This window comes from Poecilia reticulata, chromosome 16 (genome assembly GCF_904066995.2).
Source record: "Poecilia reticulata chromosome 16, P_reticulata-male-v2, whole genome shotgun sequence".
Lineage (NCBI taxonomy): Eukaryota > Metazoa > Chordata > Actinopteri > Cyprinodontiformes > Poeciliidae > Poecilia > Poecilia reticulata.
In genome coordinates this window covers 11266536-11384100 of record NC_088845.1, presented here as the reverse complement: position 1 = coordinate 11384100, position 117565 = coordinate 11266536, and the positions used below count along the sequence as shown (strand labels likewise).

Genomic DNA, 117565 nt, shown 5'->3' with positions numbered 1-117565 from the left:
GAGCCAAGAGGAGGGATTTAGTGCCGTCAATCACCCTTATGCTGCGCTACAGTTGATTCACCACAACATAGCCAGCCATATGTGCTAAGGCTAGTTAGCATGGCCATACATAAACAGCTTTCCTGTAATGGTAAGTTGTTTCGCCAACATTAGCACATTGAACAGCGCGTACACGAAAGTGATTGGCAGCACTATGACATTTCTCCTTGCTCTCAGTGTTTTTGACCAGGAGCTGTACATCTTTGCAGATTGGAGTAGTAACACTAGGAGGAAGTCACAACATCGTGACAGTTTGACCAAATATGTAAAAAAATATTTGCAAAAAGTAGTTTTGTGAAAGTTATATTCCGCAGCTTTAAATAAGCTGCGGAATTTCATGTAGGGCATAGGGCATATGAGACATCATGTTGTTTACATGATGCCTCATAGGGCAGGACATTTTTCGTGAGATGACATATTGCCATTTTAGGCAGTGTGCGGAGGATAATTAGGTTTGACCCTTGGCAGACAAAGCAGCTGCACTGAAATAACCAATAGCTGTTGTATTTAAGCTACTTTAAATTCAAAGATTTTTACTGATTGAAGATTTACTGATTCTATCCACAATATACAGTATAGTGTTCAATTAATAATGTCATAATAGGGGAAATATTTGTTGTCATGTTAAATTTAAAAAAATGTTCTCTGTCTTCATCCAGTCAGTTTAAAATGATCACTTGAATTAATTCCTGTTGTGGCCAGTAGGAGGACGACAACAGTCGTTGTTCACGTCCAAACCTCAGAGATTGTCCTGCACACCTGGGATTCAAATCACCTCATAACTGCCTGTGGCATTGCAGCAAATGCATGTTTGTTTTCAGGAGGAACTAAGAAGCAGTGATGTGTAGAGGGACTTCCTGTAATGTAAAGAACAAAGACGCAGAAAAGGAGGAGGAAGAGAATAAGAGTCAGTTCAGAGAGGAAGCAGAAAGCAGAGGTCAGTGAGGGGAAACAAGCTACAGATTCAGCAAGAAAAAGGTAAGATTTTTCATTTTCAACACAATCTCTCTGATTCTTATAACGACTCTGTTGTGATGCCCTAATGTTATTTTTAAAATGAAACATATTTACTGGGATAAATTCACAGTTATGTCTATGTATTTAATTGTATTGTTGATGATTTATAGCCTCAGATAAGAAGATTTTTGTCAAGTTATATTTACAAAGCCATTAAGCAAAAAAACTTAAAGTAATATAAGACTAATGAAGCTTACCACATCCTGTATTTAAATCTGGACTGACAGGCATGAAGGGGTTTCTGAACCAGGTTCACCAAAAATATTGTTTGTGTCCTAACGTCTTTTTATTCAAGTTCAGTAACAGAATGTCTTCTTTCCAGGGACAAACTGTCTTATATTGACAAGATGTTTGCTCTGATTTGGGTAACTCTGCTCTTTACTGCAACAGGTAAAAGAAACGATGTTTAAACATTTTTGATGAGTTATAGATAGCCTTTTTATTTAAATAGCTGCATAAAATACAATCATTAAAATTTAATGTAAAGTGAAGTAGTGAGTCTCAGCGTATTATACATAAAACAAATATTATGTATACTATGTATAATGGGTCTCCTCATTTATGAGTCTAAAAGTTTTTTTTGCTGTTTTTCTGTTTCTTCTTTTCATTTCAGGTTCAGTGCAGAGCGATAACAAGACATGTGACGGCAAAACATCCACTCTTACTCTAAAACGGACAAACCAAACAGCAGCAGCTGGACAATGTGTTGTTTTTGAATGTTCATTTGAAAATAATGTCACCAGCTTTGCTTGGTTCAAAACTGACCAATCTAGAGAATGTAACATACAAATATTCAACTGCAATAAAAATACCACATCTGACTCTAAAATTGGTCTGAAAGGTCGAATGTCTTTGCTGGAGCCTGATCTAAAGAAGAAGAACTGCAGCATCATCATCAAAAACCTTACAACTTCAGACACTGGAGTTTATGAAATCAGAGCTGTAACTGCAGACAACTGCACGCATTATACAAATATTACTGTTGAAGGTATACACGAAAACAGTTAAAATAACTTAATAAAGTAGCTCTCATTCCCATTCACAAGATATCATAATGTCTCACCAACTGTCTTTCATTTCTATTCTTCAAACAGTTCAGGAAAGAAATATCACATTAGAGATCGCCCCTCTGAAGAACAATAACATCACTTTGACCTGTTCAGTTCCTGCTTCCTGCTCTGGATCTAAACCTCAGTTCACCTGGATGTTTGAAGAAGAAGAAAAGGACAAAATCCTGCCAATCACAGACAATAACACTGAATTCATGATAAATATGATGAATGCCACACAGAGCCACACCTCAAGCCTGACCTTTAAACCCTCAGCTAAACATCACAATATGAACATTACCTGCAAGGTCGACTTTCCTGGCAACACACCTGTAGAGAAAACTCTTAACGTGAGCTGTGAGTATTAATGTAACATTTTACTATTTCACTTTAATATTTACTTTAGAAAAAATTGTTATATATATATATATGTATATATATATATATAATCATAGAGGTCCTGATGCTGAAATTAACTTGTTTCATATGATGAACCGGAATGAAATTATTGTTTACTATCTTGAAAATATTTACCATCATTACAAAATAAATAGATCTGAGTAAAAATTTATTTATTTAGTCAGGTTATTTCAGAGGTGACAGTGTAGAAATACAGTGCAGGCATAAAGGGAAGTGCAGTAGGTGGAGTAGAGTAGTACAGGGTAGGACGTTTTCTCAGAATAGCTGAGACTTTAAAAGTTTCTCAGAGGTAGACAGAGATGCCTGAACAGAAAGACTTTTCCTTTATTTAACAACATGATGTGGAACAATCGAGCGATGAAGACAACATGGGCTTTAAGTTGATTAACTCAGATGCCATGATTATTGTTCATGGGATCTGAGTTTCCAGCTGCCTTCAAAGGTTAAAGACGAATGTGAAATTTAGTTTTGATTTGCATTGTTGAAATTGCATATTTATGTGCTTTAAAAAACATAAATGAAACCTGGAGTAGTGAAAAGTTTACTGTTTTTAAATCTCGGTCAAAATATTTAAGTAAGATGGAGAAAATGCACTTAAAACTAAGGATCCAGTATTTTTGAAAAATGCTCAAATTGATAGAAAATTGTGGACAACGAATCACATATGTCCACAATAATGGTAAAATTACATCTAGAAGTACAAGACGAATAGCTGTCTGTTCAATCCACTTCGTTTTCGATGCAGAGATGATAACTTTTTTCTCTGTGCTGACAGTTTCCCCCAGGATCAGCAGCAGCTCTCGTTGTTGGAATCAGTCAAATCTCCTGACCTGTGTTTGTATCAGTGAAGGGTTTCCTTCACCAAACATCACTTGGCCGCTGTTGGACAGCATCTCTGAGTACAGCCTGTCAACCAATGTCTCAGCGCTCTCAGTTACAAGTAACATGACTGTGAATTTAGAGACATTTAGCAACGTTACTGTTGAGTGCGTCAGCAGGAATAATATTGGTGAAACCAAAACAAATCTTTCCACCTCAGAAGCAAATCAGCCAGGAAATTCAAGTAAGTCTTTTCAAACAGATTCTGTACATTGAACTGGAAACTTGTATTGTATATAGCATTCAACTTATTTTACTCCAATCTTACAAATGGCAGATCCTGACCAATTAAGTAAGTAAACGTTTACAACTACAATATAACCAAAATATTTCATTTAAGCTTGTCTTATTTATAAAATTACATTCATTTTACTCTGATATTTTCTTTCTCTCCTGCAGATTATCAGATTTTTTTTAGTCGTTTGGCAGAATTTTTTGAAGAAAAGATGATTTCTGTCCTGATTGTTTTTGGGGTTGGATTTCTGATCGGATCATTGGTTACAACCGTGATTGCTTGCCTTGTGACAAAATGCCACAGGTACTGTGTGTTTTTTTTATACATTTCACATAACTAGTCAAAGTTTTTCTGCCAATAAACTTATTTCCTTCTTTTCTATGTCTCCTAAAAAATAACTCCTACAAACATCAAGAGTTATTTTTATCATTTATTTGCAATTTTCAACTGCAGTTATTAAACTGACTTTGAGAAATTATGTATACTGCCTAATAAAGTAATACTTTTCAGATTATAATGTAACAGTTCTGCTTTTGTTTGTTTTTTTTTGGTCTTGACCCACCTTGCCTTCGGGTCAAGGGTCAGAGGGACCATTGGTGGCGGCGCATGGCAGCCAGTCTGCCTTAGGGCAGCTGTGGCTACAATCCAGTAGCTTATCATTATCAGTGTGTGAATGTGTGTGTGAATGGCCATTTACCATCTACTGTGGCTGACTGGTCATAGTATGATTTTAAGATGAAGTTCTTTGTGGTTTTAAGAAATGAATATACCCAGGGTCTTAAAAATAACATCTTAACGTGATAAATGTTAGGGGATTTATTAATTTTCTTTTATTTTGATTGCTTTTTAGAAACAAAAAGAAGAACTCTCATTCTACCGACGAGCTGGAACTGGTAAACGCTGAAGCTGTTTTCAAGGTACTTTGACCTATTTATTTTTAAACATGGCAAAATGTTGGGTAATTTACTTACAGGATTTATCAGAACACAGTAAAATAATGAAGATGTTAGTTTTGACTGTATTGACATCCAATTTCATCAATTTAATATCTAATTTACAACAATGTTTATGTTTACATTAAAAATTAGATGTGAAGCTCTCTTGTAATAAAAAAATGACTGATTAAAATTGTTCAGACAGATTTCCATATGCTACAATATAAAATTAAAATGGTCAGTGTATCTGGCAGTTTTTCCAAAATCAGCCATGTTTTGTCAAGTCAGTCTCATCAAAAGTGAAGAAGAAACTAAACTTTCCATTTTTATAAAACTTTTAAAAAGTCATCTTACATTAGCATTGCCAGCGAGCTAAACCTTGATTTGGAACTTCAGTAGGGAATATTCTGGAAATATTTTTGACTTGTTGTGAATTACTTCATCTTCACATTAAACATTGTCTTTGGACAGTTAATTTGCTGACTATTACCTGACATAATTAAATCTTACATTTTACGATAGGATTGGGATAACGAGATACCTCGCATAGAGAATGATGGTGTCCTCGACATAATGGTACAGGACGATGAGACCCTCGCTTTCCAGGACGATGGCATCCAGAACCAAGCGGCTGCAGGATGTGAAGAGGAGCTTCATGGGGACTTGATAGACTCGGACATGTCACCAAAGGAAGCTGTGTACTCGGACATTGACTTCTCTGCGCTGAAAGAGAAGGATCCTGCAAATGCCAAAGAGAAGGAGGATACGACAGAGACTGAATATGCTGAGATCAAGAGAGGGGAAATGGAGGAGGCGGAAGAAAACGAAGGAATGGACTGTAAAATGTTGGAGGGAAATGATGAAACGGAGGTGATGATAGAGCATCAGGAGGAGGCAAAATAGAATGTGGAGGCTGACCCACTTTATTACAACAAAAATGAAGTCATGGAGGAGAACTGAACACTGTACATACTCTTTAAAGAAGACAGATTTGCATGGGAGAGGCATTTCCTGCATTTTTGAGTGCTTATATTTAGAACAAGTATAGCAAGAAGGTGGGTGAATATGTAATGAGCTCTTGAAGAACAAAACATAAGAAGTTGTTAAAATCGAGCTTGTACAAAAGAAACGGTAGGGTGAAGGCAAATCAGAAAAAACCTTGAATCCTTTGACAGTTTCCATTTCAACACCTTCAGCAGCTACTTCGTTCTCTGACTAGTCGAAGGCGATCAAGCTGAATAATGGAAAGTTACATAACGATGTTTCAGGGTTTTAGTACATGGCTGACTGGTGTTTGCACAAAGCAAAAAAAAAAAAATGCAAGTCAGGTTCCAATTAAGCTTCTTTTTACAAAACAAATATTTTTATGTAGCATTTTTTTTCTTTTACAAAAACAAATATTTTGACAAGCTATGATGTGTGTTATATTTACTATGTATAGAGGATCAGCTAAAATAAAATGTGTCTTTTTTTTGGCAGTACCTTTGTTGCATATGTTTGCTGTAACAAACTGAGATTACGCTTCATTGCTTTGAAATGTAGGACGCAATTTTCTTGATCGAAACCTACTTCCCTTTTTGGGCATGTAAGAGTGGTCTAAAAAAATCTGCTACATTAGAGCCTTGAATCTTTGACTCACGAGGCTGACTCTAGCATTCAGACTTCTTATGTGAGACTCTCTTTATTTGAATGTGTGTAGATTTACAGACTGGGACCCTTTTCAGCACCAATTTTAGGAAAGCGTCACTCTTAGGTAGAATGTGTAATATAGAAAGAAATGGAAAAAATATAGTGAAGCCCTTTGGGGAAGTACAGAAATAATCAACAGAGTGACTTCGCTGTGAACAGTAGCTGTAGGTATTGCACCATATGAAACCTAAAAGTTGCTTCCTCAAGATGAAAACTGGGTTTTAATTTCCAATTAACGATTACATTCATCAAGTAACAGTTCTTTTTCTCAACACCCGTACTGCTGAAAAGAAAACAAACAAAACTCAATCATTTATAGCACTTAGTGTTATGCACATTTTTTAAAAGTTGAAGGAAATGAAAGAGAGTGCTACACTGTTGGTGACTCAAGATGACTAGTTTCCTCTTTGTTTATTTATACACGTATGTGCTCGTGTAAGTGCCCTAAACTTCCCTTTCCTACAAACTACAAAACAAGACTTTGCTATTATTCTTGCAATAAGTGTTTGAAGTCAAATGCGTAAAAGGAAAACTGCTAAAGTTAAGTTTGTTACTGTATTTCTGGGTAGTTGGTGAGAAGGAAGCCGAGATTAGGTAATAAGGGTGCCTACAAAAAGAAGGAAGAGGCAGGGGAAGTAAAGAAAGACTCTCACATTAAAAATAACCAGAGAGAGAAATGCAGAAGAAAATGGCATGCAGGTAAAAAGCAATACATTTATGATGTCTTTCTAGATCAAGTTAATTAAATATTTGTTGACATTATTAAAATGTTAGCCATTGTGTGCTGGGTAAAATAGAAATAATTTCATGGGGACTGAGTAATACCCATAGATGTGAAATTTGGAGCTGTTACCGGGGAGTTTTTGGGTGCTTGAATGAATTCCTGCGGGACTGGTGTAGTCAAATTTCTGAAGATCTGTGTGAATTACATGAACATCCTGTATGAACATCTGTGTTGACAGGTGTGGCTGTTCCTGATTCAGTTTGATGATCTTTGTATACGCAAGAAAAAAAACGTCTTCACACAGAGAGTGACAGGACTAAATCAAGATGTTTATTCTCACCTGGCTAATTTTACTCTCCATCAGTTCCAGCTCAGGTATAAAGCATATTTCAACAGAACTCTGTTACTAAAAGTAAATAAGCCTAACTCATTAAATCCACAATGCCTTGTTGAATACTCTAGTCTCGTCCAGTTTCCACTCATCATTAAACAACATAAAACTGCAGGGGAATTTTTAGAAAGATTTGCTAATTTTAACTAGAGCTGTTAATGTGACCTGACCAAAAAAGTATGTGGGTGTTGCATTTCTACATTTCTGTTTCAAACATATACACTGCACAAGAGATGTAACTACATTAATAAAGAAGTTTAAATGACATTGGATAGTCCATTTACTTCATATTTGCATTATTCAGCAAAATAAATGACTACATTAGTTCTTGCTCTTTGCTTCCTCATTTACAGCAACCACTTTCCAAAGTATAGCTTCCTATGTTTCAGCCTCTTCAGGAACGAGTGGAAACCTCACACTGATGATTCCACCGCTGACAGAAGGACAAGAAACCACTCTGACTTGCACCGCTGACCTCTGCACCAGCGAAACTGCTGTCTTTGCATGGAAATGGACCAAGTCCATGGAGAACACTTCCTTTAGCATAAATAATGTGACAGAATCTCAAAATCGAAACTCAACAGTGACATTTAAACCTTCAGCCAAACATCATGGCTCTACAGTCACCTGCCAGGTCACCTGCCCAAATAACATAACAGCGAATATGACAGAAGTTCTCAATGTAACCTGTGAGTAAAACACACCTCTTTACTTTACTTTTCTTTTCACTGTTTCTGAAGCTCAGCTAAAACATGTTTTCTCTGAGGATTTCAATAATTTGATTATTGCAAGTAATCTTAGATTTTGAATCCATTCCATAGATTCATTCCATCCATTCCATAGCTGGAGAAATGACTTTCATTTGTTGCAAAGTGAAGTTCTGCACAAAAGCAAATAAACACATATCATTTCAGAACTACCTGCTGTTAAATTAGGATCTATTTTTCAGATGCCTGTGTTCATTTGACTTCATTCATGCAGTTAAACCGTCTGCCAGTAGGAGGAGACAAACAGTCTGCACTTTAGCTTCAGAAAACAACAGATTCTTCTTTTCACAGAATTATTGCTCTCATAAATAAGCAAAGAGAGGAAAATGCCTATTTTTGTTTTCTTTTTTTGGGTAGCAAATTAAAAATGGCTTTTATTTGCAAGGAGTTTTTCTGCATTTTGTGTTTTTATATTTTTATCTTTAGCTTTGTTTTAAATCATATTTTTATTTGGTAGTAATGGTTTTTAAATTGATTATTTTTTCATCTATTTTTCCTCAGAATTTTAGATTTATTGTACATGCCTGAATAAACTGAATACTTTTTAAGTTTTTTTCCAATTTCATTTATTTGTGTAAATTCGAGATTTATCTGTTGAAAGGTATACAGTTCTAAATTATTTTTACTTCATACTTTATGATTTCAATGTTATTTTAAGTTTGTCTCCAATAAATTCCTGTCTTTTATATGTTTTATTCTAATTAAATCCTCTACTTAGTTCACTGTTTTTCCTGAAAAGCTCTTTTTCTTGCATTTGACTTCTCAAAAGGTGACTTATGCATAAGATCTAATTTCCAGACTGAAATTTGTAAAAGTTTTTATCTTATTTCAATCTGTTCAACAATCCTCTTGATATTTTGTCTCAGTTGTGAAGAAATTTGAAATCAGCGGAGAGAAAACCATTAATGAGGGCGACGCCCTGAATCTGACCTGCCACTTTGATGGTTTTCCTCAAACTCTCCTCATCTGGACCAAACTTGGCTTCAACACAAGCATGACCAATGGCACTGGAGCAGCCACCCTCTTCATGAGCAACGTGACAGGAAAGGATTCTGGTCAGTACATGTGTACAGCACAGAACCAGAACAGGAATCTGACGGTGGACGTAGAAGTGAAATGTGAGTTTACACATTATTAAATGTTTTCTTCCAAAGCGGTTGTTTCTTAACTTTTCTGACTTGTATTTTGAAGATGTAAACACACCAACAATCAGTGGCAAATCCACAATTAAACAAGATGAAAGTCTCAATCTGACCTGCACTGTCGACAGTTTTCCTCTATCTGTCATCACATGGTCTAAACGTGGCATCAACAAAACTCTATAGGCAGTCTGCATGTCCAGGTGTTTGATTACACCTTTGGCCATGGAGGTGATTAGAGCACCTGAAATTAATGTTGTGGAGGAGTGGTACTATACTTTTGGTAATATTATATATTTGTGTTATGTTTTAAAAGCCATTTAATTTTTTTCACCGTTGTTTCTCCCTTTGTAGTGTTTTTTAAGCTTTCTTTTTTTGTTGTTTTGTTTTTTTTTTTTACAATTTGTTGAGTAACACTTTGATGGTCTGTAATCCTCTGTTGTCGGAGCGCTTAAAAAGACACTTAGGTTGCTGAACAGGCCTTTCCTGCAGTCTTCACCTGTCCCCAATAGAGAATATGGGAAAATTTAAGGAGTAGAAATGGGACTGTGACCCCATTATGTTCAGCGACTTTAAGAAGTGACCAAAGAACTCATGTAATTACTCATTGCTTGGTGCCATTAGAGTAAAAACATTTGCGTGCGTGTTGTGTGTGCGTTGTGAGAAGCAATTGGAAATTTACAAGGTGGGGGGGAAAGTTTTAGTGTTTTGCCTCCATGACTACAGAAAACACAACAACAAATGCTCTAAGGAACATCTGAGTGACAACACATGAGATGCAGCTACATTAATAAAGAAGTTTAAATGACATCAGATAGTCTATTTACTTCGTATTTGCATTATTCAGCAAAATAAATGACTACATTAGTTCTTGCTCTTTGCTTCCTCATTTACTGTATCCACTTTCCAAAGTATAGCTTCCTATGTTTCAGCCTCTTCAGGAACGAGTGGAAACCTCACACTGATGATTCCACCGCTGACAGAAGGACAAGAAACCACTCTGACTTGCACCGCTGACCTCTGCTCTACCAGCGAAACTGCTGTCTTTGAATGGAAATGGACCAAGTCCATGGAGAACACTTCCTTTAACATAAATAATGTGACAGAATCTCAAAATCGAAACTCAACAGTGACATTTAAACCTTCAGCCAAACATCATGGCTCTACAGTCACCTGCCAGGTCACCTGCCCAAATAACATAACAGCGAATGTGACAGAAGTTCTCAATGTAACCTGTGAGTAAAACACGCCTCTTTACTTTACTTTTCTTTTCACTGTTTCTGAAGCTCAGCTAAAACATGTTTTCTATCATTTGATTATTGTAGCAAGAAATCTTAGATTTTGAATCCATTCCATAGAAATTAGCTGGAGAAATGACTTTCATTTGTTGCAAAGTGAAGTTCTGCACAAAAGCAAATAAACACATATCATTTCAGAACTACCTGCTGTTAAATTAGGATCTATTTTTCAGATGCCTGTGTTCATTTGACTTCATTCATGCAGTTACACCGTCTGCCAGTAGGAGGAGACAAACCTTCTGCATTTTAGCTTCAAAAACCAACAGATTCTTCTTTTCACTGAATTATTGCTCTCATAAATAAGCAAAGAGAGGAAAATGCCTAATTTTGTTTTCTTTTTTTGGGTAGCAAATTAAAAATGGATTTTATTTGCAAGTTTTTCTGCATTTTGTGTTTTTATATTTTTATCTTTAGCTTTGTTTTAAATCATATTTTTATTTGGTAGTAATGGTTTTTAAATTGATTATTTTTTCATCTATTTTTCCGCAGAATTTTAGATTCATTGTACATGCCTGAATAAACTGAATACTTTTTAAGTTTTTTTCCAATTTCATTTATTCATGTAAATTCGAGATTTATCTGTTGAAAGGTATACAGTTCTAAATTAATTTTACTTCATACTTTATGATTTCAATGTTATTTTAAGTTTGTCTCCAATAATTTCCTGTCTTTTATATGTTTTATTCTAATTAAATCCTCTATTTAGTTGACTATTTTTCCTGAAAAGCTCTTTTTCTTGCATTTGACTTCTCAAAAGGTGACTTATGCATAAGATCTAATTTCCAGACTGAATTTTGTAAAAGTTTTTATCTTATTTCAATCTGTTCAATAATCCTCTTGATATTTTGTCTCAGTTGTGAAGAAATTTGAAATCAGCGGAGAGAAAACCATTAATGAGGGTGACGCCCTGAATCTGACCTGCCACTTTGATGGTTTTCCTCAAACTCTCCTCATCTGGACCAAACTTGGCTTCAACACAAGCATGACCAATGGCACTGGAGCAGCCACCCTCTTCATGAGCAACGTGACAGGAAAGGATTCTGGTCAGTACATGTGTACAGCACAGAACCAGAACAGGAATCTGACGGTGGACGTAGAAGTGAAATGTGAGTTTACACATCATTAAATGTTTTCTTCCAAAGCGGTTGTTTCTTAACTTTTCCGACTTGTATTTTGAAGATGTAAACACACCAACAATCAGTGGCAAATCCACAATTAAACAAGATGAAAGTCTCAATCTGACCTGCACTGTCGACAGTTTTCCTCTATCTGTCATCACATGGTCTAAACGTGGCATGAACAAAACTCTATAGGCAGTCTGCATGTCCAGGTGTTTGATTACACCTTTGGCCATGGAGGTGATTAGAACACCTGAAATTAATGTTGTGGAGGAGTGGTACTATACTTTTAGTAATATTATATATTTGTGTTATGTTTTAAAAGCCATTTAATTTTTTTCACTGTTGTTTCTCCCTTTGTAGTGTTTTTTAAGCTTTCTTTTTTTTTTGTTTTGTTTTTTTTAACAATTTGTTGAGTAAAACTTTGATGGTCAGTAATCCTCTGTTGTCGGAGCGCTTAAAAAGACACTTAGGCTGCTGAACAGGCCTTTCCTGCAGTCTTCACCTGTCCCCAATAGAGAATATGGGAAAATTTAAAGAGTAGAAATGGGACTGTGACCCCATTATGTTCAGCGACTTTAAGAAGTGACCAAAGAACTCATGTAATTACTCATTGCTTGGTGCCATTAGAGTAAAAACATTTGCGTGCGTGTTGTGTGTGCGTTGTGAGAAGCAATTGGAAATTTACAAGGTGGGGGGGAAAGTTTTAGTGTTTTGCCTCCATGACTACAGAAAACACAACAACAAATGCTCTAAGGAACATCTGAGTGACAACACATGAGATGCAGCTACATTAATAAAGAAGTTTAAATGACATCAGATAGTCTATTTACTTCGTATTTGCATTATTCAGCAAAATAAATGACTACATTAGTTCTTGCTCTTTGCTTCCTCATTTACAGCATCCACTTTCCAAAGTATAGCTTCCTATGTTTCAGCCTCTTCAGGAACGAGTGGAAACCTCACACTGATGATTCCACCGCTGACAGAAGGACAAGAAACCACTCTGACTTGCACCGCTGACCTCTGCTCTACCAGCGAAACTGCTGTCTTTGCGTGGAAATGGACCAAGTCCATGGAGAACACTTCCTTTAACATTAATAATGTGACAGAATCTCAAAATCGAAACTCAACAGTGACATTTAAACCTTCAGCCAAACATCATGGCTCTACAGTCACCTGCCAGGTCACCTGCCCAAATAACATAACAGCGAATATGACAGAAGTTCTCAATGTAACCTGTGAGTAAAACACGCCTCTTTACTTTACTTTTCTTTTCACTGTTTCTGAAGCTCAGCTAAAACATGTTTTCTCTGAGGATTTCAATAATTTGATTATTGCAAGTAATCTTAGATTTTGAATCCATTCCATAGATTCATTCCATCCATTCCATAGCTGGAGAAATGACTTTCATTTGTTGCAAAGTGAAGTTCTGCACAAAAGCAAATAAACACATATCATTTCAGAACTACCTGCTGTTAAATTAGGATCTATTTTTCAGATGCCTGTGTTCATTTGACTTCATTCATGCAGTTAAACCGTCTGCCAGTAGGAGGAGACAAACTTTCTGCACTTTAGCTTCAGAAAACAAAAGATTCTTCTTTTCACATAATGATTGCTCTCATAAATAAGGAAAGAGAGGAAAATGCCTATTTTTTTTATTTTTTGGGTAGCAAATTAAAAATGGATTTTATTTGCAAGGAGTTTTTCTGCATTTTGTGTTTTTATATTTTTATCTTTAGCTTTGTTTTAAATCATATTTTTATTTGGTAGTAATGGTTTTTAAATTGATTATTTTTTCATCTACTTTTCCCCAGTATTTTAGATTTATTGTACATGCCTGAATAAACTGAATTATTTTTAAGTTTTTTCCAACTGCATTTATTTGTGTAAATTCGAGATTTATTTGTTGAAATTTATACAATATTTTTTTTTCATACTTTATGATTTCAATGTTATATTAAGTTTGCCTCCAATGATTTCTTGTCTTTTATATGTTTTATTCTAATTAAATCCTCTATTTAGTTGACTATTTTTCCTGAAAAGCTCTTTTTCTTGCATTTGACTTCTTAAAAGTTGACTTATGCATAAGATCTAATTTCCAGACTGAAATTTGTAAAAGTTTTTATCTTATTTCAATCTGTTCAATAATCCTCTTGATATTTTGTCTCAGTTGTGAAGAAATTTGAAATCAGCGGAGAGAAAACCATTAATGAGGGTGACGCCCTGAATCTGACCTGCCACTTTGATGGTTTTCCTCAAACTCTCCTCATCTGGACCAAACTTGGCTTCAACACAAGCATGACCAATGGCACTGGAGCAGCCACCCTCTTCATGAGCAACGTGACAGGAAAGGATTCTGGTCAGTACATGTGTACAGCACAGAACCAGAACAGGAATCTGACGGTGGACGTAGAAGTGAAATGTGAGTTTACACATTATAAAATTTTTCTTCCGAAGCGGTTGTTTCTTAACTTTTCTGACTTGTATTTTGAAGATTTAAACACACCAACAATCAGTGGCAAATCCACAATTAAACAAGATGAAAGTCTCAATCTGACCTGCACTGTCGACAGTTTTCCTCTATCTGTCATCACATGGTCTAAACGTGGCATCAACAAAACTCTATAGGCAGTCTGCATGTCCAGGTGTTTGATTACACCTTTGGCCATGGAGGTGATTAGAGCACATTAAATTAATGTTGTGGAAGAGTGGTACTATACTTTTGGTAATATTATATATTTGTGTTATGTTTTAAAAGCCATTTAATTTTTTTCACTGTTGTTTCTCCCTTTATAGTGTTTTTTAAGCTTTCTTCCTTTTTTTACAGTTCTTTGCGTAACACTTTGATGGTCAGTATTCCTCTGTTGTCGGAGCGCTTAAAAAGACACTTAGGTTGCTGAACAGGCCTTTCCTGCAGTCTTCACCAGTCCCCAATAGAGAATATGGGAAAATTTAAGGAGTAGAAATGGGACTGTGACCCCATTATGTTCAGCGACTTTAAGAAGTGACCAAAGAACTCATGTAATTACTCATTGCTTGGTGCCATTAGAGTAAAAACATTTGCGTGCGTGTTGTGTGTGCGTTGTGAGAAGCAATTGGAAATTTACAAGGTGGGGGGGAAAGTTTTAGTGTTTTGCCTCCATGACTACAGAAAACACAACAACAAATGCTCTAAGGAACATCTGAGTGACAACACATGAGATGCAGCTACATTAATAAAGAAGTTTAAATGACATCAGATAGTCTATTTACTTCATATTTGCATTATTCAGCAAAATAAATGACTACATTAGTTCTTGCTCTTTGCTTCCTCATTTACTGTATCCACTTTCCAAAGTATAGCTTCCTATGTTTCAGCCTCTTCAGGAACGAGTGGAAACCTCACACTGATGATTCCACCGCTGACAGAAGGACAAGAAACCACTCTGACTTGCACCGCTGACCTCTGCTCTACCAGCGAAACTGCTGTCTTTGCATGGAAATGGACCAAGTCCATGGAGAACACTTCCTTTAACATAAATAATGTGACAGAATCTCAAAATCGAAACTCAACAGTGACATTTAAACCTTCAGCCAAACATCATGGCTCTACAGTCACCTGCCAGGTCACCTGCCCAAATAACATAACAGCGAATATGACAGAAGTTCTCAATGTAACCTGTGAGTGAAACACGCCTCTTTACTTTACTTTTCTTTTCACTGTTTCTGAAGCTCAGCTAAAACATGTTTTCTCTGAGGATTTCAATAATTTGATTATTGCAAGTAATCTTAGATTTTGAATCCATTCCATAGATTCATTCCATCCATTCCATAGCTGGAGAAATGACTTTCATTTGTTGCAAAGTGAAGTTCTGCACAAAAGCAATTAAACTTATATCATTTCAGAACTACCTGCTATTAAATTAGGATCTATTTTTCAGATGCCTGTGTTCATTTGACTTCATTCATGCAATAACATTGTCTGCCAGTAGGAGGAGACAAACTTTCTGCACTTTAGCTTCAGAAAACAAAAGATTCTTCTTTTCACATAATTATTGCTCTCATAAATAAGCATACAGAGGAAAATGCCTATTTTTGTTTTCTTTTTTTGTGTAGGAAATTAAAAATGGCTTTTATTTGCAAGGAGTTTTTCTGCATTTTGTGTTTTTATATTTTTATCTTTAGCTTTGTTTTAAATCATATTTTTATTTGGTAGTAATGGTTTTTAAATTGATTATTTTTTCATCTACTTTTCCCCAGTATTTTAGATTTATTGTACATGCCTGAATAAACTGAATTATTTTTAAGTTTTTTCCAACTGCATTTATTTGTGTAAATTCGAGATTTATTTGTTGAAATTTATAAAAAAAAATTTTCATACTTTATGATTTCAATGTTATTTTAAGTTTGTCTCCAATAATTTCCTGTCTTTTATATGTTTTATTCTAATTAAATCCTCTATTTAGTTGACTATTTTTCCTGAAAAGCTCTTTTTCTTGCATTTGACTTCTTAAAAGTTGACTTATGCATAAGATCTAATTTCCAGACTGAATTTTGTAAAAGTTTTTATCTTATTTCAATCTGTTCAATAATCCTCTTGATATTTTGTCTCAGTTGTGAAGAAATTTGAAATCAGCGGAGAGAAAACCATTAATGAGGGTGACGCCCTGAATCTGACCTGCCACTTTGATGGTTTTCCTCAAACTCTCCTCATCTGGACCAAACTTGGCTTCAACACAAGCATGACCAATGGCACTGGAGCAGCCACCCTCTTCATGAGCAACGTGACAGGAAAGGATTCTGGTCAGTACATGTGTACAGCACAGAACCAGAACAGGAATCTGACGGTGGACGTAGAAGTGAAATGTGAGTTTACACATCATTAAATGTTTTCTTCTGGCCAGTATTTTTGTTATGCAAACCATCTGAACAAAATCTTGAAGCAGGACATTAACATTACTATGATAAGTACTCAGCAAAACCTTTCAATATTTCTGTGAAATTATATGAATTCATAATCATCATAACTCATGAACAAGTGATTATTACCTTATTGCTAGCACTTTCTACTTTTGTACTGAGAGGTTTTGGGGTATCATTATCTCAGTAATGCTAATGTCAGTCATTAGAGACTTCAGACATAACTTGGACTTGGAAAAATTATGTGTGTCCATCTCAGCATTGCGTTTTTTTTGAAAAGGGATTTAATATACGTTGTTTAGTTATTTTGAACTTCACTAAATTTTGTTTAAAGATGAGAAGAAACTTAAAATCACAGAAGAAACAATGTTAAAAGCAATGATGTCAGCAACTCGTTATGAAGTAACTTCACTCATCTTAAATTTCTGCCACATGTCCAGTCTGCAAAAACTACGTAAAACATAAAGGATGTGAGAGACAGCCGCTCACCCTTCGTTTCAGATAAACCATTCAATAATAAGGCAACCAACCAGCTTTATGTTTTATAAAGGATTAAAACCAATCAAATCTATGAAAAAGACCTGAAAAACAAGATCTTGAAAACCTTTGTTAGAATATATAGAAAATCTTACATCTTCCAAACATACAGAAAAAAAAAACATTTACATAATATATGGGGAAAACTTAGCTTTTGGTTTAATGTAATTTATCACACTAAATTTGCTTTTGATAACTTTAACATATTGAAATTAGATGTGTGAAATCATCTTATGCAGCATGATTGTTTTTGGTTTTGTTTTATTTTTTTAGCCATCTCTCTGTCTCCCTGCAGTGCGACCTCAGATCCTAAATGGGTCTAGCTGTAAGTCTCAGCAGGACGTCCTGACCTGTGTGTGCATCAGTCAAGGCTTCCCTTCACCCACAATTACATGGGAACTGTTGCAGAATCCCGTCAACTACTCCATCAGCACCGTTGTACTAAACCACACAGTCACAAGCACCGTCTCCATAAACATGAAAGGCGTCTCCAATATTTCTGCTGTTTGCATCAGCAGTAATACAAACGGGAAAACAAGCAGCAATCTTTCTATAACTGAGGTGGAAGGTGAAGGTTAGTGGAAATCTTTAAATGTGCAAATCTTTAAATCCGTGCACATAGATGTTTTTGTTGTAGTAATTTATTCCTTGTTACAGGGTACAACACAAACTATCTATGGACTTTCACACAGATGGGTATAATAATTCCCTTTCTGATCGGGGTGTTAGTTTCAGCGTCTATTTTCTGCTTGTTGTGGTTGTGCTGCAGGTAAACTTTAAATTTTCACCTTAGAGATTTTTGCTTATGTATCCAAATGTAAGAATGTGTCACTGACCGAGATCACCTACTTATTTTTTTTTTAAGTGTTCTACTAGAAAGATTTGTAGACAACTATTTTAATGCTCATTGCTGATCATAGAAGTCTTTTAGGAAATTAATCGAACAGGATAGAACTAAATTAAAACAAGAAAACTAAATATTTCTTAATCATAGATGTGATTTTAAGTTCCATGCCAATGGTATTGTAATAACTATTGCTGTTTATTTCTTTTTCCTTGCAGGAAAAAGCATAAGTCTCATAGAAGTACGTCTGAGACTCTAGAGATGGTTATGACTCAAGAGGTAATTCACATTATTAGGCAACTCCGTCACTGTGAGTTTAGTGACATCTGGTGGTTATGATCAGAAAGTATTAAAGGCCTTGAGTTTTGTCAGCTCATTTAATATCGCTTGAAATGTTGCATCTTCAGCTTAACTTCTTTTTATGCTTCACATAGACAAACGGTGGTCAAACAGTGGATTATGAGCCAATTCTGGTCGGAGGGACAGCTGGAGGATCCAATGACTCAGAAGCTGGAACATCAGATATAGAATATTCTGATATTCATTTGTTGATCAAACAAGACACTGCAAGCCCTTCAGAGAACAAACCAATGAAAGAAGTCACAGAGTATGCTAAGATTAAGAAAAAAAGAGAAACCAAGATGGAAGAGGGAGAAGGGCAAGAAGAAGAGGAGGAGATGAAGCTTGCCTCTGTGCCAGAGGCTGAGGAGAGCGAGACTGTGGCAGTGTATTCTAATGTGACAAACATGAAGGATCAAATGTAAGAATCATTAACTTTAGCAGATTGAAGATGAAAACATCATTGGAGTTGACTGTATTTAGGCATCTTGAACACGAAGCAAAACTTCTAGAATGAAAAAAGAGAGAAATATATTCACAATCCAAACTGATGGATGTTTAAGTTTAGCAAGAAACCACTGTGCTGAAAGATGGGAAAGTGGCTTCTGGTAAAGCAAGCAGGTGTCAGATGTGTTTTGCATGTGGAGTTTCTCTTAAGGAACAAAGTGAAACTGGGCTGAGTTTGTTAAAAGGTTTTTGAACAGCAGTGCATGTCCCCATAACATTGTTCCTCTTTATTGTATGACTGAAAAAAGCTTTTTTTTTTTCTTCAGTTTGTTTGTCTTAGCTAAACGAAACGACTGCTTATAATTACTCAGGTTTAAACACTGTAGCAGAAATTTAAATTCTGTTGGAGAATAATCCAGCAGAAATATTTTGTACAAAGAAAATACATTTTAAGTTCTTTATATTTTACCTTACTCTACCAGCCATATTACACTGACGGTACACTGCTGCATAGGTTGGGAGTCAACACGTTCTTGCAGTACCTATGTGCAGAGTAGTGTAGCTAGAACTCATTACGATTGAGTGACTGTGTGATACCATGAAACCAATACTTATCCTAACCGTTTACTGTGAAAGAAACTTGGCTATTAGACATGCTGGTAATTTGTAAATAAATACCATGTTGCCTTAAATTTGTGCTTACCAGTGAGAATTTGTAGTACACAAGTATCTGCAACCTGCTGAGAGAATGCCTTGGTTTGCACAATACATCACATTTCATCAGTCGGTTCATGCATAAAGAGTGCTTTGCATAAATGTTATTGTACATGGTAATGTAAAATTTGCAAACTTCATTTATTTTATTAGGACTGTTTAGTAATAGACAAGCAAGAAGTATTAAACTTATTTGTGACGTGGAAAGAAATGACACAAATAAAATGTCTGAAAATGTTGTTGGTGTCTTCTAATTCTTTCACCCCTACAATGAATTCGGGACAAACAATTCCCCCAAAATCCATGTAATTTGCAAACACAAATATTACTTGTGTGATTTAATCGCAATATTTGTTAAAATATTGCGAGGCCTATGTGGCCTCAGAGGCTCATCAGAGAGCTTCAGTGAGCAAACAGCGTTATGAAGACCAACTAAGACACCAGATAGGCCAGAAATAAAACTGTGGAGAAACATAAAGCTGGATTACAATGTAAAACATCCCAAACTCTGAGCTTCTCAAGAAGAACTGCTCATCCATCAGCTAACAACGGAACGAGTACTCCACAACTGCAAGCCTACCTATGCAAAGCCACATACATAAACTGACATGGTGGGGAGAGCAGGTATCAGTGAAGCAACAGAGAGGCCCAGGATCAGATCTTCCCAGGTGAAGAAGCAGACAGCATCTTGGAACAAGACGTGTCAGAACCGGAAGACATGATGAAAAACCCCTAAAGATGCCTCAGAGGTAATAGAGCATAAAGGATATATTTATGTTGAAAAACAAAGCTATCAATTGGTCATAATTTCCATATCAAGTTGCAGGCAGGACCCCAATAAAATGTTTTAATTCCAGATAAATCCAGGGCCCAAAAGACTGGTCACCTCCAATGCATAACATTTTTCCAACATTTCTACCCTCCTTCAAAATGAAAAAAACAAGTTAATGGGTCTTACTTTTTTAGGTGGGGATGTGGCTTCAGGTAAGTATTATGTGCACAGACAATATGCATGTATTGGATTTACCTGATATAGGATTAAGGCTGAGCCAGCAGGATTAGAACGTTCCACTAGCTGGACGAACACTTTAAATAGATCAGTCAGGTGCTGCAGTCTTGCAGAAGGAATCAGCACCGATATCTAATTGAATCCAGGAAGCTGTTGCTGCTTTCAATAGTCAGGTAAGTGTGTGAAATTTTTAAGGCATAAAATTAGGTAGTTTAATTTTCAATGCGCTATTGTGCAGGCTGTTTGTCACATAGGCTTTATGAGGCTCAAACCATTTCTATGAATGAATAGCAACATGTTGAAGGTCAAGAGTGTTAAGACTTTGCAAACTTTGCAAAATCTTTAAAATCAACTTCATGATTTCATTGTATTCAGAGGATTTATGCTACATGATAATGTGGACCAGCTTGCTTATCTCTCAGTCCCTTCTGGCCAGGAACTGATTTGCATGAGGACAAGCAGGGGAAACTGCACCCTGCAGTAGAGGCTCGCCCCCAAAAAACTGTTGTCCTTAAAGTCCTAATTATAAAAAGTATGAGTTGTTTACCCAGAAGTGTCTTATTGCCTTGAAGTTGAACATTAATTCAATAAAAATATATAATTGTAAATTGCTAAATGTAGTAACCTTGCATCAAACACAGTCTGCAAACTGACATCGAATTTGCAATAAATGAAATGCGGGCTGAAGGTGACAGACTGTCACAATTTAATACTTCCACTCATTGTTTCTAAACAATGACTTGCGTGTATTTTTTAAAAGAATATTTCACTTGTTAGCTTTAAATTACAATAAACACAAGAACAGGTCAATATGCAGTGGACAAAACATTGGCTGAAGGTGACAGATGGTCCAACGATCAAACACCTCTAGGGACCGTTCAATATCTGAGCGTTGGAGATATGTTTTATTTGCCTCAAGAATCATCATCTGAGCTGTGCAGTGTGGGAAAGATACCTTTACTTCTCAAGAGTGGTTATGAATGTAAAAGGGTACACAGAACTATCAATTCCAGATTTTATTATCTTAAATATCTATGTGAGACTTTCTGATCCAAGTAACGCCAGTTACCTTAATGTAATTCCCATCTTTATTTTCTCACAGGAATGGCGGATGTCTTCAAAGGCCTAAACCTGATTGAAACTCTTAAAGAGTCAATGGAGAGCAACAAGTTATCTGATGTGAAGGAGGCCGTGGAAGATCTTCTCATCAGTAGGATAAACCTCGCTGTGGTGGGGGACCGTGGAGAAGAAAAAGTCTCCCTCATGAACTCCCTTCGTGGCCTTGGGCCTGAAGATGAGGGTTCAGCTCCTTCCCAATCTCCTGTTGAACCAGAGGAAATAGATGGCTACCCACATCCGAAACACCCTGACTTCCGACTCTGGGACCTACCCCCTGTCCCGGCCACATCCCCATTTGAACCAGAGGGATACATGAACAGATATAAGTTCCTTCGTTATAATGCTGTTTTTATGACATTCACACAAATAATACAACCCAACAGTGTGGATGTCTTTTTGGAGGCTCTTTCTCTGCAGCGACAAACGGTGTACTTTCTTCTCTTAGCTTCTGTGAAAGACACAGATAAGAGCCTGGAAGAAAAGAGGAAAGCCAGTCTGGAAGTACTGAAATCACAGGGCGTGAAACAACCTAAAGTTTACCAGGTTAAACCTTCCAATCTTGAGAAATTTGACTTTCCTGACCTCCTGGCATGCATGGCCGCAGACCTTCCCGAGATCCGAGCTCACGCCCTTCTGCTGGCTTTACCGACACTCACATTAACAATGGTCACCCAGAAAAAGGAGGCATTTAAAGCACTCATTTGGGCAGCTGCTTCCCTATCCGGAGGGATGTCAGCCATTCCTGTTCCTCTTGTGGCATCCATGGTGGACTCAAGCATTGCTGTACGGATTTTGACAAAAGCCCAGTTATCTCTGTGCGTGGACGATGAGTCGGTTGAGCGGATGGCTCGACAGCGGCACCTGGAGCCAGCAAGACTTAAAGAGCTGAGAACTTGTGTGTTGTCAGTAGAGGTCACCAAGGTGGAAGTTAAAAAAAGGCTTGCAGCAGCCGAGAAGGACTTAGCTACAGCTTCGTCAAAGTTAGTGGAAATGGCGTTGCCTAGACATGCTCGTTCAGCCAGCCGCTCCTTCACTGCGATGTTGCAGGCTTTAAATGGTGCCATTGATGAAATGGCTGCTGATGCTGAGAAGATAGTGGCAGCTGCTTTGGGAGGGGGGAAATAAAAACACCTGTGTATGCCAATTCCTGTTTCTACGCAATGTAATATCACTTTTATGTTTAAGGCTTTTATTTATGGATAAAAGCCTTAAACATAAATAAGGCTTTTATTTATGGATAATGTCCAACCTTCAATGTTGGACATTGAAGTGTCCAACATTGAAGGTATTGGACACTTTAATGTTGTTTGTAGTGAGTATGTATGGCATTAAATTCACATCAGATGTTGTTACCCAGGTATTTCAAACATAAATAAATCCAAATAAATTGTCAAACTGAAATAACACAAAGTATAAATATTGAACATGTGTTTTGAAATGTATTTAGTACATAATAAAATAGCTTTTTTGTAATGACAGTATCAGAATATCTCCCATGTGGCAAAACTAATTACCGTACATAATTTAATTTTTGAGTCTTTAAGGTGTTCTGCATTTTCTTCTTGGAAGCTTCTTTGAAAATTTGACTTTTAAACATATATCTGCATCCAGTGTATCAGTATGTATGAGCCACATAAACATAATTTTTATTTCCTGCAGCTAAACTAAACCAAAATTAACTGGCATAAGGAAGCAAGCCTGCTGTGTACATACTGCCATATGTCTGCTGTTTAAATTTCTGTGCCATTTTGCAGTGTTTTTTCATCATGCATTCAACACTTACTCCATGTGTCTCTTTGTAATTAGGCAGAACTTAAATACCAATTGAATTAAATTAATTTGGTTGAAATTAACTATTTGAACTTAATTGCTTCAAATAAGTTCAACCCAATGTTAACTTTGTTTTTTTTCTGACGTATGGTGTGACTTTGATGCCAACAACCATATTAAAATGTCATCATAAAGAAAAAAAAAAACATTGTGTTAATGTGTTTAATTTTTACATTGCTGCATTGTGTTGGAATAATTTCAAAATAAGCATTTTGATTTCTGTGTGCAAGATCAATCCAAATTCTATTAAAGACTCACAAAATAAACACAAATATTGCTTTGTATATGTCACTGTAGATACTTTGATCAATGTTTCAGTATCAAACAAGCAGAGGAAGTGGGAGGAAATTTAACTGCGTGTGCACCAGAGCAGGCAAGCTGAAAAAAGAGATACACTTTTGTTCAAACGTGCTGTGAAGTATCTGTGCTCTCCTGCCTGTGTGATTTTGTATGCAAATTCTTTAAGAATTCAGACAAACTGTGAAAACTTCCTTTTTTAAGAACATTTTTATTTCACGAAGAGCGTTCTGCATCCTGATAAAGTAGCCCATCTGAGGTAGGAAGAAACATTTAATTTTTTTTTGTCTAAACATTATTTTACTTATTTCCCTTTTCAATCAAGCTTGAATAATCTCTTGTGCTTAGTTGCAAAGTATGTATGTGGAAAAAGTTTGTAATTTTTTTTTTCAAACATTTTGATGGAGGTTTTAAAATATTTTTAATTTGAACTTTTACTTGGAGAAAAAAGTAAAATATTTCACAGAAGCTTTAAAAGCATTTTTAACTGTACTTCACATTTAGACATTTTGACAGATGCTGTGTTAAATTTTCTATTTCAATTCTAAAGTTTTTCATTTATGTTTATATAAAGTATATGTAGAGAGACATATTCCCTTAATATTCATGTTGACGTGTTACGACTCTGCTTTAAATGCATGCAAAAGAAGTACATGCAAGCAGCACAGTCATTTTATCAAAAAAAATCCACCTCTTTGTTGTCTACAAAATAAAACTATTTAACTTTAATTGCATTTATATAGTTACAACCACTACACACATCAGAAGGTAATGTTTTTCAACCTTTTTTATCCATTTAAAATAAACACCTTAGCCATTGCATCTTTCTAAATAAAATGTATTTCTTCATAATGCTTTAGAATGTTTCTAACATCAAGATCACAACCCCCTTGGACCTAGGAGGGAAACATAATACAGTAGAAAGACAGACACTCGGTGAAGGATGACAATGAATGCTCTGTTTGTAAAGTGGATGCTATTTGTGACCCTGATAAATTGTACGTACACTTATTTTTTTTACACATTGCACTTATATACTAACCATATAGTTTTGCTTGTGAATTAAAGTTCCTTACTTTCCTTTTCTTTTCTTTTTTTTCAATCCACAGCAGACTTTCATTATTGCCAAAATATAAAATTCAGTTTGATGAGCCCTGCTCAAACTGCAACAGAGGGGTCATGTATTGAAATCAAATGTAAGCCAGTCCAACCCGTTTCCATAAATACAGAAGCTTACTGGTTCTGGATGAAGGATGCAAATTGGACAACAGAAATGGGTTTTGTTGGGACCAACATTTTCAGCTCGAATGAAGCAGAGCGTCCTGTCAGTCCAGAGTTTAAAAACAGAGTCAAGTATCTCAGCTCACCGACAAGTGGGAAGAGGGATCCATCAGAAGTGTGCAACATATTGATCTGCAATCTGAAGAAAACAGACAGCGGAGAATATATGTTCAGATACATTTTGGGAACCTTCAAATGGAGAACAGAAAATTTTAATCTAACTGTCCAGGGTAAGTTTAATGACAAAAAAACAGAAATATGTTCAGGATGTACAGAGAAAATCCTATTGTGGTAATATGATCAAAGTACCGAAATTAGTGAAATGAATTAAATACATTATTTTAACTTTGAAATAAAATATAAATAATTTTAGATAAATATATCAAAAAAGGTACCTTTCGTTGGCCTAACTCTTGTTCCCAAGTGAGTTTTTTTAATTTATTTTTTTATGAAAATTGTTTAACATTTTAAAGTGGAAATTCAAACATTTTTGCTTTGTCAGCAAAAAAGTTGATTTTTGTGATTAATTTAACTTTAAAATTCTTAGGATAAGTTTAGAGATCATTTCCACAAAGATAAGAAGAAATCAACAAATTTGAAGCTTTAAATCTGCCAACAGGATTCTGTGAGTTTTGATAAAAAGCCACAGAGGACCAACATCAACTGATTTTAATAAATTCATGTGTTCATGTCATAAAAATCATGTCTTAAATGCTATTAGCCACAATTTATCTTCAATTGTTTATGAATGCATCATGTTTATTTCCAGAAAACCCATGCCTTATCACTTTTAGCCAACCACCGGCTGTGATGGCGAATAATAACGTGACACTCACATGCTCTACATCCATTTCATGCAATTCTGACCCTCAAATTAACACTCTGGAGCAGCTGCCCTCACCAAAATGGTTAAGTTCTCACAACATCATGGATAAAAATGAAACAACCAAAAGCACCAACCTTAGCTTTACTGCCAGCTGGACGGATGATGGGAGAGAGTTTTCATGCCAAACATCAGAAAACAAGGACAAGAATTTGATCTGGAAAGTAACCTTGACTGTAGAATGTAAGTCTCTGAAGTATATTCTTGTTGTGTCTTTTTTGTCATTGTTGAATGATTGCTGATTTAAGAAAGCTGTTAAACCGTATGTATTTCAAGAAGTCCACATAACTCCTTTTAAACCACAACTCAATAAGCTGGAGAGACTTGATTTTTTTTTTTTAACCTTCCTCTGGTGTTGGCTTTCTCCTGCCATCTGTAGTGTTTGCGGGTCATTTTGGACCCGTGTATTAAATCAGCCATAAAATGCCCTAAAACAATCTTTTATCATCCAATGTTTTTCTTAACTCTTGTTTAGCTGGTTGGGCTCCCTTATCCATGAAAAGATTGGTTTTAATATTTTTTTTGTGGCCCCCTGGGCCTTTGTTTTAACAAAATACCCCTCGTTTTCAATGTCTAAAAAGTGGTCAAATGAACCTTAAGAGAAGAAGGCAACAAAATAATCAGTTGTTCTGTTTCCTGAGTGTAACTGAGAGATATTAAAACACATTTCTTAAATGTTCAACAAAAAAAAGATTTTAATTTTAATATTATCAAATATAGCAACATCTATGGTGTTTCGGGTCATTTTGGACCCGTATATATTTACTTCAAGAAAAGGGCAAAAACAAGTCTTTTTTTCCCACACAATAGAACTTTAATACAATATTTAACAATATGAAAAACAGAACAGTCATAAATAATAACAAATTACAATAAAACAAAGATTTGCAAGGTCAAATAAACAACCAATTGAGAAAATCACATCAAAAGAAATCAAGTACTTGTTCTATAAATACTCTGTGCAAAGAACATGCCTGTGTGTGTGTGTGTGTGCGTGTGTGTGTTTAGATGCATGTGTTGCAAAAAGTGACACTTTTAGTGTGTTCTTTACAGATATATTTGTTGCAGGTGAAGCACACTATGTAGGTTTTTCTGTCCATATTGCTAGGGCAGACCTGACACCTCTTTCTTTTTGAGCGAGGTGGTCTCACTGGCATTGTGGCTGTGGATGGAGTGTTTGAGGCAGGGCTGGCTGCTGAGGGGGAAGGTGATGCTGATGCTCTTCTTGTTGCTGTGGATGTGGATGGCGTGTTTGGTGACCACTGCAGCTGTCTGACCAAGTCTGCAGCAGCTGGCTCTCGGGGCACCCGTTCCCGTTGCTCAAGGGAATTCCCGAGCTCCTCAACAAACATTCTCCGCTTGGTGTTTTGGGTTGAATTCCACCCTTGGTGAATTTGGGTCCACAACACAAATGCATTGTATGCAGACACATTGAGGATGTTGTAAAACACAACCATTGGCCATCTCCTGGTCATTCGCTGGCAAGTGTAGGTGGCAGTCAGCTTGTCCAGATTGTCCACTCCTCCTTTGTTTTTGTTGTAGTCCAGGATGATTATGGGCTTTTTGTCACTTCCTGATGACACGGCAGCATCTTTATGATTTAATTTTTGGCATTTTTTTATTGTTTTATAATCGAAAATTTTAACCGGGTCACAAATGACCCGAACACCACAAAAGTCATTTTTTTCACCAAAGCACTTTATAATTTAGTAAAAAAATATATATTATTTTACTTTGTTTAAATGGAAGTCCCTGACAAAGTCAAAAAGTTTCAACGCAAAAAACAAATGTATTAAGTACTTTTATGCATGCTAAAACTCAAAACGGGTCCGTAGGGACCCTAACACCATAGGAAGGTTAATAAACAATTTATACCAAGTAAATCATTGCATCATGTGGAGGTACACTGCTGTCCCATCTAGCTTGAATAAGTTGTGTTTATCTACTTGATTTACTAAACTTATAGGTATTTGCTGACTTTTCTGACTTTCAAAGTTTTCAGAGTCAGGTTTCTATTTACCATTTGTGTGAGCTATAAACCTTTGCTATGTGTGGACTAATTTTTCTTCTCGTCATTTCTTGGTTGAAACAGATTCTCCTAACAACGTAGTTGCTAAGATAAGCCACGAAGAAGTAAAGGAAGGAGACTATGTGACTCTCACGTGCTCTGCTAATGGAAGACCCAATGTCACTTTCTCTTGGTTTAAAAATGGCAAACACATCCAACAAAGTCAGCTTAATTTTACATCAATTAAAGAATCAGCTAGTGGATCTTACTTCTGCCAGGCTCAGAACGGCCACGGGACTAATCAGTCTAACACATTACAAATTACTGTGCTCTGTGAGTATTTTTTTACTTAGAAATAATTTGTTTTCATGACTTTTTTTATGTATAGTAAATATAATTGTAGCTTGTATATTAATTCTAGTAAACATTTTACAATTATATTTTTAAAGAAAATATGATATAAGAAAGTACATAGATATTTTTTGCAATTTTGATATTTATTGGGGTTAGGTAAGGAGAGGTTGTAAAGGAAATAAAACCAATGAATATCTATTTTCTCTGTAGATCCACCTTCAGTTCAGATCCAATTAGAACATCTGACCAGAAGATATGACATCAACATAAAAGAAGGAGACAAGATCAAACTTGTTTGTGATGTGAAAAGAAGCAATCCACAACCTGGACAGTTTAGTTGGTTTAAAGATAGAGGACATGTTTGGGTAGGGCAGGAAGTTGTTTTCTCCAGCATCAAACCAGAAGACAGCGGCACTTACGAATGTACAGCCAGAAACAGTGTTGGTTCAGGAAGATCAAACCCTTTTCACCTTAACGTTCAATGTGAGTTTTACTCTTCAAATTGTACACTAACATGTTCTGTGAATCTATCTAAACATCTGAAAATCTGCCCTTTTTTGTGTATTTTTTTAAGACAAGCCACAAAGCAAAGTTTCTACCAGTGCCCAAGATAAAGTGAAAGTGAACAGCTTCCTTAGATTTACCTGCGAGACCAAAGCAAACCCAGAGCCCTGGTTCTCCTGGTACCATTATAAACAGTCCGACCCCACCAACTGGACACCACTGAATACTGAAAAGGATCTAAGAGTAGGGAGAGTTCAAAGAGCAGACGAAGGCTGTTACATATGCAATGCAAGCAACACAGTTGGTAGCGGGAAGTCCAGTCAGCCCAAGTGCATTCAAGTACTTTGTAAGTAATTGTCTTGATTTATGAAATCAGGTCATGTTCCTCTTAATGCAGACCACACTACAGGATCATCTTTTTGTTGCTTTGTCTCCACAGTTCCTCCCACCAACATCTCACTGTTTATGGTTCCTAAAGTTAAAGAAGGCCAGTTCATAACAATCAACTGTACTGCTGAAAGCTTCCCTTTGTCAGAATTTGAGTTGCGAAAATTCTCAGAACGTTTTTTTAATCAGCCTGCTAATGAACAAAACTCTTTCACCCACACATTTAATGTAACTTCAACCCACGCAGGGTTGTACACCTGCATTGCATCAAACAGCGAAGGAAGCAACAGCAGCAACCAGAGGAAACTGGAGGTTGAATGTGAGTCATATTGTGATAAACACTTTTCTGAATATCAAAGCCTAATAGTTTACTTTAGAAGCATTTCCTGAATCTCAGGCGAAAGAATGTTGCTTTTTTTTTTCCTTGTTTCTAACCAGTAGGGTAATTCAAACTGTACACATGTATGCATTTCATTATTCAAGAACCCGGACTCTCAAACTGTATTACAAGTATCACTGGTTGTACTTGTAGTGATAATCAAGAGAAATGTTGAAATGAACCGCATACAAGGTAGATGGCCAAGTTGTCCAAGCCCACTGATGTTTGCTCCATACAGAACTACTTAAATAAGAAATGTCATGAAGTATATTTTGAGAAATTGCTGTAGCAGATGACTGTCTTTTTCTTGCAGTTAGTGCTTGATTTAATTATGCAGCAAACATGTTGGATTATAAGGCAGAAACAACCAAATTAGTCTAGTGGGATTTTGTTATCTGCAGACATTTTATCCAACTTTTCACTTAAAATGTCAAAATCTTGTAAGAACTGAATGCACTATTAAACCTCATCCTTCTGCCTAACAAAATGAAAATGGATAAGGACACTATTATTATTCTTGTTTGTCTTTTTGAAACACATGAAAATACAGATTTCCAAGTTTTTTGCAAAATGTTTCTAAACGTAGTTTGGCAGGTTGGTTTCAATGAGTTTGTAGTTTTTAGAAGAGAGATTTGTGTTCTCATATGTAAAGATCTAAGTGTACTTGACCCTCTCATCTTTTCCGTTTCTGACCCACATTCAGATGCTCCCAAAGATGTGAGAGTAGAACCTAATCCTGGAGAAAATGTGAAAGAAAATGAGTCATTCTCATTAACCTGCAATGCCCACTCCAACCCACCGATAACTCAGTTCAAGTGGACAAGAAGGAACAATGACAAGGACATTACTGTAAGCACCGAGAAGACCTTCACTGTACATTCTTCCAAGCCCTCTGACAGTGGGCTTTACATCTGTGAAGTCCAAAATGTGATTGGAAGTGGGAAATCACAAGTGAAGATTAACATAAAGTGTGAGTATAAAACAAAACTCTAGTGTATATTTTAAATGCAAATGGGAGATGAAACACAATGGACAATTGCTCCTTGATTGTATCCCTCCTTCATCCTTTTAGCCCCATTTATTAATTTTCTTAAGCTAAAAAAACCTGTGGTTTTCTTATTAAATCTTGCTGCTTAGATGCACCAAAATGGACGACAATCACTAAAGGAGAGGAACAACAGCACCCGGGGGGACGAAGTTCTGTGACACTTAGCTGCAGCAGCCACTCCTATCCTCCTGCTAATTATATCTGGTACAATAAGACAGATAACGCACGTGTTTCCGGCCATCAGAACTTCACGGTGTACTCCCATCAAGCAGGGGAGTACTACTGCACTGCCAGAAATGAGATGGGTCAGATCAAGTCGGACTCAGTCAGCCTGTTTGATGGTAAGTCAAATTTGGAGGGTACAATCCTTTGTCCTCATTGCTCTTTGATTTAAAACAGTACAAAACTACGGAAATCATTTTCATTCATCTGAAATCTGTTTGAAGCTAATGCTCTGTCTCTTGCAACCACAGACACATTTATGAAGATTATGAAGGCTGTTGGCTGGCTTTTTTTGATCTTGCTCATCATAGGCCTAATTTTCTTGTACAGGTAAAAACAAAATGACTTCAAAGTGCATTTTTTTTATTAAAACCTATACAAGTAGTAAGAATATTTGAATTTAACTTTGTTTTCAGGCACAGGATGAATAAAGCAAATCGACAAAGGACAACAAATAGATGGTCCTGCTATAATTTATTGCTGAGAATTCAGGTATTTTTATATTTCTGCTGAAATATTTTAAGCTGTACAGAAACACTTGTATTCTATGTTTGTGTGCATGTATTAACAGAGTCTGATGCGGATGTTCTGCTGGTGAATATCAAAATGATAAACACCCAGCAGATATCTCAGACTAACAATGAAAAGAAAGCGTTGTTTATATTTGATATATTTGCCTTCATTGATGCCACAGGATCTGCCTGTGCTTAGTGCTGCAGTTCATCAGACACAAAAAATGATTACCGTATTTTTCCTTAAAGCTAAGAGCTTTCCAAACCATTCTGGCCCAGAAACTAACACTTTATATTCACTGAAGAAAACAATAGCTACAGGCATCTATTTGTGGTCAGATGTAGAAGTAGTGGCAAAATCCCCCACTTCTAAAAAAGACACTTCTATCGTCTTTTCAGGGTTTCTGTAGCTTGTGCAAAAGGCCTGAGAGGAGAAATGCAAGAAGTGAGAATATCTTAACAGATACCTCTAGAAGCAGAGATGACTTATTGCCACAGCAACACTGCCGTCCAAAGGCTCAGCATCAGCAGCCTCGTCCAGACGTCACGTAAGTGAGCCGCCTCACGCCGTCTCCACACAGAACAAGAGACGTTGTGTTTTACAGAGAGACACAGCTGTTTCTGCTCTTTGAGAAAAGAATCTGTTCACGATCACAGATGGAACAACAAGTGTCTTCAAGTAAAATAAACAGTCAGCCAACATATTTTTTTTTCTTTATTCTTGTTCTGCAGGTCTACTTCCCATCATGTTAACGTCGTTTATTCTAAAGTCAATGTGCCATATGGAAAACAAGTGAGTCAAGTTAACTTCTAGCAGAGAACTAAAATATTTTCAATGAATAACTAGATAAAACTAATTTCAAATAAATCACATTTTTAGCTCCAACAAATACGAAGTAATAACTTCTTTTTATGTGGCAGGATCACACATTTCTAAAAACTACCTCTTCAAAGTGGGAAGATCAGAAAAATGTAGATTTACACCACAAACATCGGTGAAGGAAAATAAACAGAAGATTTCTATTGCTGGCAAATCCAGTGTTAGAGTTTGTTTGGTTTTTTAGCCCTACTTTTATTTTAAAACAAGTCTTAATCTGCGTGAAGGACCTTAGCAGATCTGCATTATATCCAAGCGTATGACGCCAGTCAAGCTGCTGCTTGTGCCCTGTAGCTGTGTCCTCACTGCGTGTCTGGTCAGTAGTATTTGGAAAAACAGAAATTATTCAGTAACCTTCAGCGCAGAATAAAGATCCAACTTACGGCCTCTGTTTAACTGTATGAATGAACTCATTCAGTTTCCGCTGCAGTCACCGCTGCCTCCTGTCTGCATCTGTTCAGGCTCCATCTGCACAAAGGCCTGGAGGAAGCCAACAGACATGTACGAAGGATGACACTCTCAACTACGCTTCTCTACACTTTCCGATAAAGAAGTGAGCAAAAGTGCTTTTTAGTTTTCATTTTTTATAAATACATATACAAATATACAAATTTGTAATGATGTGGGGATTTTTGCAGGAAAGAAGAAGTAGAGTCTGTCTATTCACAAGTGTCTAAGCCAAACCCATGCAAACAGGTCAGCAACCTCTTAACATGTGAAGATCATGAAACCCAACTACTGTTCAGTTATAAAACGTTCCTGCCTTTGCTTTAACATGCACAGGAAAAACTGGAGGACTATGAGAACATCAACATGGTATCACCAATTAAAATTCCATATAATTTCGACGATGACTCAGAGACCAGCGATGAAGATGAGGTCAACTATGCTCAGGTGGACATTATTCCAAAACCTTCCGGCCAGACAGACTCATCAGACTCATCAGACTCCAGCACCTCTGAGGATGAGACTCAGTACTCTGACGTCAAACTGTGATTCAACACACTCTTTAAGATCAAAACAGGAAGCTGGTTTACAGGAAGCTGTAAACCATCATATTTTTAAAAGGATATGCAAATATGATTCAATTTGTGTGCAATGACAAAGTACTAGAAGAGATAAGGAAGTGAAAAGTGTTCCATTTATAATTAAATTGTATAGTGTCAGAAAAAGCCCCTCTTCTAAGTTTTTCTGTTCCTGCTTTGTTGTCACACAGATTTAAGGTTACTGAAGAAAAAAAAACTAAGTAAATAGATAAAAGAATAAGTCAAATTATGATTCGACTTATTTTTTTTATCAAAACCGAGCTTACCCTACGTGAAAACAGGAAACCACATTTTTCAACCGTGAATGAACTGTAAATGCACATACCAAGGTCTTAAGATGTGACCTGTAGATTGAAAATATTTTTAATAGAATATTACTGACTATATGAATGTATTTAAAATATTAAAAAAGTAGCCTCTACCCGAAGCAACTCAAGAAGCAGTCCCTGACATCTGTCTGCAAAGAGTTACAAAGTCGTATGCAAGGATTTGGCTCCATCAAAGTAACTTAATAGTAACACAGCATTTCAAAAAATGAACATAAAACCAACAGGCAAAACTAGCAGTGACAGTGTAAAAGTCGTGGCCTGCTTCGACGCTTCAGCATATGGAGAACAAAAAAAAAATTAAATAAAATAAAAAATGGAACAAATATGTAAAGTGGCAAATACTTTTTCACAATATAAGAAAAGGTTGAGCTTTAACAAAAATTTAATTCTGTATACAAGAAGCTAAAGAATGACATTGTTATTTATGTTTTAAAGCTATGCTATATTTACAATGATGAGGTTTGTGTCTGATGTATGAAAACTGAAGAAATACTGTATGTTTATGTTTTCACACTGTAAATAGCATTTTATTTAGCCGCATGTGTAAATTTATTAAAAAACACAAACAAAGTTATGAAAAATGTTTATCAGATCTCTTTACGTTGCTTTTATTTCGGACAGGAGTTTTAATAAAAAGACAAAATGATTAGTTATTAGTAAAAACAAAGCGTTAAGCAAACAGTTGCTTTACAAATATGACTTATTATTGTTAGTCATCGTCGTTACAGTTTTCTAACATCATTGTAAGGTTAAATATTCAGAATAAACTCATTCAGAATCATGTTGAACTAAAACTAAAGTCCAGGATCTCGTTCTCTGCTACAAATCTACTTAAAATTAAGCAGTGAGCGTCTCACCGAACTCCTCTCTAAGATCATTATCCCCTTTCCCTTGTCCCAAGGAAGTGTCTGAGAAATGTCCTTGCCGTTTTGTATCTGCTCCATCACTTTCTCTGCTCTGGATGCGGATCTCGGCATACTCAGCTGTCTTTGACTCCAGTCCTCTGACAGCACCGTCTCCAAGCTCACCTTCTGATCCGGCCTGCAGTTTAGCAAAATCCACATTGACATAGTTAAGGTGCTCTTCCGTGTCTCCTTCAACCTCTTTCACTGCAGCCTTGTCTTCTGGGGAAGAATCGACCTACAAAAAGACCAGAGTACGATAAATGGAACTGAAATCACTTCCATTTATTTAAGGAAGTCTGGGAGTATGAAGAGTCTCAATAAAATGTTCTGTTGCATCACAGAGTTAGTTTATGCATGGATGCCTTCTGGTTTTACATGTAACCTAATGCATATTTGTAAGTCGTGATTCTGCTAAAACTTAAGACTCACCACCTTGGTGACTAAACATTCTTCTGTTTTCTCCTTGTTGAGTGAAAAGCTGTCTTTTCTTCTCCTATGACAAAATAAAATCCTGATTATGGGAGGAATAAGAAGAAATGTATTTAAACTGACTCAGCATGCATAAAGCATGCGCAAACTTTATTTTTGTGTTTTGAAGCTTGCATGATCTGGATGTACTTGACAAAAATGTATCGACATATGTGTCAATTTTAGACCTGTTGCCCCTTTTGGTCAGAAAGAAAAACAACTTTCATAGAAAACATTCTCAGACAATTACATGCGGCTACAAAGTTGGTCGTATCTCAGGTCAATAATGCTAAAGCTGCTGTCACATTTCTCTATCATTCATTTCTTGGAAATTAAATACTTTATTTCATATGTGTAGAAAAGAAACTAGCAGGGTAATAAGAATAGCACAAAACAAACAAATGGGTAGAAATGGGTAAAAAAAATTGCCATATTTGTGTCAATAGTCTTTAAATGAACACGTCCCTCACTGTTTTGATAGTTCTGTTAATTTGAATCCTTTAACGAGTGCTAGCTGAATTATTTATTTTTGTACCTGCAAAAAAAGATCAGCAGTGGGATGCAAATCACCGTCATCCCTAGTGCTCCAGCTGCTGATCCGATTAGCAGAGACACAACGTCGACGCCTGAAAATCCAAAACACACCATGTTAGATGACAAATAAATCAGATAAATGACACATCAAAGAAATAAATGCAGCATTTTGAAGTATCCCACCCAGCTGAGTTTCACTGGAGGAAACATTATAAGCCAGACTGTCTGAGCCCAGCGAATTCCTGCTGATGCACACTAAAGTGGGCGTGTCTTCATTAGGACGGTTCAGAGTGACGACACTCCTCGTGGTCGCATGTCCCATGATTATCTCCCGTACTGGGATGTCAGCTGAGTGATTGACAGGTTCTCCCGCCAGTTCCCAAACCAGGGAAGGAGGCGGGTTACCCTCACTGTCGCAGGAGCATCTGAACCGGGATAATATTCTAACGCAGCGGGAAGTCGGAAGGATCTCTGGAGAATCTGAAAACAAAGATCAGAAGATATGATTTGCTGGAGAAAAATCAGGAGAAAATGAGAAATATTTTATGGATTTCAACCTTACATAGGACATCAACAGTGACAAGTTCTGAGTATTGAGATCCATGAATATTTTGTGCTTCACAGTAATATAGATCTTCTGAGAGTTTGGTCACATTGAAGGTGAAATCCCGCTCTAATCCGACAACCTCCTTTTCTCTTCCAGCAGCTTGGAACCAGGTAACGTTAGCTACTGCTGGGTTGGCGACGCTGGAGCAGGTCAGAGTCACAGAGCCGCCGTCAGGAACCGGACCAGACGGGTTGGCAGACACCGTGGTGTTTTTAGGGGAATCTGAAAGAAATCAGTTGATTTTATTTTGATGGTACTGCATTGCTTTCTTATGGGAAATGTACATTCATTCTACATTTATTAGATTGAATCTACATTCAATCTAATAAATTGAATTGAGTTGGCCTTAGTGGTTGCAAATCACTTTCTAAAGCTTTTACTTAATAATTCCTTCTTTCTAATTGAAAAAAGTACATAGAAGTACATATAAGAATGACTTACAAATACACCAAATACTTTTCCAGCATTTTTCCCTGCAAATGAGGTTAAATAATTTGGTATTTTATGCGTTTCTTACATAAAATTAAACTATTACACTCCATGCTTTGGTAAGACGAAGAAAGGAAAAGGAAAAACATCCTAATTAGGGGACCGACTAAACAAAACGTTTCCACATACACTTGCACATGTGCACAGCAGAGTCAGTCAGACACAGTGAGGGTTCTGAGGTCGTCACGCAACATGACAATGTGTCACTGTCCATGGTCCAGACTTTTATTGTGAACTAGTCTTGGCTCTGCTTCATGTTTGGGTTATCACAGCTGGACATACAGTAGAGCCATAATCCACACAATGTACGGCTCTGTTTTTTGTTAGGACTGTAACTCAACATTTTTTCTTAGTTGCATAAACTCACACTGAACATCCAGCTGAGTCTTTGCTGAAGCTTCTTCTCCCAGATCATTTTTTGCAGAGCAGCGATAGCCACCGCTATGGCTGGGATCGATATTGTCTAAAACCAAGAGCGGTCCGGTCTCCTGATCCACTTCACCGTCTCTGTACCAGGTGTAATTAGTCACTGCAGGGTTTGAACGGCTTCTGCAAAGCAGAGACACAGAGCTGCCCTCTATGACTGGACCGGCTGGTTCAACAAGAACTGTTGTGTCCTTAGGAGAAACTGCAAATACAAACAAGTATCAGTCAGTTTATGTCTTAGGTTGTGGAAATACTACGCTGTGTCTGCATGTGTTTTACTCTGACTTACACTGCACATCTATAGAAGCGATGGAAGAGTTCTGGCTTCCATATCCGTTATCGGCTTGACAGAAAAACTGCCGGTCAACTTCTGTAGCTGTGGTGGAAAGTTGGTTTGTAAATCCAACTGCTTCCACTTGCTCGCCATCAACTTTGTACCAGGTGTAGTTGTTCACCTCTGGATTTGCGTTGGTGCTGCAGGTCAAAATCACCAAGCTGCCCTCCAATACTGGACCAGAATCACTGACTGATGTGTTGTGTGGAGGGTCTGGAAGGAAGTGAGAAACAGGAAATACAAAACCTGAACCAGTGAGCCAGTGCAGAAAAGGATTTGCAAACAGTACCATCTAGTACACTACCATGGTGATTATATGGTGTTTTTGATAATGGTAACTATTCCTCTTTTTACATCCCTATACCAGCAAACTATTAAAAATCTCCTTTTTGTTTTCAAAGCTGAAGCAAATGTGTCAAAAATCTCAAAATGTATTTTAAAGAATCTTTTTCATGAAAAACTTCACTGATTTCTGATCACTTTTAATATCCAAGATTTGAAACTAGAGATGACCCAATAAATTTGTCATCTATTAATCACACAGAAGCAGCTTTTTAATCAAGACCATCAGGTATCAACTTCAGCAACATCAGCAATATTTCCTTATGGTACCGTGCGTACACAGCCACACACACACACACACGCACGCACACACACATTAACTTGACATGCAAACAAGCAACAAAAAACTTCTTCAGGTTCCACTGACGGGAGACTTTGTGGCCCCTAGAGGAGAAAGCAATATCAACGTCATCAAAAAAAGCACGACTGTCAGTATCTTCTATTTAGATAAAACTGCAAACTAGATAATGAAAGACATTTTAAATTAAAACTTTCAGCATATTATTTTTAGTTGTGTTTTTTCAAACTGTAATCCTTTTCCAAAAAGCACAAAATATGAACATTTTTAGGTGTAAAATGTGTCACTCTAATCTCCAAAGCTGCAGACAAAAAAACTGCTCGAATTGATTGTAAAACCTGATTATTATATATGTAAAAGAATAACAAAATAGTTCCTAGACTGGGTTATTATTCCTACTTTTATAGACCCAATGCACTCTAGGCTATATTTTGAATTAAAGAAAAATAAAACTGTTCACAAATGGATAGTTAGTGAACTCATTGCAGAGTTAGAAAAGTTGCTTAAAAATCTTAAGTTCATTTTCCAGTAAAAAAAAAAAAAAAAAAAGCATTTGAAAGACCTGTCAAATCACAGCTCTTGTGATTTGACAAGAGCTGCTTCAAAAAGCATTTGAAAGACCTGTCAAATCACAGCTCTTGTGATTTGACAGGTCTTTCAAATGCTTTTTTTTTTTTTTTTTGCTGAAAAAAAGCAACTTTTCTAACTTTTCTAACTCTGCAATGTCACTTTTTGTATATGACTTCAGACTTATAAGCTGATAAAACTGCAGTAAAAACCAGAAACATACTCACAAAAAACCTGTATAGTCAAACTTCTTTCATAAACAAGGTCACTGTACCCAGCTTGTCTGTTGTAGGCAGCACTGCAGGAAACCTTCTGTCCATGGTGGAGGTAAGAAACATTAAAGTTCATAACAGAGTTTAAAGATTTTGCTTCCATGTTCTCCTCGATGTCCCCTAAACTGGGTGTCCATGTCACAAGTGGAGAAAGAGTAGGACAGGGGACAACAGCTGAACAACTCAAGGAAACTGCAGTGCCTTCTTCAACTTCCAGCCTGGAGGGAGTTATGGTCGGCTGGGGGAGTGGATCTGAAAAGTAAAACAATAAGGAAAGGCTGTGGGTCATAAACAAAAAAAAGAAGAAAAAAAAAGCTTTTCATGGTTAAACTAAACAGACCTTTAGTGGTGATGCGAACACTTGTTCTAAAGTTAAACTTCAGTGAGTTTTCACACTGCAATCTGAAGTAATAGTTGTCATAATGGTCAGACGGCAGGTTGTTGAAGACGGTGGTGCAGTCTTTGTTACGCAGAATCCCGGTCAGGTTTCCTTGTAGGAGGTTTAAGCTCGCACTCGCTCCAGTCAGGCTGGAATCAAACACCTGCGTTTGGCTCCATCTGCCTCTCTTCCATACGGCTTTACACGAGTGGTCCAGGTGTTGATCCCATTCAGACGGCAAGCTGAAAGTGCAGGGGATGATCACACAGGATCCACTGAGCCCCTCTACAGTCTGAGGCATGAAGACTGACCACTGCTGGCAAAAGATGCCTGAGGAAAAACAACGAGTCCATCAACATACGTTCAACAACCGCAAGCAGATTCTTATTAAAAACATATAACATGAAAAATCTTACCTCGAAATGAAAAATATATGAACAAAAGTTTTACAATGAACATCATTGATTTTGTTCACGTTATTGAACCTAGAATGAAGTAGTGGACAGAAAAGAATTAAATTAAACGATTAATCTTTACTTTTTATTAATTTCCAAGTAACTGAAACAAAAGTAAGGACTGGTTACATACATTTGAAGCATCATTAATACAGATGTTTGTATAAAAGCATTGCAATAATAATATCAATGTTACATTATTCTGTTTTAGTCTAATAATTGCCTTCCATAAGGATTTATACCAAACTTTACAAAATAATCAAAATAACCTGAGTAAGCAATAAAGTTTGATTCGAGCAGAATTGTGTTTACTTTGCTAGAATCTGCCCAGACATTACAAAAATGGTTCCCTTATAACTAATTTTAAAAATAAAATACAAAAACATTCAGTAAAATACTATGTTAAATCCAATCTTATCTTTGGTGGTATTTAGCAAAGTCTTTCTATAAAAAACAGAAGAGAATAAAGCTATTTCAATTCCTACCGAGTTAAAAAAAAAAAAAAAATAAAAAAAAGGCTGGACTAGTTTATCTGTAATCTAATATTGAAACAAATTCAGAGATTTACCAGAATTGACTTTGCAGTGTTTCCAATTCAGCGAGTGAGTGTTGCCAGTCTCCTTGCGCGTCTGTCTGGACGAGATATGCAGCTGTGCTACTGGACACTGGCAACCAGAAAACAACAGGGTTTTGATACAGAGTCCACTGGCTGACACATTTCCTTCAAAGTGGATTTTTTTCCCCCCAGGAAAACAAAAATCTGGCATATCAGCAGTGAGAGAAAGTAAAATGAATGAACCTCACACAAAAAGAAACTGTAGGACTGATAAACCTTAAGAATTACGCTAAAGCAGAACATTTCAAATCTAACATTGATACAATGGAAATTTAATCATTAAAACTTATATTTCAGCAAGACGCTAATGAACAGTCATGGTCAATAAATTAGGATTTGCCTTCCGATGGAATTCATTTGTCAAATTAAAAGCCCTTCTTGAAAATAACCTTTAATCTGGCATTAAACATGCTTTTCATTCTGCTTAAAAATGTTTTTTTCATTGATGCTTTATTCTCATCTTAAATGGCATCTCATTAGGTGTAAGTGGAACAGAAACGACGGTTTGAAAACAGTCTGAAATTAATTTATAAAATCTGTTTCACTTAGTGAGTAGTACTTAAATAAATGAACTTGTTTTTCATATCCATTGGTGTGACTAATACTGACCTGCAAAATACATTTATTTCACAAAGAGAAAGTATGTTAAATACCTTTAAATGTGCGAGCAGCAATCGTCAGACAAGATGGGTACAAAGGAAATACAAACCAAAGGAGGAAAGTTTCAAAGGCTTGCGTGATTGAGGTCAAAAAATTTAAATTCACGTCAGCGAGAATCTTAAAAAACTAAAACAGGAAATTGCTTACAGGAAATTGATTTCTTAATGTGTGCAATGAAACTGAGGAAGTTCTCAAACATCAGGAGTTTCAGAATTAGTCAAACAGATGTACCTTGATATTGCTCCTTTTACACTGAAGCAACTTACCTCCAGCAGAAATATATGGATTTAATTAGAAAACACTCACCTCTGTCTACGTATGGCCTTATTAATAATTTTGCATGTCACAGTGAAAACAACAACTGCCTGTTGACAGAAGTGTCAGGTCCTATTTAGGTAGGAATACTGTAGTTTTGGTTAAACTACGTTTGGATTTACAAGCTTCTTCTAAATGTGACTGTCCAATGAAATTGGGTGTCTGCAGTGATGTGTGTGAACTAGAATGCTTCCCAGTATGGAGGGAGAGTTGGAGAAAAAAAAGAAAGAAAAACATGTAGGGCAGTCTTGAGTGATGGCTCAAAATGACTGATTGTCAGAGTCGAGGTTTATCAAACATGCATCAAAGAATCAAAGTAACACTCCAGGTATTTTTTGATGAGGGAACAACATTACAATACAATACAAAGCTAAAAAAGTAAATTTTACATAATACCCCCCTTTAATCTACTGGTATGTATTCAGATGGGTCAGATTTTGACATAAAAACATAAGTCTGACTTGTTTCAATACATCAAGCATAGAAAAAGGAGATTTTTACTTGGCACATTTTGGGCTCCTATGTCCCAATAGAGTTGGTTAAATGCCACAGCCTTTAAACAGCATCAATACTCAGCCTACCTGAGTATTGATGCTGACCATGTCCATCCTTTAATGATCACCGGATGTCCACAGTCGACTCCACAGTCGAATTCCTATTAAGGCGTATCTATGAAGTTCCCAGTAAGTTCTGCTGTGATCTTTAGCACACCTCATCGTATATGGGTAATGGACTGCTATCAGCAATGTGCCTGTGGAAGTGTTACAGGTCCATTCATGTTAAGATGCAATCAAATAGAAAAGAAACATTGAAGAAAATGTATCTTCAGTTATTTTTCATAAAACCTTGGAATTGATCTCACCATTACTTTTCCAAAGATGATTCAATAAAAACAGACAAACATGAACATTTTTATAAAACAAACATTTAATGTTGCCCTGATACCAGAGTACAGTTTTATTTACCTGCAAACCAAAGCCATATAAACCTCAATATAATAAATAATCTTTAAAACTTCTATAACATTCCTTATCTGAAAACAAAGGCAAGGGGTGAATATGACAAAGAGGTCACCTCCAGTGTAGTGGCATATTAGAACAAATTACATCCTGTAAGTGCTGGTGGTTTTATTGTGCCCATTTCTGGTATCACCTGTAGTGTACATTACTCCTGTGATGCTGGACTGCAACCAGCAGGGGGAGCTCGAGATCCGTGAAAAAAATCCTGCCTGTAACAGACAGCTGAGTCACCATGAGCGAGTCCTTTAAAGATCCATTTTTGTGAGCTGCAGCTGATTAACTTATATCAGTAACAGTGTCCTCCACGTCTGACCCGCGGCACCTCCATGTGGGTCTTCTGAATCCCCCCAGGGCACATTTGCAGCAAATATACTGCCCAGACAGGAAAGGGGAAAAGAACCACAGTGGAGTCCGTTCAGTAGCTTCACTTCATAGTCACGTATTTAAGTCAATAGCGGCTGTGCTCGTCTGTTGCAGTGACAATGACATCCATCCAGATACGCATGGACACGGCATTGGAAGCCACCAGAAAGAACAGGCGATCGTATGTCTTCACACAGAACGTAAGGCTGGGCCGAGGAGACTAAACAGAAGACAGAGATATCAAGAGTCAGCTCACAAAGTTTCCCATGTCTTTACAGCAATATTGAGGCTTTAAAACACACAAATATTTGTTAGACCAAAACTTTACAACGGACTGCAATCAAGCATCTGCAATGTCAAACTGAAGCAAGAAAATCCTGTTTGTCTGCTTCCCTAGAAGTATGACAAATATCGTTCCTCAGAAATCTGGAGTAATTAATGAAAGAAAAAAAAACAACTGGCTGTTTTGATGTAGAGCAGAATATGACTTAAAGTTTACACCTTTCTTAAAAGTAGCCTGAATGCCTGAATGTCCAACAAAGCTATTTAATTTTTGTTGAACATAAAAGTAGCTTTATGTTGGACTAGATTTGTCTAGTGTAGAGGTTTAGTTTATTCTGTTAAAATGCTCTTGTTTTGCAAGTAGGATTGCTTTTGGAAAAGTTTAAACTAGTAAAATCATCTCAACTCAAGAAAAGTTGTAAATATTTTTCTGAGCTACTTGCTTTGCTTCTGACATCACATTTTTCTGAAAGATTATGCAAGCATTTTGAGGTAATTTAGAGATCAATGATCCAAGAAAGTATGTTTTCAAAATGAAAGAGGGGTTGCAGCCTCCATTTACAGACTCTAGAAATCAAAATTTACTGATTTGGTGCATCCAAATGAAAAAATCCCAAAAACTGCAACAGATTTGACAAAAGCCAAACTCACAGAGGTAGCCGTCCGTAGATGGTCGTAGTAAACTTCTTCTATAGCCTGAAAGTACATGACTCCCTTTAGCTTCCTCTCATCGCAGTCTGTAGAAAAAAAAATACAAAATATACATTTTAGGTCAACATAGTGTGACAATTTTAAGAGTTTTATTTTTAGTAACATTTTTATTTATTACACACTTATGTAATCTCAAAGTGCTACAAAATGACAATAGGTTATTTGTCACAGTCTATTAAAAAAAGCATTTTTCCTTACAATTATTCTAAACAAAACGTAAAATAGATTTCTAGGGTAAAAGCACTTTTGCATGATACTTCATCTGATCTTAAAATATGTGCAGTAAGAGACGGTTCCTCATGTATTTTTACAACAATAGCCTCTCTTCAGTGAGCTCAAATTGTGTGGCACACAGAAACCTTTTATTCATGCAAACACACAAATGCAAAGTCAATGAGCAAACATAAACACACGCACACACACACACACAACTTTGCAAGCCAGTCTAACCTGTATAGTAGGCCAGTCGTTTGTGGTCTGTGTCAAACAGGAACCATCTCTTCTTCCATGTCTTGACCCTCCCCCCTCGTTTCGTGAGAAAGCCGGCACACCGTCGAGGTGTGAGCCGCAGGTCCGTGCAGCTGGCAACCCCGTGACCCAGTGACTCTACATGGGCTCGAAGGTCAAAGTTTGGCGTTAGGAAATGGGGCAGGCTGCGCTTCTGGAAGGACAAGTGGAGCTTAAGTCACCCTCTAAATAGTACATTTTCCATGGAAAACACTACCAACATCCGGTGGCATTTTTTCAGCTTCAGAAAGGGGCTCTCTGTGGTCACATGATGAAAAGTTTACTACATTTGTATCAAAAATATGATGTAAGATATGGTCCTAGAAAAGAGGAAAAACTAATAATCTCTAGCCGAGCTACATGATGAAAATTGTTTTATAGATGTAACTAGACTATAATTCAGAACACCTGGGCCATTATTTTTATTGCACCCATCTTTACTGCTATATTACAGTACAACAATATTTATTCTGTTCTATTAATAAAATTTCATTATTTTAATGTGAATGACTCACTATTACAACAAACAACATAACTGATTAAGGAACAGAGCAATTTTCAGTAAGATCATTTATCAAGAAACTGGGTCAACATTAAGCTCATAAAACTGACTTACACATCTAATGGGCTTGGTTTGCTTATTATTATGTGTAAAGACGGGATTTAACCATAACATAACAAGTAAAACATGGAGAAAAATCTCTAGCATTTATTAGTTCTACAGCCACAATTTCTTAACTTTTCTAACCCTAGATTTAGGGTTTATGATTAATTTATACCTCTGAACCTGGCGATGAAAGGACTTGTACGGATTCATTTGCTCCTGTCTCTGGTCTATGTTGCGTTTCTGGTTCTAGTGGTTCTTCTCTGGAGGAGTTTAGTTCTCTTTGGCTTCTTTCTTCCAGCAACAACCGCTGCCTCTCTGCCTGTGTGCACACAGTCATAGAAAAAAAAAAAACTGTAACACATTAAAATGTACTATTTTTAAAGCAGCAAAAATAGAAACCCATTGGTTATGAAGCCACAAACAACTGGAGGTTTGAGCCTTCCAGTCTTGGCAGCTGCCAGTGCTACGAATATGCATTATAGGCGTGCAAACATCTGCTCAGTGGTTTCTTGGACAATCATGCGCGAGCTTAGCTGGTGTCACTGATCAACAGGCCATGTCTAATAAAGTGTGACAGTGACAATTAGTGTTTCCCATGGCAGGTGACTCACTCGTTCTCTGAGAAGCCTCTCTCTTTCTGCCTTGGCTTCCCTCAGCTTCCTCTCAATCTCCACAAGATCCAAAAGCGACGGACTGCAGAAACAAGAATCAGGAAACATCAGAATTAAAGAAAATAAATAAAAAAAATCAAAGCAATAGCATTGGTTGTTCTTATTAAAACAGCAAACCCCCCAAAATTATAATTTAATGGAGTGTTATAAAGGGCCATGCAGTCAGCATCAATCTAGAAAACAGTCAAATAGAAAAGTGTGTTGTTAGATTTAACCAATCTCATTATTCCATTATTTTGCAGGGAACAGAAAGACAGTTAAGTGTCTTTTTCCAACCAATATGACTTGCATGGCAATTTCAGTAAACCGGGCTATCCTCCAGTTTACTTAAAATATATTAGACATGTCTCTGTGTTATTGTCTTTGTAAGTAATGCTTTTTTTTTTAAACACGTCAATTTACTACTGCTTTTTTAATTTTAATAAACAAACCATCAGTGATACCATCTACACCACATTCATATCAGAAACTACTATATTTTTTACGCAAGTTAAAAAGTACCATTATTTTGAACTTGCAAAAGTAGCAAAATATAAATACGCCTTTATTATTTGGAATAAAACTGGCCCAAGTTTTGTATTTTCGGAATTGAATCAAAAAAAGCAACCTCATTATAAGCAGTGATGTACTATTCAGGAATGTGTTTATTTTTACTTTAGTGATAAGACATTAGGGCAGTAGCTATCCCAGTTGCTTGTACATGCTTGTGGGCCACACTTTGTCCTTCCACACAACTTTTTATTATCATGCCAAGTAAACAGGCAGGGTCACTGAAAGCAATGACCTTCTGTGACCTACCCTAAAGGATATATGAGACTCACTTTTTAAGCTGAGTTATTAAACAAATTGTGTTTTTAATAAGAATATATGATTTACAGAAACTGACCTGACTGTATACACTGAACATCATAAGAGCTCTAAATTTCCCTCAGATAGTCATGTCTCCTTTGAAACTGTGAATTATCATCAATACATCCGAAAACAAATTGAGCAAAAAACTTCCACATACTTATTATACACAGGGTTGATTATTTAACCCCAGCGTGCCCAAAAAAACTCCTTTTTGAACCGTTTTTAATTGTGGCATTATCTGACAACTAAATTTGTCCAATATATTATCAAAATATCAATCTGTCCAATATAACAGTCGGAGAATTCCTTGAATGCAGTATCTAGTTGGATTTTAATATTATTGGCATGCATCCAAAATCTGCATGCCAATAATATTTTTAAGATGCTGGATGGACTTTTGTTGATGTAAATACTTGTATATTTTTAGCTACCGAGATGCTAAATCTGATAAAAAGGGTTGAAGAAATGGAGTCAAGAAAATGTGGATTAACCGGAATCACTCTTCATAAAATTCAGCTATGCCATTACATTTATATGTTTTTCTAATATCGTGCAGCTATGAGATAATCATTCATACACCTCATAGCATGCTTTTACATCAAAGATTACATAAGTACAACTGTTGCACACTCTGATATGATAAGTAACATTTCTGTTGGTATCGATAATTAGAATAATGCATTACATATTCTGCATTTTTATCTCAAAGAAGTGCTACATAGTCCAAAAGTATCATATAGATCCACATGCAGTGATGAAACTCACCTTGCAGCACGAGAGCTTACTTCACTGTTGCACGGAGTGAGCAACCCACCACCGTTGCTGTTCCCTGGTCTGTGCCCGTTGCTTAGTCTGTGTGAGCTTATGGGGGAAGTGAAAGCCTCTGTCGTCTGGCTGTCTGGAGGAGTCCTCACCAAACCTGACAGTGGAAAGAAACAGGGAACCATAACCACTATATTTTTTTATTTATTTATAAATATATAAAAATTATATGTATATGCCAGAGAAATCTTTTCTGGGGCAATTCCAACTATCAACTTTAAATTACAGTGAGGAGGAAAAAGACCTTGGAAGACTTGACATGACTTAACAGATCAGGCAACTCAAATATTTGGAGCACAAAAGCAGATACCACTGTGGAGATTTTAGGCTTAAGCTTTCAGATGTTTCTATGCGACATGGGAGAATCATGCTCTCGGTCGTAGCAACAACCAAAAACTCTAAAGACACACCTTTGATTAGACTAAAAGGGAGGGAACTGAGCAAACAGACAAAATGAGGATATGAGTAGAAAGTGAGCACGTTGATTGTCTTGATTGTCATGAACTACAAAAGCAGGAGCAATTAAAAACACAACACAAGGAAAAAACAGGGTTGGCAACTCACCCTGCACTGAAATCGGCCTGTCGGAGGGTCTGTTGTTCCGATGTAAGCTTCGCCTTCTTGGCAAACTGACGGCTTCCTTGGATAGTTCCTAAAGAAGAGATTAATGTACAGTACGAGGGTCATCACATAAAATCCCATATCAAGATTATAAACTATGAACAAGTTCAAAACTGTAAATGCATTCCCATGATTTCCGGACGATCAACAATTTCCCCTTCTTTCACAACTTTTCAGTTGTTTCAGCAGTGAGGCTCATCATTCATAAGACAGATAAATTGACAAAGGCCTGACCAAATGCACACCTGTGGAGACTTGTGAGGTGTCAAAGGAGAGAGTGACATCATGCAGGGAGCTGAGGTGGTGAAGTTCGACCAATCAGTGAGTGGCTTCTTCTCTTTGGGAACCTGTTGGACCAGATTCAGTTTTGAAAGAACGGATATGAGACGGACACTTGTTACAAGAGACAAATGCTAAAAGTCTGCTTAAAATAACTGGAGACAAAGAGGTTAAAGATGAAAAACAGATTGCCTTGAAAAGATAGACACATCACATATGGCTGAGAATTAAACTACAGAAACACATCCAAGATGGATTGGTCATGATGAGATAAAAAATAAAAAATACATCACAGCCACAGTGTCTTTCCTGAAAACCCTCCCACCATGCTCGAGTCACAAACGCATGAGCAATTCAGTGACTACATTAAGTTCACTGTTTAACCCTTTTTGGCCCCATTCAGTTCTTCACACAAGCACATGGTGTCAGGAAATGTGTCGACAGTAAGCATTTATAAGAAATTGTACTTTCTCACAGTAAGAGGAAATCTGCTACAAGGCTTCCTATGTCCCATTCCTCAACATGGTGATCCAAACAGATTATCGCCTCATGCATTATTTACTATAAGCTGTTTAGCTTTTCACAGCCAAAGAATTCAGAACTTGGACAAAGATGTCAAATCAAGCACATCCTGCGCAAATTCGGTCATTCTTTCTGACAATGTCTCGTTCTCAACTCCTCCCTTTTGCTATGCAATTCTACCCTCTTTAGTCAACATTATGAACTAAAAGTTAAGTTTCAATTCCTATATATGACAGATTTGTGTTCATTCTTTTGGCTTACCCTTTGCTGCAAGGATGTAACACTTCTCTCAGCTTGGTTTCTCTCCCTTGTATGCATCCACACAAGCTCAAATCTACACACATACAACCACAGCTATACCACCCTCACGCTGCTTACTCCTCCCTCTGTTCTTACCCTCCCTTCGTTCCCTCCTCCCTTGCTCTCTCCCTCCAACTTAAGTTTCTCTCAGTTGCACTTTTTCTCTCTGATTTGTTTTTTCCTTTTCCTGATCTTGTCTCCTGCTCATAACAACTGATACTGTCATGACTCTTTTTAGGTGAAAACTGATGCCAGAAGAATTTAACCCAAACACAGTTAAAAAATATTAAGTAAATTACAGATTTTGGAATTGTAAGTATTTGTAAGAAACGGACTGTAAATTGCAAGGCATTGTTTTATGAAGAATCAAAATGAAGTCTCAAAAACAAACGAGTCTGGCTCCTCACCACCCACTGCTTATTCAAAACTAGGTCACAAATGCATCTCTCTATGTAAAGTAGGTAATCCAGGTGCAAAATGTCATTCCCAGGTCAAAAGAATCATCTATGAATCTCAGTAACTAATAGGTCAGACGTTAAAAGTACTGTAGATTGTACTTTATTTAGGTTACCCTGCATATGTGATCAAAGCCAAAAATACACACAAGTTTCTTCAAAACTGCATCTTCCATTTTAAAACAATAGTATATTTTAGAAAATGGTATCAAATATAGAATAGTGATCATGCTCAAGTCCAAGAAAGAAGCTAAGGGAAAAATAGACTTTGAAAGGCCATTATATAGCAAAGCATTTAGGTCAAAAAACATCTCAAAACAAATACATTTGTGCATTTTTGTCTAGCTTGTGTCAAGCACTGACATTTAATGAGGAACTAAAAAAACATAAGAATTGAGTTACACCAGGTCTTGCAAGTATTTAGTCCAACTCAAACAATGCATGTTAAATGGTAAATAACACCTGGGCAAAGTGCACTTTGGCTACATAAAATGTAGATTATGACACTGAAGGAAATGAATAAAAATAAAACTGAGAAGATTGTGAAAGCTCCAAACAGCAAAGAGAAGAATATGATGGTTACAGCCTCATTGTAAATCTATTTATTTTACCACCAACAATTGTTTCATCGCTTGCACAAAACCAATTCAGCATAACCAGCATTATTTTGAATTAGGTAATTTTTTTACATTAACAGTAGCATTGGCAATCTGAATAGCAACGGATATCTACAATAAGATAAATCCACAATATTAGAAAACCCTCGTACCGTTTGAGTTGCTTGTATTAGTTCTCTCTTCTCCTTCCTCAACGCATTCAGCTCTCTTTCCTTCTCTTTCTCCATCTCTTTCAGCTGTTTCTCCAACTGCTGGACTCGTTCCTGAAAATCCAGGGAATAATTTCCATCAGCTTGGACTGCCATATGGTTTCCTCTTCACAGAAGACATGCGATGTGCTGCAGCCAGTTTATTTAGCTGGCATGGGTTTCAATAAATTCTTCAAAAGGTTGTGATCCAATATTAGGATATTGTACTAAATGCACATAAAGCATGAATAGATATACCAACAAGATCCAAGTGGACTTTTCCCAAACAGAGATACACTTAAAAAAAAAAAAAAAAAAAAAATTTACAAATTATTTGGGAAACCACTGGAAATAAGCAGAACACCACCAAGGATAATGGATGGAATCTATTTAGGAATCCAAGGCCAGGAAGAAGCCAAAAAGGGTCATTTAAAGAAATACTGGATTATAATTTACCAGTGCAAGGATGCTGCATGTGACACAGTACGAAGCAGACAGACAGCTGAGCAGCCTTGTGCAGCTGGCTGCAGTGCAGCTGAGTCAACTACAATTCGCGTCTCATACAATCCCAGTCTTCATCTCATCGTTGGCACCCCCACCAGCATACTGAGGCTAATTGTGGAACAATTCAGTATTATGGGGACCAAATATGTTTTTTAAACGGACTTCACGATGCAGAAGGAAAGCACATTTGTTGCCACAGAACAATGTTTGCATTTTACACCAGGTACAACACTATAGTATTAGCAATGGTATTACAGTTCAAATTATTCATTTTCAAACTCTGAGTTACATTTATCAATTAAAAACTTTGGAAAAGCACTTTGCCAAATAGAAATCAAATTTACTTTGTTTTGTGTGATATAATATTTCACATCAATAAACTGTCAAAAGGCAAGTAATTCTATGACTTGAGCAACAGAGTCACCATGTGTTTTTTTAGGAGCAAAAAGTGATTTTACTGGGAAAGGAAAGGGGGAGCTAGAGAGCAATACTAGAAATCTAGCTGGGAAAGTGTCTTTTAGGTCTAGTATCTATTTAATTAATGTTTTTATAACAATGAATTAGTGGGAGACTTTATAGATGTTTCAGAGCAAAAACTAAATATTGTGTCACTTTTTATCCAACACTTGTCAGTATATAGGTTGAACATCTGTGTCTTTTGTATTTATATCACAAAAGGATGTGAGGAGTATGTTTACCTTTCATGTGAAGCTTAAGATCCACAAACGGGTTGTTTGGAAAAAAAAAAGCAAAACACCAACCTGACTGCCAAAGGAACAGTTGGTGCATATTTTGAGGTAAAGTACTGTATAAATATTCTGAACGCATGATGAAATGGCAAAAACTTATTACTATACTTATTACTATTACTATACAATGAAAATATAAGTTTCAACTTAAATTTATCAACGTGACAGTTACAAAGTAAAACTTTGTAGGCATGTAAATAAAAACTAAACTCTGCCAACTGTTTAAAAATGCAGAATATTACATATGACAAACTTTGATTGCAAGATTTATTAGTCAAGTAACAACCTGCCTCTTTGAATAGCTTAGAAATTCTCATGTGAACAGTTTCACTGTCTCATAAAGCCTGACTCATTCTGTGCAAAACAGCACAGGAAAATGTTTTACTGTGACAGCCACCAGATTCAACTTAAATAAAAAAAAAACCGGATAGTTCTTTTTAAATAATTTTGTCCAATTGAATCAAATTTAATCTGCTGTGGTCGTCAATTGTTTGATGCACTGTGTATTTTACAGAGAGAACATATTTGGATACGGGAAAAAAAAATGAAATGTTTTATGAAAATAAGTGATTATTATTTCAGATGAAAGGATATCATGGCTTTATATCAATGTTTTCAATACGTTCAGCAAAAATCTGGAGTCTCGCTTCAAAGATTCCTAAATGTTTTATCTTTTAATCCTTCTTAATGTCATCCCACCTCTGTTGTTTTCAGTCTGTCCTGCTCCGATTTGTTCTCTCATGGTGGCCTGTGATGTAATTAGACTCCCTGTATAGACTCATGTGACAGAATTAGGGTGATGCTTGGAGGTAAGGAGTTCAAGCTTGTGCCACCATTGAGGTTGGGGGGTGATGAGGTTCAAGGGATAACTCGTAGTTATAACCATTAACTGGGATCTATAGAGACAATTACAAATATCTATACTTTTCTTGGGTTTAATTTATTATGGGCAATGAGCTAAATGGAACTTGCTTAGCTGCAGAGTAAAAATTTTATCAGAGCACTGCACTGAAGAGTAAAGCCAGCAAAGCTGTGATTATTGAAGGAGGAGCGCAAGTTTTTTAACTTTGAAGTCAAGTCTCTGATCTGCCTTCTGCTTATTTTTAATGTCAAGCTAATTCATTTCAGCTGCAGAAAATATTTCAGGCACAAGAGGAAAAAAGAAAAGTTAGTAAAATTGGAAAGGGTCTTTTTTTAGTGTCAAGTTTAACATCCCACTAATAATGACAATGTGAACACACCAAAGTACTGGATTTCAGACATGTATTGTCATTATTTTGTCCATTTTTCTTATGCACACATCCAACATCACAACTCAGCTTAAGTAGGAGTTTAAGTAAGGATAAACACAGACATGGAGCACATGACTCACTGATAAGCTGCAATTTCTGTGCAACACCCTGGGGAGCCTTTGTGAAATTCACTGAAAAAAGTGATCCATGAGGAACACCGAGTACCTGCGCTGTGTTGACCACATGCTGCTGGCGGGAGATTTCCTTCCCCATTTCCCCCTCCGTTCCTTCCTCCTTGAGTTTCTCTTCTCTGTCTTCATCCTCTTCGCCAATGCCGCTTTCTTGTTCCAAAACACGAAACTCCCAGTCCTCGAAAGCCCGGATGGCCGCCTCCATCCTTTCCTTCTCCTTCAAGAAGGGTAACAAAAAAGTTCTGTCAGTTCAGTTTTTTGTTTAATTGAATTATTTCTGGAATTAACTGGATGCAGACTAGTTCTGGGAAGAATACTGGGTATTATGAAGAAAACAATAAGGAAGACACAGACATATATAGGAAAATGTGTCATTACAATTTATAAACCAAATATGGTCAGCTTTCAACACTGGTTATGATTATTAGTGTATCCATACTCAGTTGAACTTATACAAATGTCGCATTACAACCAGACACTAACGCATCGTACTGCAAGCTTAGGTTACAATATCCAAACACAAAGTATGACATCATTCAAAACCAACCAAGAATTGATGTCTACTTAATTAAACTGACAGGTCAGGGAACAGCAGTATTATGGACAAACCTGCACATCACCCTAAGTCAGTAGTCTCAAACTGCACTCCTCTAGGGTCCTGCAATTCTTTGTTTTTTTCTTCTTCAATGCTAATTCAATGACTTTGCAAAACTTCATTATTGAAATGAAATAAAATGAAATAATTAGATTCTTGCTTTAAGATTCGGATGTATGCAAAATTGCAAAGCTGTCTAAAATTTGCAACTTCTGTTTATTTGCTGCTGGCTATGGCATCTTTATTCATATATGCTAATTCTTTGTTACAGCAGGTTGTGCCAAACTGGCTTGTAAGTATTATTTTCCAACATTCAACATGTTTCAACAGAAGAAAACAAGCCCCACCAAACTTATCGTTAAACACCGTTTTTCCAATAATCTCTTTACTCTGCTCTGACACATTTGCTAAAAGAAATACACATCCTGTGCTCTGCATGAGTGAGTTAAACTCTTAAAGCTTGCAAACAGGTTAAACTGGTATTGAACAATAAAGTGTTGTTAAAAAAACAACATCATCAGTATTGATGAAAACACACCCTTTAACTTGAGACATTCTTTGAATCAAGACGGCCAACAACCAGTTGCAGATTTATGTTTTATTTGGAAGGTGAAACTATTAGATACACTGTCAGGCTCTTCGTTAATAAATTGTTGGTAGGAATATAGTGATATTCAATTCCTTACACTACATTAAATGTTTTTTAGTTAGATTTCAACAGATGGAAACATGTCATCTAACCAACATTAAATACTTTTTCCATTGAAAAGTTCCTGTGAAACAAAAGACCATGAGCAGGTTTACTGAAAATAGTAAGAGATGATGACAATGTCATTAGCAGAATTCAGTTTTCACAATTTTTTCTGCTCTGCATCTTACACTATATGGATCAGGTTGCTGACCTAAGATTTTTAAATGAAGTAGAGAAAACAAGCCCTTTATCAACAATCTAAACATTTTAAAACTCTGTGGGAGATCAGGACAATACCACAAATGACTTACAATCAAAATAAACAATGAAAATTTTTGTGCTGGTACCTGAATCTTGTTCTCCAAGATCTTATCTTCTACCATGCAGTCATAGTGATAAACAATGAGAAATATTTCCACTGAAGGGAGGCCATTAATGCAGATTTAAAGATACCCCTGCTACTTTTGTGAGTCCCCCACTCTCAGCCTGAGGTTTTTGTGTCACATGAACAACTTTAAAACATTTTATTACTGCTGAACATGCTGAAGATATTAGATACAGTGCCATCTGCTCACCTGCTGCAGCTGCAGAGTTAGCTGCTCTCTTTGGCTTTCTGGCTGATTCGGGATCAGTTTCTCTCTTTCCTCACAACTCTTCTTCAGTTCCTCCAGCCTGTGTCTCTCCTTCTCCAACTTCTCTCGCTCCTTCATTTCCAGACAACAACAATAACAACATACTAAACCAACAGTACAGTAATCCCAGAATTGCATAAAATCTCAATCAAAAACAGATCCCAAAACAGCATTCGGACAATTTCACAACCCTGTTTGCAGTCACTCCATCATGCTTTAATGCTCTGACAGGAGTGTAGCAGAGCGTTAAAGTCTACCAATGATTATCACACAGCAGTTGACTTATCATTTACAAGATCTTGTTTTATGTTGATGGTTCATTTCTGGTCCCACTTGTTTCTCAAGAATCCCTTAAGATAACTTTAACTGGTTTTACTGTAATCCATACAACAAGAAAATACTTTCTCACATTAAAAGAAGAGGTTAAAAAATATAAATGCATTCATAGAAAATAATTCAGGTCCTTTTATTAGTGTGGGACTTACCTTAAGTCTGTCAGTGCGTTTGTGCTTCTCTCTTTCTCTGGCTTGTTGTTGCAGTGCCAGCAGTTTCTGCGAGTGTCTGTGCAGCTGCTTCTTCTCCGTCTGCAGCTCTCCTTGCAGCAAGGCGATCTCCAGCTGCAGCTGAAAGGACAAGAGAGCTGACCAGGCTGAATCATATCAACCAGACACTGAACCAGTCAGAGTCACACATTCTTTAAGAATGACTTTAGGCCGTCTGAGAGCTTTCAGTTTTTTTCAGTTTTTTATTTATTTATTTTTTAATTGTCTGAAATTTCCAAATGAAAACAACTAATATTTTGGTGCATCTTTAAACAAACATTATTGAGATTTAGCTCTCATTTCAGTTCACACTGTTAATACCAAAAAGTAATATTGATAGCACTTACCTTTTACACTACACTCTTAAAAAAGCTTCTCTCATTGTCCTGTTTTAGATTTACTTTTCAGAAAGCAAAATAAATGTGAAAATTGATCAAAAAGTTTAGTTTTACTAAGACACTAAGAGAAAAACAATGTTGGCCTTTCTCTTAAAAATACAGAGATTGTATTTAAAACAAGCTGGCGAATAAAATCAGTTATCCATCCATTGTCTTCCTCCTATTCAGGGTCAGGTTGCAGGGGCAGCAGTTTAAGTAGAGAAACCCTGACTTCACTCTCACCAGAAACTTTAGTGGCAGGGGAGAATCTTTAATTTTGTAAAATACAAACATTTGAGATATTATTTTGACTATATTTAGCTACATTATGGTCAGAAAGCAAAGTTAGAAGTGGTAGCATACATGGTGTTTCAGTTTCATTCCTCTTTCTTCTGTGGTTCAACATCAGACATTCCCACTCTGAGTTCAGCTTACTCAAATTAACAGAAACTAGGTGCATGGTCAGAGCAAGAGGGTTCACATTTACAGTGAAGACATGAAAGCACAGGGATTCCCAACTTCATTCTTTTTTAAGGAGAACTGAGTTGGTCTTTTTCTCTTAGAGAGGCATGAGTTTGTCAAACACCTGATCACTCCAAAAGAAAAAACCGTTCAGCAATGCCGGAAGAAGCAGGCCTCAGTTCAACTTTGTCATGTAAAAGGACACCATTGTGAAGTTCAAAGTCCTTCACAAACTATGAACCTGTTAGATTGAACACGCTAATGCACAACACTTCTTCAAACTGTCTGATTTTGGGATACTAAGGGTAATTATTTATCACAATCTGTAATGATTACATCAGATTCTCACCTCAATCTTCAGCTCTTCCTTTTGCTGGTTGATCTCTGTAATGCGGTTCTGAAGCATTGAATTCGATGAAAAGAACCTGGATGAGCCCACCTCTGGCTTCTTAAGGCAGGACTGACAAAGGAGAAAAAGAAAATGTCCAATAAATCACACAAATCAAACCAGCCTTAAGTTTAGACCTCATGATTCATCGTTTTGACCTGAATCTAAAACATTTTCCATTCTAAGATTGAAAGAAAGTGAAACAGACTTCAATTCAGCACAAAATAGATTGGCTAACTGCTTTTCAACGTTCATAAAAACCTCACTTCCGTCTGTTACCTTCTCACTCTCTGTGCTGCTGCTCTCCGTGTCAGACTCGGCCCCTGAAGAGGCGGGACTCTGACCTGCAGCCACTCTGCTGATCCATGGCTGCCGCAGACTCTGCTGCCACTGGCTCCTGGAGTTTTCCATGTTATGTTGGGGCATCTCTAAAGCCTGAAAACAAATAAGCAGTTAAAATTAAAGAAAATATTATCTTTAATAAATACTACAACTTATCACACAGTAACGGTGAGAGCATATGAGCAAATCAGGTGACAGTAGGGGGTAATCCCACAACAATTGTGCGAATTGGGAAGTTAAAACACAGAAATCCCTGTGGGTTTCCAGAAAGAAGTCTGTGACGGGGAAAGCGTCACGCTTTGATGAGGAAGCAAAAGCAAAAGATTGGAGCGATTTCAGGATGTGTGCAGTGGTTTGTGGTTGCATTTCAGGGGCTCAGTGTGCACAGAGGCCTTACATGCAGCAGTTTTACATTTCTGCAGAAAGCTTTGATGTTCAATAGCAAAGAAGAAATGTATGAAAAACCATACATCTGACAATTACTTTGAAGTACTGTTTTCATAGGGCTTTTGTTTTGTCACTCACATTCATGCCATTCATGTGGATATAATTATAATATTATGTATTGTGTTTACCAACTGTTACATGAAAGTGATTCCCAACTTTTGGGAATTTGTCCTCCTAAAAGCCAGCATTATGCTGCGGTCTTTTATTCCATGTTGCCCTTTGGCTTCAATTGGTGCTTTCTCCGTACACAAATACATGCAGGCAAGAAGACACAAACTTTCAGTCTTTGCGACCTTCAAAACCAACATGTGGGAATTCTTGTGTTGAGAACTTTTTCCCACCGTTTTCCTCCTCGAGTGCTTCGCCCCCTCCCTCTGTTCTGAGATCAATGCCTTATTAGGCTGGTGGCAGAGAAGGATGAATGAAAGCACAGAGATAAATATACAGCAGAGATTTAAATGGGGCTTCCTAGTGATAAACGGTACAATGATATCTAGAAAAAAAATGGTAATGGACAGAGATGGTTAAAAAAAAGCAGTAGTAGTGTTGTAGTACACTCCCAGTGTACAACAGCAGTTTTACAGGCATAAAAACAAAGTGCTACCACACCAACTATTTACCACCAACTACAAAGATAAGTGTGACTTATCTTTGCCGTGAAAATATTTGAAATCTGCTTATTCGTTTCCCATTTGTCTGATAGAGTTATCACAAACTTTAAGAAAAATATGACTAATGCAGTATAACAGGAAAAAAAGCATCAATGCTGCTCTGTGACCTGGACAAATAATCAATAAATGATACAAAAATGAGATGCAACTCCTTGGAAATGATAAATAAAAGACACAAAATCTGTCTTTTTTGTGTTGCTGAAGTTCAATGAATAGATAATAACAGTAGTCATCAGGTGCAGCGTCAGTTCTGCGAGTACAACACAGCCGTGAGATTCTGTGCTTTATGTTAAAACACAAGTCATAAATGAATAAAATGAATATCAGGATTTATGCATCTGCATGGCATTTTATCATACAGGTTTGTATTTTTGGATTTATTGCAATGCCTTCTCTTCAACACCGATTCTAATCTAATCAGAATTGATATTAAAACAACAATATATTCACTATGGAAAGCATTTTCAGTATCGCATTATCATTTAAAAAGGCAGACACTGACCATTTCTACATGTTATATTATCTGTGAAAGACGCTCAGAGCAGCAGTAGAGAGAGAAAGAAAGAGAGAGAGATTGAGTCACATTATTATACAAACATTGGTACAAGTGTTTGACCTCCAACTAAAGTCCAGTTAGATACCCTATCAACATCCCACACGAGAGGGAGTTATTCAGGGGTAAAGTCTGCAGTTTGACTACTGTGTTCAAATGAAAACCAAAAGCAATAGAAATCTTGATAAGTTGCCCCAAAGACACTCAAAAGAGTGAGAGTGAGGGAAGTAAATATACCAAAATCAGCAGACGCAGAGTTCAGCCTGAGAGCGAGATCAAAGAACAAAACAAAGTTTTGTGCCCAAAATTGGATTTGATTGCAGGGAGGGGAGCGCCTCTGGAGAATTAGATAGGAGAAAAACAGTGAACGGAGGTGCAGCTAGGCATTCAGTGAGCAAGTTTGTGTGCTTGTCATGCAAACACTGCCTTGAGCGATCACAAGAAACAAAAAAAAGGAAAAAAAGGTACAACAACAAATTCAGCCTTTAAAACAGATGCAATAAAATGTGAAACCATGTTCATTTTCAGACTAACCAACCAAGAAAAACTAAATCCTGACAACAGAAACTTACCCAGTCAGACCAGTGTGAGGAAATAAGTAATGTAGGTTCAACAGCAGTAGAAGTAGAGCAGAAAAGAATGTTGTCCATGTCATATTATCTCACTATGTCCTCACATCAGCCAGGCTTATCAGCCTCTCTCTCTCAACGCCAGGCTCCAATGGAACTTTGCACACTCCCAATATTACAGACTGCAAGATTGCATTTTATTTCATCTAGAAAGGCCAAAGGAGTTTCAGTGGGAGTAATGTTGTCTGAAAGAAGTGGCTTAATCTGAATCATAAATTATGACAATATTTTTGTGGTTAAGAGTAATAAAGAGAAGAGGGGTGGTAGATTGAAGATAGAGTTGCAAAATATCTCATCACAATTGTTACAGCAACACCAGTGCTTTGAATATCACAATGGTTGCAGACACTGTAATAATGGAATAAAAAAAGACAGTAAACAGAGTTATTCTCAACAGTTTGTCAACAAAATATTCAGAGATAGTGTTCCAGTTGCTCTGAACTGCAGTGCTAATTAAAACACTTATTGTAAATTTCTTAATTGCTGTCTAAGCTGGTGAGTTCAACTTGTATTGCAGGATACAAGTGTTATTGCAGGATGTTGTATGAATGCAAGCACAATATCCCAATGTTGTGCTAATTTTAATTCACCTCAAACTAGGTGGTCAAAAGTCTTTAATGAACCCCACTTTGAGCATTACTGCAGACATGAATGTGGATTTGGACTTGGCTCTCCTTAATAGAGAGGTTAGAATACCAGGTTGGGAGTCCTCATTTTGCTCATTCGAAGTGAGTAGATCAATAAATGTATAGATTCTTCAGCTTTAGACTGATCATGATGTCAAAGATTGATGCAATTTGCACTTTACGTGACACATGAATTCCATAAAGAAACATTTTTATTTTCTCACTTTCTGACATTAGATAAGACAAAATATGTCCTATTTTATGTTTCTTAGAATTCCCCACATTGTTTTTATGAGCAATAAACTCTGAAGTTTACATGCACTCCCTAAGTACTTGGTACCATTGGCTCCTGTGTGACTATTGTAGCAACTGTAAAGCTTGGGTTTAACCTTTTTGAGAATCTGCCTACAAGTTTCTCACAAATAAATGGAATTTTGACCCGTTCATCCAGACAGAACTGGTGAAACAGTTAAGATTTGTTGGATGCCTTGTTTCCACAAACATTTTCAAGTCTGCACACAAATTTTCTGTGGGACTGAGATCAAGGCTCCAAGTTACATTATAACTAACTGGGAGGAATGCTTACAGTCATTGTCCATTATAAAGACCCATTCCTGCCTAGACTTCAAGTTCTCAAGTTCCTAGCTGACATCTTGAGGGTTTGCTTCCACATAATGGTCTTTCCTCATGATGGGATAATGTTCTCAGCCTTGCAAGCTTTCCCATTTTTTCTCCAGATGTAATACTCATTACGGTCAAGACCACTAGTTCCAGAAATTGTTTTTTTTTTTTTTTTCTGAGAGCACTTGCAAATTATGTTGCTTCTGGAGTAATGACTTCACAAGGAATTTGTTCTGTAGTCGTTACAAACATTTTGCCCCAAAGCAAGTTCACCTATGGGACACAGAACCTTCAAGATCAGCGTAAAGGTTTAAGCCGTTTATAATTGCATTTCACTGTTTGAAGACATGACTGAAACAAAACTAGTGGAGGGATAATTATCTCCCTGGCTGATTTTTTTTATTTAAATGTATTTTTCAGTCAAACAAGCAAACATTGTCTTTGGGGTGTTGCGTTGGTGTTGATCATGAACCAGCAAAGCTAAATAATAGAACATTAAACAAAATGTCGATGTTCACCATGTTTTACTGTGTTTCAGTGTTCTCTGAAAAGCTCCACGCATCTGGTAATTAACCTGTGACTAATCATATTTCAAAGCATGACTAATCCGTCCCTGAACATGAAACCATCATAATGTTGCCACACCTTAGCTCTCGAACAAAGGCAATAACAAAAACCCACCCATTATGGCTAACATAGCCCTATCCCTTTCTGGACCCCCTCATTGAACACTGACACAGCATTGTGTATACCGAACCATAAAGTCAACACCGACAACAGCTATATTCCACTACCTACATTCAGGACAAAAGAGCGGGGATGATGGTATGCTCTGTGTGGGTGTGAATGCTGATTACAGTCTGTCACCAAGCATTCAGTGAGAGGGAAATATAGGCAAACATGTCACAAGTGGAACATGTGAGCATAAATGGCCTGTAAAGAAGGAAGGCATAATAATCCATGAACCAATACACACACAGTCGTCCTGTTCCTTCAAATGAATAAAGTAAGGCGAGTCTGAATGACTCAGATAAACTAAGTTGTATAATGACTAAATGCACAAATAGTGGGAAGGAATCACAAATAACTCTGTTGCAAAACAAAGCAATGAATGCTCATCAAAAAAAGTCAGAATGGTCAAACTTTTTAAATATATTATTAGAGGAGCTAAATGTGACCTGACCCTGTCCTGAAAGAGAGTAATCTCTGGGTCACATTGAACTTCAAATGTAAACAGTACGAAGCAAGTTTGTGTTCACTCGCCAGTTTGAAGAAAAGTTAATCTGTGGAGAAATATAAGGATTGTATCCAAGTCATACATTAGTTTGATGTAATCCACTCCTGCTATTTGACAACATTATGTGTTTAGGAAACTCCTGCTAAATGTATGTCCACCTGGTCAACAACCTCTAGCCACACAGCACTTCTGCTCGAATCTGGAAGAACTGTCTATTGATAGAAAACAGTTTACTTTAACTGTAATAGTTTCCTTTCAGAAGACTGTCATAATAAATGTTTCATTCTTTAAAAAAAGAATTAAACCTAGTTAAATTAACTAGCAAGATGTTGTCCATTTGCCTTAAAGAAAAGAGAAATCAAATCACAAATAACTTGGCCATCATTTTCATTCACTTTGTTGTAGAAACAGAAAAATCATGGTTCAGTAAAGTGGATTTTGTTGAAAGCAGAAAGAATCTGGTGCACTGAACCTTATCGCACAGTTGCACAAAACAACAAAGGAGCAGCAACAACATGACAAAATGCTTCTGTAGTCACTGTGTGGTTGGTTTTCATCTGTAGAAGATATAAAAGCAAAACCTGCTATTAATTCATTTTGACGTTGGTAGTTCTGGTTGCACATTATTTTTGTGAAAACCAGATTACCAAATCTTTCTCCAATCAACATTTTCAATGTAATAAGTTAGTGTCCTTCTTTTACTTTCCAAAAAAAAAAGTGCAACCCAGATCTAATCTAATAACATGAGCTACCTACAACTACAAGCATGCTTTGAAAAACAAATTAAGTCATACTTCCGATGGTTAGTAATGAGTACAATTTCTGTGCAATAAAGGTGGTTTAATGTTTACAAAGGCCAATCCTGCTTCCTTAGACCAGATGAAAATGAAACTGGGCATGGATATTAAGCTGACAGAACAAAAATGATGGACTTTCCCAAAGTAACCCCTGAATCTTTTGCTTAAAGCTCCTCCTGGCTCAGTCCCAATAACCGTCAAGTTGTCGCCTCGTTATTACAGCGAGTCTGAGTAAATGGTGACAATTCAGCAGAACTGAACTGCAAAACAGTTGCAAGTGATCCAAGTTATTTATTATTCGGTCTGTACCATTTATGAACAAAACAGTGAATATTAGCTTTTGCTTAATTGATTGAATTAATCAACGCACAATTTTTAATCAAATAGCCACTGATTTAAAGCATTTAACTGTAACACTGGCTCTACGCAGTGTTAGAGCCAGTTTCACCAGGTCCTTATCCTGGTGAAACGTTTATCTCCATCCCAACCCAACTGTTTTGCTTTCTGTTCTGTAACAAACCTTTGAGGCCTTCACATAACAGCTGTCTTTATGTTGAGATGAAATTACACACAGGTTGGCTATTTAATAATTTGTTAACTGCTGAAGGCAACTGGTTGCAGTGTATCTTTATTTAATGCTATTACAGGTATGCAAAGGAACAACACGATATTTTTTTTGTTTTTAATCATAAAAATATTGATAACCATATCTCATTTGCTTTATGTTGTTTATTAAAATCTAAAATATTCGAGATTGCATTTGTAACAGGACGAAATGTGAAAAAGTGCAGTCTTCACAGGAGTTAAAACATCACATTGTGTCAAAATATTTCACAGCCTCACATAAAACATTTCATAATTAATGGCTATAAAGATCAAAAGACTTCAAGAGTAAAATAACCAAGTTGAAATACTGGTTTAAAAGCTTGTGATGCAAGCACTGTTCAAAGACTTGAAAACAAAAAAAGAACCATTGCAACTATTTCACTAGTTTCAATCATCACCTGGGAATGTCAGCTTCAGGCAGACACAGACAAAAGCCCGTTTTCAAACTCTGGCCAGTCCTTCTTCTGCATGTCTAACTTTTTCTTTTTGTCAATAACTGCATTTCGGTTTGTCAAGATACAGGCCAAATAAAGAAAAGATACAGGCCAAATAAAGAAAAAATGAAACCCAAAGCTTAAGTGATATAAATATGAAATCACTGTTTGAAGTGTCTTAATTCTGTGAGGAATTGATTTGTTTATCCATTAAAAACCAAATGCTACATAAGCACATGCATAAAACCATGTAAACACTTCAGCTGCATAGAGATTTAGGTAGTGATCCTAATAATCTCATTACAGTAATGCATTGAAGTCCAATTGCAGTTTTTAATAAAATCAAGCTTCAATTTAAAAGGTGTTTAAATTTCATTGTTGCACACAGCTTCATCTGACCAGAACGCCCTGCGGCCTCAGTGCAGGTTTCACCGATGGCTGCAAACCTACACCGTCTGATGTTAACATTATTGTTCTTACTTAAACCTATGATTACAGGGTCCCCCAACAGGTTTAGTTGCATTCTCTCAAGGATACTGAAAGCCAGTTGGAAAAAGAGAAAAATCAGTTCAAAAGAAAAGAACACAAACAGAAAGAGTGCAAATAACTTCTGCGAGGCATCTGGCAGAAGTCCATCCAAATGTCATTTTTCATCACAAGAAAAAGTATAAGAAAAGTTAAACAAGAGTTAAACAACATCCAAAGCGCTCATTCAAGTACTAAAACCTTATAATAAAACATGAGGGATTTTTTTCTCGCTTCCCAACCTTTCATTGTGTGATAACTGTACTCACAGAGATTCCTCTGGTCTGAGTTTGTCTGTGGGAGCTGTGATGCAACAAAGACCAGTCCGACCGAAATAACAGTCGAGAACTCACAGGGCTCAGACATAGATTTGTCCAATAGCAATCAAAACGAGACTTCTGTGCGCGTCTGAATGAGAATTGAGGGAGAAAAAAGGCTAAAGGCAGAAGTCCCCAGACAACAAATCCTCACAATCCTACCTCAGCCATGTCACCCACCCACTCTGTTTACCCACAGAGTGCTGATGGAGGGATAAAGGGCCAGAGATCTCAAGGTCTTTGTAAACACAGGAGGGGGTGTGTGTTTGTACTTAGTGTATTGTCATGGGACAAGCTTTGACAAACACACATTTAGTTCAGAGAAAGTTTCTGTAAGTAGAGATAGAAGATCTTGAAAAATGAACTACAGGTGTGTATTTGGAATAAACCTGATCAATCCTGTATTTCATAAACACTGCTCACCTTCAATAAAGTAGAGCAGTTTAGTATACGATAACATTACATATCAGGAAGTTGTAATAATTCCTCTTTTGCTGTAAGTAGATAAAGTGCATCAAAGAGTTTCCTAATATTACCATTAATTGCCAAAGAACACTACTGCTCCTGTAGCTTGAGCAATTTGTTCATGTTTTCATATACACTCCTGAAGCGCAGTGCTGCGTGTGCGTCTGTTGACTAAAGCTGGAAAGTGAAAAAATAGTAAATAAACCCATTTTACCTGGAAAACGCGCTCCCATTTAAACGACTGGAGATGAGGCTTCCTCCGTCCATAGCAGAGCGTCAGAGACGAGAACCGTGTAGTGAAGCGACTTTTAGACCCGTTTCACTTCAAGCGCAGGCTCAGGAAGACTCCTCCGTCTCTGCAGTCTGTTGCGAAGCAGGACGCAACGTTTTAGCTGTTTTCTTGCCTAGGTTATGTCCGTGGTTTGAACCTCTCTCCTGAGAACTGACAAGTCGGTGTGAGCAGAGCGTCGGCGTCAACAGGTGAGGCTGAGCTGTGAAATCACGCGGGGGAAGGTGACGACAGAGGCGGACACAGCCTAGTTAAACGAACAGCCCAACGGTGGAAACATTGTTCTCGAACAGTTCGATGTTATAATGTTTATCCACCGCAGATCTATAAATAAAAATTATGTTTTTTTTTTCTTTTTTCTTTTTGAATTATGCACTGAAATGTGGAGTCTATTCTGGGAACTAGCGCGGTTTTGTCAGTGCTGACTCATCTGGGCTCCTTTCCAAAATTCTGTTTTAATATTTTCAACGACTAAAAACTTCCATGAAGTGTTTATACAGTCAGATTAACGTCGAATCAACTGATAAAGCCAGACATACAGATACGCCTCAAAAAATGTGGTTATTATTTAAAAAAAAACATTTATTTGAATTCATATGGTAGATTGACATTTTGTCAATCTACCATATGTAGAGCTGTAAGAACCTGTAACCATATGTAGAGCTGTAAGAACCTGTAAGTACCATATGTAGAGCTGTAAGAAGTTTGTTTCTGGAAGAAAATGAGACATCTTTAAAATAAAAAAAATCGTATGGGGGGTATACATTTTTAATATTGTTTTATTTATTATGCTTGTCAAAAATAATTCATACCCTGGTCAATAGTCAGTGGGAAAATCAATAATTGCTGAACTGTGATGGCCGTCAGGTGCAAACCCGCTGCATGCACAAGAATGATGCAAACTGCAAAATGCACATGCACAAAAAACAAATGCAAAAGAAAAACGCTACAAACAAAAAATGCTGAATTTACAAAAAAAAAAATTGAAAGCAAAAACCTACAATAAACAAAACAAAAGCATAAGAAAAATGCTGCAACATCAGAAAATTGCTGCAACACAGGAAAACGAAGCAAAATATAAAATTGTAAGGCCCTCTTCAGGAACTTGAAGAGATGAGGATTGAGAAAGCATAGGTGCACTGTAGAAATGTTGTTAAAGATCAAAGAAACATAATTTGAAAATAAATACGGAAGAATTATTATATTTATTTTTGATTAATATAGCTTGCCTGGCTATTGGCCTTCTGATGCAAATCCACTGGATTCTAATCTCACGTCACAGCAGAGCTTGTGCTTTTTTTAGCTAGTGTTGGACCAGTGACACGTCTAAAAGTTGCAGGACACTGCACTCTGACTCTTGTATTTAAATACCCCACATATATGCAATGCATAGATTTTGTAATGATAATGTTGGTTGCAAATAATTCACATTTTCCCTTTCTTTTCAATCATTTCAATTTCATTCCTTGTGGCCTGCATCTACCTGTCCTTGCTGGGGTTCTGCTATCTCCACTGGGTATTGGGTGCAAGATTGATACATTGTAGGTACATCACCACCAGTCCTTCAAAGCATAAAACAGAGAGACAGAACCAACAACCTTGAACACAAGAACAGAAAAGGAATTTAGAGTAACCAATTGATCCAATATACATGTATATGGACTGTGAGAGGACGCTAGAGAGAACCTATGCATGTAGAGAGAGAATATGCAAATTCCACGCAGAAAGAGCTCAGAACCAGAAGTCAAACCCAGGACCTTCTTGCTGTAAGGCAACACCAACCTTTCCACCAGCCAGTCGGTTGTTACAATAAGCAGCAATATTTTAGTTCTATTTTTCTAAACTAATGCAAACCAATCATTAATATAGAAATGTGTACCGATATGTTCAGGGGGGAAACAATCTGGACATTTGGAATCTATGTTCCTGAAATGATTCATGTGGTGGCTCTTAAAACACTGATTCCATCTGCAGTCTCAATCTCCCCTAAACTCTCAAAAGGGCTTTGCTTTACCAGCTCCTCAAGGCGGCAGTCACTCCTGTCGTTTGTGGATATTTGTTTCCTTCCAACTTCACTTTCAATTTTCTGGTAATAGTGTTAGACATAGTTTTACATGAACAGCCATTTTCTTTAACTATAATCTTTTGTGGTGTTTCCTCTTTGTGGAGGGTGTTGTGAATGATTGCAAGACAGTATAGAGTCAGTAATCTTCCTTTTGGTTGTGGACACTTTACCTGGCCTAACATTTCTATATAAAAGTGCCCACTGAGTTTTGTTGATATAGATTCCATTTGGTAAAACCAAGCAAGTTACCTAGAAGAAAGCTAACACGAGTCCCTGCAGCCTCAAGCTGGGTCTCGTGTACAATTTGGAGGATGAATATTGTACTTCTTCTATTTTGACTTAAGTGATATAAAAGGATCTCAAATGATCTGTTTAACAATTCAAGTCTCTTTCACAACATTTTAGGTATCTAAAACTATGTTTATTTGTGAAAGTTATTTGGGCTGACAAACGTTTTATAAGGACGTTTAGGCTTTTCAAGTCAAGCTGTGTATTCAGCTCATGAGGTTAAAATACCACAAAGTCTTACATATTTACCATTCGCTTGCCTTCGAGTGCCCCAGCAATGCTGAGAGAATGCTGCATTAATAGTGAAACGGGATACTCTGAAAACTGAATTAACCACACAGATTCCATTCAGGACTATGCATAGACATTTCTTTAAGGCCCCACAGGCAAAATCAGCTCCCTTTACTCTGAGGAGTTTTATCACCCTGACTGGCCTCTTTACAGCCTTTTCTCAATGAGCTGATAGTGCAATAGATTCTTGCCAATGACATGTGGATGGCGTGAGAAGAAAAAAAAAAAGAAGTGCTACAAGTTTACTGTGGCATGGCTGCAGCGGGACTAAAAAGAGTGCTGGCAGATGGGCGGCAGACTGGGTTAAAGGACAGCTGGCACACTGCATCTCAACAACAAAATAAGATTGGACTGCTTCACATGTGGAATGAATAAAACTTCAGCCTGTGAAAAAACAATCTCACAGGCACCTCTTGTAAAAAAAAAAAAAAAATGCAGGTTTCCATCAGCAAATTCAAAGAGACAAAAGGTTGCCTAATATTGTTGTCTCAAATGCAGAGACAGCTGGTGTGTGGTGCATGTGTGGGTTTAAGGTATCAACTTGCGTAAGCGCAGGAAACACCCACCTATAGATAACCCTTTCTTCAGCCCACATTTTCCTGTAGCGTTAACTAATTAAAACCCAAACATCAAGGAGATTTCACAATCAGAATCATCAAGATGTATTTTATGATTCAGTTTAATGCAGTTTATTCATAAATCACATGGAAACAACAATCAGATAAACAAGTGCTAAAAAGTCAACCAATTCCTTTGTAGTTAAAAAGGCACTGGGTCAGCTTATCGCTGACAAGTGTAGTGGAACAATGCACAAGTACATTTAACTGCAACATCTTTATATACAAAAGTAGACTGTGTAGCTTTCTGCCATAGACTTTAAAAAGAAAAGCTGCATTGCTGTGGCATACTCTAAAATAAAAACAAGTTCCTTATAGATTGTGAATGCAAATGGTGTAGATTTATTTTCCTGCTATGCAAAAACACGCTGGCTATTAACAGTCTGCATATTGCAGATGTGTGGTAGGTTGAGGGAGTCCAGAATCTCTGCAAAGGCCTTGTGAAAGAAGTCAGTTGAAGTGGGAAAGCATTATTGTTAAACCAAACCTTTAATGAATTAGAGGCGTCCTGATACCAGTTTTTCCATACCGAGTACAAGTACTTGAGTTTAGGTACTTGCCGATTCCATGTGCCGATTCAGAGTACTAGTGTCTGTATCGGACACCACTGTCATGAATGGTTCAATTTTCTATCAGAGGAACATCCTGTATTGTTCTAAAACACAGCACCACTGAACAATGTAGAGAACATTAAAATTTGCCTCAAAGCTGTACAGTAATGGTGTTCCACACACACAATTATATAGAATCGTTTTACATTTAAAAAGTTAATTTCATTACTTTTTTCCTTAGGCAATTGAAAAAAATTATTTTAATAGTAGCACATTTAAAAACAGCAGCTCCTCAAACAAATAAAATTGAGACTAAATGAAACAAAGTTTAGTTTTGGTAAAACAACAGAGTATGGGTCACTGGACTCATAATGCTCCATTCTGCTCGGCTCTTCCTAGTCTTGCAATCCACAAAGCAGGTTTGCAGGCACTGCAATATCTGCAAAGAAAGAAGAAAATGTGTTTTTAGAAGTCTATTATAGTTTAGAATTGTGTCAAGCCTTGAAAATCTCAGAATGAAATCAGCCACAACATTATGACCACCCTAATTATTGACAAGCTTCCCAATTATGCTAATGGTGAAGCTGACATGCTTCCCCATTAGAATTGGGAAACTTGACTTATTGAGTTTGTCCCAGAAAAGAAGAAAAAAAAATACAATTAGGTGTCTATTTAAATAGCATTTCCCATGCTTAACAACTTCACATTACAATTCATTGTTATTAAAGTAACTTTAGGATTTTTCTTGTTCTTATCAGGGCTACATTATTTAGTTTCAGTTTTGGTTTCTGTTCAGAGCTTTTTTTTGTATGTGTGTAAATGTTTAGACAACCATTTAGCTAAGATGTGACAGATCCCTTTAAATATTGCTAAACATATCCAAATTAATGGCCAAAATTTAATTTGTTACCAGCTTGAATATCTGTTTATAAGCAGCAAGACAGGTAAAATGGACCAGGTACTTTTTATCTGAAGCAGTTAGACCACAGTGTTTTCCCAAAGAGTTAAGGTAACAGATTAACTGAGACCACTTCCATTAAAACTTCACAATAAAAGTCTTAAGGACCTATTCTATGCTCTGAATTAAAAGGAAAATTAATTTACATAGGGGGCAATCTGTTTGTAAAGTTGAGGAAAACTAATAAGAATTAGGTTTTACTAAATGAGATATAATATTTCTGTCATTCCCAAAATGATTCTAGTCGCTTTCATTGTTAAAATAGGTTTACCTTCTTCACTGCAATGCATTCATAATGTCACAGCTGACTAGTGTCTAACATTTAGATTTAACAGTAGGTTTGTAGCGGTTTAAGTACCAATTTTCTTTGGCTTAGGGAGATTCAGGTTGTCCATGATTTTCACAAACTCCTCCAACGACTTGGTTAGGCGAAGATTGTACTTGCGTTCCTCACCAACTGTAGTAACTGTCTGACCTAGTCAACAGAAAATCAGAAAGCTTAGTTACAAAGTAATAACATTGTAGAAAAACTATTTAAAAAGGAATGCAAAAGAATTATATAATGTAGCTCATTAAAAACATTTGAGCATTTCTTTGCTGTATGAAGCCTTGAACAGGACATGAATAAAAACATTGTAGTGAGTTCTGAGTGTCAAAAACTACGTTTTTCAGGTACTATGCTCTGGCCTAAAATAATGTTTCAGTCATTTGGTCACTGTCTGTGAGATAGGATGTAGTTTTAATAAATTAAGCATGTGGGTTTTTAACCAACCTTTGTAGTCATGTGCTGGGTAGAGGAGGCAGTCTTCAGGCAGCTGGAAGACGACCTCATGGATTGACTTGTAAAGCCTTTCAGGAGAACCTAAGACGAAAGACCAAGATTAAACTTTAAAGTCAAAAGCTTGCTAAAAATATTTAATCAATGACTTCAAACTGGTAAAAAAACAGACATTTATAGAAGGCTGAATTATTTAAGTGTTATTTTATTTAATGCAATACTGCCCCCATGTGTCCCTTGTGTATAATCACACGTCTAAGAACTATGGGAACTATGGGAAGAAGAGTACTGACTGTTGTAAGAGACGAAATTCGAAATTACTCCAATACGGGAAATTTATGGCAAAATACTAACACAGGAGCACAATGGGACAGAAGGATAAAATACAGTAGATTCCCAGCTAAAACAGAAGACAGGTATGAGTAAAGACTGTGTGCCTACCCTGCTGGAAGTCTGTTCTGCCACAGCCTCTGATGAGCAGAGCGTCCCCAGTGAAAGCCATGCTCTTGTCCCCCAATACCAGAGTAATACACCCATCAGTGTGTCCTGGTGTTTCTCTTACTATCAGACACTGGTGATTAGAGAAAAAAAAAAACATTAGCTGGACACATTTTTTGCCTCATTCTATTTTATCAAATTATTTCAATGATTTCTCACTACTTACTAGAGAGAAATCATTTTTTAACATGCTGATAAAAAAAAAGTAGTAATAATAAATTAATTAATTAACGTGGAAAAAAATAATAGTTGTCCTTACATGTTTTCCAAAGGTGACTTTGTCTCCTTCTGACAGCTGAATGTCTGCTGAGGCACCGCTATGTTTAGAAATGGCGCTCTTCAGTCCCTCGATTTGTTTCTTCATCAACCCAGTGCCGGTTACGTGGTCTGCATGGCAGTGGGTGTTAACTGCCATAAACACACACACACGCACACACAATGTATTTTGTTATTAGAAGTAATTTATTGCCAGTAATCAAAGCTGAAAATACTTCAATATTTAATTGAAGGGGAAAAGGTCTGACAGCCGTATGGGCTGATGTTCAGCTTGATGACGCCCAATGGCAAACTGCCTGACAGGACGGCGACTATTAGCAGAATGATAACCATATCTGTCTTTGTTAAGCAACATTGACTTTGATCTAATGCTGACTAGATGATCTACTTTTATTATTCTCAAGCAGACTGACAGGTTATGCAAGCACTGAAACATTATTAAGCTGATAATTAACAATGAAAAAAAATGTCTTTTCCAAAAGCTATCTTTTTGTGAGTGTGGCAAGACAGATTACCCATAATCAGTGAAAGCCATTGTTTGAAAAAGTTATGATCTCCACAACATACATTTTCTTCACACCAATCCAACACTGCTACTATGCTATTAAGAACCTCTAAGGAGATTTCAGGGTTTTTTAAAAAACTGTATTGATTATAGAATATCTGTATGCTACCTTTCCCTCACTTGCTGCTACAACTTGTCAGCTGTTTTTGCATGTAACTTGTTTCAAGCAAGTCAATGTGCTAAATTGTGTTTTCACTTAAGGTTGATTGTACCTACGAAGCCTTGTCTAGTTCCAAGATGCTCTAATTCTGTGAAATTCAATTAAGGTTTTCAATACATCTGTATAATTTACTTTTCAAATCATCAGAGCTAACAACGATCACATTGATTTGTAGACTTTATAATAATCTTTTATAAAGTCTACTTGCCATACTGTAATTATTACAGAATAATTTAGAATTTATGTCGACCCAACGACAGTAGACATGCGAGATATTTCTTCCAGAGTATTAGTTTATTAATGTGTTTTCCTTTGTTGGTAAGTGGTAATGTTATTTTTTATAGCAAGACAAACAGTAGCGTCTTGTCCTATCTTTTTAATCCCTAGATAAGAAAGTGATCTGCTACAGCAATTTAGGGTTTGTCCAAGATCTAAAGTTTATTATTATTATTATTATTATTATTATTATTATTATTATTATTATTAATGTGCTTAACAACTAGGCTGATGTATTTTAACAGGGTTTCAAAATGTTTAATAAGAGAACACAGATGAGCTACAGTTTTTGAGTTCATGCCATGACAGAAATCGCATCTCCCAACCCATTTGTAGTTGCAAAGATACCTGCAATTTTTAGATTGAGCCCCAGCTCCTTCACAAACTTCACATCTCTGTCGACGGTCTCCTTCACAGGATCAATGATGACTGCCTCTTTGGTGTTTCTGTCTGCTAGCAGGTAAGTGTAGGTGGAACTCTCGCTCTCAAACAGCTAAACAGGAAAAGCAAAAGGGCGATATCAGTAGTTACCATCTTGCAGCTAGGGACACATACATGACATTCTTCTCTACATAGTCATGGTTTTTAAATGAAGCCTAAACAAGTTACTATACGGGAGTTTGGAGTTCAGGTTGAAGAAGTAAAGAAACTAAAATATGTGCTTTTAGGTTAGGATTCCCTGTGTGATCATTTGTTTCTCTTTTCCTAAACTACTTGTGGTCAACAGTTATTTATAATAAAGCTTTGGGAGATATGGGTAAAAAAATCGGTATTCAAATATCAAATAATGCAATATTGTTTTTAATAGCTGCTATTGTCATTAAAAGGAGAAGACTGTAACTGTAGAAAACACCTATTGTGCGTCAGCTGCAATGTCATGGTGATGCAGCGATAACACTAATTAACAGAATGTTAATCAGTGTAATGTTAAAGGACATTTCACCTGAAAAACATCATATAAAATCTTGTCTGACAATTACCTCACTGAGTCTAAACCAAAAGAATATTTATAATGTACTTACAGTAGGCTACGGCTAACTCTACAACTTCTGCACTGTCCACAAGTTTAAAAATACACATACTTGTCTGAAGATTGGCGCTTCGGGCTTCGCCATTTTGGAGCCGTATTACTTGACGTTTACTCGGAGCAGCTGGACTACAGAAAACACCCCCGCGGTAGATGAGCCCTCTCAGGAAGTAAACCAATGACTGGAGCTGCGTGTGGTTGTTCCGCTTACAGATACCCTCTCAGCCACGCCCAGATTACCTGACAGGAACTAGTTTGAGATACGTCATCTCCAAGGGTGTGTTAGACTAAACACATGGTGCGCAACCATAATTAAAAAAAAAAACTGCTTTGTCATCATTACTCCACTTTTAATCTTTACAGAATTGTTATTGCTATGGTTGTAAAGGTAGACTATTGATTTAGTCAATAATTATGTCTAATACTATTTGAGCTCGTAACTTCTGCAACATTACTATTACATTTAAAACTAATAGCAAGGCAGTGATATTGGATTTGATGGGACTATTGTTTTTGATAACGTGTACAGCCTTGTTTCCACTGTGCACTTGCAGGCCTTGGAATGCCTCTAAATATTCTCCAAAAATAGTTTTTTACAAAAAACCTGTGAATCAGTAAACGCAGATCTGCCTCATCTCCAGCTGAGCTATAGTATGTGAACAAAGTAGATAATTGTGCAAAGAAAAGCAAGCTGACAAGCTGACAAAGAGGTTAAGCAGATGTTTTATCATCATGGGGCTGACTTGGGACCAGAACATTTCTTTGTAAACAAAGAATTATTTAGAAGCACTTTATATTATGTAACTGCATTTGATCACTTGGGATAAAAAGCGAAAATCGTGTTAGAGGAAATGTTTAGTTTGAAAAACAAACTTTATTTGGAGAGGACTTTCCATTCAGTAGGCAAAACAGATACAAAGGCTAAAAACGAAAGGACTTCACTACAATGAGGCGACAATAAGGGAAGTTATTGTCGCCTCATTGTATTGTATGTAGGCGGAGTATTGAGATCTAAGAACACTAACAGTCAGTTACAGGTACACTGCACAGAGTGGGTAGAGTAATAAAGGAGTAACTTCAACATTTTTCAGCTTGACTACTAGTCAATGACTTGATCCTGCTCTCTCTGGTCCTTACTGAAAACTTTGCCTGTGAATCATTTTTAAAATCACAATTTTTATAGTTATATTTACATTATCGACATCATAACTGGATTGCTTCAAACCTAAGGACTGGGAGATTTTCTCACTTTCATTTGTACCTTACTTTTCTTGGTAACGCTTTATTTGAAGGGGGGGGTGAATAAGACTGACATGACACTGTCATAAACACCTGTCATGAACATGAATAAGCCTTCATGAATATTTATGACTGTTGTCATAAAGCGTCATTCGGTAAATTAAGACACTTTAAATACAAAATTGACATTATTCAAAATGTCTTTATGACAACTTGACATTAACCAAGAGATCATTACTGATATAAATTTGTTATAAAAGTATTACTGATTGCACTTTAAAAATTAGGTAACTTTATGTTTTCACTGGTAGCAGTGTGGGTGATTAAATCTAATTATTAGCAAAACACCATTGAATAGCCCATGCAAAAGAAGTCACCTGTACCAGTAAAGCAACATGACCATGAAATCAAACTTTGAAGGCATTTATTTCCCTTAAACATGTTTTGTTCATTCATTCCTTCAATCATGTTACAAGTCAAAATATTACAGATGTACAGAGTAAAACACACACATTTAACTTAAGCGCAATATAAACTGTTAGTTCTTTTACAAAGAAAAGCATTGTTACAATATTTTTACTATCAAATTAGATTTTATTCCATTTTTATTTAAAGCACAGTTAAAGTTATATCAGTAGTTGCACTCCAAACGATAACAGATTTTCAAATACACAACTTACAAAGTACAATGAAAGTACTTTATGGTAAGCTATTGAGGTCAGCTTTGTGAAATAAAGTTTTGTGTGCATCGTTCCGTAGCTACTATGTCACTGGCTTTATTATTTTTTTCTCGTTTTCTTCTTCAAGACATTCAGAGTCCATGGAGTCCACAAACGAGGTTAGCAGGCAGTGAAATATCTGCAAAAGAAGGAAAAGAGAAATAATTAAGGATTTGTGGTGCCGCAGTATTACCATTGAATTAACATGTTGGAACCCACAAATTAACACAGGTTATAGCTGAACTGTGAAACAAAACTGGTTTGTTACCTATTTTATCCGGCTTTGGGAGATTCAAGCTGTTCATGATCTCCACAAACTCGTCTTTCGACTTGATGAGACGAGGGTTATACTTGCGTTCTTCACCAACCGTGGAAACAGTCTGACCTGATTCACAAAAACACATCCAATCAGCATTACATGTAAAGCTTTTATGGTATAGTTTTAGCTTACAACCCCACTGATCAACTACAGTACAACATAGTGGTACATTTCAGTAAAGTAGACTACATCTCAAAAGTTAATTCAGTGAGTGAATTGAAAGTGTAAACCAAATATTATGTACAGGAGATTCATTATATACACTAATGCACTTTAAGCATTGTTTTACTGTTGGTTTTGACTAATGATTTACAACTAATAAGGAAAGGCTCTAAATTCAGTTTTCCAAAACTAACTGTTGGGGACTTATTTCTACCACAGGTTTTCCTTCCACTCAACATTCCAATAATATGCTTGCATACATCTTTCAAATTTTTTTTCATTATATCCCAATTTGTCTATTACTCTATTTAATACATTTGTAAAACAATACTATAAAACCTGTCCTGTAAATTATGTGACATTATCTTTAATTTGATATGATTTTAACCATTAGGTATGTGCGTTTATAACTAACCTAAATAGTCATGTGCTGGGTAGACGAGGCATTCATCAGGCAGCGTGAAGATCTTGTCGTGGACTGAATCGTAAAGACATTTTGCACAGCCTGTAGTAGAAATGTGACAGTTTTAGAAGATTTAGGATACTTCAAGGATACTACTTATCCTTATATGATTTAGGATACTACAATGAGAGCATTTCAAAATATTCCCATGTTGAAGAGCTTAAAAAACAACATTACAATCATTCCACCAAGACAGATTCTGAATGCATACTTCAACGGCTCATTAAAAGGCGATGAGGTAACTCATTCCTATCATTCAGGTGGTTTAGTGAATGAATGAATTTAAGAAATGGTGCTCCGAGGACTAGAATTGGGAAACTCTATTTATGTAACGATAGATCCATTAAAAACATACAAGTCATGACATATGCCTACCCTGCTGGAAGTCTGTTCTGCCACAGCCTCGGATAAGCAGAGCATCCCCAGTAAAAGCCATGCTTTCATCTGCCGACACTAAGGTTGTGCACCCATCCGTGTGTCCCGGTGTTTCTCTTACAGTCAGGTACTACAGAAGGAAACAACAGTCAGCTCAAAGCGTGTCAGATCTTTTTTTTTAATTTATTTATTTGGCAATTTCAACTGAAATGTTCCTAATTTTACAGCACGTGAATTACAACTTAAAAATGTTTTAATGTAAAGCTGACAAGCACATTTTTACACCAGATCTCTGAACTACACTGAGATAAAACAGTTATAAAAAAGTTTTATAGCTTCATTACGTGTTTTCCAAAGCGAATTTTGTCGCCCTCTGATAGCAGGATATCTGCAGAGGCACCGCTGAATTTAGAGATGGCACTCTTCAATCCTGCAATTCTTTTCTTCATCAGCCCAGAACTGGTTATGTGGTCTGCGTGGCAGTGGGTGTTCACTATCAGAAATAAAAGGGAATAAAATACAAGTTACCATATAGAAATGTATGGGTGAAAGTCTTTCTCCCCTTTGCATCCGTTTCAGGTCATTTCATACCAGACTTTTTTGGGTACGAAACAGAAGTTGCCTGTCACTGGGTGTTTAGAATCAACTATGCTTCAAGCCATACCCACCAAGAGGACATTTCCTACCTGCTTCGATGACTTAGGATTAACCTGCATTAATATTGTTAGTCTACCAGGCAGAAATGTGGTTATGACAGAGGGAATAAGGGATCACCACCCCGCTCTCTTATCAAGATAAGACTGTGGTCGGCACACTACCAGTGGCATATTTGCTAAGCAGTGGGCTTTAGCATAATTGCCCAAGCAAGTAGCTCAACTGATTACCCAGCTAATATCAGATAGTTATACCTCTATTACTCTTTAAAGCGGAGAAAAGTAAGAGTGTATAACATTCTGCAGAATAAGCACTTCAAACTACATACTACTAAATTTATCAGGACTAGTGTCTATATTTTTGCCTTGTCTATACATGAAAATCAATATAAGTAAATGTTGTAGCAAACAATAATATATTAGTTTAGCAGAAGGATGAATAAGCATTGATTTTCTTGTAAATAATAGTGATCCCATTGTATTATCTGTTTAGATTTTCTGCAAGTAGTTGGGTAAATAAAATGAAAAGTTGCTAGCCTTGTTCAAAGTTATCAAACCATAGCAATCTCATACAGACACGAGCCCATGTGACCACAACACATAACACCTGCCAGCAGGCGTTCTGTGGGAGTTATTATGGTTTGATCAGGTGTAGTAATCTGTCTTTTTTTTTTTTTAACTCCACATGGGGATCACTTATCAGGAAAATGTTATTAACTCCTAAAAGGGCTATTTATTTAGTGTTGATTTTCAGAAAATAATAAATTATTAATAAAAACTGATATTTGACACTGAAACTTTTTTTTACGATTATTTACCTCCATAATTCATGAAAATGCTTGACTACATTGATAAATAAGCTAATTTGCCATTGCATAAGTTTACTGGTTCAAAAATAGTGTGACAGGGACTAGGAAATGAGGCAACAAGTAAATGGGCATTTTGATCATATTTTGCATGGACTATAGGGGATAACAGTATGACCACATGATTATCATACAAACATTTTAAATTGAAGTTTCTGCTCATTTATTGAAAGTAAAAGATTTTTACATGCTGTACTGGACAACTGACCGTGTTTAAAATATTTGAAATTATTAATATGTTCTCTTGTTTCTATTTCAACTGAATCAAAATAATAGTTTTTAACAATGGGATGCAACTGGAAGTGTCTTAAATAAGCATTTTTATTTAAAGTACACTGATGTAGGCAGTTAAGAAGACCAGGACACAGATTTCTAAAATAAGTCTAAACTCATGGAAAGTAACTGTATTTTGTAGCTCAGTCACAAAAACACACAAATACCTGCTAGTGTCAGCTTTAGCCCCAGTTCCTCTATCAGGCTTAAGTCTCTGTCAATTGTCTCCAGCACAGGATCAATGATAATGGCCTCTCTGGTGTTCGTGTCTGCCAGCAGGTAGGTGTAGGTGCTGCTCTCCACCTCAAACAGCTAAACAGGAAAAACATGCAATAGGTGTTACTCTACAATAATTGCCAACAGACAATAAAGGTCACGTACTTCATGTCCTGCTCATCTTCCTCAGATGAGTGTGGTGAAGACAAAGGAGAAGGGAAAGCAGAGAATTGTAAGGAGAATGCAGTGTGTGAATGTGAACTTTTGTATTCTTTTGCATGATCAGTGTTACTATTTTGATGCAAGCATCTCCTTATTTGGGACATGAATGGCGAAAAATATGTTGAATAAACTTGAGATGCAAATATATAAACTGTCATTGAGAAAAAAACAACAAAAAGTTGCCAATAAATTTAGATACTGAATTATGGAAATGTAAATATAAAGTCTGTTTAGCTGCAAAGCATAACATAAACTGCAAAGTCATCCTGATGCCGGCATACTGCATCTCTAAACTAGTCTAGCTTAACTGGGTTTTAACAAACCACCAAAAATACTAGACAAATAAAGATTAAGTCTACATCGTGCTAGACGCTAACCCTTCATGCTTTCCGTTATCTTACATCAAGAATGAAGGTTAAATATTCTGCTAACTCGTTCCCTTTAACATTGAATAAATAACCCAGGCAGAAGTTCATATATCGTGGACCTACTTGTCTGAAGAGCAGTCCTTTCGTCTTCGCCGTCCTGGAGCAGTAGGACCTAACGTTCCCCTGCTGGTCTACCACAGCATTCTTGCCGGGAGAGAGGCGCCTGCTCTGGGTTGCCGCATAACTTGAGCCCTCGGTGTTGGCTCCGAGACGAAGCGACAGAGCTACAGCCCGATGGATAGGTCTAAGTCTGGTTAATACAGAGCACATTGTCGTTTAGTTCAGACAGCTGGTTGTGCGGCACCGAAGAACCAGAAGCAGGTAACCGTAAAAATTTGACGTTGTCCTTAAGACCGCGGCAGATACAAACCGATTAAAACAAAAACATGAGCTCAGTCCCGTTTGGAAAGGAAGCTATTACTCGCTGCTGTTTCTCTCGGTCTTTACAGTTGCTTTGTCTGTCACTATAACCATAATTTAGACTATATAGCAACAAAATACGGGTTTTCCGCTTTGATTGGCCAACCCTCACAACCCTTGTCACGAAACTGGGTCAAAAAATGTCAGCTGACGCGCGCAAATTGTTTACAGGCGCGTTCACGGGGCACGCAGACAGCACTATGGCCTACGTGACCAATATAGCATACAGTTCCATACCGAAACTAAACCTTTGTTGTGATGACTGTGCATAATCATTCATAAAAGCATGCAGGCACACGAACATTTATTTCCAAAGTCGTTTGGGAAATCTTTATAGGATAGCAATCACCTTACTGTATTTTAAAGTTTTTAAGAGGCAGTAACATGTATTTTCCAGGCATATAGATGCATTTTATAGCACAATCATGTTACTTTCAGCTGCTATAAAAGTGATATCAACTTGAAAGAGTTTTGACTTAGTAATTTAACAATAGGGCCTCTTTAAAAGTTTCTACTCTTTATGAAACTCCGCCTTCAGGAAGTTATCAGAGGAGAGAGGAAGGCATATAAAATACAAAAAGATGATTGTAAGAAGGAACAATATAATGATGAGGCAAGAGGAAATGTGGATGAATAGGTTGACGATTAGGCATACAGGTTTAAAAAGTGGTCTAAATATAGGAAAACGTCCATCAGGGTTTGTTCTCATTGTGGAAGTCAGTCAGTCAGTCAGTCAGTCAGTCAGTTAGTGGGTCTATTTTTGCTTATATTGTTTAGGCTGCTCGAGGACAAACTGAACACCAAATTTTCAGGGCCTTTGTCAGCTGTGGCCCAAAATATGGACTTATTATTATGCAAGTTTTAACAAATTGATTTGAAAATAGAAAAAGGTCAGTGATGTCTGAAAGTATTGTTTCTTGTTCGTCTATTGTCCTATTCTATACTATGACTATCAAATTGGTATTTTAATTAAACTAAGTTATTTAGAATAACTGTCTAAACACTGAATGGAGATAATAAACCCTTTGGCATTTAATGCCTTATAAAGAAATTGATGTGGGGTCCAAATTTATGTAATTGCTTTTACTGTTACTGTAATTACAATTAACGTTTTATGTTCTGCTGTTTTCCACAGCTAAAACATGCCAGACGTTACCGAAGAGTACTTGATGATAGTTTCCTCCGCATTTTGTTTCCACTCTGATAAGTCTTCAATAAAGTATTATTACCTGTCAGCATTATTATCAGCCTAACAACCGCTATGCTCAACGATAACACCAAAAACATGAGAGACAGGTCTATAATGTGTTAATCTTTATTGTCAGTTATCTCAGAAGAAATGATTACTGGCAAGGTCTCCTGTGGAGCTGCTGTGGTGTCCTTCAACATTTCTGATTTAATCTGCAACCAAAAGGCAAACAGAGCAGATTCAACATCACATTTTAATCTGAGGAAAAAAATAATTACCTACCCCAGCCGTTACAAACGGAATCATTTTACTTTTCTTTAATACTTCAAGCATAAGCATGAACTTTAATATATTTAAGACTGAAAAGGACAACCTGGTTTTAGACAGTATGGTATTTACCTCTGTGACTCCTTCAACCCACTGGAGCAGGTGAGTTACTCTGCTGTAGACGCCTGGTTTATTAGGCCGGGCACAGCCTTCTCCCCAACTCACCACCCCTGCCAGTCTCCAGTCCCCATTAGGTGTCTCACACACCAGTGGCCCCCCACTGTCTCCCTTAAAAGAATAGCAAACAAAACAGGGCAGAATACATAGCTGTTAAAAACTCAAGCCTGACCTGGTGATTCATCAGAGTGCTTGTTAGGCTCTGAGAAGAAATTTCTGAAAATGTGTGTGTGATTTTGACGTGTCTGCTGAAGGTTTCTTCCTGTTGAGAGGGAGTATTTCCTTTCCACTGTCACTATGTGAATCCTCGCTCTGAGGGATTGCTGCGAAGTTAATGACTCGATGCGGCCAGCTGTCTTGCTGGCCACGTTCTCATCCAGTAGGATTGATTGCTGCAACGTTACTGACTCAATACACTTTGCTGTGTTTCCTTAGGCACCAAACGCTTTTACAAGTTGGCACAATAAACTGAATTTAACTGCTCTTATAATTGGGATCAAATGAAATTTTAATCCCTTTATATGATTCAATTTTATTTATCATATATGTCGGTATTTAAATCGGATCATTTTGTTTTGTAAAGTGCATTGAGATGCATTTGTTGTGAATTGGTGCTATTTAAACACTGACGGAGAGTGAATTATGTCACTTGGGGTATACCTGGCAAGAGTCGACTCCCCCTGAAAGGTTGCCAGCACAAATCATCCGCGGAGTAATGAAGGCCCCATAGACGGCCAAGCTGGAGCAGACGGACTGAGCTATCACATTCACCTGAGCCTCCTGTAGCTTTCCTGACACAAACCCTGAAACATTAGTAATAACACACAAAAAAGAACATTTAAGAAACAGCTCCCATATGGGTTATTTAAAATTACTTTACAGTAATTTTAAATATAATTTTTGTTTAAATAGATTATTTTAAACAAAATTTATCAAGCTGAACAGAAGTTTCCTTTCACTTTTTGGTGTACTTCATCACCAGTGGGTAATGAAATTTAGCTGACAGAATTGTATTAGTTTTTTTTTTTTACTTTTAAAGCTCTGGTGAATTTGGTGTAGCCTAATGGATATCAGACTGCTTGGGAACATTTATTTGTTTTAATTCACCTCCTTCTTGGGAAAATCCCCAGCCTGTGATCCAGCAAGGTGCTCCAGGAGAAAAAGACTCCTTCAGTCTCGGTAAACACACTGGCCGCACCCCACCTATAAAAAAGAGGTACCAACTATTAGATTGCAACATTTTATTATAGGTACAATCTAAGCAGTAAAATGATAAAGATCACTTAGGTGTAAAGATCACAAAACCTTTTCTTTTTGTCACATGAAACACTTATTGTCACTTTTTTTAAAACAAGCTTTTTCTATTGTTTTCTTAATCAGCTTCTTGTTGTTTTTTTTTTTGTTAAATTTTTGTCAAGGTTTATACATTAAAATTTTATAACAAGTTATAAATTCATACACTAACAGTATGTTTTAAGGAGTTGATTATTCCAAACATAAATACTGTACCAACTACCAAACATGGTGGTAAAACTATCATGCTGAGGGCCCGTTTTGCTGCCATTTCACTGGTGCTTTGTCATAAATATAGAAGACTACCTCCAAAGTCTTCACTTCACAACTACACAGTCAAATACAATCGGGTTTAAAAATCTGTGCTTTTTGTGTCTACCTGACCAAACAAACCCTATTGATAGATTACACTGAAAGGTGGAATATTAAAATAAAATAAATATAAAGCAAGAATTACCACAGGCCCTTATTGATGACTGTGTTTGGTTTTTCTGCACTGAGTGAAAATGATCAACAATAGCTGAAGTCACTTAGACACATAATTTTGAGGGGTATATCTATATATTTGAGCATGTATGTGTAATTTTAACCTGGAATAGATTATGGAAAATCAGCAATTAATTTAAATTACTCTAAATTAATTGTAGAATTATTTTTTGTTTCTAAAAAATACTGAAGAAACTCTGTTGTATTGTTAGTCCATTTAAAAAAGAATGACTCAAAAAAATAATTAAAACCCGAATATTTAATATGATATTCAGATGGAATGTGTGTAAACTTCTAACTGGAACAGCTACTTCACAACAACAGCGTTATGATCAATTCAACAAAGAAAAGGGTGTGTAAAAATATCCTTGAGTCCTCAGAGCTAATTTACCATTACTGTATTTCTAAAATGATTCATTGTTAACCATCAGCTGATAAATTAAATTCCTATACGGCCAGTTAAGCTCTAGTTCACATAACAAAATGTCATAAGACACATCAGCTGCACATTTAATATTTTTTAAAGACGTTCTCAAATCCGCCGGTAGGTGGAGCTATTTCTTTGTTACCAGTCATGTCCATGTCAGTGATGGTGCGCAGCAGCCCCACATCATAGTCATTGTTGTTCTTGTTAAACTGGGGGTGGTAGTGAATCAGCTGAGCTCTGTGGCGTTTCCCCATGGAGCTGTCTGCGATGCTCACTGTGCCCACTACCACCAACCAGTCTGCTGCTTGAACCATGTTGTTTCTGCAAAGAAGAGAAATAATCTGTTTGCAGGTTTACTTCAAGCTCAGGTAACAACATAGACTCCACACATTTCTCAATAGGTCTGAAGTCCAAAACTAGGCTAAATATGTGTTTGGGATCATTATCCTGTTGGACTTTGTATGTTTGTTTCGTATTTTGTAAGGATTTTCTTTGACAACAGTCTCTAAAGTTCAACCCTAACATTATATTCAGCCATCTGCCTTCTGATTCGAAGTGTGTGTAATTTAAAGGTACTAAAACAAATATAAGTACCAGTTTGACTTTACAGACAGCAAGTTTTTAGAACTAAAACAAAAGTAATATGAATGTATATGTTTATTAATTCAATGTAAATACGTCAATTCCATCTTTACAATCAAATTTTCCTTGGTCACTCATTTTTTGATTAACGTCTTATTTTCACTTCAGCTCTACAGACAATTCAGTGAGCAGCTTTTTGTCTGAAGTGGAGCTCAAAATATTTCCCATAAGTGCTCAAAATCCCAATTAAACATGTAAGGGGTTGTGTGGAGAGTCCCAGTGGACAAAACGCAATCTGTCGTCTTCAAGCTCTTGGTTTCAAGATGTGTGAATGCTTTTGCTTCAATTTTATATGTACATGCTCATAGATTGACCAACAACCTTCCACTAGCAGAAGTTAAAAGTGACTGTGTGACTGAATAACACGTTTTGTCAGTTTTCTGTACATTCTCCCCATAAGTCTACCTCTTACTCAACAAAGCAGTGAGCTGCAGTGATGACCCAGTGGGGGGAGATGATGGCGCCTCCGCAGACGTGATCCCCCTTCCAGTGCATGCTGACTTGCCAACCCCACTTGCCCTCTGTCGCTAAGGTCCCGCTCACAATACGTTGGTCGCCATTGACCATAATCTGGCAGGCTGTATTTGGGATGACAAAAATATATATATGTACGTGGAGTAGCAATAAAATTGCCTGTCTACAAAGGATATGAAGTAGTTTATAACAAAGAAAAAGGCCATAGAGCAATGATAGAAATATATTCAGACTAAGGCAGGTAAGCACAGACTTAGTACTCTGCATGCATTTATAATCCCCTGACTAACTTTCTTTACCTGCAGTGATGTTTCCTGTCTGGTTGATTGGGTTCTTAGACAGAAAAGGTAGTTGACTTGAAACACTGCAGCTCCCTCCTGAGTCACAAGGAGGAGGTGATTCATTTGACTCAGAGGGGAATGCCAGGAACTTGACTGATAAAAAAAAGAGACAAGAAATGCAGTGAGATGACAGCATTAGTTACTTCACGCTGACATGAGGACTTTATCTGTAGCTAGGATGGTTAGGAGAATGAACCTAGGCTGAATTTTTTTGAAGTAGATTATACGCTTACATTGTGTTAGAGTTTTATCATGATAAACTGATTAATACTGCAGGCTGATTAGGTGTAACTAATAGCAGGAAGGATATTAATTAAATGTGCAACTCATTTTTTTTCATTGGTTTTATGTAATATTCACATTTTCTAAGAAATCTATTTTTTCATCAACTGTAAGCCACAATAATCTAAATTAACAAATAAAATGCTTGTAATTATTCGTTTTATGCTTTGTTAAACTTCACAAAGCATAAAACGAAACTTATATAACTAAAATATAAGTTTCACTCTTAATATTTTTAAAATAGTTGAACTTTTTAGTGACATCTATGAACATGCACCTGTAGGTAAGCAAAAATCACATATTTGGACATTTTATTTCAAAATCAGACCGCTGTGTAAATGTATATGCCAAACATTCCTTTCAGCTTCAGCTCTTGGCTGGTGACTGATCAACATGGAAAAACACCATCTCATCCTCCCTGAACTGCTCTTTTGCAATTTGAGCTAAATGAGTCCTGACACTGTCAAGCCATCTCAAATGGTTGGAAATTAATTATTCAATGTATGTGAAGGCAAGAGATAGCTAACCTGAAACCAGTTTGACTTGTTAAAACCAGATTTCTTTTGGCATGACAGTGTGATTAGTTCTATTTCTATTTCGTAGAGAAAAATAATACATGGTTATTGGCTATATGACATCTGTCATATAGCTTATTTGCTTAAGTATCAATCTTACAGATTATGTAAAAGTGGATAAAGTTGATTTCATCACATACCTAAGAGAGCAGTAATGACGACCAGCTTAATACAAAGCATGATTCCCAGAATTGCAAGCAGTTCACGAGATGAAAAGGCTCGATGGTTTCCACCTACAACAAACAACAAACAAAAATATATATATAATTCAGGATGTTAAAAAAATCTATTTTTGAGAAAACATGACTAATATTCAAATCCAGAATTCAGTATCCTTTTTGAGCTGCAGATTAGCCTTGGTGGTCCTTCTTCTGTATCAAACGTTGCATGAAGTCCACTTGGACTGCAACTAATAAAATTAGGATAGAGTGTAAGAGATTTGGGATCCGTTACATTTCAAGACTTTATATTTCATGAATATTTGATAACTTTTATGGAATATGTATTCATGCAATAAGAAAACTGATTTTCTTATTGCATGACTCTTTCATCACTGCCTGGTAAGCAGTGCTGCCTATTAGAAAGAAGCATGCAAGGCCATCTGACATTCTGCTAACCTGTCAGAGAGTCTTAAACTTAACATTCAGGTCTTCTACTTCACAGTTTTACTCCTCCATTGTTATTCATTTTTTCGACTGTTAAAACTGTAATTTTTAAAAAAATAAATTTTGGAAATCTATTTAGTTATTCTGTGTAGAGATCTACTCCCATCGCAGGAGAACTATGGTTCTCTAGAACTGTGTAGCTTTCTTCATAATGTGAAAATATGTATTTGTTCTAACTCCTGATTCAACCCCAAGTACCGCCTCAATTCATTTTTAAATGATTGTTAGAATATCTGAATATACTCAAATCTAAGTCTGTGTTGTCTGAAAAAAAGTTAGAAAATGATGATGATAATAATACATTTTTATTATTATATTTTCAAAACTGATGAAAACTGTACAATATAAAAGTTTGCTCTGTCTGTAAATTCTTATTTAGTTCAATGAATCTTTATAGAGCTTGGTGTTACACTCTATCAACTCTCACAGATGAATCACAGGCAATGCTTTTCCAACCATAGTAAGACAGACAATGAGATACAATGTTCTTTCAGAAAAACAAGCCGTCATCTGAGATGAATAACTTGCTTTGCTTTCTAGCTGCTGCTGGCTCTGAGACAGGTGAACAGAAGCTTTTGTAGGGAGGAAGAATGAAAAAAGAAAACACTCAATGACCTCTGACTGGCTGGGTTAAATATCACAAAACCTCTGAAAATATAACGTTTTTTTTTTGTTGTTTTGTCTTTTGGTTTGCTGCAAAAGCAAAGTTTTTGGTTGGTTGTAGTGATAGAGCAACATTTTTATGGAAAAGGCATTGCAGTACATGTATGAGGTCAATAAGAGAAAGATAAGAATTGTTTTTTTTGTAAATTGTAAATAAAAACTTAAATAAGCCTATAAAACACATTAATTTGCAGGTGGATTGCTTTTCCCATTTTGCTCACTTCTCACACAGCTGAACCAAAGTGTGAGGGTTACTTTTGTCTGGTGTGGGTTTGCCTTTTTGCCACAAAATATTCAAAGCATTTATTGCTTATTGATTGTACAAAACCAAAGAGAGCATAGTTAATACTTGGTGGCAAAATGTTTTTTGTGGCCATGCAAAGTGCCCTTTTAAGTCTTGAATATTTATTTTGTAGATGCTAATGTTTGGATATTTCCTGTGTGCAATGTTTCCATTAAAAATAGCTACTGGTAGGAGAAGACATTTTAATGATCTGCACTTCTTCACAAATCTGACTGCTGGAATGAGATCTAGAATTAGCACATTTGCCCCAGGACAAACTTCTTCACTCTTATACAAAACCTTGCAATTCATTTTAATAAATGCAAAAGAAAATGCAGAAGGCGCATGCTTTTTAAAAGAAAAGTCATAATTTGCAACAAGCGCACTGGAAAAAATCTAAATTTGACTAAATGGATGCAAGTCATGTCATAAATCACATGACACAGCAGGTCAGTTCCCTATTTATTATTAAGCTTCCTGAGGCTCTCTGATGAAATAGTTTGCTCATCCCAAGGCTGAGCCGACACAGGCATACGCATCAAATACAAGGCACATTTTTTAATATCAAGTAAAACATGAGCTGCATACATTCGATCATAGGTAAAACAGCTTAATGTCAGTCTTATGCTTGAGTGACAGCTACCTGAGGCAGATGAGCACCGGTAGAACATGAAATCTCTCTCAGGTTTCTGATGAAAGCCTGTCAACGGGTCGGGTTTTAACAACTGAGGTGATGAATTCTAGAAGTTAATTCAAGTTTAATTTCTTTAAAAAAAACTGTCTCCATAGTTTTGAGTTGACTAATATTTTTTTTAACCATGAAATAGACAGAAAGCATATAATTTAAAATCTCCTACACATACCTTATCCAGGAGTGCACAGATTGTATTCTCTGCAAAAGGATTAAGTATTTTTTAGTATAGCTTCATTTTTTACTATTTTTAGCCTTCAGTGCATGATAACAGAAAGGTCATTTGAAGTTCAACAGCAATAAAACACTCAAGACCTTTTCTCTATCCCATGCTAACCCTTTTATTGACATGACTACTATGTCTCTGCAAAACAAACTCATATTGTTGGATCACAAACAGATTTCTGGACTGTTTTTGTTGAGTACCACTGGGCCCAAAATCCAGCAGTACTTTTACCGTAGACCCGACCCAACCAGGTTAGGGTTATGGTTAATTTGTTTATTTATGTATGGCCTTAATATTTGAACTACTATCCAAAAGCTAGATATAATCTAAACTGTTGCAATACCTGTTTCTTCATTGTGGTCCTCTTTGGGCAAAATTAAACTTATGGATTTGTCCTCCAGGATGTGTCCATCTGGTGGCTTTCTCTGCTGAACTTCTGCAGGATTAGTGCTATCAGAAATTGGTATGGTTGTGGTTTCTTGACCCCCAGCTTCTAAAAATTCAGAACTACAGGTTTTGGAAAGTTTCCTCTCCTCCATGTCTTTAGCAAAAGATGGAAATTCAGAGTATGGGCTTCCAGTAGTTGTGGTGTCACAGCTGGGAATGAGTGTGAGGACAGTGGAAGGGACCAGAGATGATATACTCAAAATTTCTTGCTTGTCTGGATTTTGAAAAGATTTCGATGTCCATTGCAGAGGTGAATGGCAAGGACTCATGTTGTTTGACTGGTTATGCAAATCCATAATTGTAAATAGTAGGCTTGGTCTCAGGTGGTGGAGGACATTTACATCAATGAAGGATGTTTTATTACTGGTGGATTTGAACAAGACTTAAACTTTAAAGAGACCTGCAAGAGCAAAATGTTGAAAAAATTAGTGCAAAAGTTGAAAAGTTGAATTTGAATCATAAGATGAGTCTTAAAAACATCTTGACAGAGCTAATTGAACAATTCATTTCATTCTGTTTTCCAAAGTTTTACATGAAAACCCACTAGAAGTCTACTTTCAGTGGAAATTTTTGAAGCAGTGCAAAAAGATTTTTTTTTTTTTACCTGAACTCAAACGCACACATCCACTTCATTTGTATTCAAAGGATTATCCATCCATGTGTTTTCTGTACCTATTAAACCAACTAGTGTCACAGAGTCACAGAGAGGAAAAGAAATTCACCACCCGTGAAGAATAAGTGACACGACTCCGAAGGATCCTGCTGACTGTGGTTCATCCCAAATCCAAAGATATCTTCTCCAATGCTGCAGATTCATCATCTTCAACTTGGACATGTTTCAGTTTGTCACCTGTGCCACTGTCTTCCTTTCTGGATAACACTTAATCCACATTTTGTGTCATGCCCTTCTGCCCCTTCCGCCTTTCCATAATCTTTCTTCTCTGGCTGCTGCAGCCTCCCCTGCCGCAGCCGACTCAGTAACAGATATGCACCCGGGTTGTCGTTGGCACTCTATGAAATATGCATGAGTATTATTGTGAGCCTGGGTCAGAGTTGAACAACAAAGGGTAATGCACACCCCAAACAATGAGTCACTCATAAGGGCAGGGCGGACTCACGTAAACAGAATTGAATTTCACATAACTGAGAGATCAGTATCTAATAATCCAGCTCCCTTTATTAATTTGAATGGTTGTACAGGAACTGTAGGTCTTTTTGTCCTCGGATTTCCAAAAGGTGTTTCTTTGATCTCCTCGTATGAGACTATAAAGCTCTCAGATTGATCATTTTGTTGCAGTTACTCAGCATTTTCTGGGTCACACAAAACGGATTATCACAAAGGAGGAGACATGATGGCACCCCAAGCAGACAGTGGATTTGTATGTCTGCATGACATGGCATCATTGAGTTCTAAAAGACCAAATTTTTTATATTTAGATTTCTTTTAGATTTCTGAAATCTAAAAACATTGGAAAAGATTATACCGGAATGACTGTTTTTTTTCTTTGTGTTCTGTAAGTTTATGAGTATGCCTCATCAATTAAATTTTCATCATAGATTCTCCTTAACAACATGAAACATGACAGTACATTTTTTATTTGTTGAAAAAGAAAATGTATCGATTTTCAGGACCACTTATTTAAAATGTTAAATTACTAAGAATTATGCTGCAAACAATTTATATTCTGAGAAATAGTCACAGAATGTAGATGTTTTCTTAACACAATAACTGTCAATCAAGATATTTAGAAAAAAAACAACTATTTAAATCTTTCACCGTCATGTTTTTTTTCTGAAATTTGTTCTATAGGATCTTTGTCATAAAAGGTCTGTTTTAAGTAGAAAGGGATTCAATTCCCAGGTCATGGAAGGTGCGCAATGAATATTTCAGAAAGAAAATAATGCAGTGCTGACTGTTCTCTGCGAAGTGAATCATAAAAGAAGCTTTCCAACATGTAATCTCCAAAACGTGCACAAACTTCCAGAACGAAAGCATGAGGTTCCATCCTTCCAATCTCCTCATCGCGCTGATGCCAAGAAAATAAACTTTTCACGTCTGACAGTTTCCCAACCTCTTGGCAACAGTCAGGGAGAGAAAATATTTGTTTGGCTATTTCACGTTATAAAGAAGCAGTATTTACAACTTAATAACATCAGTTGTTTTATCTTGTGCCTGGTGGCAGATCAGTAAGTTCACTGACAGTGGAGCAGAGCTCCTGTCACAACACTGCAAGTTACACACTCTTTGTTTCTCTTCTTTGCTGCTGGCGTGAGGGAATAGGAATCTTTTTATACTTGTAACTATAAAGACAGTTTCATAGTTTTAATTTTCACTTCTGCTGCCTTCATTTAAATAATGTTTGAACATCAAGAGAACTAAAAATCTGAAAAGTTTACTAAATGGCACAAGAGTATAAAATTATTTCACATTTCTTGAAGTTATTTGACACTTTAGGATTAGGTAGAGGAGGGGATTATAATATCAAAGGAAAAGGAAATTATCTAGCAAACAAATGTGGATTTAAATGAACGCCTTTGAAGTCAATGAGTTTAGTCAAGACAACCACCAAAGACAAAATGAGTTCTATATTCATTCCCTCAATAGTTCGACTTGCAAATCTCACTTTACAGTTTATTCAGAATTGCCAATAAGCTGACTTATAAAGTTAGACATTATCTTCTAGCCGGGCAAAACAATAAAAACTTATTTCCCCTTGTTTTTAATGGATGCACATTTGAATAAACCCATAAACTAGCATTTTTTAGTTGCTAAGATGTTCTGTGCATTGCAAAGAGACTTGATGATGGTTCATGTATGCATGCACACATAAATGGTGAAGCATACATAGTCATCTGTTATGGCCCTCTTTAAAGGGGGAAGGAAAAAGCACAAGCAGAGGTCTTATGGTGTCAAGCAAAATTTTACAATTATTCCAGCAAGACTTATGGAAACAACTTCACAATTTCAGATCCGCAGTTTGATCAGCTAACAGTAATCAGTAAAAAACACACATACACAGATTCTGTGTGAACGATTCACATCAGCTGCCATCATCAAAATAGGTGGACACATTCAAATCACTAAAAGTTAAAATGATTAAAAAAAAGGGACACCCACAATGGTGTAAAATTACATCACTTGATGCTGCTGATGAGCTGATGAAAGCAGTGAGGATGTTTTCTCCTCCACAGTGATGTTGAAACTGATGGTGGAGGTGCAGAAACCTCCCATGTACATATGGAAGGAAAAAGGAGCAAAAACTGACTTGGTTCATTTTGGCTGAGGGTTTTTTCTCCTCCATAGCAAAGCTGAAAGAGATGAGACAAATGATTGATAATATTTATTTACACAATGTTCAACACAAAATCAATTGAATTTATAGATGGCACAATTTATGCAGTGAAGTAGGGTTGGAATTAAAAACAGTTACTGACAGCACATATTTATTAAATGAAAGTATAGGTTCATCAATACAAAATTAGACAAAATCAAATTTGGAGGATTTCCTTTCCTTTTGTTGTGCATTTCATTTGCTCCCGTCATGTGAGAAATGCCAGCGCATGCAAACACATCGAGAGAAGGTTTGTTGAGATCACAAGTGAATGTAGCAGAACCAGTCAAATACAAATCAAAGGTTTGAATACTCAGGAAACAGTGCTGTTGCACTGAAAGCCACAAATGTGGAGTCTGAGTCAGAATGATGAAGTATGATCACCTGTCTGAGCGTATTCCCCTTTACAGAAAATAGACACATTGCACAGTATTTGTCTCCTTTACTGTACATATCTCCACCTTTGTTATTTTTCTCGTCGCTGTCTTCCACTTGTCACAAACTATTTTTGAAGGATATTTGGTGCCTGCCGTCGTTGGCTTCATAGACATTGTTTTCTCTCTGTGGCTTAGTCTTGTCTGAGGCCTTTCGATCCTTCCAAAAGAATCTTTATCTCTGTGACTCCAAGTCACACAGATTATAGTCTCAGTTCCTCTCAGAATCAAACTGTCACAGAATATTTTTATCTTTGCAATCTCTTCCCAAGTCCCACAACGTGTTTTCTTCTTAATTTATTTATCTTGACAACTGATGCATTTTTAATCTTGGCTAGCAGTGCAGGATCTTGATGAAGGCTTTGCGAAATTCAATGTTGAAAGTTGTGTAGATGACAGGGTTTACAGCACTGTTGAGATATCCAAGCCAGGTGACGGCACTGTACAGAGAAGGTGAGATGCAGCAGCTCCTGCAGTGGGCCTTCAGCACATGGGTCAGGAAGAAAGGCAGCCAGCAGATGATGAACACACCTTGGAGACAGACAGACAGACAACACTGATTACACGTGTGAATGTGTGTATACTTATATACATATACATATTCCACTCTAAAAATGCCTGATCATCGTTATTCACTTGAAAATCTCTGAGTAGCTCATTAGCAAAATCAACGGCACAGAATATCAGCTCAAAACAAATGAAAGACATAAAATAGAATTACAGAAGTCATTTTCTCAAGGAGGAATTATGGTCATAACTCACTCTTTATTGAATCTTTATTTAGTGAAGAACATTATTTATTTATGTTTAGGCTCAACGGCGATCTAAAAATGATTTATGTATTACTATTCATAAAATCCTGCTTTAGGAGGTGCTTTTCCTTAGGAAGAACCCCTTAAGAAAAAACACCTCCTTTGACTGTTAATTTTGTGATGTAAGATTAACAATAAAGCTAAATTTTGCTTAATTCACCCAGGAAGTAAGTTAAGCATCTTAAAAGACTTAAGACGAAAAGAAAAAAAGACAGACTTTTTTATTATGACAATGCAGTTTCTTGGTAACCAATTAAATTTAGTCATTTTATGAGATAATTTGGTTCAATTTATATGCAATTATGGAAAATCTAAACAGGTCTAAATTCAGCTGTAATTGTTAAAATTCTTCCCAACACAATCCAGTTGTATAAATGAGACACAATCCAGTTTAATCCAAATCTCAATCCATCAAACTCCATTTATTCTTTCATTTCAGCTGTTTCTCCAGAATCGGGAGGTATAAGGCCAGGTTTTACATCTCTCACTGGCTACTTTGGGGATTTAAATGTTTGGGATGAGGTGGAACATGTGGCTGCTGCCGGCAGATCTTGACCATCTACAAGATTGCACCACATAAACCATGGAATACGTTCCGCTATGCTGAATGTAAATTGTGTGCAATAAAAAAATACAGTTCGCCTAATGCAGCTGTCAGCCTGCCTATGTGTGTTTAGCTTGCACAGCAATATGTGACAACTCATACAGGAATCTGAGTAATGAAACAACATTCACATTTCTACATTTTATTATTCCAGTGTCACAAAACTACCGAAGCAACAGATAACCTCACCGGCTCTATTTTGAGAGATGCATCCATCCATAAAATATAAAACACGTAAGGTTGTAAGGAAGCAGAATGCAATTTAGTATAAAAGTAGTTTCTACCTTAAGCTAAAATGTGGTACTTGCAGGTTAATGCTAAAGAAAAAGCTTTGGCGAGAAACAAACTATAAATGGAGCTACAAAAAATAGAATTGTTTAATAAGCCTGTTCAACCCAAATAGATAGATTTTATTTATACTTCACCTCCATAACAGTGAGGCAGTCTAAAGAGCCACTAATTCTATGTGAACATCTGATCAATTAGTCTGTTCTTCTTCCTCCTCACCCAGCACAATAGCCAGCATCTGCGTTGCCTTCCGCTCCTTCTGCTGTGAGAGCCTCCCTCTCACCCTTTCCTTGGTGGTGCCCCATTTCTCTCTGCCTCCGCTGCGCTCCCTCCACCCCTCTCGGCCCCTCATGCCATCCTCCAGGGTGGGGGGACGGGGCGTCAGAGCGGATCGCGCCACGGTTGAGGGAAGCGCCGGGGCCGGTCCTACCGCGATGGAGAGTGAGATCTTAGACTGCAGTGAATGATTGGAAGGCTGTGGAGCGTTGGGAGGCGGTAGATTCTGCTCCGTCTGTGGTAGGAACCGACCCGGCTCCACTTCGAGGGGATGAACCACAGACTCCTTCACGAGGGTCTGATGCATAGAGAGGGAAGAAGGAGGGAGATGAGGAAGGCAAGCCTATTTTGATGAAGGCAAGCTTTGGGGGACAAAAAAAAAGATGCAGATTTGAGAAGAAACAAAATGTTAAATATGGGACAGTAATAATGTATTAATAATCAAATAACAAAGCAGGAATTCACAGCAGAGCCAGGAGACTCAATGGAAAGAGAGACGAAAATATAGAGAAATAAATATTCACATTGTTTATATGGGCAGCTTGTTTAGGTTGCTCACCACTTTCTTTCGTTGAGGACCTGCAGTGGCAGGCCTAAGGATCAGGGTACACAGTTTCACATCTTCTGGTTGTGTGCACTTATTCTGAGAAGGGAAGGAAACAGGAAATTCAATAAATGAAAAGAGTGAAGATCAAAAAAAGACCCTCACACTTATTGCAAATAAAAAGACAAAGTGTAACAGTTTTGCATGACACTTCAAGTGGCTTCTAAATTTAATTTTCAATCAATAGCTACCCTAACCTCACAAGTAACCTATTTTTTTTATTAAACTGAAACACAACCTTTGGAAAAAAGAAACAAAAAAAATTTGAGAAGAATTTTCTAGACAGCAGTGGTTGTTCCACCGTTATTAAATCAATAACAACACATTGTTTTCTAATGGAACAATATTAAAATTTGACATTGTTTTTCTCCTTCTTGAAAACCGATGTTGCTGCTGCGTAGCAGGAAAATGGTAAAGGGAAGTTGTCAGTATAAAATAATCAGTTTTAATTTAGTGCAGTCGACCATTTCTACCCCCCCCTCTCCTCAGCTGAAGACATAGAGCAGATTTATGACCTCTGTTTTTCAAATAAAAACTAAAATCAATACAATACAGAGAGAGTTTATTAAAATGCAATACACAGTGTGTGATGGCCTGAGAGTGTTATGCAACACGGAGACACAGTTTGTGCAATAATGTGCAAGTATGAGTATAGTGATTTTTAATGATTAAATTAATGAACCGGAGAACAATTCTCATTATACACACTACGTACACTCAGTTACAAATAAAATATTGGTTTGATTTATATAAAATTTTCAACAACTGAGTAGGCGCAAATACATTTTTCTGCCACCTGGCTTTACTGGCCATAGTATGTTATACTACATTTTTAAATGTGTAGAATGATTATTTTGGACAATTATTTACTTAAATCTACTGAAACAAATGAATTAGTTTTTACTTATTTAGATTATTAAACATATCTTCTGCCACTAAGGCAGTGTCCTGGGTTTTAGGTTTCATGGATGTTTACTGTAAATATCAGCCCAAACAAATTAAAACAATAAGGAAATAGTGAAACTTCAGCAAAACTGGGACGTTTACCTTCCGCTGTCGACTCTCTGCTGCTCCAGGACCACCTTGTGTCAGCAGGCCGTGTTTGCGTGGTGGGGCAGTGCGTCTGCCACGTTTACGCAGCACCACGCAGATCTGGGCGTACACCAACAGTGTTACGATAAATGGCACGTAGAAAGATGCGACGGAGGAGTAGACCACAAACGCCGGGTCTGCAAAGCTGCATGTGGTGCCTTCCCGGCTGGCTGATGCAGGAAAGACAACCAAGAAAACGCAAGTATTAGCTTTGCAAAATACGCAACTCAAGCAATGAAGGTGCCAGATATTGCATCAAAATTAGAATAAATTATTACATGCACCTACATGATTATTTTATTGTCATGCACCAAAATAAGCCCTGGTTTCACACAGAATTCAAAAGCTTTCTGATTGTTATTAAACGGCATCACAAACAGCTTTCAAAGCATGCAAAACATACACGATACATTATGCTCAGAGAATAACTATTCTCTGAGTTCACATATGCAATACTATAAAAACAGTTTTATAAAGTGCAAGCCAATTTAATCACCTTCAGACAAATAGACCGACAAATTTAGATGCTTAAAAATTCCCCCTCAAATGTAATGAAACAAAAAAAAAAATAGCATGTTTTTCTGGGTTCCTAACTTTGATATCATATTAATTTGCTGCTGGTTATTCTTTTCTAATTATCAGCAACAGCTATGAGATAATAATAATAATAATAATAATAATAATAATAATAATAATAATAATAATAATAATAATAATAATAATAATAATAATAATAATAATAAATTACATGACGATCAGATTAGATGGCAATCTGCCTTTCATCATCTCTTTTAAATGCACTACAAACACAGACAGATTCAGTCACCTGTTTGTTGTAGCTTTTATTGTGTCCTGACTGTTTTATCCATTTTGAATAAATGTGTTATTTACATCACTTGTTATGAGAAAAAAAAAGAGACATGGCAGAAGTTAATATTTTCCTTACAGGTCCTTAACCCATTTATTCCCACAGTTTGAAGCCATCCTTAGGTTCAATTTCATTATTCAACACCCTTTGCATTTTACTAATCTAAGTTTCGTCAAAAACATCTATGAAAACACTGCTTGTATTTAAAGTGTACCAGTGATGTAACTCAATCACTAACACCGTCAGCAGAAACGAATGAGAAACATCTCAAGCTGCGTGTCGTAATGTACGAGCAACACGTAGCTGCGAGGAGAGAGATGTTTTTTTTCGCAGTTTGACTTGCATCATTCAGTCCTGCTGTGCTGGCTTGTTGGAAGTAAGCTCTCACATTACTTTGTGATTCTCGCTCAGCCTGAAGCCCTTTCTTTGAGCTCAGTCTGAACACTTTCAAAGCTTTGGCCCACCCCCCCACCGCAGAAGCCTTTATCAGCTCAGAGGTTGACTGATGAGTGCCACCACTCCAACTGCCCAGTGAGGTAACAAACTAATCAAAGATTGTCTGTGTCTAATCGCTTTACAAAGCATCGTCCGTTACAAACTCAATGCAAACAAATTATTTTGCCAATGCAAGAGTTTAAGCATAAAGTAATTTGAGTGCTGGCTAATGTTCCCAGATGCGTGAAACAGCTGTGCAGCAGCATTGCTGTCAGATGACAAAAAAGTGTGAACATTTTGACTGAAAAGCTCTGCAAGTTTTAGCGCAAATAAATGAGAACATTTCTAGCATCATTTAATAAAACAAACTTCATTTTGTCTCAACCTGGGCTGGAAGTGGCACAATGTCTCAAAGTTGTTTCTCTCATTGCTTTTCTTCTCGCAGAATTGTCTGGAAACCAAACTCTGAATCCATAACAACAATGGAGCACAATATGTGGAGATAGAACATTTTTGATATGATAAAATATTTTGATCAGTCACTTTAGAATAAAAGAATAAAAATCATCCTGCATAATGAGAAACACACATGTGATAGATCTTTGCTCAACAGCCTTGTCTAAAAAAAAAAAGACACAGCAGACAACTAACTACATCATCTCACTCTGAAATGAGATGCTAAGGGTAAATTAATAAAAAAAACAACCATTGATTATGTCAGAACTTGTCAGATAAGGGGACATTGGTGCACAATGCTGAGTAGGAATAACACAACCCCTAAAATATCATCTTTTTTCACAACAAAGTTTCATTGTGCTACTTTTAAAGCCTTAATAGGTGTGCTTCTTTTGACCACCGCAATGGCTGACTGAAGTAATGTGAGAGGAGCGTCTAAAAGATACTTTCACCTGTATTGTTCAGTCCAAACAACAAAGGGCAGGAGATGGCAAAAGAGAGAAACCACACCACGGCGATCATCACAGCCACCCTCCTCCTGGAGCTGTATCTGGTGTTGTAGAGCAGCGGCATGGCTACTGCTGTGTATCTGCAACAACATGCATGCACAAGTATAAAACAAAAATACCCACAGTTGTCACATTAGCATGCCTCTCACACCCACTAGGCATGCTTCTGAACAAATATGTCGATACAGAACAAACAATCTCTGATAAATCCAGTGAGCTAGTTATCCCACAGCCGTGTTCTTACATATTTTAAAGTAGAAAAAACATGACATGACATGATCAAATCTCGGTTTGTTTCTCAAACAGACCAAAGTTGTCACTTCTTGTTTCGCAGCTACAAGGACACAAAACCCATAGCTGTCAAAAGCAATTGAAGTTGCCTGCCGCTGTTGGTGGCTTTAAGTGAGCAGCTCAAGTCTCGGCGGCACACGGAATGTCACAGGCAAGAAGTAGGCAGAAGCTGTTAAAACGTGAGTAGATTCTGCACAGCATCCATTACGTAAAAGTTCGTTCAGGCTTCAAAGCCTGCAACGTATAATCAGATGGTGAGCCTGGAGCAGTTCAGATTCTTACAAGCAAGTCCTCATAAAAAGGATTCAGGCATTGCAAACGATGGCAAATCACAATGTAGAGCTTTATCTGCAGCTGTGTATTTTTTTTAGTTGAACTACTTCTAAGGGTGAGGTTGCTTTATTACATTTTAAATGAATGCTGAGAAGTCTTTGCAGATGATGGCAGTTTGAAGTCAGGATCAGATGGACCTCATCAGAGACAGGAGACTCTTGTTGTTCTTTGATTTCTGCTGCTGCCTTCAGTCACTAGTTCTTGTAGTGACTGAAAGCTGCTTCTAATCTCTTCAGCAATAAAACTTGATCAATTAGTACAAACCTGAGAAGGGATTTTAATTCATTATTTGGTTGTTTTGATTCATTTTTTTTTTTTTTTTGCATGATGGGAGATTACATTATTAACTTTTGAGACATTTATCAAATAGTGGTCTCAAGACTTTTACAGCCTCTTTCAGGTTTTCTGCCAGAATTTCCCTGTAATGATCTCAATTCATCTTACCATCAATCCTGTACATTATTTTTCTCCGTGCACAAGAAAAGCATCCTCAAGCTTTTTTTATTTCACACGTATGCTTCCCCTTGTGGACTGTGTGCTTAGAATGGCATACAGAAAGTTTTTGTCTGCGCGCAATATTCTGCATGACAAAAAGTTCCTTTTTGTTTTTATCTCTCCACAACAAAAGTTAAAGTTTGTAGTTGCGTGAAAGAAAGAGGTTATAAATACTTTAAAAAGTATTTTGTGGATAAGCAAAACGTATACATGCAAAGAAAAAAATTACATGTTGATGGATAAAACACACAAAAAATGCATAAGCTCAATCTTATGTTTTTTTATGTGAATCAAAGCCAGAAGTCAAATATCTAAGATTAACCTTAGTTGCATTTTTTTGTTGTTTTTGTCTTTTGCACCCTCAAGCCTGACTAAAGAGCCTGCGTGTGTATAAACTAGAGCAACCTCAATATGTTGGTTTGAAAAATGAGGACACAGCTGTAGACGGTTTGCCCACTGGGTGTCTGGTCACCTCCCTCAGGACGCAGGACGAGCGCATCAAGTGGAAGGTCAAATCATTAAAAGTGTTTTTATGGGCCTTAAAAAGCTGTCAAGATCACAGCTGACTGCAGAGGACGTTGGGGACATAAAACCACAGTCTCCAACCTGCTGGACACATAAATGATGACAGTACACACAGCCTTTTTGTCCTTCTGCTCAGTGATAGTTGGATGATAAAATAAAAACAAATGATGTAGCAGGTGTTCTCCCTTAGATCCATCATCATTCCAGCTTTTTGACACGTCTAATTTTGCGCAACTTCAAGACACTTTATTTAATAATTCAGCAAAATATCAAGCAAACAGGCCAGACAAGATAACCATATATACTTTTTGGAATAGCTTCAAAAACATGTAAACTATATATTTAACAAAATAACAAATGTCTTTACTCTACTGCTTATAGCAATTTGACAGAAACAGTTTATTTTTTTATTCATTTCTTATCAGTTTTGTTTCATGGCTTGAAGTTTCCCAGAGGAAAACAGTTATTACATTTTTTAAAAATTGTATAAGTTTACCCGCCATCAGTGAATTTTAAGATATAAGGATATTTTTTAAATTTAGATTTTGAATACAAAGCATGAAATATAATTCAATAAAAATATATTCTGATAAGGCACGCAAAATAAGATTTTTAAAAAATGAGCGGCTTTTACAAATGTGCATAGTTGTTAAAATAGGCTATACAATAAAAAAGGGGTTATGCTATTTTTCCTCATATTTGCAGTATCAGCCTGAGTGGATGTTGTTTTGTTGAAAAAAATGTTTTCTCTCCATTATTGTTCAGATTTCTTGAGTTTGATTTCTCTGCTGGCTAATCTTCTCTGATCTTTCCCCTGACTGCCATCTCAACACATCTTCTGTTCCTGTAATCACACTCTCCAACAGACAGACTCCTTCGTTGTCTCTGTTATTTTCTCTGACACTCATTGCTAGGTCAATAACTACCTGACCCTGTTTTCTACTCATTTCTCTCTTTTTTTCTGGGTTTCCTGTTTCTAGGGTGCCTTTGATTTTGGTAGAAAAACTTACGTCTTCTTCACTTGCCTTCATTGCGTCATGTTAGGTTCACCTTTGGGATAAAAAAAAAAAAAGAAAGAAGAAAAAAAAAAGAGGAACCCCACCTGTCAATGCTGATGGCGCACAGGTTGAGGATGCTGGCGGTGCACATCATGACGTCCAGAGTGAGCAGGATGTCACAGTGGATTAGACTGAAGCGCCACTCCCCAACCACCTTCAGGAACACAAAAATAGATGAAAGTTATGGCTCAGCCGTTCCCTATGATCTCACAAGGACAATTTCATTACAAAACAATTTTCTTGTAACTCAAGTATGATGCAAGTCAATTATGTCTGAATAAGCAGCAGAAGAATAAAATAAAACTTTAATCATCGTGTTTCTAATAGCTTCTTCTTTCTTTGTCTGACTATAAGCCCAAAGAGATTCACTTTGCAGCCTTTCAGACATTGCATGGGCATTTTCTGCAACGGGATGAACTGTTAATTTACATATTTGATAAATGTAATTATGAATTAATTAGCCAAGCTAATAACAGATGAATATGTTATTTTAGAATGCCTAATGAAACTGCAGGATCTTGTTATATCTTGGGCCACTAAGACAGATTTAAGCAAATCATCCGTTTTTCAACATCATTTCTTTCGACTTTTCTTACCCACTGATTCACATGGAAACCCGAGGTTAATGAAAATATCTTGTGATCTGAAATGGATGATAATCTACTTTTTTTTTTTACTCAATTGTGACTTAATAAGTCAACTAAGTTTCTGCTGATTATGTCCCGTCTCCTACAAAAGTATCATTGTCTCTTAACTACCTCAATAGACATTATCTAAATATGTCAACTTCATGTTTTTTCCTCCTCTCACATTGAGGAGACAGTGCTTTGCAATTGAATACTTTAGCAGTGCGACAGAATATGTCGCTGCTGTTTTAAAGTATGAAAACAACTTTCATTTGTTTTGCATTTACTCCCCCCAAAAATGAAAAAAAACAAACAAAAAAAACTACCTAAACCTAGAAAGAAAGATTCAGCTTTATTCCACTCTGGGTCAGAGAAATTGTTTTCTACTGAGTTTGTTTGAAAAACAAAGTTGTGCACATTTATACATTACCTCCAGGTAAACACCCCAAGGCATGACGAGGGTTGCCAGCAGCAGATCCGACACGGCCAGGGAGACAATGAGGTAGTTGGTGGTGGTCTGCAGGGCACGCTCCCGAGACACAGCCACACACACCAGCACATTGCCGAACACCACACAAAAGATTAGAAGGACTAACAGAACGGCGTAGAAGTTGTACGGTGGTGAGGAAGATGGTGAAGAGTCAGTGCAGTTGGAGGATGTCAGCAGGGAGGAAGAGGAGGAGGAGGTGGGATAGGATGCAAGGGAATAAGAGGCGTCAGGTGTGAAAAAGGCTGAGAAATTGTTCCTAAGGGAGGAGAGGGGAGCGGAGGGTGAGGTGGTGTCCTCGGACTCGTTGAGTAAAGTCATGGCTTCGCTCCGGTGAACATGATAAAGAGGGAGGAAAGTGGCTAAAACAAAGAGAGGAGGAGAAAAGTAATTACCATGAGGCCTCACGCGACTCGGAGTTCATTCAAGAGTCTTTCTTAGCAAATACAAACGCTGAGCTCTTTTCTTAACAACAGAGGAGATAAAAAGCAAAGGTTTCTACAACACCAGCAATGGATTTTGTCTTTTTTGTGTCGCATCACAGAGAAACACAGAGTGCGCTGAATAGGAAATCACTCAAAGAACCACAATACAAATGACATTTAATCCCTAAAGCCTGTTAAGACATTCTAGAGTTTCACTAGTTCATTCCGAAGTGATTAAAAGTGGAGCTAAAATAATAGATAATGTATTTCTGAGTAAAACTGCGGCACATATTTTAGAAATTCTTTAAAATATACTCCATTGTAATGTTGTTAGCTACTTGTAATTTTTTCTCTGACTCTGGTAACAAGACAATAATTATGACGGCCACTCTTTATAAAATATACTGAAAATCTAGAGATTTTAACACCATATTGCATCATCTCCTCAAGTCACAAGATGTAGCTGAGAGAAACTTTTTAGAGGGGATGGATGAAAGTTAAATCATAAAGCAAAATGTCAGAAACTGAAACAATGAACCCAAACAGTCAAAAAGGAAGATGGGGGAAAAAAATAGGGAAATGGGAAAACAAAGAAAATGCAGTGTTCTGAGTCAAATTTCAAATCTTGAATTTTGTAAACCTTTGACCAGCCAATTCCAATTTCTCTCTAAGTACTATATATAACAATGAAACCTGTTTATTAATATAGATTTAAAAAATCTTCATTAAAAAAGTCCTGCATGTTAAGGGACAAAGATATCTGTAAAAATTATACACAACTAAATAGAATTAGATTTTGTTTCATTTATCCCATTAAATCACTCATTAATTAAAGGTCATTAAATTAGAATGTGTGTGAGGGAGAACATTCATAGTGTCACAGCTCTGTAGTTAATTAGGATTTCCAAATAATTTCAAAACAAAGACAAATAGCATTAAGTATGTCCTCCCTCAATAGAGAGTACACCGTAACAGTAACACTTATAAATGACTGAGAGCAGTCCTAGACGTTCCATGGCAGACAGAATTGGGATTATCAAAGGAAAAAACAGATAAACTTTGCTGCAATGTGTTCATCCTTATCTGATGAAGTCTCACTTCCTTAAAAGTAGCAGCCTAGGGGAATAGCCAACAAGCCTCTGCAGAAATGCTTCCTTTCTCAAGGCTTCTTGCAGCTTTTGTGCTTCCTTTGACTTCGTTTTCAAACACTTCACTGATTCTGAAAATTGCTAACTGAGAGTCTTTTCTCCATCAGTAAGAGCTTTCACCCTCATAACTATTGTCAGCACATCCTACGGTGAGTTCACTAATTAGAAAATGGGATTTTTAATAAGCCTCCAGTAGCTAATCAGTCGGTGAAATCAGCAAAGCACAAAATCATCAGATTTTGTTCACCAACTGTTGTATTAGCGGATTTCTAGAAAACAAAGATAAAAAACTGAAATAAATCAACGTGACTATAGAGACTAATAAAATACTAAAACACACTTAGCATTGTAGGAAAATAAAATATCAAATCAATCAATATCCCAAATACCACAATGACTATGGTTCTTTTGTGCTAATTTATGTGAATTAAAGAAAAACAAAAAACAGTTGCATTGTGATGATGGTTTGGACAGAAAGAAGAAGAAATGACATCTAAAAAAAAAAAAAGAAAATGTATTCTTTCAAAACTATTGAATTTTACATCCTAGTTTTTCACCGTGCTTTAAGAAAAAGAAGAATAAGGAGAAACAATTAACTAATTTATCCATTTATAGTATGCTTTTACAGCATTTTCGAGGAGCCAAGTAGCCAATTAAAGCATTGCAGGACCAATAAACTTGAAAAAAGCATTTAGTAAAAAACAAGGCAGCATATGTTGTTCCCAAACCTGAATAGTTTTTTTTTATTTTTACAGATTTATGGGCACTCCAACAGATGTTAGAGCTGCCCATACCTTTAGCACTCATGTGGGTAGCATGGAAACAACTATAAAAACCATATGGCAATTTGTGTTATTAGCTTGCAAAATCTGGCTCGCAGGCTATGAACAAAAAACTTCAACATTTAGATGTTTAAAGCCATAAAAAAGTTCCCCTTAGGAAATCTCAAAGAGCAATTTTGCTTTTACTGTTTGTTTCTCGCCTTAGTTATTACAAAATGTCCATTCAATGTCACTTAGGATGGCAGGGATGTCTCATTTTTCATCAGATGCCTGAAAGAAACCTGTAAAGTGGCATAGGATGGGAGTAAAGCTCAGCTATTCTCTAATCCGTGTTTTCATGGCAGTCGCAGGGGAAGCATTGAATTAATTCCATCTGAGTAGCGGAGTTGGGACTGAATGGTTCCTCCAGCCAAAGAAAAGTCAGACGGCAGGTGCCGTGGTGTGGAAACTGTTCTTCACACCTGTTTGTGGGCAAGCACGGGTCATTTATGAGCAACACCAGAAAGTGGTTCAGCCACATGGCAGGAGCATCTATTTATTTTTTTTAAAAGATGGAGGAAACACGGAAAACTGGATTATGCTGAATGTTTTTTTTTCCTCTGAACTGGGGCAAATTAAGTAGCTCAGTAGAAAAACTTTTAAGGAGTCCATTCACGTTTTTCAAAATAACATCACTAACAAAGATTTAAGGATACTTCTATGACATTAGTTTTATGTGACATCTGCTGTCTCATTTCCAGAAAAAAAAAGAAACTGGGAAGACAGAAAAACATAAAATGTGTGAATAAATTTATATAGCAACCATTAATGTCAGCAGACATGCAGAAAAGAGGCATGACTGGGGGAATACATTACATTTTCTCCACTCTCCTCTTTCCACTGCTCTCATCTGACTCAACAACTTACAAAATCATGCGAAATGGCACATCAGTTATTTATTACCAATAGGAAATTGTAAAGGGCTGCACAGTGGCGCAGTTAGAGCTGTTGCCTTGCAGCAAGGTTCTGGGTTCGATTCCCGGTCCCGGTCTTTCTGCATGGAGTTTGCATGTTCCCCCTGAAAACCCATGCGTGGGTTTTCTCCGGGTACTCCGGTTTCCTCCCACAGTCCAAAAACATGACTGTCAGGTTAATTGGCCTCTCCAAATTGTCCCTAGGTGTGTGTTTGTGTGTGCATGGTTGTTTGTTCTGTGTGTCTCTGTGTTGCCCTGCGACAGACTGGCGACCTGTCCAGGGTGACCCCGTCTCTCGCCCGGAACGTTAGCTGGAGATGGGCACCAGCACCTCCCAACCCCACTAAGGGACAAGGGTGTAAAGAAAATGGATGGAGAAAATTGTAAATGACCTCTGACACTTTATCAAATCTGCTGTCGGCCTGAAGGTGATGAATAAGATTCAGATTTTCACAAAGCTATACTGCTTATCCCAAGTTTATCTGCAATCAAAGCCAAGACGAGAAGAGCTAATACATCAACACACTGCCACACCGTGGACCTTATCAAGGACACTTGTTAGTATAACTCAGTTATACTAACAAGAATCAACAGAGGAATCATGGAGAACACTGAACAATTACTGCTTCAATGGAAAAAGTAGAACAGACATGAGATTTGGATGGAAATATGTCTTTCAAATTTCAATGAAAAGTCCAACCATAAAATAGTCTTTCAGCTTTTTGGGCAACACTTTAGGTTAACACAATGTTGTAAAGGTAAGTATTTACACAGTTTAAATGCATTGCTACCAAATATCAAGAGAATGTATGTAACCTTTTTGACTGATTAAGAATAACCCTCATAGTTCTAATTGACCCAAAATATTTATTTTGATTTAATATCAGAGAGAGTGACAAAAAAGTGATGTCTTAGTTTATAAAGAAACATCTGGTTTTAACGTTAAGGGAAAACTACATAGCTTGTAAGCAAACATCCAGTTCCAGATATGATGCCTGATATGGGAAACCATCAAGTAAAAATGAAATGTATTGGTGAGTGCTAAGCAGTGCAGTAGCATAATGACTGCCTTCACACTCACAAGAGATTCTGCTAAGATCTACTAGTTTTCAAACAATCTTGGAAATCCTGCAGACCAATTCTGGACTCCTCATGTGATGGGAAGGATGCATTACTGATTTATTACTGATAAATCATCTGTTAACTTCATTAACCACCACGTTGTTTTCAGTCAGATTTACTGAAAACAAAATATATGAAATACATATGTTTGTTTGTTTTTTTCAACAAAAAAAAAAAAAGCTGAATATATTACCAGCTTTGTTCTCTAAGCTGTGTTTCAAGCAATGTTTTCAAAGGAACTCTCATTTCAGTTTACTTCAAAATTAATTCAAAACAACAAAGAACAAGCTGCCCTAAGGCATTAAACTGGAGCAAGAAAAAAAGCTACAAAATGTTGCAACCAAAAAGCAAAAGAAGAAAATGAAATATTCAAGCAGCTCCAGCTCATCCTTTGCCCACAGCGGCTCAACTGGAACCTCAAATATATTTACTTTCAATTTACAGCTGAAGAAAAATCCTACATTTAGCTCATATCTTGTTACTTCAAATGCCATAACAATGAAAAGAAAAGAAAATGTTTCCTCCAACCAAAAATGAAATAAATCAAGAACTATTGAACTGTAACTTTGCCTTGGTAGCAAAAAATATAATTCTCTCACATTTTATCAAGAACCAGTGTTTTTCAGAGACTGAAGAAATGGAACTCTGTTGGACCACCAGCTGTGTTGAGATGTGTTTGTGACCAGAATTGACACAATAAGGTGACAGCAAAAAATGAGCGTGGAACAGAAAGACTAAGACTAAAGTTTAAAATTCTGCAGAGAAGGGAACAGTGACATTGCTAAAACAATAAAAGAAATGAGAAAAATGACAACTTGTATACGACTCTTTGAGCAGAACAGCTCGTTGCTGTGAATGTCATTTGGACAAGCATGCAGCATGCTGAGTATTTGGAGTGGCTATACCATGACAAGAACACAAACCATTTGATTTTATTTAACTTTTTTATTTGAATACGTTGCTAGGTAATTGACCTCATAGATTGTGTTGAACTTTCAGTCAAAGATGGACAGGCGTTCATTAGTGTTGTAGTCAAGACCATCTAACCCGAGGCCAAGACCGGTCTCCAGTACCACAACACTAGCATTTATTATGTGAGACAAAAATCAGTCGGATCGAAAAGTTCTACGCAACACAAAATAGGGGCACGATTTTGGACCTTCATGAAAAGCATCTTCAGGTTTGATAACATACAAGCCAAGAAACAGTGTGACAGCAACTTTGAAAGAATATACATTATTCTCTGCATGTCGCTGATGATCTCCGTTATGTTTTATGTTTCTTGTGTGTTGTGCAAACTAAATAACATCAGAGGAAATCTAACTAACAGTGTATTCATCCAGCATACATCCTGAAATGTGAAAAGTTATTGGAGATTGCAAGCACAAAATGTCAATGGATTTAGTGAGATTAGATTTTTAAGGTCAGATTGTATGTGTTTGCAGACAAGAGAGAAGTTGAGTCATAAATAAATACGATCTGATTCTTGACTTAGAAAAGGTACAACAGTACAGTGTAAATGTTTTTTTTTAATGATCGAAAAAGATAAGAAACCACAAATTTTGATGAGAATGTGAAAATAGATGGATAAAATTGAAAATAGGTAAAACTGAAACAACATATCTGAAGATGGCTTTTGCGTTATTTAGTTGTCACAACACACAAGAAACATAAAACAGAACAGAGATATTTAAATTGAGATATCAAGGTGCAGTCCAGAAAACTGCCTTGAAACACCCCGAGGCACATAAACACATTAACAACGCACTGGATGAAAATTCAACTTTATATGGTTAAAAAAAAAAAAAACAATATTCTGAAAATAATACAGTAGCTTTTTTAAGAATATGAAAAATGCAACCAAATTATAAACACAAAATACTTTCTTTCAGACTTGATTATAAAAGAAATAAACAGATTTTGCTATACTATTTCGCATTTTTTAAACAAACAAAATCACTTTTACGAAGCAACCCCTCCTTCTCTCATCCTCATCTGCCCTTAAAACAGAACTATCCTCCCTGTAACCCAGCCTGTTTTCTCCTACCACTCAATCCTCCTGTGAAATACCCTCATGTTTCTCTTTGTCCACTCCTCTACTCCTCTCTGGTTACTCTTGACAGTTCTATTACATTTTTGTCCTTGTCTGGTTTTGGCACTGCTAAAAAAACAACAACAAAAAGACAATGGTAAATAGAGTGGAGTCAGTTTTCAGAGTACACGGTTCTTGAAGTGAAAGCAATGAGCTGACTTGCTATAAATCTTTGATTTCTTTCACTGAGAGGAAGGAATGAGACTCAACGCCACTGGGAATGGTGTTCAGCTGCTGCATAATCAACTCTCTGTCCATTTCAGGAATAAAAAAAAAAAAAAGACTTGCTTCTTCGACTTCTTTTGGTGGTTTTTTGTTTTTAATGATCAGTCAGTAGATTTTGGTCACAAAGGTGAATACTAATATAATATTATTGCAATCTGAATTCCAATTAGGATCAAATTGGAATATTTTAATGTAGGCCCGGACTGGCGAATTGGGAGGATTGGGACATTTCCCGGTGGGTGGGTGTGACGTTTGGGGCGCAAGGGCCAGCGTCCATCTTTTTTTTTTTGAGCTGGTTTGCAGCTATGTCAACAGCAAGATGCTACCACTGTATGGCAGGCCATTTAAACATAAAATCAGTTTCATTTGACTATTGGTAATCAATGTCTAACTACAATAGGAGGGTAGTGAAGCCGCTTTTATGTTATAACTGCCTGCCGTATTCGCTCTTTTTTGTTTTTTTAAAACAAAAATAGTGTTGTTTCAAAAACACTTCTTGAAACAAGTGTTTCAAAAAACAAACAAACAACAACAACAACAACAAAAAAAACACATTTCTTTTTGTGGCCAACAATGACCAGTAAATACTGTGGGCATTTTTTAACAGGTAGAAAGTAGAAAGAGCAAGGGTGGACATGGAGAAGGTTATATATAAAAAGAGGAAAGTGCTGGAAAAAGTTGAGCAAAAACTGTTTCTTAAAAATGATCTTGAGGTTAACAATATCAAAGGAGGATGAAGAGGTGGGCAAAGCAAGATGTACTTTGCTTGCAAACTACTATTCAATCAACTCAATGAATTCTGTTCCGCTAAGACATACCGTTTAATAGTTTTATGCCACAATGCCCCACAATTGTAGACCTATCATGTAAGATTATAATTACCTGATTTTAATGATAATAGGTTTTTGTCTAAACTGGGTTGGAAACATGAAACTCCAGGGCTAAAAATGACTCCCACTCAGGCTCTGTGTGTAATTGACTGTATCTGCCTGCATGACTAGAACAAATTGACTGAGACAACATTTGGTGCCAATTCACACATTTGCTGTGAACTGATGCTACAGATATATACTCAACTGAACTAAATGTATTTCACTTATCTGTTTAGCTAGTAAAAAAACACAGATTTTCAGGAAATCATAACATAACACCAATAAAATAGCATTTTTTTTAACACATAGGTGTTTTGTTATGATATGGCTGACACAATCTCAGGGAACATGTAACAAGAGTTAATGGTGTGGTATTCACGCAGATGGATGCAAAGTGGTGTGCACCACCAGCAGCCATAACAACAGACTTGCAAAGAAAAGCAAATTCTAGAGTTTCGGGAAGATTCACAAGATGTGGAATACAGCTGGGATCACCACACACAAACATATTCAAGACATGAGCTATGATTTTGACACTCCTTGTGTTTAAGCCACTCCTTAACACCACAGACTGTATCTCAGCTGGCTTACAAAAAGAAAAAAAGATTCCTTTAATCATCCGTGTTCTACAGTGCTTTTTTAAAAGTGAAAGTAGATGTTTAAATTATGGTCACAGAGTCTGGAGAGAGTGTGGAAATGTATAGGATTTCAGGTGCTTTATGTCCGATGTGAAGCTTCCACCGTCAGTGATGATTTGGGAAATCTTATCATCTACTCGTGTTGATGCACTGTTTTTTTTTTATGAAGATGAAAGTCAAAGCAGCCATATTTAATGAATCTCCACATTGTGTAGGTTTCATGTTGTGAATTAAATTAGTGAAATACATTAACTCAAATGATATTCTAATACATTGCAACGCGTCTGTAAATTATGCAACAGAGAACAAAACTACATACTATTCTGAGATCATTCTCTGCTCAAATTATGAAAAGAAGAGCGACAAAAGGCAGAATGTGATGTTTCTTGTGTGTTTTATTTCTACCTTCCAGGTGAAACCGAGAGGATTTGAAATGATAGCTGTTTCTTGGAAAATAATTCCTAGTGGTGGAACAAGTGCTCAAAGCCTTGCAAGGTGAAATCCACTTGCCTGAAGTGATAAAAATGGAAGTGACTAAATTAAACAGCAGGTAATAAATATTTTCCCACGTAAAATCTTGCAAAAAATGACCAGAATTCCTCCGCTTAAACGGTTTCCCAATCAACGGAGGAGCATGCAGGAGAATCACTTCGACACAGAACCACAACATGAAAATTCCAGTCCTGAGGCAGAGCACCGCACCAGACATCAGCATTTATTATTCAACGTGCAATTTCACATCTCCTCCATCTCTTATTTAAAAAGAGACACTGCAGCTTTTGCTAGTCACTTACAACTGAAGTGAGCCCAGTGTGAGCAGACTGTTATGGAAACTCACACTCAGAAGTCAACAGCAGAGGATAAAGTGCTGAAGAGTGGTTTTTAATTGAAGGCTGAAAACAACAAGTCTGAGTAATACCTTCCTTTATCTTGTAAGTGAATCATATGATAATACAAGTTTGTCACAAGGCAGAGATTGTACACATGGCTATTGGGAATCAATACGACACGGTTAGTTAGAAAGTAGAACATACTATCCACTCCACTGCCAAAAACTTTTGCCTCAACCTATAGTTTAGTTCATTACTTTACTTTAAACACAATTGGAAAATAAAATAGTTAAAGAATTAAAATAAATCTACCTAAAAAATGTCCGCACAAGAAACTCACTAGTCTAAGATTTATGCTAAGAACACAGTGATTGCATTAAAACATTACTGTAAACTACACTATGTCAATTATTTCACAGGTTTGAACAGTAAATTCTTGTATCACAAAAAATGGAAACTTCTGTGTAAGAATGTGTAATAAAGAAGCTTGTGCCTTGGAGAATCTCAGATGCTTTTAGTTTGTGTGATAGGATGAAGAGCTTCTGCTGCAAATGATACATAACTTCACACTGTACAATTCACACTTCACACTGTGATACAATGACCACTTTATTTTTTATGTATGGAGCCAGGAGTCATAACTCCTGTTATTCATAACAGGAATTTATGAATAAATGGAAATAATCCAAACATTTACATGTTGCATCTTTTAAAAAAAAAAGGGGGACACAAGTATTTGAGGTTGGGTTAGTTATTATTTTAAGATGTAATTTTAGTACTTTCATCCAAAATAATGAAGTTATAATAACTTCATTATGAAGTTATTTAATGAATGATATAATAATGAATGAATAATGAATAAAAATAGAAGCAAAATGAATGCTTTTATTTTTATTTACAAATGCTTTCTTTCCACGTAATATCCAAGAGGAGGGATTGCTGCACAGTCACTCCATGCAAAAAGCTCTGCTACCTTGAATTTATAACTTTTTTAATAATGGGCATAAATCGTAGGAGTTTATTGTATAACCAGAATAAAAATGGAATAAATGTTATTACATTTCAATATGTCTAGATTACGTTGATTCGATTATTCATTTTTGCAGATTCATGCGAATTGTTGCTATTTAAAACTATGAAATGAAATAAAAAAGTATAGTAAACTTAGAAGTTTACAATTTTTTTTAAAAGAATGTCTTATTCGCCTATATACGAATAGAAAATTCCTGCAAAAATTATTTTCGAACATTATTTTTTTATTTTTTATTTATGAATTACGCCTTACCTTCTGCTCTCTTTGAACTTCTGCTCCGCGCTCCCTCCTGGTTGTGCAGCAGAAATGAGCCAGACGCTGCCGGTCGCCTCACCCTGACCCCGACCAGTTATATAATGTGAAAATTAAATGAGAGCGTTACTGGCGATTGCTCCCATCCTTCAGCTGAGCCGCGGATGTGCTCTCCGCGGCGCTGAGTGTGAAAGAAGCTGGAAACAGCTGCTGGGCAGAGGAGAGGAGAGGAGGAGAGGAGGAGGGGAGGAGGGAAAAGGGGCAATAGATGCTCTTTTTCGCCTGTTGATTTTCATTCTGGCGAGAAAGAGCAAGAGCCACATGGTTGGCTACAGAAACAGAAAGGGGCGTGACAAAACATGTTAAGCCTAAATGTTTTTGAAAGTGTCACAATCTCATATTTTCTTAAGAAACACTTAACAACAGACAGCAGGTTGTAGGTCTGCACATACGGACCTACAGTTTAATTCAAAAACACTTTATATATTCCAGAGACTTTATGTGAGCTTTTGAGATACTTATGAGGTGCTCCTGGTTGTAAAAAAAAAAACAAAACAAAACAAAAAATCACACACACCATGTTGCCACGGTTACATATCATACCAACTGCCTCAAAGCAGAAAAGCAAAAGCAAAAATCGTTCCAGCTCCATGGGAATATTTTTTTATTTTTTATTTTTTGACGTTTAAACACCAATGTGCTTATCAATATCTGCTTTTCTCCAGGTAGGCTCCTCTTTACTTACATTTCAGTAATGTTTGATGAGTGCTTAAATAAAGGTTTATACAGCCATACAGTTGAAATATAGCTGTCAGACTTGATGAAATGTAATGTTTCAATGTGCAAGTATATGATGAGTAGAAACATTATCCGATGAAACACAAGGTGTGATGAGCCAAGATTCCAGCTCAATAGATACTGTGTGCATTTTACAAAGTTGAGAAAAATCTATGTATTTATTTTTTTTGTTACCACAGAGAAAGTATCAGAGCTAATGGCACGTTAAGAGGGTTATAATAGAATGTTTCACAATTAAAGCCTAAAAGCTGTGATGTGCAGCTGTTCTTTTATGAAATATACTTCCAGCCTCCTGAGTGACTTAAGTGGAAAAATGATTACACCAACCTTGCGGTCATATTACTTTTAATGCTTTTCAAAGTTCTACTTTATAAGAAATGTTTATACTTGAATGAAAGGAAAGCTATTTTTTTTCTTCTTAGAGAACTATGATGAGTCAAATGCCATCTCTTTTAGAGTGTGCACACTGCAGAAGAGGAAAACTATTAGTTTGTATCCATCCCCTGAAGTTTGAAAATGTCCATCCATCCATCCATCCATCCATCCATCCATCCATCCATCCATCCATCCATCCATCCATCCATCCATCCATCCATCCATCCATCCATCCATCCATCCATCCATCCATCCATCCATCCATCCATCCATTTTCTTTCACCCTTGTCCTTCAGTGGGGTCAGGAGGGTTGCTGGTGCCCATCTCCAGCTGGCGTACCAGGCGAGAGGCAGGCTCACCCTGGACAAGTCGCCAGTCTGTCGCAGGGCAACTCAGAGACATACAGGACAAACAACCATGCGCACACACACTCACACCTAGGGACAATTTAGACAGACCAATTAACCTAACAGTCATGTTTTTGGACTGTGGGAGGAAACCAGAGTACCTGAGAAAACCCACGCATGCACAGGGAGAACATGCAAACTCCATGCAGAAAGACCAGGGCCGGGAATCAAACCCTGTTGGTGAAGTCATTAATGCAAAATTGTTTGCAAAGAAAATGATGAGCCAGTCAATAAAATGAAGGTCAGTCACATTCTCTTGACTAATCCAGTGTAGCAGCAACTTGTTATAATGAGGCGAGGGGCACACTGCAGGCATTCAGCAATTACTGAAAAAAATGAAGTCAACAGTAAAAACATGGACATTTATCTCTGTTTGTATCTATAATCTTCAATTATAGCAAGAAAATATTTCATCTCAATCAGTTAAAGAAAAAAAAAATCAAAGCGTTTGAGTTATTCAAGTCAGATGTCTGTGTTAAGATAGAAAAAAACACTATTGTGTAAATATCACATCATTAACACACAAAAAAGAATAAAAGCTGTTCTTTGAACATGCATTATCAAAAATATAACACTGATCAATAATGTTTGTTTGATCTGTTATTGTTTCTAAACTTGAATACACACAACTGTTTTAAAGCATCCAACAGCATCTGTGTAGATTTCTGTAGGCGCCAGCATGGCTAGAATGAAAGAAACAGATTCTCTCCACTCCAAAACATAAAACAAATAAATAAAACTGGGCAGTGGCCACACTTCCTAAAAAAACAAAAACAATCCCAGAGAAACATTCCTCAAGTAAATAACTCTTCAGTTTGTCTCATGAGCTCAACCTGCAGATGTTCAGTTGTCAAGACAACGGGGTGATAATTTAACTATTTTTAAGGTCAAGATTTGGCCTTTAGATGAGATTTTCACCCATTTTAATTGAGTCATAATCTATTAATTAAATGAATTATGTTAGGCGTAGTACAACAGGTGTTCTTCTCTTACACGTAAGCAGCACCAAAAGCACATCTAACCTGATGAAAATGAGGCAGGGTGCTCTGGGAGGCGGAATCTCAGCTGGTGACTGCAGCTCCGAAAGGGAGCTTTGTAGAAATAGGCAGCACTTGTCATGAGCAAGTCTTTAAGCATCTTTAAATGGCTACCAGGGGTTTCAGTTTTACAATGTCTCAAATAAAAGTACAAGCAATGGAAAGCTACTTGTAGTAATAAACATGTTAGATGTGTGGATCATCTATTTGTTACTGGATAGTCTTTTTTCCATTTACAGTTTGTGTATTCTTATGACCTTTCAGATTTTGCAGATCAATGCAAACGGTTGTAAAGTTAATGTGTTAAGAATATTAAACCTGTACCTGATGTCCCATAACAACGAAGAACTTTACTGAAATAGCTGCTTTGAAGGGTGTACATTCAGCTTTCTCCCTCATGATCTGAATGCTAATGTTGAGAATTGATTTAGAAGTCTTGACTTTCACAAATTAGGGTCAATTACTTTGGTGAGATTGTGCATCCAGTGATTTTATTGGAACATGTGATAAATGTTTTCCATGCTGAATTCCCTAAACAGGGAGCTTGGCTACGGTTTGTCATTACGCCCTGAAATGAAAGTAAAATTAAGGTTTACATAAAATTAATTTAAGTAAAATTAAGTTTTACTTTCTGATGCTGTTCATGAATATTCTTGATGTAGCAGATTACGAAAGAGATGTACAGTCATTACAGAGATACTTCATTGGTTCTCCTGTAAATTTATTTCTACTTCTGCAGATATGCTTACCTTAAATGGCAAAAAGTAATCCTGGCTGAACCGTCCTTCAAGCTGATAAGCCTTGTCACCCAGAGCGAGGAGGAAAATAAATAATTGAAAGGAAGGAAAGTCTGACTGGAAAAAAAAGAGAAAGCCAAAAAGAGAGAAGAGTGACTGTCCAACAAATCCCAGTCTAGCAAACAAGAAATGAGGCCAGAGGAAAAAATCTACAAATGAATTCTGGATGTGCATCGGTAAGTGTCTGTAAATTAGTTTTTGAGGATTCATAAATTATTTGTATTATTAAATATTGATTAGTAACATTCACATCCAACTACTTTCACTCAAATATTATGAGACGAGATTTACTACCTTCCTTATGTTAGTCGATAAAAATAATTAAATTGGAGTGCATTATCAACAAATATTTGGCAAAATATTAATAAGTTTTTGTAAAGCTTATTCCCTTTTAACAATATTTCTAAAGCTTGATTTTTTTTTAAATATATATTTTGTCACGTTGCCAACACAACATTCTATTTATTTGATTTTGTCAGGACAACACAACGCCGTAAATAATTGTGAAGTCAAAGGAAACACGTATTAAAAATATATATTTTCCAATTAAAAATCTTAAAGGTGTGACAATTTATGCTCATGCATTTTAATTTGATACTTTGCATCAACACCTTTTGTTCAACTCTTTTGATTCACAGCGTTTCACATCTTCTCAGCATCGCAGTTCGAGCAGGAGAAACAATTAAATAGTTTGGTTTTAGCGTGACAAAATTTTAGGAGGTATAGTTTTTCTTGGCATCATATTTCCCACTACACATCCTATAAAAAATTTACCTTGACAAGGTGATGTTTCTCAGAACAAGTTTTTCTGGAAATCTGAACAAAATCACTTGAGCATGAGGCAGAAGAGGGAGATTTTCAGAGAAAACAGATTTTCCAGGAAACATGAAGTACATAGGAAAAAATTGCACCTCGTAATGTTTGGCCGGGAATTTAATTGCACTCGATGTCAAAAACTTTAAAAAGTTACTTTGCACTTACTCCTTTTTTCACCAGAACTTATTTTTTTATCGCGCCACCTCAACTCAGCTTAATCATAAACTGGACTGTTAAACAAAAGACCGACTCCTGGAACATATTTCACTGCAATGGGGTTCTTTTGATTCAGATGTATTGTATTTATAAAGTCAGACTATTCATCAATAGGCACCTGAAATGAAAATCTCTGCAAAATCTATCACAATTTTTACCCTATACAGCTCCTGCATAATAATGGCGTATGTCGAGTGAGGAGAAAATCCTTAGGTGGTATGCCTGATTGAATCTACATCATATAAATTACAGTGGAAAGGGGCACTTGGTTCATGTTTATTAAAGACCTCATTCAAGTTTCATATGTAGGAGGGAGGCTGTGTTTAGGGAAAGTTTGCACTGCAGTTTTCTCTATACCTTGAGAAAGATTAACACTTTGTGGAAAAATCGCTAAGGAAACTATTTGGAATCACTTT

The 117565-nt window shown here is 36.7% G+C and overlaps 10 protein-coding genes across 14 annotated transcripts; 4 read left to right on the top strand and 6 right to left on the bottom strand.

The window, feature by feature from the left end:
* Positions 1-760: 760 nt before the first annotated feature.
* LOC103477892 (uncharacterized) lies at positions 761-7645 on the top strand. Its single transcript, XM_008431229.2, has 9 exons — positions 761-1017; positions 1379-1446; positions 1670-2044; positions 2151-2462; positions 3301-3588; positions 3682-3696; positions 3804-3942; positions 4490-4556; positions 5097-7645. The coding sequence occupies exons 2-9, from the start codon at positions 1404-1406 to the stop codon at positions 5475-5477; spliced, it is 1620 nt and encodes a 539-aa protein (XP_008429451.1). The 5' UTR covers positions 761-1017; positions 1379-1403; the 3' UTR covers positions 5478-7645.
* LOC103477894 (vascular cell adhesion protein 1-like) lies at positions 7266-19722 on the top strand. Of its 3 annotated transcripts, none has more exons than XM_081616804.1 (13): positions 7266-7362; positions 7768-8067; positions 9012-9263; positions 10217-10519; positions 11437-11688; positions 12603-12941; positions 13874-14125; positions 15061-15363; positions 16297-16548; positions 17435-17713; positions 17797-17908; positions 18202-18262; positions 18418-19722. In XM_081616804.1, exons 1-13 carry the CDS (start codon positions 7314-7316, stop codon positions 18745-18747), a joined length of 3084 nt encoding a protein of 1027 aa, XP_081472930.1. In that variant the 5' UTR covers positions 7266-7313; the 3' UTR covers positions 18748-19722. The 3 variants fall into 3 exon arrangements, with proteins under 3 accessions (XP_081472930.1, XP_081472929.1, XP_081472928.1); XM_081616803.1 differs by having other exon boundaries at positions 7282-7362; positions 7732-8067; positions 12639-12941; XM_081616802.1 differs by having other exon boundaries at positions 7282-7362; positions 7732-8067.
* A 92-nt stretch (positions 19723-19814) lies between these two features.
* Positions 19815-23703, top strand: irgq2 (immunity-related GTPase family, q2). Its single transcript, XM_008431225.2, has 2 exons — positions 19815-20665; positions 21595-23703. Exon 2 carries the CDS (start codon positions 21597-21599, stop codon positions 22734-22736), a length of 1140 nt encoding a protein of 379 aa, XP_008429447.2. The 5' UTR covers positions 19815-20665; positions 21595-21596; the 3' UTR covers positions 22737-23703.
* A 143-nt stretch (positions 23704-23846) lies between these two features.
* On the top strand, positions 23847-33365 carry LOC103477886 (B-cell receptor CD22). Of its 2 annotated transcripts, XM_017309500.2 has the most exons (18): positions 23849-23997; positions 24482-24506; positions 24599-24736; positions 24848-25249; positions 25789-26085; positions 27995-28243; positions 28475-28747; positions 28839-29114; positions 29208-29474; positions 30238-30504; positions 30672-30923; positions 31056-31134; positions 31221-31296; positions 31716-31864; positions 32049-32109; positions 32655-32746; positions 32832-32889; positions 32977-33365. In XM_017309500.2, exons 3-18 carry the CDS (start codon positions 24682-24684, stop codon positions 33187-33189), a joined length of 3066 nt encoding a protein of 1021 aa, XP_017164989.2. In that variant the 5' UTR covers positions 23849-23997; positions 24482-24506; positions 24599-24681; the 3' UTR covers positions 33190-33365. The 2 variants fall into 2 exon arrangements, with proteins under 2 accessions (XP_008429444.2, XP_017164989.2); XM_008431222.3 differs by lacking the exon at positions 24482-24506 and having other exon boundaries at positions 23847-23997.
* A 567-nt stretch (positions 33366-33932) lies between these two features.
* Positions 33933-42043, bottom strand: LOC103477887 (B-cell receptor CD22-like). Of its 2 annotated transcripts, none has more exons than XM_008431223.3 (12): positions 40914-42043; positions 40213-40309; positions 39606-39674; positions 39151-39519; positions 38766-39062; positions 37287-37544; positions 36939-37199; positions 36038-36304; positions 35659-35955; positions 35477-35567; positions 34903-34966; positions 33933-34708 (listed from the first exon to the last, which is right to left on the bottom strand). In XM_008431223.3, the coding sequence occupies exons 3-12, from the start codon at positions 39649-39651 to the stop codon at positions 34406-34408; spliced, it is 2253 nt and encodes a 750-aa protein (XP_008429445.1). In that variant the 5' UTR covers positions 39652-39674; positions 40213-40309; positions 40914-42043; the 3' UTR covers positions 33933-34405. The 2 variants fall into 2 exon arrangements, with proteins under 2 accessions (XP_008429445.1, XP_008429446.1); XM_008431224.3 differs by having other exon boundaries at positions 34906-34966.
* A 97-nt stretch (positions 42044-42140) lies between these two features.
* Positions 42141-65402, bottom strand: phldb3 (pleckstrin homology-like domain, family B, member 3). Its single transcript, XM_008431221.2, has 15 exons — positions 64899-65402; positions 56694-56849; positions 56376-56486; positions 55131-55268; positions 54589-54717; positions 52762-52944; positions 50016-50126; positions 47936-48037; positions 47634-47721; positions 47013-47166; positions 45336-45417; positions 44897-45043; positions 44061-44271; positions 43551-43636; positions 42141-42837 (listed from the first exon to the last, which is right to left on the bottom strand). The coding sequence occupies exons 2-15, from the start codon at positions 56838-56840 to the stop codon at positions 42703-42705; spliced, it is 1824 nt and encodes a 607-aa protein (XP_008429443.2). The 5' UTR covers positions 56841-56849; positions 64899-65402; the 3' UTR covers positions 42141-42702.
* Positions 65403-68278: 2876 nt separating this feature from the next.
* On the bottom strand, positions 68279-73559 carry ethe1 (ETHE1 persulfide dioxygenase). The gene is made up of 7 exons (XM_008431220.3): positions 73379-73559; positions 72645-72789; positions 71279-71427; positions 70963-71092; positions 70516-70605; positions 70102-70218; positions 68279-69224 (listed from the first exon to the last, which is right to left on the bottom strand). The coding sequence occupies exons 1-7, from the start codon at positions 73409-73411 to the stop codon at positions 69181-69183; spliced, it is 708 nt and encodes a 235-aa protein (XP_008429442.1). The 5' UTR covers positions 73412-73559; the 3' UTR covers positions 68279-69180.
* A 1410-nt stretch (positions 73560-74969) lies between these two features.
* Positions 74970-79852, bottom strand: LOC103477883 (persulfide dioxygenase ETHE1, mitochondrial-like). Its single transcript, XM_008431219.2, has 7 exons — positions 79322-79852; positions 78560-78704; positions 76945-77093; positions 76601-76730; positions 76178-76267; positions 75550-75666; positions 74970-75420 (listed from the first exon to the last, which is right to left on the bottom strand). Exons 1-7 carry the CDS (start codon positions 79526-79528, stop codon positions 75374-75376), a joined length of 885 nt encoding a protein of 294 aa, XP_008429441.2. The 5' UTR covers positions 79529-79852; the 3' UTR covers positions 74970-75373.
* Positions 79853-80713: 861 nt separating this feature from the next.
* LOC103477882 (transmembrane protease serine 11D) lies at positions 80714-90301 on the bottom strand. The gene is made up of 10 exons (XM_008431218.3): positions 89411-90301; positions 88703-89206; positions 85972-86064; positions 84933-85067; positions 84572-84737; positions 83660-83838; positions 82419-82514; positions 81972-82114; positions 81267-81422; positions 80714-81079 (listed from the first exon to the last, which is right to left on the bottom strand). The coding sequence occupies exons 2-10, from the start codon at positions 89100-89102 to the stop codon at positions 80987-80989; spliced, it is 1461 nt and encodes a 486-aa protein (XP_008429440.2). The 5' UTR covers positions 89103-89206; positions 89411-90301; the 3' UTR covers positions 80714-80986.
* Positions 90302-91708: 1407 nt separating this feature from the next.
* On the bottom strand, positions 91709-112950 carry drd2l (dopamine receptor D2 like). Its single transcript, XM_008431217.3, has 8 exons — positions 112704-112950; positions 102275-102693; positions 101263-101372; positions 98460-98596; positions 96204-96418; positions 95112-95195; positions 94496-94850; positions 91709-93103 (listed from the first exon to the last, which is right to left on the bottom strand). Exons 2-8 carry the CDS (start codon positions 102650-102652, stop codon positions 92907-92909), a joined length of 1476 nt encoding a protein of 491 aa, XP_008429439.1. The 5' UTR covers positions 102653-102693; positions 112704-112950; the 3' UTR covers positions 91709-92906.
* Positions 112951-117565: the final 4615 nt, after the last annotated feature.

Excerpts from the sequence above, each read along its gene's own strand:
- LOC103477892 (XM_008431229.2), top strand. The coding sequence starts at position 1,404 with ATGTTTGCTCTGATTTGGGTAACTCTGCTCTTTACTGCAACAG. Across the intron at positions 2,463-3,300 it reads GAAAACTCTTAACGTGAGCT|TTTCCCCCAGGATCAGCAGC; the intron begins GTGAGTATTAAT and ends CTGTGCTGACAG. Across the intron at positions 4,557-5,096 it reads ACGCTGAAGCTGTTTTCAAG|GATTGGGATAACGAGATACC; the intron begins GTACTTTGACCT and ends ATTTTACGATAG.
- LOC103477894 (XM_081616802.1), top strand. The coding sequence starts at position 7,314 with ATGTTTATTCTCACCTGGCTAATTTTACTCTCCATCAGTTCCAGCTCA. Across the intron at positions 8,068-9,011 it reads AGAAGTTCTCAATGTAACCT|TTGTGAAGAAATTTGAAATC; the intron begins GTGAGTAAAACA and ends ATTTTGTCTCAG. Across the intron at positions 17,909-18,201 it reads TTGTTGTGGTTGTGCTGCAG|GAAAAAGCATAAGTCTCATA; the intron begins GTAAACTTTAAA and ends TTTTCCTTGCAG.
- irgq2 (XM_008431225.2), top strand. The coding sequence starts at position 21,597 with ATGGCGGATGTCTTCAAAGGCCTAAACCTGATTGAAACTCTTAAAGAG.
- LOC103477886 (XM_008431222.3), top strand. The coding sequence starts at position 24,682 with ATGACAATGAATGCTCTGTTTGTAAAGTGGATGCTATTTGTGACCCTG. Across the intron at positions 26,086-27,994 it reads AGTAACCTTGACTGTAGAAT|ATTCTCCTAACAACGTAGTT; the intron begins GTAAGTCTCTGA and ends TGGTTGAAACAG. Across the intron at positions 32,110-32,654 it reads ATGTGCCATATGGAAAACAA|GCTCCATCTGCACAAAGGCC; the intron begins GTGAGTCAAGTT and ends GCATCTGTTCAG.
- LOC103477887 (XM_008431223.3), bottom strand. The coding sequence starts at position 39,651 with ATGATGTTCATTGTAAAACTTTTGTTCATATATTTTTCATTTCGAG. Across the intron at positions 37,200-37,286 it reads CGCTTCTATAGATGTGCAGT|TTTCTCCTAAGGACACAACA; the intron begins GTAAGTCAGAGT and ends TTGTATTTGCAG. Across the intron at positions 34,709-34,902 it reads AATGTTTAGTCACCAAGGTG|GTCGATTCTTCCCCAGAAGA; the intron begins GTGAGTCTTAAG and ends GTCTTTTTGTAG.
- phldb3 (XM_008431221.2), bottom strand. The coding sequence starts at position 56,840 with ATGCCCCAACATAACATGGAAAACTCCAGGAGCCAGTGGCAGCAGAGT. Across the intron at positions 52,945-54,588 it reads TAACTCTGCAGCTGCAGCAG|GAGAAGGAAAGGATGGAGGC; the intron begins GTGAGCAGATGG and ends CCCTTCTTGAAG. Across the intron at positions 45,044-45,335 it reads AGAGGCTTCTCAGAGAACGA|GCAGAGAGGCAGCGGTTGTT; the intron begins GTGAGTCACCTG and ends GTGTGCACACAG.
- ethe1 (XM_008431220.3), bottom strand. The coding sequence starts at position 73,411 with ATGGCGAAGCCCGAAGCGCCAATCTTCAGACAA. Across the intron at positions 72,790-73,378 it reads AAGCGCCAATCTTCAGACAA|CTGTTTGAGAGCGAGAGTTC; the intron begins GTATGTGTATTT and ends TTTCCTGTTTAG. Across the intron at positions 71,428-72,644 it reads GCTCAATCTAAAAATTGCAG|TTAACACCCACTGCCATGCA; the intron begins GTATCTTTGCAA and ends TGTTTATGGCAG.
- LOC103477883 (XM_008431219.2), bottom strand. The coding sequence starts at position 79,528 with ATGTGCTCTGTATTAACCAGACTTAGACCTATCCATCGGGCTGTAGCT. Across the intron at positions 76,268-76,600 it reads CAGAACAGACTTCCAGCAGG|GCTGTGCAAAATGTCTTTAC; the intron begins GTAGGCATATGT and ends TTTCTACTACAG. Across the intron at positions 75,421-75,549 it reads CCCAAAGCCGGATAAAATAG|ATATTTCACTGCCTGCTAAC; the intron begins GTAACAAACCAG and ends CTTCTTTTGCAG.
- LOC103477882 (XM_008431218.3), bottom strand. The coding sequence starts at position 89,102 with ATGGATTTGCATAACCAGTCAAACAACATGAGTCCTTGCCATTCACCT. Across the intron at positions 86,065-88,702 it reads GGACCACAATGAAGAAACAG|GTGGAAACCATCGAGCCTTT; the intron begins GTATTGCAACAG and ends TGTTTGTTGTAG. Across the intron at positions 82,115-82,418 it reads GGGATTTTCCCAAGAAGGAG|GGTTTGTGTCAGGAAAGCTA; the intron begins GTGAATTAAAAC and ends CTAATGTTTCAG.
- drd2l (XM_008431217.3), bottom strand. The coding sequence starts at position 102,652 with ATGACTTTACTCAACGAGTCCGAGGACACCACCTCACCCTCCGCTCCC. Across the intron at positions 96,419-98,459 it reads GTTTGGACTGAACAATACAG|CCAGCCGGGAAGGCACCACA; the intron begins GTGAAAGTATCT and ends TTCCTGCATCAG. Across the intron at positions 93,104-94,495 it reads GATGCTGGCTATTGTGCTGG|GTGTGTTCATCATCTGCTGG; the intron begins GTGAGGAGGAAG and ends TCTGTCTCCAAG.